At 44.2% G+C, this 130,100-nt stretch overlaps 1 protein-coding gene and 1 non-coding gene across 4 annotated transcripts; both read right to left on the minus strand.

The window, feature by feature from the left end:
- Positions 1 to 15,859: 15,859 nt before the first annotated feature.
- LOC131752345 (protein FAM163A) lies at positions 15,860 to 103,805 on the minus strand. Of its 3 annotated transcripts, none has more exons than XM_067030812.1 (5): positions 103,394 to 103,805; positions 25,302 to 25,393; positions 21,026 to 21,046; positions 19,680 to 19,794; positions 15,860 to 19,072 (listed from the first exon to the last, which is right to left on the minus strand). In XM_067030812.1, the coding sequence occupies exons 4-5, from the start codon at positions 19,770 to 19,772 to the stop codon at positions 18,662 to 18,664; spliced, it is 504 nt and encodes a 167-aa protein (XP_066886913.1). In that variant the 5' UTR covers positions 19,773 to 19,794; positions 21,026 to 21,046; positions 25,302 to 25,393; positions 103,394 to 103,805; the 3' UTR covers positions 15,860 to 18,661. The 3 variants fall into 3 exon arrangements, with proteins under 3 accessions (XP_066886913.1, XP_066886910.1, XP_058912621.1); XM_067030809.1 differs by lacking the exon at positions 103,394 to 103,805 and adding an exon at positions 102,803 to 102,989; XM_059056638.2 differs by lacking the exons at positions 21,026 to 21,046; positions 25,302 to 25,393; positions 103,394 to 103,805 and having other exon boundaries at positions 19,680 to 19,836.
- Positions 103,806 to 113,077: 9,272 nt separating this feature from the next.
- TRNAG-CCC (transfer RNA glycine (anticodon CCC)) lies at positions 113,078 to 113,150 on the minus strand. The gene has a single exon. It is a non-coding gene; the product is annotated as a tRNA-Gly (tRNA).
- Between the last annotated feature and the right edge of the window lie 16,950 nt (positions 113,151 to 130,100).

A 130,100-nucleotide genomic window follows, 5' to 3' on the forward strand; every position in this document is an offset into this window, starting at 1 on the left:
AAGGACAAGATGAGCCTGAAGGCAAAGAACATAGGGTTTTCAGCAACATGATTTTGTTTTTAATTCATAAACTCACCACTAGAGGATGTTAAGATACTTCTCCAAATACGTTGGAACAGACTTAAGCCTCAATACTGTGAAAACTGATTAATAAGGAAGAGATGTGCTATGAGTTATTTAGTTACTGTAGGAATTGTAATTTTAAATAGTATACAATAGGGCTTCCCTGGTGGCGCAGTGGTTGAGAATCCGCCTGCCGATGCAGGGGACACGGGTTCGTGCCCCGGTCCGGGAAGATCCCACATGCCGCGGAGCGGCTGGGCCCGTGAGCCATGGCCGCTGAGCCTGCGCGTCCGGAGCCTGTGCTCCGCAACGGGAGAGGCCACAGCAGTGAGAGGCCCGCATACCACACAATAAATAAATCAATAAATAAAAATAAATAGTATACAATAAAAATGATGTCAAGTCTGCAGTTGCAGTCTGGGCCATGGAACGTTTGATGCAGAAGCTGACAATGATTCTTTGCTTGACCAAACTTTAGTCAGGCTCCTGAATATTTTTCTAGGCCTATCTGTGTACTTCTTTGGAAAACACAGTTTTAGCAAGAATCCTGCTAAGTCAATTTAACTAGAACCCCACACCCTCAATATCCTACCTGGCTCCTCATCTGCCAGCATCCCCTAGGTGATGTCTGATCACTCTGGCCTGCCTTCAGCAAGAATTCTGATAGGTCAGTTTAGCCAGAACCCCCGTTTCCTTGGTGTTTCCTCTTAGTTGTTTTCCATCCCTGCTCCTTGGTTATAAATTCCTCCTTGCCCAAGCTGTATTTGGAGTTGAACCCAATCTCTCTCCCCACTGTGACATACCACTGCAGTGGTCCCTATACCTATAACGAGGGTTCTGAATCAAGTCTACCTTACCATTTTTAATACACGTCACTGGATATTTTTTTCTTTAACAAAGTAGCTTCATCAAGCTAAACTAGGGAATGATCTTAGCTACTGAGTGAAGTCCTTAGCTACTTAAGGAGATCCTGTTTCATATATGTGCAGGGCACACTTTACTGAGGAATCCACCCACATGATACATGAATTTAGGGCCTGTGGAGGCCCTCATACACACAAACAGTACAAATGAGACACAAATCGTCTTTTTTGACCTGTAGCCTGACACTTTTTAGGATCCCTAATTTTCTAATATACAAACCAATACTTAAGATGAACCGTCAACTCTGTAATGCCTTTTATTATTATATTACCTAAGATGCCATTTTAACATCTTTTTGTAACTCCAAACATGTAACAATAATAGAATAAATTCAAGGGAAATTGAAAAACACAGAGCCATCATCATCACTAATTATTAGAGAAATACAAATCAAAACTATAATGAGGTACCACCTCACACCAGTCAGAATGGCTGTCATTAAAAAGTTGACAACAAATGCTGAAGAGGGTGTGGAGAAAGGGAACCCTCTATACTGTTGGTGGGAATCTAAGTTGGTGCAGCCACTATGGAGAACAGTATGGAGGGTCCTCAGAAAACTAAAAATAGAATTACCATATGATCTTGCAATCCCACTCCTGGGCATATACCCAGACAAAATTCTAATTTGAAAAGATACAGGCACCCCTATAATCATAGCAGCACTATTCACAATAGCCAAGGCATGGAAACAACCTAAATGTCCATTGACAGATGAATGGGTAAAGAAGATGTGGTATGTATATACAATGGAGTATTACTCGGCCAGAAAAAAAGAATGAAATAATGCCATTTGCGGCAACATGGATGGACCTACAGATTATCATACTAAGTGAAGAAAGTCAGAAAGACAAATACCATATGATATCACTTACCTGTGGAATCTAAAATATGACACAAATGAACTTATCTACAAAACAGAAACAGACTCACAAACATAGAGAACAGACTTGTGGTGGCCAAGGAGGTGAAGGAGGGAAGGATTGGGAGTTTGGGGTTAGCAGATGCAAACTATTATATATAGGATGGATAAACAACAAGGTCCTATTGTATAGCACAGGGAACTATCTTTAATATCCTGTGATAGACCATAATGGAAAAGAACATGAAGAAGAATGTATATATGTATAACTGAATCAATTTTCTGTATAGCAGAAATTAACACAACATTGTAAATCAACTATACTTCAATAAAGTTAAAAAACAAAAATAACACAAAGCCAAGAGATGCACCTTTGAGGATCAGAAACAGTACAAAGTGCTGAGTGGGGCTAAAGCCATAGGCCTCCTGGGCCTGCATCCAGTCAGGCAGAGGCTCTGGTGTGCCCCATGTGAGGCACACCAGTTTGGTTATGTGAGCAAGATGGCTGCTAGGCAAGCCCTGCAAAATTAGTATTGTTATCCACAAAAATTCAGTAATTCTTTTGTTTCAAGCAGCTTTTTAAAAAACATCTTGCTTGAATGCCTCCTATAAGTATGCTACAAGTTAGTTTCATAATTTCTTATATGCCATGTAGTTTGGCTGGAGAAAGATAATTTGAATATGCCCCACTATCTTTCTGATTATAGCCAGTAATTTCATCACATGATGTGGGGCTATAATTACTCATCAGACACATTACTGAACAGTGCAAATATATGCTTCTGGTTACTAAATCACCATGTTGGTCTATTGTCAATGATATTGCACAACATTTTATCAATTTTTCGTCCATTTGTTTATGAGTTTCACTGAGAAAGTAAGCTGTATTAGAATATTCTCCAGGTAAAATCTAGATGAATGGCTTTTAGCAGAATTTCAGTATGCTTACTGGAAACTAACGAAAAAGTAACAAAACAAAAACTTTAGCTACTGCATTTGATTTGAAAATTTAAGTATACCGCAGCAGTCAGAATAAACAGGAGCCACAACAGAAGAGTTGGTGCCATTTTTTACAGTATACTCTTGGTAGGTATAGGAAGAAAAACGATTATTCCCCTTTTTTTAATTAAAAAATATCACCCCAAATAATCACGACATGTGAACTCAAGGTAATAGTCTTTCTTCTTATAGAGTTGTCTTTAAACTTAATGCCCGAATTAGCAAATTTAAACAAAGAAGGAAAGTACCTTTTACAAGAGCCATCAGTTCAATGGTTATTATTTAGTGGTGAAAGTCTGGGGCAGGATTACCAAGTGGATAGCTATTCCAATTACAAAAGAAACAGCATAGATAAGGTGTATATTTCTTCAATCAGATTTTCACCATATTGCTTTCTGAGTGATCAGGAATTCTCAGAAATTTCTCAGAAAGCAAGAAAACAAGAAGCACAGATGAATTCATCATCAGTCCAGCATGCTGTCAAAACCATTAATGTTCTTTTCATATGACTAAATGTCCCTTTGTATTATTAAATAATAATGAATATTATTTAATAAGATTTGTTAGCATTTATATTGTACTTGTTTTCTTCATACACTCTGTTCTTTATTATATCTGATTGATAGGTGTTCTTATACATAATTTTGGAATTATTTCCTCCCCATGATAGTTTGAGGTGGCAAAGTTGACATCTTATTTTTAATGCATCTGTACAAGATGTGAAAAAGTCCTAATAAGACTTAAAAAAAAAAAAAAAAAAAAGACTCATGGGGGCTTCTCTGGTGGCACAGTGGTTGAGAGTCCGCCTGCCGATGCAGGGGACACGGGTTCATGCCCTGGTCCGGGAAGATCCCACATGCCGCGGAGCGGCTGGGCCCGTGAGCCATGGCCGCTGAGCCTGCGCGTCCGGAGCCTGTGCTCCGCAACGGGAGAGGCCACAACGGTGAGAGGCCCGCGTACCGCAAAAAAAAAAAGACTCATGACGTAAATGGAAATAAATACCTGTTACCGAGTCCAAGCTCGTACTGCTCACCGCACGACAGGCCAGTAAGTCGAGAGAGACGAGTTGATGGAGCAACGAATAGCAGCTTTATGCCGAAAGCCAGCCGGCCAAGAAGTTGTTGAACCCGTGTCATAAAGGACCATCTTGCCTGAGTTAGAATTCAGGCTTCTTTTATACTAAAAGGGGAGGAAGCCAAGTCAAGCATTTCCTGGTTCCCATCAGCCTCTGGGAGGATGTGATAATTTCTTTCCTCCTGCAGTCATTCACAGGTGGGCCTGGTCAGGATGATTCCTGCGAAGCATTTTAGCTTAATGCTCATTACCTAGGAAGCAGGGTTCCCAGAGATGGGCCATTATGTATAATTTAAGCTTATAGGCAACATTCCTTTAGTGATTAACCTGTAATAGAATACGAAGGTTCTTCTCTATTACATACTTAAAAATTAAATACAGTTTTTAAAGACTATTTTGTTAACTAATAGCACCCCAAATAATCATAGGAAGATTAAAATTATGATATCTAATCTCTTATCTGCTTTGAATTATTTACATTTTTCCAGGTTTATTGAGGTATAATTGGCAAATAAACTAATATATATTTCAGGTGTACAACATGATGATTTGATATAGGTATACTGTGAAATGATCACCACAATCAAGTTAATTAACATATTCATCAACTTACATAGTTACCCTTTTTTGTGGTGAGAACACAAGATTTACTCTCTTAGCAAATTTCAAGTATACAATACAGTATTAGCTGCAGTCACTGTGCTGTACCTTACATTTCCAGAACTTACAGCTGAAGGTTTTGACCAACATCTCCTTATTTACATTTTAATAAGTGGTGTTTATCTCAAAAAGAATGTCATGTTATTCTCCTAAATGTATCTTTTTTGATATTCATGTCAACTCAATTTATTTCCTTATTAAGTGTTTTCAAGTTCATATTTTTTACATAAGAATAACAACTTTCACAAACAAATGATTCAGTATTTTACTCTTACAACGATAACTGTTTATTAAATTAAATGATAGATTTTTCAAATCTATCACATATGGTGATTTTAACTTTGAGTTACATTATAGACTTCGTTTACATATTTGAAAGTGAATATTCACATTTAACAAAAAGTCTGAGTGACCTACTTCACTGAATTACTGTAGCTGTTCAAACATCATTTACTGAGAATCTATCTTTCCCTCACTGATTTCAAGTGCCACTTTGTCACAATCTTAGCTCCTATATGTGTTTTTGCCTGTTTCTGAATTTTCTTTTCTGATCATTAGGCATAAACACCACAGTTTTAATTATTGGAGCTTTAATACTGGTGGTGGCTCATTTATTTATTTTTAGAAAGTTCCTACCATTATTACTTATTTTTTCAAATGAACTTTAAAATCACCTTACCTAAAAAAAGATTAATATTTTTTATAGGGATTGTATTATAATTTTTAATGATCTGGTGGGAAATTGGCATCTTCCTGACATTTACTCTGCATATCCAAGAAGCAAATAAACTGCTTAGTTTGGGTTGCCTTGTTTTTTTTATTACACCGTAGCTAGAAGAGGCTAGAAAATGTGCTTCTCAAATCTAAAAACCTACCGTATGCTGAAGTTCTTAGCTTTTGCGCTATAAAAACATCAATTTTATTCACACTCAAATATAAGATAAGAGTGACCGCTCCCTCCCTCCCTCCGTCCCTCCCCACCCAACCCCCCGATAGTGGGAGAGTTTCTTCATCTTTGGAATCACTCAGTTCACTGAGGATCTTCACAGAAAACAATACTGCCTGAGCTGCTCCCTAACTACCATGGCTCTCTGTGAAAGGAAGCCCCTCTCCCATGGAATTCTGATTGTTTTGCAAATAATGATGAATAATAGGAGTTCTCTGAGAATATTTATTCCTGGGCTAAGGTTGTAAATGCCCTCTCACCAAGGCTACTGGTGGTCTTTAAGTCTTCGCCTAGTACCCCCCATCCTGTAATGCTCTTGTCTCCTCCCCTGACTTTGCTTTCTGTAATCTAAGGCGTGAGGCTACCTTCAGGTCAGTGAATATTTCCCAAGTGCACACCGTGTGCCGAGAACTGAACAGAACATTGGCTATGTCAATGACTTAGGAAAAATCAAAACTTTCACCTGGTTTGGGAGAATATTTCCTTCCACCCCAGAAGTTGGTAATCTTGAATAGGATCTTGCCTCTTCTATCTGTGGGAAGTATGACGAAGAATTTATATTTGGCAGAATGTCCTTTTTGCTGACAGTCACATACCCATAAACAACACGCTGTCCAAAGTCTGAAAGAAGGAGATTGATATCTGGGGGCTTAATAGCATCGTGCTTTCAAGAGGCTACAGGAGGGGTCTCCAGCCCTGCGTTAGAGATGATCGACCCCACCAGAGCCTGCAAATCACTCATTGCAGCAGACTATCTTCCCAGTTCTGTTTTGGGGCTGGTTATTCCCTGACAGGGTTTCATCTGACAGCGCCCAAACACAAAACACAGAAAGAAAATTCAAGTGTTCCTCTGAGGGGGTGACCCTATCAGGCCCAGTGGGAAGGTGACAGCTGCCCTTCAGAAAGGTCTTGAAGAGATATGATCTAACAGGGAGAGCAAACTGGGTGCAGAGCATGCACGGGTATGGTCCAGACAGCACTCAGTCCCCATCATTTGCCCCTCCCTACATCCTGGTTCCCTACATCCTGGTGGGCAGCATCGAGCCTAAGTTTATGGCACACAGAACACTAAATAAAGACTAGTGGGATGGCTTGTTCAAGTCCATGGATGGCCTTTTGCAGAGGAAGGATGCAAACTTCTAGATTTATGTTGTTTAGTGTTTTAAATAACTCTCCATACCCCAACCCCACCTGGTAGCATCAGCTGTCAGGAATTTTCACAGTCATTTAGCAAAAACACACTATATTAAAAAGCAAAAAAAAGACAGTTTCTGAGTTCACAGATACACTTGGGAAAAATGAGTAAATGACCTTTGCTTACCATTTTCACTGTTTTCTAATTCCCAGTGGTCTTGGGATCCCATGTTTTGTCTAAAGTTTAGAGCAGATGTCTATGGGAGGAGTAGAAATGCCCCTGTGGGAAAAAACACAACTAGGCATTGTAATTTAAAACTTGCTCTAGTTTAACATTCTTAAAATATTGAAAAGTGGAGTGAGCACTGGTTCCATTCATCAGGTGACGCTGCGGATATCCTGTGGGGGAAGGGAGGCTTGCTGAGCAGTGCCTGCCTGGTTTGATCATCTCCATCACGACTGTCCTGCCGAGCTCTACCAAATTCCACATTCCCCTCCTCCTCAAAGCTGCCGAGAGCTGTTTGTGACCTGGCCACCACCATTGCTGAGGCGATGAAATGACAGGGTTTTGGTTCTGTCAGCCATGTGGGGAACAGACACAAATGCATGCATGACCAAGCCCTGTTACATTTAGCCCAGAAGCTGCAAACATACTTTCTTGTAGAACCACAAAGCTGTAGCAAGTCCTGGATCCTCCATTTCCTTCTTGCCCTTCCTGGAGCCACTCCTGGCTTTCCGAGTTTGGTACTTGTGGCTCCAGTGTCTAAGAAGCAGACACTCAAGGGGGAATTATGACTCCCTTTTTATTTTTAAGTGCCTCCCACCTAGATATTTTCTGTAGCTCAGTCCTTTTCTTCCCTTTGGTAGAGAAGCAGCAGGGGCTTAAGTTTTCTGAGAATGAGAAGACAAATTCAAGCTCTTGCCCTTGAACATTTACCTGTGATTGACTCAATCATAGTTGCCAAGCACCATCGGATCATGCTCTGCCAGGGCTGGCTTTGCTCTGTAACGATCACCTTAGACTCCGAAGTTGTCTGGTTATCCCTCAAAACAGGACACTTTTTTCCCCTGTCAGATGGTTTCTAATGGCTGAGGGAAGAAATTTTCTCATATTGAGGGATGCGGAAGTCATTCCAGCTTGTACGTGATTTGGCTTGAACTTATGCCAACTAGGACATTCTGTCTGTGGCCCATCACACATACATTGTACATCTGCCCTAACCATTAAAGAAAAGGGTGCACTGTGCAGAAGTAAAGAATGTCCGTTTTGAAGATAAAGATAAATGCCTCCCTTCCTGGGACATCAATGCTAGTACTCCTTTGATGATAAGGCTCCCTTCCCAGGCGCCAAGGCAATACTGACTCACTGTGTATTTGCTAATCTGTCTTTTTGGGAAAACTTGAAGGAATGTACCCCTGTCATGTTTGATGTTCTTCGTTCTGATAAGATATAAAACTGTGCTGAAAACCATGCTTTCTGGAGCAATGCCTCAGAGCTACTGAGAGGCCGTCTCCAGCGCTATAGTTCTCAGTTTGGCTTGAGTAAAACTCCCCTCTATTTTTAGATTGGTTATCGATTATTTGCGTTGACAGTGCATTGAGGTGGGGTTGACTATGTGACCTCTGACTGTCTTCTAGCCCTAGGACTCTGTGATCCTGACAGCTGGAATCGAGTCTTAGAGTCTCTCTTCTTTCTTCTTGTGTCTCCTTAATTCACCACATTATGTATCTTCACCTTCCCAAGGCCTTTAACCTAGCACATACTCTGCATGTCTGTACCTGTCTCTGCTTGAATTTCAGTCTGTCTTCTTTGTCTACAAATTGCCTTGATCAATGGTTTCTTGTCTCAGTGACCTGAGACCCATCTGTAATGGATTGAATGCTTGTGTCTCCCCAAGATTTATGTATTGAAATCCTACCCCACAACATGATGGTATTAGAAGGTGGGGTCTTTGAGGGGGCAGTGATTGGGTCATGAGGGTGGAGCCCTCATGAATAGGATGGCACCCTTATAAAAAGAGGCCCCAGAGAGCTCTCTCATCCCTTCCACCATACGAGGACACAGTGAGAAGATGGCCATCTATGAACTGGGAAGTGGGCCCTCACCAGACGCCAAATTTGAAAATACCTTGATCTTGACTTCCCAGCCTCCAGAACTGTGAGAAATAAATGTTCGTTGCTTAAGGCACCTATCTATGGTAATTTGTCAGCCTGAGCAGACTTAGCAATTTCGCTCTTTCTAACATGAGGACAAAGTCTGGCACGAAAGAGGTGCTGAGGCTGGTATCAACTTCCTAAAGTAATGGTGCCACATCTGACAGCTGATGAACCCTGCCCCTTCCTATCTTTGACCATGCCAGTCTGAGGACAATGAACTCCATCTTCTACCCTTTGAGTCTCCAGTCTCTGTTTTAGTCCAGGGCAAGTAAATACCTGGAGGGTTTAGTATTTTACCTGTGAAATATGTGTTAATTTTCCACCCTGGAGTATAAACCTCTTGAGAGAAGGGGTGGTACTTTACAGTTATATTTCTTCAGCTCCCAGCACAATGTTTGTTACCTAGTGTTGCATCCCCAGCAAATGTCAGTTGAATAAACAGTTTTGCGTATGTTAGCCCTTCTCTCTCATGGCTATTTTCCACAATTTGTGCCCTTTGGCCTTCCTGCCTAGCTCAGCTTGGGAGCACTTTGGTTCACCCTTAGAATTGGGTCACATGGCTCAAAGCTGTGGACACGGCTGCAGAGGGAACCACTTGGGTCACCAAGGGAATGATGGTTTCTGGCCCCTGAGCTTCATTTATAACTTTCTGCAACACATCGATTCCTGAAAGTTACAAACGAGTCAGGTTTCTGACAACCAGGTTGTTTTGTCTTTACTGAAATGTTCTGATGTCATTTGATTGGACTTAGATAACCAATGGGCTCCTTAGACTTTGGCTTTGAGTTTCGTTGCCTAGAAGCTTCTAAAAAAAGGGGGTGTAAAAATACCAAAATGAAATGATTGGAATAGCTGTATAGTCTAAATCCCTCATTTTACAGATGGCGAAACTGAGGGACTAAGTGACCATCTAAGGCCACGTGGTTATTAGTGCAAAACTGAGACCAGAGCCTAGATCCTGAGCCCTTGGCCACTGCCTTCTCTACTGGAGAAAGCTAGCAAGTGAACTGGAGAAGCACAGTATTAAAAGAACCTACTGTGATATCAAAAACATAGCATGGCGGGGCGGTGAGGGTAAAAAAGTAGCTTTAGAATGCGTTTGAACTTAAGTTGTTATCAAATTTTAAAAAGTAAAACTTGCAGTTATAAGATAAAAAGTCCTGGAGATGTAATGTACAGCATGGTGACTATAGTTAACAATACTGTATTAAAATATATATATATATATTGTATATGGGAAAGTTGCTAAGAGAATAGATCTTAAAAGTCTCATCACAAAACAACTGCAACTGTGTACCTATATGTGCTAATGGCCTTTAAACTTATTGTGGTGATCATCATGCAATATATACAGATATTAAATTATGTTGTACACCTAAAATTAATACAATGTCATATGTCAATTGTATCTCAAATAAATAAATAAATAAATAAATCAGTCTACTGCTGAACTAATGCCACTGAATCATACACCTCGAAATGGTTAAAATTGTAAATTTTTATGTTACATTTTACCACAACAAAAACCATTCAAAAAATATTTATCTGATAGGAACCTATGCTGGCTGACACTGTTTCCCTCTCTAGCCTTCTGCCTGCTGGCCTTGTGGGGAAAAGACTGCTCCCTACCTGCAGCACGGGAGCCTCTTTGCCTGCGGAGTGAGCACTCACGGGTCCCCAGGCAGAAGCCGTGACCCAGCCCCAGGGCTGGGAGGATCCAGATGCGGCAGCAGCATCTTAGGAGACTCAGCCTCTCTTCAGTTAGGCGTCTGAGCACAGGCCTCCGCAGGCTTCGCCCGGGGGCTCTGCTCACACGGGGGTTTGTACCCGCGCGCGACTGCTGCGAAGGTACTCGCTTATTCTCAAGCACAGTTTGGTATAATTTAACAGACAAAGAAACTTTACAAAATGTAGAGTTACAAAGTCAAAATAATATAACCAGGCATACACTGAACCTTCATCTTACTGATTCCCCACTCCCTCCCAACAGGAAGCCATTTTTATTTGTTTCTGATATATCCTTCCGATGTGCAACGTTTTATATTACCACTTTTTGACCTCATTGGAAATTCTCAATTCTTAATTTTTTCTCTTTTGGGTTCCTTCTCATTCGTTGTCACCAGCTCATGGCTCCTCCTCAGATGGGGGTACCGGGGCCACATACGGTGGGGAGGAGGCAAGAGGAGGGTGAGGGTCTGGTGAGACCCTCGGTGTCTATGCAGGGGCCTGGGCTTTGGGGTCTTCTGACCATTCTGGATTCCTTTGGTTGGGCCCTAAATGTTTGGAGAAAGAATTCAGAGGATGTTGTGAGGAGGGTCAGGCCTCTGCTATAATTTCAGGATGTTTGATTAGACCCAGAACACATATCTTCTCAGGGAATGATCTTTTGATAGAAATAAGGATGGAATTCCCAATGGGTAGAAAGAAAACCTCTGGCCCAAGGCAAAACGCAGCCCAGGAGGATATGCAGATATTGGGATGGGTTGGTGTGGATGTGGGACCTGGCTTGTACCTGCAGGCAGGCCAGCACAGGAGCCCTGTGCGCCTCCAGGACCTCAGGTGCCTCCGGCCCACGGCCGGGGCTGGATGAGCTGCGTCATCTTCTGTTGAGACTTGGAGGGGGAGGTGATCTCAGATGCTCAATGCGATCCAGCCACCCGGCTTCTGGATGTTCACCCCTGTGAAGCCTGGAACTGTCCTGCCCACCAGGTGGAGCAGGCCTGGGAAGCCAGGGAGCTCAGGGAGAAGGCTGCCTCATCTACCTGCCAACTCCTGGCTGTGGCTGTGGTTCTTTGCTGGGGGCAGTTGTGGTGATGGTAGTGTGTGTGTGTAGGAAGGAGGTGGGGGGGGGGATGACAGGATGGAGAAGAAGTTGGGAGCCAAGTACTTCCCTGGAGGGCTGGGCAGATTGTCCGCAAGAGACCAGCCACCCTTGGAAAAGGACATCCTGGGGAAGCAGGCTCACCTGGGACTGTGGGGGGCAGTTTGCTTGAGAAAGGGGGACTTCTGCCTTGATTAGAGCAGGGGCCCCGGGTGAATGTTCATCTCCTAAGCTTCAGGAAGAGTTCACGGCTGCCCAACAAATGGGTTAAAAGGCAGAAAATATTACCCTTAAGAATATTCATTGTTGGGCTTCCCTGGTGGCGCAGTGGTTGAGAATCCGCCTGCCGATGCAGGGGTCACGGGTTCGTGACCTGGTCCGGGAAGATCCCACATGCCGCGGAGCAACTAAGCCCGTGAGCCATGGCCGCTAGGCCTGCGCGTCCGGAGCCTGTGCTCCGCAACGGGAGAGGCCACAGCAGTGAGAGGCCCGCATACCACAAAAAAAAAAAAAAAAAAGAATATTCATTGTAAGTCTGTTATTCCTGAATGTATTTGAATTTGTTTGTTGGACAATGCTTTCACAGATTTGGAGAACGTTGAGATTTTTCAGAGCCTGTGTGTGGTTGCTTTTGATGATCTTGCCTTTTAGAGATTAGAAGGTGGAGGTGCCATTCTCCACCCTCTTCCCACCCTCACCCAGGACCCTGCCCTGCTCAGGAGTCCTGCCAGAGGAAGAGTTCGAGAGAACCCTCCCCGGGGGTTGAGTCATGGCCTCCTCAGCTACACTGTTATTGTGGGTAACAGTGGGTTGTCTGGAGATGGCCTCTCCCTTTGGTTGGGCCCTATGTTCGAGAAGAGTTCAGAGGACTTTGTGAAGAGGTTCAGGCCTCTGTTTAACCTTGAGTTGTGTAGTTAGATCCAGAACAAAACTCAGGATCAAAGTGTCAACATTATACTTACAGGTTCTCTTTCCTCCCGTCTAAAAAGTACCCTGTAAGCCCCTTAAGCAAAGGGGAAAGGGGGAAATGCAGAGGCAGGATGATCTGGCCGGATGAAGCCCTTTCCCACCCACAGCAGGACGCAGACAAGGGATGAAGGCAGACAGGGCAGGAGGTCGGTGGGTGATGCTTGGTGGCTGTCTGGTTCCGGCTGGCCGTCCCTCTCTAAGGGTGCCTGTGGAGGGGGCCGTGGGAATGGTTGGATCCTCTTTTACAGAACTAGCAGAATTAGGCCCCAGAGTCTTATTTCCCAGATCTCAGTTTCCTAGCACCAGCTGCCTTAGCCCATCATGAAGTGGAAACAAGTCTGTGGATACATTTCCCCAAATAACTTAGAATTATATAGAAAATTTGCCTAAAGTCACACTTTAAGTATGGTGACAAAAACAGACAAATAGCAACACAGCAGGGTGGCAGAGTCAGCTTGGCCTTTTGTAAACTGAATAGAGAAAGAGGACTTTGATTTTATTTCTTAGGAAGTTTACACCCGCAGATAGGAGGGATGGAAGTGATGATACAGTGGTTAGCCAGGGAAATGGAGTTCCCCGTGGCCTGTGGGTTAGGGTGTAGCGCTCAGCCATCATTTCTCTTTGTTCTCCGTGGATCCAGGAGGGGTGGGGGGGCGGATTCAGGGCCGAGTGAAGGTGGGTCGCATAGCGCCAGCACTGGGAGAGTCAATGGGGATGTGGCAGGTCCAGTTCTCCTCTGGTTTCCTAACTCTGTGAAGATGCAGATGGTGTCGTACAGAAGCACATTCCCATCCCTCCCAGCCAAACACTGGGACTCCCTCCCTCCTGTTCTTTCTCCCGCTCTCACCTCCCCACTAACACCTGGGAGCAGAGCAGCCAGAATGTCTAGCAAGTTCTGAGTGAGGCTCAGCAGGGCCAGGGATGGACAATCTGGGGAGTCCAGGCTCAAGAGGAGGAGCTGGATGTCCTCTGGACCCCTTCTGACCTGACTTTCAAACCCAAACCTTGAACTTGGAAACCAGTGAAATATGCACAGCGCCAAGCTGAGAGCTGAGCTGTTGTTTGTATGAATATTCTCTCCCTCATTTGTACAATTTACTGGGGCAAATGTGAGGCCAAAATTCAGTCCTAGGTTGATAGGACCCTTGGTCTCTCAAAGAGTCACAAGCAGTTATGAGGGAGTTTCCAAATGAAGGGAGAGGCAGTAATGGGCAGAGAGGTGGTCCTGGCAGCGTCTGGAACAGGCAGGGAGAAGTGGCGAGGGAGGAGAGGCTCTGGAAGGCTTGCGGGAGAGATGAAAAAGACCCAGAGGAGGCTTCCACCCTGATGCCTGAGCAATCCCAGCTGCCTCCACAGCTCAGACTTGAGTCCCCACCAAATCCTACTAACCACAATGGCTACCGTGTGCCAGGCTCACGTAAGTTTCACAGCAATGGAATAAGGTAGGCGTCATGAGCCCAATTTTACAGATGAGGAAACTGAGACACAGAGAGGTCCAAAAAGTTGCCTGAAGTCACATGGTAAGTGGTGGAACCAGAGTTCAAAGTGAAGTCTAACACAAAACTTCACCCTCTGACCACCAGGACTAGATCGCTGGGATGTTGGGTCACAGGGAGAGAGGAGGCTTTGTGACCCAGTAGCTCTTCCTTCCTTGATCCCTGTGGTGCTCAGCACAACACCAGCTGTGGCTGGGGGGTGAGGGGCTGGACGGTGCTGTGTGCCGGGCACCCCGAGACACCCAGAGGCCTGAGGGGCAGACAGCGTCTTTCAGAGGCCCGTGTGCTACTTGGGAGGGAGATGCTAGGCCGTGGAGGAGGGATGGCCATTGGGGCTGGGGGGCTAAGGTGGAGACAGAGGCCAACAGAGAGGGGAGAAGAGCAGTCTACACCAGGCTGAGGAGGGAGGGACAGGTTACTAGTGTCTGGGACTAGGTCGGGCCCAAGGTTGGGCCATTTCCATTCTGAGCAAGTAGAGCTGGCGGGAGAGCTCTTGGTCCTTCCTGTTCTCGCTGCTGCGTTGTTCAAGAACCCTGGCCTTAGATGTCTATGGTTTGGGGACTTCCCTGGTGGTCCAGTGGGTAAGACTCCGCGCTCCCAATGCAGGGGGCCCGGGTTCGATCCCTGGTCAGGGAACCAGATCCCACATGCATGCCACAGCTGAGTCCACGTGCCGCAGTGAAGATCCCGTGTGCCGCAACTAAGACCTGGCGAGGCCAGAATAAATAAACATATATATATATGTGTATATATATATTTTTAAAATAAAGATATTTATGGTTTGGTCTTCTCGCCCTGGAAATGATCAGTAGTCTCTGAGCAGCACTTCTAAGCGCGAGGGTAGAAAATAGCTGCGTATGCTCGGGGCTGTCAGAGAGAAGAGCTGGGGCAGGGCTGTAACCCCACCGCATGGCCTGAAGCGCTGGGTGAGAGGCTGGCATGGGCGTGGCCACTCTGTGGGGTGGGGCGGGGTATGCTTAGGGCTGGGGTAGGTGCAGCAGTGATGAGAGAGGTTTGCCTCAGGGCTTTTGTTTCCAGGGGACAACTGGTGACAGAGCTGCAGCCAGCTGCCCCCCAGCTGAGGGTGAAAGCCCTGCCGGGCCTCTGACTCCAGAGGCCTGGGTGCCGCACGGCTCAGGCCAGGCTGCCGGCTGCCCAGCCAGCTGTGGAGGTCCGGAGACGGGGAGAGTGTCTCTTTCCCACACACACTTGTGGGCACACACGCAGCCCCACCTTGGCCCTCATCCTCCCTTTCACTCGGAACCCATGTCCTGGTTCTCTGGCCCTCACTCCACACCGCTCTCATTTCTCCAATCTCTGCTGGGGCCTGAGCTGAGGAGCTGGTCCCCCAAATCTCTTCTCTTCCCTCCTCGGACTTTAGAGCGGGGACCTTGACCCGAATTACAGGTAGGACCCCAGGGGCCTGGACAGTGAGGGTGGAGTGGAGGCAGGTTTCTCCCCAGGGCTCTGCATCACTGGCTGAGCTCCTTCCACCTCAGGGACAGCAGTGGCTACACTTCAATCTCCTTTCCCAACAAATGACACATCCTCCCTGGATGAGAGCTCCGACTGAGGCAAGGAAAGGGATGGGGGGGGGTCGGGTGGAGGACACGGTGTCGGGGTGGACATGGCAGAGGGCAGCAGGAAGCTGGTCGAGCTCAGGGTTGAAAAAGGACATTCTGGGCGATGAGAAGCATTCACTTAAATCCATGCCCTGCTGCCCCTTCCCCAGGCAAAGAACAGAGGACCCTGTGGGATTTCTATGTCAAATTCCTCCTTTATTTTGACATTCACTTAGTTGTGACTCCAAGTTATCAAAGATGCAGGGCAAGAAATCTGTAGCAGGAGCAGTGAAGTGGAGGTGGAGCGAAAAGGCGGAGAGAGCAGGGTGTCCCCCGCCTCTCCTCTTCCGGTTTAGGGTGCGGTTTGAAAAGTGTCCAAATAGTGTCCCAGAGCACAGACTCGGCAGCTAAAAAGTACAGTGTGGTTGAGTGGGGTGAGCTTCCTCTTCCACAGGCAAGGTCCTCGTGGCTGCAGGGAGGTGGGCAGGCAACCTTGAGCCTGTGCCCTGAGCAACATGCGGCTGTGTGGGGAGGGCCGCGGCCACCATCTCTCCGATGCCCCAAACTCAGATTTTGACATGTGGGTTGATTTAGGCTGGGAAAGCTCTAGGAGGAGACAGGATTGCACAAGATGCTTTTCACTCAGGGACCCCAGCAGATCAGGGCCAAGAAGCAGGTGAGAGTTGATTGGATCTTGATTTCTCCCAAGGCGGGGGCGGGGTACTGGAATTTCTGGGTGAGGAGGGGCAGCCCCTGCTGTGGTTGTGTGACCCTGGAATCCCAGGGCGGCAAGCAAGGTACCGGGGCTGGTCATCAGGAAGCGGCAAGGACGCCCAGGCCCAGCAGCTCGTGTCAAGGGGGCGTGCTTAGCCCAGTAAGGGCTGGTAGTAGGATGGGCATGAAAAGCTGCTGTCCTCAGCTGGTCCCTCTAGGCTCTGAGACAGAGCTCACTACCCCACCTAGAGCTGTCTCCTGGTAGCAGAGAAATGTTATCATTTGAGGTCACTCAGTAGGACGGTCAAACATGTCTGCTTTCCACTGACAATTAAAATGGTTTTGCCTGCGAATCCTGTGTTTTACTGTGGTCTTTCATCCATTAACACACACCCCTGCACACAGGATCAGGCAGCTGGCAAGTGCATCCAGCCCCGGCCAGGACTGGGGCAAGAAAGATGGTCTGGCTGGCAGAACTTTTCAGGGAGTGCTGGCTTCATGGAGCTTTAAAGGGTCCTCAGAGTCTACCTGGGCAAGCCTCATTTCCCTGGAGAAAATGGAATCTCAGAGGAGATAAGAGACTGGTCCTAAAGCTCCTCTGATTCTCAACCCTGTGAGCCTCGATTACAGATCGGGATGCAAGGTGACAAGGGCCCAGAGTGATGCAAAAGGTGCTGCGAATTCTCTTCTCCTTCCCCAGCTTCACCCTCCCTGTCGCAAATGCAAAAATCAAGACTTCAGCAGAGGGGCCAGCTCCCTCCCTGCCCCACGCTCTGCAGCATTCGGTGATGCAAGAGAGTCTGGGGGTTACTAATGCCCTTAGGAGGTGGGGGGACAGCCACCCCTTACCGCAGAGGCAACTGGGAAACTCATCAGATGTATTCACTCAAGCAGCATCAGGCCACAGCTGAGTTCTAACTGGGAGTTGGACTGGGGCTAGAGTGACACAGCAATAAACAGGCCTCTGTCCTGTGACTGGGGGGTGGGTTAGTGGAGGGAAGGCAGCCAGCACGGAATCTGATTGCTAAGTCAAATCCCTCCCATCCTCAGAGCGAGGGCTGCCATCCGTGGTGAAACGAAGGGGTCCTGCTCTGTGGCCTCATGGCTGGATGCCCAGGAAGAACACCAAGTCTCTGGAGGGGCTTCTGTGGCTTCCACGCGGCAGCATTATCCCAGGGGAGACTCCGCAGGCTCTTCCTGTACCAGCCAGCTGGCTGCCGTGGGGATTGGCCGCCACCTTGATCACCTTTCGCTCCTGCTGTCTGGAGTCAGATTTTTCTTTCTAATTGGGACATCAGAGACCCTTCCGCCCTGCGGCTCCTGAAGGTGGCAAAGTCCTGGTGTGCGCTGTTGGTGACAGGCCTGTGTGCACACACCTGGGATTGCATACGTCCTCGCAGGGCTGCATCCACACACAGTGCTCAGCGTGGCGGACCAGGGCCCCAGAGACCATCAGCAGGCTTTCCTTTGCTAAGCTACTCAAACTCTAGTAACAAAACTTGCAAAAGTTTCTCCAGCCAGGGCATCTGGTTCCCGAGGCAGAGAAAGAGGAGAGGATTTGTGGGGAGACAAGGCTAGACATCCATTCTGGGTGCATTCCTCACAAATAACCTTATGCCACAGGCTTTCAAGTCCAGTTGACGTGTTCTGTGAAGACAGAGGCAGATGCAGATGTGATGTGTTCAGGAAGCAATATCCGTGTTGGAACAGCTACAGGGAGTGCAGTCTCTAGAACAGGCGAAGTACGAAACTAGAATGTGAACTAGCTCTTGGATTCATTTCAGCAAGCAAGTCCTGAAGAGTCCCTTTAACCCCTTCCTCTCCCTTCTCGAGTTCTGCCAATGCCTCAGTTCTGGCCTCTCCCTTTGCCCTACAGCCCCCTTTCTCCTTTCATCCCCCAAGGACTCCAGAGACCTCCAGAGCCTTTGCTTAGCTTTCCCCTGGTGCTCCTGTTCTCTTCTCAGAGTCCGGCAAAGCCAGGGGACTGAGGGAAGTGACAGGGTGGTGGCAGTGCTGGCACTGGTCAGAGGACAGTCCCAACAGAGAAACTGTCTAAGCTGCCAACATGACCTGTCAGGCCGCCACCTGTAGGCCGCGGGGCCAGGCCCTGCCCTGGTTCTTAATGCCCTCAATGGCCTGAATCCGGGTGAGCCCTCCACTGTGGGAAAAGGAAAGCCAGAAAAACTGAGACAGTCCTTGTGGGCCGTGCTGGGGGGTGTCGTCCGCTGTCCCCATTGCTCCTGCTGGGGCAGCAGCGTTGGTGCATGGCGGGGGTGGAGGGGGTTACACGTCTGTACTAATAGCCCTTGGATTGGTGAAGGTCTCACGGCCAGAGCCTGGCCACGTCACCGGGTAACTCTGGAGCGCTGCCACTTGGAGGGATGGGGGTCCCCCCTCCTTGTAGTATGTGGGAGCAAAGGAGAGCCTCTCGCCTCCGCCCCCGTTGGGCACCATGTCAGCCGTCCGTATGTAAAAGGGAGAGCTGTATGGGGAGCAGGCAGTGCAGTGGCTGGCCGCCACCGCGCACGGCTGGCTGCAGGGCTCGCTGGTGAGAGGCGCCAGGCCGCCTCGGCCGTCCAGGGCCTGGGAGCTGCAGGCGTTGCAGGTGGGGCCTCTGCGGTGTGCGGGCAGGTCGAGCTCCTCCTCCTCTTCCTCGCCTGCATCCTCGGCTCCGCTCCTCTTGCAGCAGTAATACTGAGGGGAGAGTGCGGAGGGCTGCCTGAGGGCTGAATGTCCCCCTCTGGGTGTGCACAGGTGCCCACGGCCCTGCTCCGCTGAGGACCCTGCGCCGGGCGCTTGGTTGGCCCTGGAGAGAAAACTCAACACCAGAGGCCCACGGTCCACAGCGATGTCCTCCCAGCCCTGCAAGACCAGTTCCTTCCCTCTTCCTCCCCCTACTTCCTAGTGCATTAACTGCAGGCGGAGGCTGAGAGAGGCGGGGAGGCAGACAGGGAGGGACATACAGATCCTACTAAGCACAGGCTGGGGTGCGGGGAGCTGCTTTCAGAGTCTCCCCACACGGTGCCCTTCCCACCACTCCTGAAATCTCAGACGCGCGGGAGACACAACACAGTGACCCGGTATTTTCCCAGCTCACTCTCTTGGGTGCCCGAAGTGTGCAGGGCGTGAGGGGAACATAGCTCCCTTCTGACAGCCCCCCAACTCCCAGCCCCCTTGACTTACGCCTCCCACATTCCACAGCTTCGGGCTTTGTCACGCCCGCAGTGGGCCTCCAGGTTCTGCCCCCGTGATGGGGAAGTGGTTTGCTGGTGGCCTCTGACCACAGGCGCAGGGGACTGACCTGGAGCCTACAGTAGCACAGGACGGCAATGATGCAGAGGAGAATGATCGTAGCTAGAATTCCGCCAGTGATCACAACCGTTCCCGCTGTCATCCGCCCGACGCCCCATCAAACTCTGCAAAGACGTGCGTGGAGAGGTGAGGGGCAGCTGCCCCACTGGCATGGGGCTGGGAGCCCTCCTGGAACTTTCTCAGCTGAAGGCATGCGGGACCCGAGAGCAGGGAGGGCCCTGGGCCCTGGAACACCAGGGGCTTCCTGAAGACAGAGGGTAGCTGTGGCCTGGGCCAGCCTAACCTTGGGGGATTATAGCTGCGGAAGGGAAGAGAGGCTGCACAGAGCTAACTGAAGGTGTGATTCTGCTCTCTGTTTCCACCCAGTTTCAAAGGTTCTTGCTGTCTTTCTGCTTTAATTCTCTTCTCCCTCTCCTCTCCCCTCTCCCCTCTGTTCACACCAGGCTTAACCCTCACCCCTTCCCCTACCCCACAGGGCCAAGACACAGAGAATAATACCTTCTGTTCACTGAGGCCTTAGTCTGTGTGAGGCACTGTGTTAAGCACTCCCCTGGTTATCTCAGTTAACCCTCAAAATAACCTTTTGAAAAAAAAATAACCCTTTGAGATAGTTATATATATTTTTTTGGCCTCTCACCGCTGTGGCCTCTCCCCTTGTGGAGCACAGGCTCCGGGCGCACAGGCTCAGCGGCCATGGCTCACGGGCCCAGCCGCCCCGCGGCACGTGGGATCTTCCCGGACTGGGGCACGAACCCGTGTCCCCTGCATCGGCAGGCGGACTCTCAACCACTGCACCACCAGGGAAGCCCTGAGATAGTTACTGATTATCCTTATTTCACTCACGATGAACTGCGGCTTTGACTGATGTGGCTGGGAGTCCACCCAGCCTGGTTCACCCCGGTGGCCATGCTCTTAACCACTGCCCTCTGGGGCACAAGTGCTGAGGGTGCCCGAGCCCTTGACCCAGGTGGAGGGGACAGGGTCTGAACCTCAGAAGTTCCACCCTGGCTCCAACTCATTTGAGGGGCATATCTCCTCTCTTTCCAATTCTTGGGGGAAAACAAGGGCCAGGAGAGCTCAGAGGGAGCTGGCAGGCACATTCTGGCCCCTGGAAGGTCGGGGCGAGGCTGGCCAGACGGGTCCCACTAATGGGGGCTGACAGGTGGAGGCGCGCTCCGGACGTGAGGCTGTCTGAGGGCCAACTCCCCTTTCAGGCCACTGAATGGGGATTCCCAACCCCCGAGGCACACAGGGACCAAGGTGGGCTGTGTCAAGGGAGCAGGAAGGTGTGAGGAAACTTGGCATCTTGAGGACAGAATGACCGTGGACACTTACGTTCATAAAGGGAACGGTGACCTGCAAGACAATGAAAGGGATGGAGATGTTGTTAGAAGAGTGTTCGCCTGAAAAAGGCCCCAAGGGTTAGATTCATCCCTGAGCTCCACCTCACCTCACCCTGCTCTCTCACCATGGGCTCTATCATCAACAGGCCTAGAGGTCCCAAATCTGCAGCTCCAGCTGTGTCTCCAACTGCTAATGGACAGACTTGTCCCTCAGATGCCCACTGGCATCTCGAACCCAATTATGACAGGCTGTCATCACCCTCTCTCCAAGTGGGCTCCCCGCCTGCAAACCCTCTGTTTAGTGGTTCCACTAAGGGCTGCCACAAAGGGTTTTGCAGGCTGTTGGTTACTCGAAGGGTAAGTGAGGGCTGGAATGCAAGCTGCTCGGGAAGCCGGGCGCCCTGCTGTGCTCACCTGGGGAAGGGGCACCTGTCTTCACCCAAAGACACCATCTGCTCCTCACCACTGTGCTCCTGGAGCCCTGTGTGCACCTGGCTCTGCTTCTAAATCACTCAAAGTGCTCACAGGGTGGTCTGTGGACCACAGCCTGGCAGCACCTGGAAGCTGGTTAGACATGTAGCATCTCAGGCCCCACCACAGGCCTAATGAGTCAGAACCTGCGTTTTAACAAGGCCCTGGGTGATTATTTGCATATTAGAGTTTGACAAAGCTGTGGCGTGTTCCCCTAGATGCCCAGATTTTCAAATCCTCAAATTCTTCTTTGCTTTCTTCCAGTCGTTTGTTCTTCACACCGATTATGACTCTGCACCGCATACCTGCACTGGTGCAAATGTTTCCTAACAGATCTCGCTGGTTTTGTCTCTGAGCACCCTTCACATCACCCACAGTTAGCCATTTGTCATGCCCCTGCAACGCCTCTTACTCTGGAGACTTTGTGGCACCACGCTGCCTGCAGGACGCATTTATCTGGGCGCAGACTTTTTTTTTTTTTTTTTTTTTGCGGTATGCGGGCCTCTCACTGCTGTGGCCTCTCCCGTTGCGGAGCACAGGCTCCGGATGCACAGGCTCAGCGGCCATGGCTCACGGGCCTAGTTGCCCCGCGGCATGTGGGATCTTCCCGGACCGGGGCATGAACCCGCGTCCCCTGCATCGGCAGGCGGACTCCCAACCACTGCGCCACCAGGGAAGCCCTGGGCGCAGACTTTTAGACTGAGCTTCAGAGGCTTTGCCCTCTCCCACTTCCCTGCATATGCTCACCACCAATTATTTTTTCTTCCTCACCACCCACTGTCCCCCCTGCATGAATCCTCTACCCATCAGGTAGTCTCACTTCTTAGGAAGCTTATAGCCAAGTGATGAAAAGACACTTGATATACCTTATGAACCAGAGATGCACAGACCAGAGGCTGTGGGAACACAGAGGAGGGGGCAGCTAACTCCTTGGGGAAACGTTCCATGGAACATGTTATATTGGAGCTAAACTCCTCAAGGCTGAATGGGGGCTTGTCCGGTAGACCAGGTGGAGAGGGCAGAATGCACGGCCCAGGAGTGTGAAAGAACACAGAGGCTCCGGGAACTGTAAGGAATCTGGGAAGGCTGGGGGTAGGAATGAAGCTGGAGAGGCTGTAAGGCAGGCAAGGAATTAGGATTTAACTCTCTTGAAGACAAAGGGGGTTCCTGAAGGGTTTCAGTAGGGGAGAGCATGCTCTCACTGTCTCCATCTATTTATTTTTATTTTTATTTATTTTTTTTAAAATTTTTATTTATTTATTCATTTATTTTTGGTTGTGTTGGGTCTTCGTTTCTGTGCAAGGGCTTTCTCTAGTTGCGGCGAGTGGGGGGCCACTCTTCATCGCAGTGCACGGGCGGGCCTCTCACTGTCGCGGCCTCTCTTGTTGCGGAGCACAGGCTCCAGACGCGCAGGCTCAGTAGTTGTGGCTCACGGGCCGAGTCGCCCCGCAGCATGTGGGATCCTCCCGGACCAGGGCTCGAATCCGTGTCCCCTGCATTGGCAGGCGGATTCCTCACCACTGCGCCACCAGGGAAGCCCTCTCCATCTATTTAAATTCTGCCCAACCTTCAAGGCTCTGAGAAGCCTTCCCTGGCTGCCTCATCGTGATGAGATACTCTCTCTTGCTAGAATTCTACAGTAATGCCTTTCCACGTGCCACTTTTCAAATCCTGTCTTGGCATGATGCTTGTCAACTTTCATGTGGGAACATCTTGACTCCTGTGCTAAATTATGAGTCCTCTGGGATCAGGAGCTGCATCTTATACTGTATCCTATCCTCCTGCAGCATTATACACAGTGCCTGGCACACAGCGGGTACTTAAAAGTTTGGTAATGATCTCACCATACTGCGTTTCTTTCACAGGCCTGGCAGTAATGACTCTGATCTGCCACCAGAGGGCAGCAAGTTGTAACTCTCCACTCACATCTGATCTGCAGACCACAGCATCCTTGTTCAAGACCGATTTGACTTTGCCCAAATGCACAGTGAGCCATGCTTCAGGGTTCACTGGGGTATTTGTTGGGGGCGGGCAGGTGAACCTCAGCCTTGGGAGGACTTACACACCATCACAGCCACACCACTCCATCCTCCCCTGCTTCCCCTGCATGCTCACCCCTGAGGGCTGCTCAGGAGACAGAGAGGCCTAGTGACCCGGAGTTGCAGGGGGCAGCAGTGGTCCACTCTACTGAAAGTCTTGGCCTAATCCCCTGGGATGTGTCCAGGCTGTTTTAGGGAACGGGGAATTATGAAGCCATACAAGAACAGTGCCCTCCCTTCTTTGCCTTCCATGCCTGGCCTCCCTCTTTCAGTACCATGAAGACTGCAAAGCAGAAGTGGCCTGGAAATGGGGAGCACTGCAGTGCAGGCAGAGCCACAGGGCTGAAGGCCCATTCAGGGCCCAACTGTGCCGCTTAGCGGACATCCCATCTTGGAAACTGACCTTCTTTCTCACGTTAAAAGAGAGATCACTAAAAAACTTAGGAAAAAGATTCATGTACGTGGGGGCCCCTTGTAACCTCTAAGATATCCTTCAAATATGGTTATTTGTGGGAAGAAGGAAGGCCCAGACATTCTGTGATCACTTAAGTCTGGCCTGACAGTCATAAACCAAGAAGGCAAATGTGAAGTGCATGTGGTCAACTAGCCAGGTCCCAGCCAGCTTCCCAGAGGGCCCAGTCCTGGTGGTGCAACTTAGCATTTAAATTCCCACACCCAGTGGCTCTCCACGATTTCAGGGGTGCTTATTTCCTCTTTGCAACTAGATGCAAATGATCACAATAACTCCCTGAATCTAAACAGCATTCATTGTACAGTTTACAACGTGTTTCCATTTCTGTCCCCATTTATGATGGGCAGGTTGTAAGATGGCCCCAAATGAGCCTCTCCCTTGGCAGTCATGCCTTGTGTACTCCCCTCCCCTCGAGGAGGGGTGCCACCTGTGACTTGCCTCTAACTAACAGAATACAGCAAAGGGGATGGGATGTCACTTTGTGAGTAGATTCTCAAAGATTCTGACTTCCCTCTTGTAAACCAGCTCTTGCCCTGGCTGGTTTTGATGCAGCAAGTTGGATTCTGGGGAGGCCCATGTAGCAAGGAACTGAGGAGGATGGCCTCTGGCTCTCAGTCCAATGGACAGCAGGGTGTTAAAGCCATCAATCCAATGGCCCAAAAGGAACCAAACGACCACATAAGTGAGAGTGGAAGTGAATCCCTCCCCAGTTGAGCTTTCAGATTAAACTGTAATCCCAGTGGACACCTTGAATGCAGCCTCATGACCAACCCTGAAACAGTGAACCAGCTGGTGATGCTTGGATTCCTAACTCACAGAAGCTGTGAGATAATCGATGTGTGTTCTTGCAAGCTGCTAAATTGTGGTAGTTTGTTATACAGCGAAAGATAACTAACACACCTCCTTTGAACCATACAAAAACCCCACTCACAGGAGGGAAAGCCAGACCTTTATACAATTTGCCTAAAGTCATACAATAGCAAGTGTCTGAGTCAGGACCCAAGGGCCAGTGGTGTGGAGTTTCTGTCACACCAGTTGCCTGATTAATTTCCTGAGGCCTTGATAACAAGGTCCCTACGTTCCCTCGCTGGGCCTAGGAGCTCTGGACAGAATGGATTCAGTAGCGACCAACTCAGGGGCTGAGGGCAGCCAACGAGGACAAAACTGTTGCCAACTGCAGACCCCCGGGGCCCTCCCTCTGTAACCAGGACTTTCTGGAGCTCCCTCTCCACCAACACCTCTCTCTACCCAGCATCCGGGCACCTTCTCCTGTGCCTCACACTTACGTGAAACAGCTGGAGCAGCGACGGCCCAGTCACGCAGGCTGTGCCTGAGCAGACGGCAGCTGGGGGCACGTCATGGCCAAGGGTGTCAGTCCCTGACAGAGAAGAGAGGGGAAGGTCAGTGAGAGCTGGAAAAGGAGGCAGAGAGGACAGATGGGCACACGCTGGCACCTGGTTGTGACCCCAAGACTCTGGAGTGGACATCCCCAAGGGGGCTTGTTTCCTGACCTCCACGACTGCCTTGGTCTGAGGTCCCTGAGCCTAAGAACCTGAGGTCAGACCTCTAAGGCCACATCCTATCCCGTCCTTGTTTCCTTCCCTCAGTGTCGCTGTCTGGAACCCTTGCCCAATGCACCATCAGGACAAGAGCCACTCCCTGCTCTGGGAAGTGAGGCTCAATGGGGGAAGGGAGTCCAGCTGCCTCTTTCATGCTCCACTGGAGAATGCTGACCTGTCCCCTGGTGGATGTGTCCTTGTTGGCTGCATGGCTGATCCCCCTCTCTCTGGCCCCACACACCTCTTTCCCATGTCCTTCCCCATTCTTTCCTGGGTCTGTCCGTATTCCCAGCGCCCAGAGCTGATCACCCTTCTCTTACTCCAATATCCCGACTTCCTAGGCCAACCCACCAACCAGACAGTTGGATGGGTAAGCTCACGCTGATGTGCTGATGGGGGAGGGGGAGGTGAGATGCTACTGAGGAATCCAGCGTAGTCTAATTACTGGGGGGTCCCTTCAAGCCAAAATTCTTCACCCACTCAACATGGAGCGTCTAGGCCCTACACTGGGAATGGGGTGGAGGGAGAAAGGACGCCCCCTGGTGGTGACTCTGGACCCCTGCTCACTGTCCTGAGGAGTACGTACCCCACTGGGTGTATTGGTATTGGGGAGGGAACTCAACCATTAACGGGATGCACTGAGCCACCTTCCACAAGGACAGGGCCAACCACTTCCAGGTTCTCTGCCTCAGCCAGAAGCTGGAGGTCAAAGGACAGACATTTTTATGCCTTAAGGACTGGCACCACAACTACTGAGCCTGTGCTCTAGAGCCTGTGAGCCACAACTACTGAAGCCTGTGTGCCTAGAGCCCGTGCTCTGCAATGAAGAGAAGCCACTGCAATGAGAAGCCCGCACACTGCAACGGAGAGTAGCCCCCGCTCACTGCAACTAGAGAAAGCCTGCGTGCAGCAACGAAGACCCAATGCAGCCAAAAATAAATTAATTAAATTTAAAAATTTTTTAAAAAGCAATGGGGCTGGCACAAGTTTTAATCTAGGGGCAGGGGCAGATTTCTCTCACTAAATACATTTTAAAGTAAAGGTATGGGCTTCCCTGGTGGTGCAGTGGTTGAGAGTCCACCTGCCGATGCAGGGGACACAGGTTCGTGCCCCAGTCTGGGAAGATCCCACATGCCGTGGAGTGGCTGAGCCTGTGAGCCATGGCTGCTGAGCCTGCACATCTGGAGCCTGTGCTCCACAACAGGAGAGGCCACAATGGTGAGAGGCCCGCATACCGCAAAAAAAAAAAAAAAGTAAAGGGATACTTGGATCATACATCATGATCAAGTGGGATTTATCCCAGGGATGCAAGGATTCTTCAATATATGTAAATCAATCAATGTGATACACCACATTAACAAATTGAAGAATAAAAACCATATGATCATCTCAATACAATAGATTCAGGAAAAGCTTTTGACAAAATTCAATACCCATTTATGATAAAAACTCGCCAGAAAGTGGGTACAGAGGGAACATATCTCATCATAATAAAGGCCATATATGACAAACCCACAGCAAACATCATTCTCAATGGTGAAAAACTGAAAGCATTTCCTCTAAGATCAGGAACAAGACACAGATGTGCACCCTCACCACTTTTATTCAACATAGTTTTAGAAGCCCTAGCCATGGCAATCAGAGAAGAAAAATAAATAAAAGGAATCCTTATTGGAAAAGAAGAAGTAAAAGTGTCACTGATTGTAAATGACATGATACTATACATAGAAAATCCTAAAAATGCTAGCAGAAAACTACTAGAGCTCATCAATGAATTTGGTAAAGTTGCAGGATACAAAATTAATACACAGAAATCTCTTGCATTCCTATACACTAATAACAAAAGATCAGAAAGAGAAATTAAGGAAACAATCCCATTTACCATTGCCTCAAAAAGAATAAAATACCTAGGAATAAACCTACCTAAGGAGACAAAAGACCTGTACTCAGAAAACTGTAGGATACTGATGAAAGAAATAAAAGATGACAAAAACATATGGAGAGATATACCATGTCCTTGGATTGGAAGAACCAATATTGTGAAAATGACTATACTACCCAAACTAATCTACAGATTGAATGCAATCCCTATCAAATTACCAATAGTTTTTCACAGAACTAGAACAAAAAATTTTACAATTTATATGGAAAATGAAAGACCCCGAATAGCCAAAGCAATCTTGAGGAAGAAAAATGGAGCTGGAAGAATCAGGCGCTCTGATTTTAGACTATACTACAAAGCTACGTAATCAAAACAGTATGATACTTTCCACAGAAACAGAAATATAGATCAATGGAACAGGATAGGAAGTCCAGAGATAAACCCATGCACCTATGGTCACTTAATCTATGACAAAGGAGTCAAGATTATACAGTGGAGAAAAAACAGTCTCTTCAATAAGTGGTGCTGGGAAAACAGGACAGCTACATGTAAAAGAATGAAATTAGAACACTCCCTAACACCATACACAAAAATAAACTCAGAATGGATTAAAGATCTAAATGTAAGGCTGGCTACTATAAAATTCTTAGAGGAAAACATAGGCAGAACACTCTTTGTCATAAAGCGCAGCAAGATCTTTTTTGGTCCACCTCCTACAGTAATGAAAATAAAAACAAAAATAAACAAATGGGACCTAATTAAAAGCTTTTGCACAGCAAAGGAAAACATAAACAAAATGAAAAGACAACCCACAGAATGGGAGAAAATATTTGCAAATGAATTGACCAACAAGGGATTAATCTCCAAAATATACAACCAGCTCATGCAGCTCAATATAAAAAAAAAATAACCCAATCAAAAAAATGGGTGGAAGATCTAAATAAACATTTCTCCAAAGAAGACATACAGATGGCCAAAAAGCACATGATAAGATGCTCAACATCACTAATTATTAGAGAAATGCAAATCAAAACTACAATGAGGTATCACCTCACACCAGTCAGAATAGCCATCATCAAAAAATTTACAAACAGTAAATGCTGGAGATGGTGCTGAGAAAAGGAAACCCCCCTACACTGTTGGTAGGAATGTAAATTGGTACAGCCACTATGGAGAACAGTATGGAGGTTCCTTAAAACACTAAAAACAGAACTACCATATGACCCAGCAATCCCACTCCTGGGCATATACCTGGAGAAAACCATAATTCAAAAAGATACATGCACCCCAATATTCACTGCAGCACTATTTATAATAGCCAGGTCATGGAAGCAACCTAAATGTCCATCAATAGAGGAATGGATAAAGAAGATGTGGTACATACATACAATGGAATATTACTCAGCCATAAAAAACAACAAAATAATGCCATTTGCAGCAACATGGATGGACCTTGAGATTGTCATATTGAGTGAAGTCAGTCAGACATAGAAAGACAAATATCATATGATATCACTTATATGTGGAATCAAAAAAATTGTACAAATTAACTTATTTACAAAACAGAAGTAGAGTCACAAATGCAGAAAACAAACTTATGGTCACCAGGGGATAAGGGGGGGGTGGATAAATTGGGAGATTTGGGATTGACATATACACATTACTATATATAAAATAGGTAACTAATAAGGACCTACTGTATAGCACAGGGAATTTTACTCCATACTTTGTAATGACCTATATGAGAAAAGAATCTAAAAAAGAGTGGATAGGACTTCCCTGGTGGCACAGTGGTTAAGAATCCACCTGCCAATGCAGGGGACATGGGTTTGAGCCCTGGTCAGGGAAGATCCCACATGCCGTGGAGCAACTGAGCCCGTGCGCCACAACTACTGAACCTGCGCTCTACAGCCCGTGTGCCACAACTACTGAAGCCCGCATGCCTAGAGCCCATGCTCTACAACACGAGAAGCCAATGCAATGAGAAGCCCGTGCACTGCAATGAAGAGTAGCCCCCGCTTGCCGCAACTAGAGAAAGCCCACACCCAGCAACAAAAACCCAATGCAGCCTAAATAAATAAATAAATAAATATTTTTTTTAAAAAAAAAGAGTGGGTATGTGTGTATATATAACTTTGCTGTACAGCAGAAGCTAACACAACATTGTAAATCAACAATAAAAAATTTTGATTTTTTTATTTTATTAATAAAAATTTTTTAAAAATAAAGTGATAGACCTTCAGTGAGATTCTGAACAATAAAAGTGAGGGAAAACACAACTACAGACTAGGAAAATGAAAATGGATATTACCACATATGCTGCAAACATAAGGAAACTAAAGGGTATTAAAAACAACCTTATGCCAATAATCTAAAAATACAGATTAATTAATGCATTTATGGAATAATGTAACCTACTAACATCTCCTCAAGAAGTAAATTACTTGAAACATATTATAATGTGAAGAATCAAATCATCAAAAACTGACTTTCAAAAAAAAAGAAGAAAAAGAAAAAAGAAAACACCTAGGCCCAGAGGGCTTCACCAGAAACACCTACCAAACATTTAATAAAGAAATCATTCTATCCTACACAAAGCATTCCAATAACAGAAAAAGAAGAAACATTCTAAGTCATCTTATAATCATTTTTCACTAGCAAAAAACAGTAAGAAAATGTAATTTTAAAGACATCATATAAAATGATGATAAAATTATTAGGTCCTAGGTATATACATAACACAAGCTATACAGAGACTTTATGTAGAAATCTATAAAATTTTACTTTTATAAAGACTTTTAAAGGTTCCTAAATAAGTGGAGGGGTATACTAAAAAGATTAAAATTAAAAAATAAAGGGATACAAGAAGAAAAAAAATCAAAGTTGCTTTTTGAGCATAAACCATGCAATATGCTTGTTTAACAAACCAGTTACTTATACAAATATGGTCCATGGAAATAGAAGGACTCTAAGAGATCTGGCCCAGTATCTTTATTTTTCTAGATGAAGAAACCAAGTTCAGAGAGGACAAGTGACTTGCTTAACCACACACAGCAAGATAGAGCTGGAGCTGGAGAGGTGCTGGGAGCAAAGCCTCCTGGCCCCAGTCCAAGGCCCTGCCATTAGGATGCTGTCTCTCTTCCTAGAACATCTGCACTTGTCTCCCCAGGAGCTAAGGTGTCCCCTGAAGTAGGGTTTCTCAAATTGGCTTGATGGTAACAATCACCTGAGCCACATGTTAAAGCAGAGACTCCAGACCTACTGAAGCAGCACCTCCAGAGGAGGGGCCCGGAATCTGTGTCTTTAACAGGTTTGAGTCTTACTATCTGGCCTTTTCGGGAAATGATTCAGGAATGAAGGTCTTTGGGAGGATTTCAGGCTGGAGGCAGCAGGGGAGCTGGGTGACCTTGGAGAGTTTGTGGCATCATCTGCTGCCCATAACAAGACTGGCTCTGGATTCTTTGTCCTCGGGCCAAGCAGGCCAGAAGGAGGAGGAAGGGAGTGCAAGGAGAACCAAAAGTACATGGTGTCTCTGGGTGGGTTTGAGCCAATAAAGAGGTCAGGATGCGGAACTTTAAGGCCATTCTTCTAAGGGAAGAATGGGGCTGGGGGAGCATTAAAAGCCACCCTGATAGAATGTGTTGGAAATGGGTTTCCCATTCCCCATTAGACCAGGGGTCTATGTTCTCTCTGAAGGGCCCCTGCCCTCAGTGACTTCAGCGCCCAGAGGCAGGGTCACCTCCCTCACTGCCTGGACCAATAGTGGCAGAACGCCTGCTGTAGCTGGCCCTAGCACATGTAATTAACGATTGGCTGCCCCCTGCACCCTGCTTGGCCCCCTTAGGAGCACAAGTTAATTGAGTGGGGCCTAAGCACCGGCTGACCTCAATTTCTTCCGATGCAATTAAGCCTTTCTCCAGTCATTTATTAACTCATGAAATTGACACAGCAGGTTAGCAGCCCCAGAGAAGAGGAACAGTTTTTTTCCTTGTTCCCTGTCTCGTGGGACATCAATGCTCAGGCATGGTTAGCAGAGGGAATCAGAGGAAGGGGCTCTTTTCACTCTGTACTTATGGCCATCACCGAAGCCCTAATCCCCGGGGTGAGGGTGGGAAGAGTTGGTGGTCAGGTCGGTTCCTTTGCTCCAGATGAGGTACTACAGCAGCAAAGAGAGGCCTGTGCTGTTTGAGAAGGGGCCTCTCTAAGAGATACAAGGAACCTCTGCAAATCATCAAGGGAAAAAAAGAGACCCTCAAAAAAGGTAAAGGCTAACAAGAAAATGAAGAGATGTCCAAACTCATTAGTAATCTGGTAAATGCAAATGGAAACCACAGTGAGCTATCACTCTACACTGGTAGACTGGCAAAAATTAGGATGCTGGATAATGTCACATGTTGGAGCAGATGTGGGAACTTAAGGGCACTGCTGGTGGAGTGTAGTTATGACAACTGTTGAAGGAGAGACCTGGCACTACTTGGTCACATTAACTTCAGACCCCATGAAACAGCAACTCTGTTCCTGGGTCTGTATCCCCAAATTTCTCAACATATTCATAAGGGGCCATGTGTGGAGATGTTCATCACTGTGTTTTATGCTGGCAGGGAATTGGAAGCAAGCTCAGTGATCATCACTAGAGAGTGGAGAGGTAAAGTCAGGTAGAGGCACACACCAGAGGATAATGCAACTGCTGAAAGCAATGGACCAAGTAAGTGGACCATAGTAACACAGAGCAACAAGGATAAATCTTAGCAGAAGGCTAATTGAAAAAAAAAAACCCCAGAATTAGATGTATAAAGATGTATAATACTGCTTATATACATTTAAAATACAGGCACGCAGACCAACAATTTACATTTTCAAGAACACATACCAAAACAAAAACAACAAAGACAAAAAACCCCCCAAGTTCATAGATACAGAGAACAGGATGGTGGTTGCCAGAGGTAGGGGTGGGGGTGGGAGTGGGAGAAATGGGTGAAGGGGGTCAAAAGATGCAAACTTCCAGTTATAAAATAAATAAGTCATGGAGAAGTAATGTACAGCGTGGCAACTATAGTTAATAATACTCTATTGTATATTTGAAAGTTGCTGTGAGAGTAGATCTTAAAAGTTATCATCACTGGGCTTCCCTGGTGGCGCAGTGGTTGAGAGTCCGCCTGCCGATGCAGGGAACACGGGTTCGTGCCCCGGTCCGGGAAGATCCCACATGCCGCGGAGTGGCTGGGCCCGTGAGCCATGGCCGCTGAGCCTGCGCGTCCGGAGCCTGTGCTCCGCAATGGGAGAGGCCACAACAGTGAGAGGCCCGCGTACCGCAAAACAAAAAAACAAAAACAAAACAAACAAAAAAAAGTTATCATCACAAGAAGAACATTTTTTGGCAACTATGTGTGGCGACGGATGATAACTAGACTTATTGTGGTGATCATTTTGCAATGTATACAAATACGGAATCACTATGTGGTATACCTGAAATTAATACACTGTTCTATGTCAATTATACCTCAATAAACAAAACAAAACCGAAAACACATACCCCAAAATGTATACACATTAAATATGCTAGAATGGCTGACTGTGGAAGGAGGAAAATGAGAACAGGAATAAGAATAAAAGAGAAAAAATAAATAATAGAGGAAAGGGGCCTTCCTAAGACCAATGATGAATAATAATGTGGACTATCTGAGAAGTAACACTGAGGAGTATAATTAACTTAACCTTCTATGTCTGAGGTCCAACTCAAACAAAAAAGAAAGAAGGGGGTCTCTCACCACCCCCAGGAGGCCTTCCATGATTGACTTAATGCTGCACATTTCTATTTGACCTTCCTATTTGTTTTCAGGTAACTGTATTGTTGACACACTGGTGTCAAGTGGCTGTATTTTGCTTTCTTCTTAAATTCCAGACCATTTGAGGGCACAGACTTGGAATCTTGTGTCTTCATAAAGCTCCATTCCCACTGCCTGGTGCTCTGCACATTCTAGACAGTGGGATGGCAGGTCAGATGGGGAAGCCGCTTTGCATGCAGAGTGCTGCCCCAACACACAGCCTTCCATTCTGGTCTCACCTGCTGCATGTAGTGGAAAGAGCACAAGGCTAAGAGTCTCAAGATTTTGGTTTAAATTCTGTTTTCTACGCTCATTGCTTGGGCGATTTTGGACAATTAATGATCTCCTTGAGGGTCATCTACAAAATGAAGGTAAATGATGTATCTTCCCTTATGGGGTGAAGATTATGGGAAAGGGTGTGGTTACTTAAAATGCTGCAGCCTTGGGCTTCCCTGGTGGCGCAGTGGTTGAGAGTCCGCCTGCCAATTCGTGCCCCAGTCCGAGGAGCCAGAAAGCATGGCCCAGACTGGGGGACCCTGCTGAGTCTCTTGGCCAGATAAAACCCCAGCAGTTAGTTTGTGAGAAATCCTTTTAAGATTTGGGAGGTCTTTTAAGTTTTTTTCGCAAACTGTTGGTAACTCACAAATGTGAGGGATCTTTTTCTTGTTTGTAGCAATCCAGTGAAGGCACTGAGCTCAGACCTGGGTGCATATCCGTGGAACGCAGATGACACAAGAACTAATTCGGTGTGCACAGTTTAGAGCCAGAGGTCACCATGAGAACGATGGCCCTTGGGACAGATTTTGGCTTCCTATGAGCCCTGGAACAGGGGTTAGAGCAAGTCCTATCTAGATCCTTAGAACACATGATCCCAGCTGATATATGAGTTATGCCTGAGGTATTGCATGTGAAAATAGATGGTCATTCCTCTTTTGTTCTAGCCTAGACCTAACTCTCAGATTAAATGTGTCCCTAAGGCTCCTGATCATGACCTTGACTAGTGTTCTGGCTGGGACCTTGTTGTCTCAGCATGATACTCGTGGAAACTGTGCTATTCCCCTCACTTATTCTTTATCTGCTATTTACTGAGCACTAGGTAAGTGCCTGGAGTTGAGCTCTGCTCCAGGGACACAAAGATGAACGGGCAGAGTGCTCCCAAGGAGCTCACAGGATGGGAGACTCGTAAACAGTAGTGGGCACAGTCTGTCCTCAGGTCCCAGGACCCCCAGATGGAAGGCCTGGGGGTGACTCTGCAGTCCCTATCAGCCTATCACAGTGCGTGAGGCTGCAAACTCCCTGGAGCAGGAAGAGCTGCTCATCCAGTACTTGGGGTTATCAGCGAATATTTGCTGCAGAGACATAGCAAAGAGGAGACAGCCCTGCTCCTCAAAGCCCAGGGTCACCCCAGAGGTGCTGCCTGTGTCCTTGATGCCTCTGTCAGAGGTGAGGCTGAGCTCACCTCCTCCCTGACGAAGGTGTCCCAAAGATGGGCTGCCCTGTGTGGTCCCCCAATAAAAACCATGCCGATCATGGAAGAACAGTGGGTGCATGTGTGTAGGAGCCCTCAAACCTTCAGAGCCTAAGAACCTGACTATGGGCCCCCTCAGGCTGGGGAGGGGGTGTGACTTTGATCTAAAACCCAGTAAGCACGCTGCTTTGTGTCTGCCAGCGAATCCCCAGCCCTAGAACGTAATAGATGCTCAATACACGCTTGTCAAACAAAGAGACTAGTGAATAGACACATGCCAGGTTTGTGGGAAGTCTTCCTTGCCACTCCCCCTGCTTACCCCCACCGCCCCGCCACAGAGCATCTCACGGCACCTCCAGCCCCACCTGCCCCACCTCGCAGCCTTCCCTGAGCTCTCTGCCTGCAAACTCCCACTGTGCTAATAGTCTAGAGGGCATGGAGGGACTTAATTATGTGTCATTTTAGATGGGTGTGGGCTATTTTGTGCAGATGACACTTGTCCCTGCAGCTCTTGAGGTCAGGGTTCCTGATCATGGATCTGTTCTCTCTGCTTCAGAGAGGTGGGTGCAGAAGCCAGTAAAAGTATCAAGGGCTTTGTTCACCTTGGACTTGGCTCTCTTTCCCTTTCTGCCTTTCAAAACAACGTTCATTACTGCTGATAGTTTTCTTATGTTCATCTTGTTTGATGTTCAGGCATGGCAACTTGTTGATTTCTCCTATTTCACACAAAGCATAAAGTTCAGAAAGGCCAAGTGGCTTGGCCAAGGTCACACAGCTATTTTGGGAAGAGCTGGGACACCCTGCCCACACCATTCTTCCATGACTAGCATAGTTCTAGCTCTGCAGGGAACATGTGCCCTGTGCCATGGGTCCCATCTCTGTCCCACCCCAGTTCTGACTCCACGTTCTACTTCCTGACCTGACCATTTGCAGGAGGCTCAGGGGCACCATGGCCTGTGTGTTGGGAAGGGGTTCACTTTTCCTTTCCACAAGGTGCGTTGCTCTGTACCACACGCTTGGATTTCTCTCCATCTGTATTTGATCTCTACTATTGTTTGGAAGGTGTTCTGAGATCCCCAGGCAGCAGGCCTCCAGCCTGATGACTACTGAACAGGCTCGTTAGGAAAGGCAGAAGCAGCTATGGGGTTTGTTTCTCCTTGCTGGCAAGATGTCAGGGGACTGGAAGAGATCCAAATAAGAACCCAGGCCACTGAAGGGACAGAGAGTTTGATTTCTGAGGCCAGATGGAGATAAGGAGGGGCAAGGCATTAGGCTAATGAGAGGGCCAGAGGGAGCTAGCCTGTGAGGGACTGGTCACAGGACCCTAGAGTCATCTAACTCAGAGTGGCGGGAAGGGGGAGGCTTGCTCAACATGCTCCAAGGGGACAGGATTTGAAGTAATGGGATAAAAGTAGACCAAGGAAAATTTAGACCAAATCTAAGGCAAATCTCACAGGACACAAACAAATGTAGCAGGGAGATTGGAAAGCTGTCAACCCACGTGGTACAGGGAGGTGTAGGAAGCATTAATGAGATGCCCCCTCTCCTGTCCTCCAGCCCAGAGACCTAGCCCATTCATCCTGCCAGTTGGGTCTGATGGAACCAGGCTGAGGGCGTGAGGAGGCAGCTACAGTGTTTGGGGGCCTTAACAATTGTACCAGGATTTATTCAGGATCCTTAATCACTTCAATGAAAACATTCTAAAATGGCAAGAGGGCCCTCAGGAGGACTGTCAAAAGTCCATTTGCAGGTGATGAAGTGATACAGGCAGCAGACCTTTTGCTACTTGTGCAGGTGGGCGTGGGACTCCACGAAAACCACAGGCAGAACCCTGTGGGCTTAGTGCAGAATGGGAAATTCATATCCAAATACTCCTCCTAATCTTAATAGTTGACACACACACACTCAAGTCAACTGCATCCCACAATGTATATGGTTCCTATTCCACATTCTGGGTTTGCTAATTCTCAACTAATTCCTTGGATGTCTTCGTGAAGTTCCAAGTTAAACTTTTCTAAAAATTGACCTACTTGACTTATCAATATATTGTCGTCCAGAGGAAGCAAAACTAAGCAAACAGTAGTTATATCACGATGAATCGTAATTCTCTCTGCATTATATGCTCTAATTTCTCTGGCCATGGGAGGGAACTGTGATGGCTCTTCCAGCTGAATCTCTCACTTTGCACCCTGTAGATGCGGTGGGGAGGCTTGTGCTGATTCTAAATTGAGCTTCCAACTGCCCCCCAGATGTGAAGATGGAGACAGGAGTCCCGTTTCATCCACCGGCCCCTGAGGGCTGAAGCGGGTGAAAACTGCATGTGGCCAGATTACCCATCAGGGAAGCCTCCAGAATAGGCTGATCCAGATAAGCCATGCTTTCTCAAAAAACAGGTTAAAAGAGAGCAACTTTACACTTCTTGGTGCAATAGGGAAACATATTGTGTTTATATCCTCTGCTTTCTGCTAAACTCTGCCTACCAGCTCATCTCCTGGACTGGGGAGAATAAAAGATAAGTCAGGAGATACCATGCTGTTTGAACTGATGTGACCTGACCTGAATACACTTAGACAATGAAAGGAGAAAAGGAGAAGTTCAAGAGCTGGCATGAAAGGTACTTGAAAAACATTCTGGAGAGACTGCAGGGAGGAGGAGACTCGAGGTGGCTGCCGTGTGCATTAGCTATTGGGAGAGATGGAAATGGGAAAGAGACTTTTAAAGTTTTTTTGTATATTATGAATGAAATTTATCCCATTGGGACTTCCCCAAAATCTTCAATAAAGGTTTAAATTGCTTTCCACATATGTTTTGCATATTGGATTTGAGTTTCTTTAAATAAGACACCTTGAAGAGACTGAGCCCACAGGCAACTTTTCCTGTTCTTTCAAGGGTTATCATCATAAAGGAGGATGATTTGTCCAAAGAAAAATGATCGGTAGGGATTACCAGTAATTCTCAGAGATGGGAGGATGCCAATTTAGGTAAAGTTGAAAAGAGACAGAGACATTAGCATTTATGAACTTCCTAAACAGAAAGACACAAAGAAGATAGGGATTTGGTAGGAAACATGAATGATAAACAGTTTCTCAAAATGTTCCTAGTAAGTAGCCCCTCTGGGACCAGCCAACATAAGCCCCAGCCTACAGCCAAGGCACAGCCTGCACCTGGGTCTCTGACCCAGGGGGATCAGGAGGATGTACAATGGAATATTACTCAGCCATAAAAAGAAATGAAACTGAGTTATTTGTAATGAGGTGGATAGACCTGGAGTCTGTCATACAGAGTGAAGTAAGTCAGAAGGAGAAAAACAAATACCATATGCTAACACATATATATGGAATCTAAGAAAAAAAAATGTCATGAAGAGACTAGGGGTAGGACGGGAATAAAACACAGACCTACTAGAGCATGGACTTGAGGATATGGGGAGGGGGAAGGGTAAGCTGTGACAAAGTGAGAGAGTGGCATGGACATATATACACTACCAAATGTAAAATAGATAGCTAGTGGGAAGCAGCCGCATAGCACAGGGAGATCAGCTCGGTGCTTTGTGACTAACTAGAGGGGTGGGTTAGGGAGGGTGGGAGGGAGGAAGATGCAAGAGGGAAGAGATATGGGAACGTATGTATATGTATAACTGATTCACTTTGTTGTAAAGCAGAAACTAACACACCATTGTAAAACAGTTATACTCCAATAAAGATGTGAAAAAAAAAAACCTCCTCTTATTTGAATGACCACTTCTTAATTTCATACACTTTTCCTACTTGTTACTTTGTGCTTTTCTTATCGATCTCTTTGACTACTATCAGTTAGGTATATTAATACTTGCAGTGTCATAAATACTGTAAATGTTTTTTCCAATATGAATTCCTGTTCCCTGTAAAAGTTCTAAACTTTTAGGGAGCTAAATCTTTCATCACTTTTTCTTTCCTACTTAGGAAGTTTTCTTGCACACAGGGTTATGTAAGGAATTTTTCACTTTTAAAATTTAATTATTCATCTTGCAGGGATCTGTTTTTATAGTCCTAGGGTTTCTGTTTTAGTTGGTTTCTTTTCTTAGAGAGCCAATTCAGCCAGGTGAGCCCATTTTCTTAGAGCTGAATTATCAACTTTAGTACATATGAATTTCAGATCTATTTATGTACAGATCTATTTCTGAAATCCCCACTTCAGTTCTATTTACCTATTAGCCTACAACTATTCCTATACCCTACTGTTTTTATTAACTTGATTCATCATAAATTTTAATGGCTGGTAAGATATATTTCTTACTGAGTTATAGTTGATGTACAATATTATGTAAGGTTCAGGTGTACAACATAGTGATTCACAATTTTTAAAGCTTACATTCCAATCGTAGTCATTATAAAATACTGGCTATATTCCCTGTGTTGTACTATATATTCTTGCAGCTTATCTAGTTTATACATAATAATTTGTACCCCTTAGTCCCCCCCTATTTTGCCCCTCCCCTCTCCCCACTGGTTACCATTAGTTTGTTCTCTATATTTATGAGTCTGTTTCTTTTTAGTGATATCATGCAGTATTTGTCTTTCTCTGTCTGACTTATTTCGCTTAGCATAACACCCTCCAAGTCCATCCGTGTTGTTGCAAATGGCAAAATTTCATTTTTTTTAGCTGAATAGTATTCCATTGTATATATATACCACATCTTTATCCATTCATCTGAGGGTGGACACTTAGATTGCTTCCATAATGTAAGACTGTATTTTAACTTTTCATTTCTGCGTAACATATAGAAAGTACACAAATCATAAATAAGCTTTTTTTAAAAAAAATATTTATTTATTATTTTGGCTATGCCGGGTCTTAGTTGCGGCATGCAGGATCTTCGCTGCAAACAAATGCTAAAGGAACTTCTCTAGGCAAGAAACACAAGAGAAGGAAAAGACCTACAAAAAAAAAACCCCAAAACAATTAAGTAAATGGTAATAGGAACATACATATCAATAATTACCTTCAATGTAAATGGATTAAATGCTCCCACCAAAAGACACAGACTGGCTGAATGGATACAAAAACAAGACCTGTATATATGCTGTCTACAAGAGACCCACTTCAGACCCAGGGACACATACAGACTGAAAGTGAGGGGATGGAAAAAGATATTCCATGCAAATGGAAATTAGAAGAAAGCTGGAGTAGCAATTCTCATATAAGACAAAATAGACTTTAAAATAAAGACTATTACAAGAGACAAAGAAGGACACTACATAATGATCAAGGGATCGATCCATGAAGAAGATATAACAATTGTAAATATTTATGCACCCAACATAGGAGTACTTCAATACATAAGGCAAATACTAACAGCCATAAAAGGGGAAATCGACAGTAACACAATCATAGTAGGGAACTTTAACACCCCACTTTCACCAATGGACAGATCATCCAAAATGAAAATAAATAAGGAAATACAAGCTTTAAATGATACATTAAACAAGATGGACTTAATTGATATTTATAGGACATTCCATCCAAAAACAACAGAATACACATTTTTCTCAAGTGCTCATGGAACATTCTCCAGGATAGATATTATCTTGGGTCACAAATCTAGCCTTTGTAAATTTAAGAAAATTGAAATCGTATCAAGTATCTTTTCTGACCACAATGCTATGAGACTAGATAGCAATTACAGGAAAAGATCTGTAAAAAATACAAACACATGGAGGCTAAACAATACACTACTTAATAACAAAGTGATCACTAAGAAATCAAAAAGGAAATCAAAAAATACCTAGAAACAAATGACAATGGAGACACAACAATCCAAAACCTATGGGATGCAGCAAAAGCAGTTCTAAGAGGGAAGTTTATAGCAATACCTTAAGAATACCTTAAGAAACAGGAAACATTTCAAATAAACAACCTAACCTTGCACCTAAAGCAATTAGAGAAAGAAGAACAAAAAAACCCCAAATTTAGCAGAAGGAAAGAAATCATAAAGATCAGATCAGAAATAAATGAAAAAGAAATGAAGGAAACGATAGCAAAGATCAATAAAACTAAAAGCTAGTTCTTTGAGAAGATAAACAAAATTGATAAACCATTAGCCAGACTCATCAAGAAAAAAAGGGAGAAGACTCAACTCAATAGAATTAGAAATGAAAAAGGAGAAGTAACAACTGACACTGCAGAAATACAAAAGACTATGAGAGATTACTACAAGCAACTCTATGCCAATAAAATGGACAACCTGGAAGAAATGGACAAATTCTTAGAAATGCACAACCTGCCGAGACTGAACCAGGAAGAAACAGAAAATATGAACAGACCAATCACAAGCACTGAAATTGAAACTGTGATTAAAAATCTTCCAAGAAGGGCTTCCCTGGTGGTGCAGTGGAGTCCACCTGCCGATGTACTGGACTTCCAATACTATGTTGAATAAAAGTGGCAAGAGTGGGCATTCTTATCTTGTTCCTGATCTTAGAAGAAAGGATTTCAACTTTACACCATTGAGTATGATGTTAGCTGTGGGCTTGCCATATATGGCTTTTTATTATGTTCAGGTATGTGCCCTCTGTACTTGCTTTGTTGAGAGTTTAAAATCATAAATAGATGGTGAAGACTGTCAAATGTTCTGCACCTATTGAGATCGTGATCATATGATTTTTATCCTTAATTTTATTAATGTGGTGTATCACATTGACTGATTTGCAGATGTTGGAACTATCCTTGCATCTCTGAAATCCCACTAGATCATGGTGTATAATCCTTTTAATGTACTTTAATTAAATCCTTTAAATGTTGAATTCAGTCTGTCAATATTTTGTTGAGGACATCTATATTCATTAGGGATAGGGCCTGTAATATTTTTTCTCATGGCATTCTTGTCTGGTTTGGGTATATGGGTAATGATGGCCTCATAAAATGAGTATGGGAGAGTTCCTTCCTCTTTTTTTTTTTTGGAAGAGTTTGAAGAGGATTGGTATCAATTCTTCTTTGACTGGAGGAATTCACCAATGAAGCTGTCTGGTCTGGACTTCTGTTTGTTAGGAGGTTTTTGATTACTGATTCAATCTTCTTACTAGCAATTAGTCTGTTCAGATTTTCTATTTCATCATGATTCAGTCTTGGTAGGTTGTATGTTTCTAGGAATTTATCCATTTCTTCTAGGTCATCCAATTTGTTGGCATATAATTTCACAGTGGTCTCTTATGATCCTTTGTATTTCTGCAGTATCAGTTGTAACATCTCTTTCATTTCTGATTTTATTTATGAGTCCTCTCTCTTTTTTTCTTTGTGAATCTAGCTAAAGGTTTGTCAATTTTCTTGATTTTTTTCAGAGAACCAGCTCTTAGTTTCATTGACCTTTTCTATTATCTCTTTAGTCACTGTTTCATTTATTTCTGCTCTAATCTTTGTTATTTCCATCCTTCTACTAACTTTGGGCTTTATTTGTTCTTTTTTTTTTAGGTCCTTGAGGTGTAAACCTTCACTGTTTGAGACTTTTCTTGTTTCTTGAGGTAGGCATTTATTGCTATAAATTTCCCCCTTAGAACTGCTTTTGCTGCATCCCACAAATTTGGGTATGTTACATTTACATTTTCATTTGTGTCAAGGTAATTTTTTTTTTTTTTTTTTTTTTTTTTTTGCAGTACGCGGGCCTCTCACAGTTGTGGCCTCTCCCATTGCAGAGCACAGGCTCCGGACACACAGGCTCAGAGGCCATGGCTCACGGGACCAGCCGCTCTGCGGCATGTGGGATCTTCCCGGACCAGGGCATGAACCCATGTCCCCTGCATCGGCAGGCGGACCCTCAACCACTGCGCCACCAGGGAAGCCTGTCAAGGTAATTTTTTAATTTATCTTTTGGTTTCTTCTTTGACCCATCGGTTGTTCAGTAACATGCTGTCTAAATGCCATATATTTATGAGTTTTCCAGTTTTATTTCTGTAATTAATTTCTCATTTCATACCATTGTGGTAGGAAAATATGCTTGATATTATTTCAATCATCTTAAATTTATTAAGACTTGTTTTGTAGCCTAACATGACCTATCTTGGAAAATGTTCCATGTGCACTTGAGAAGAATGTGTATTCTATTGCTTTTGGGTGGAATGTTCTGTAAATATCTGTTAAGTCCCAACTGTTCTAACATGTTGTTTAAAGCTGATGTTTTTGTATTGATTTTCTGTCTGGATGATCTATCCATTGATGTAAGTGGGGGTATTAAAGTCCCTGACTCCTATTGTATTGCTGTCTATTTCTCCCTTTAGGTCAGTTAATACCTGTTTTATATATCAGTTGTTCCTATGTTGGGTGTATAAATATTTACAAATGTTATACCAACCTGTTGGATTGACCCTACATCATTATGTCTGTCATAAATGCCCTTCTTTGTCTCTTATTATAGTTTTGTTTTAAAGTCTATTTTGTCTGATATAAGTATAACTACTGCAGCTTTCCTTTGGTTTCCCAGTTGCATGGAATATCTTTTTCCATTCCTTCACTTTAAGTCTGTGTGTGGCCTCACATCTAAAGTGAGGTAGCATATAGATGAGTCTTGTTTTTTAAAAAATAAGCCATTCCATGTCTTCTAAGTGGAGAATTTAGTCCATTTACATTTAAAGTAATTATTGATAAATATGTACTTGTTGCCATTTTGTTAATTGTCTTCTGGCTGTTTTTATAGTTTCTTTCTGTTTCTACCTGCTTTTACCTCACTATGAGAATTTCTTAAAGCATGTGACAGAAACACTAGGTATGCTAGTTTAAAATCTGGATTCCTGGTAACCCCTAGACCTAGTAAACCAGGCTCTCTGTGGGTGAGGTCTGGTTATCTGAATTTAAGTAGGGTGATTGTTCAATTTATGGCCCAAACTGGAACACTTTTGAGTAAAAGGGGGCACTATTAATAACTATGCTGGGACAACTGGCATAAACCAGGATCGTCACCCTCATTTCAAGTATTTCCTTTTACAGTGAAGTGTGAGAACCACTGCCCAAGGTTCTAATTCTTTCATGATGGAAACCAGGTGTCTTCCCTCCTTTAATTCCCTAGTAGGCCACAGCAAGGACAAGGCCCTGAACTGACAGGCTGAGCAGGCAGCTACAGTACTACCATTGGGGTAGGCAGAAGCAGAAGACAGCTGAGAGTGTGAGCAAGGGCAGCTAGTGTCCTAGGTAGATCTTCTCCTGCAATGGCCTCCTGCTACCTTGAGAGATGCTGGCTGTGGCCACTGTGAATGAAATGGACAGGACTGGTGCCAGTGTACCCCTCCAGCTATCCTTCAAGAACCAGGCTCTTTTCACCCAGAGATGGGGCTTTAAAGGGGACTTCATTTACACAAATAATGCCCCATATTCAACAGTGAGAATGAACACCCATGTTAAGTCAGACAGCCTGGGGCCAACAACAGCCACCTAGCTTGTGGTGGGGCTCTGCCATCTGCCCGATGCCCAGTGTGATATTTAAGCAGCAGCAGGGACTCCAGCTCCTGTGGCTGGGCTACTGTTTCCTTCCAGGGGAACTTTCCTTCTGTTCATTTTGCTTTTCCTTTTAATTTACAATCATGGAAGAACACCAGTTCCATCAAAGCCAATTCTGAGACCTTTGAGCCGAAGAGAGTTAAAAAATGACACCTGACCTAGTCTCTGACCTATACCACCAAGATCCCTTGAGATTTAAAAAGACACCATCTAGAACTGAGGTTTTCATTGTCTCCTAATAGCATTAAGCCAGCAGTCCACAGAATCTCTGCATGAGCATGTACACATTCTTTTCCTCTTTCCTATATGCCCTATACTCTCTTCACACACATACTTTTTCTATGTCCATGAGGCAAGCCCATATACCACTATGTGAATAGATGATGAGCCTCCTGATTTGTAGTGTAGCTTACAGACTCCTGGAACTTTGGAAAGTATAAATGGCTTTAAAATAAGGTTTTAATTATGCTATAGGTAATAAACTGGTTATGGTGATTATGTGATATATGTAGACCTTTAAGTATTCTCTGCCATTGGGGCATATAGGGAATGGACCATGTTCACAGACAATCAAGTGAACAATGGTTGAAGAAATTGGGCTTGTTGAGCTTGTGTAAGAGAAGATGTTGGAGAAAGGATGGGAGGAGAGGCTATGATAACTTTTGTCAAATATCTTAAGACCTGTCTCTTAAAAGAAAGACTTATTTTTATGCTGTATTTCTGCTCCATTAAATGATGTGACTCCATGCTTTCTTTTTCATAATATTCCCCTCCCCACTGCCTCCACTTCTTTCAAGCACAACTTCCTCCATGAAACCTTGCCGAGACAGAGCCAATTGTCCCCTCCATCAGGCTGCCGGCATTTATCACACTGTATTCTTTTTTAAAAAATTATTATTATCTCTTTGTCTCATTCACTAGAGTGTAGGGCCCTTGAGGGCAGGAGCTGGGGCACACTTTCCTATTTCAGCACCTAATACAGAGTAGACCTTTTATGCATGTTTACAGAATGAAAAACTGAAAAATGACTGTTTGGGTAGGAGCTTTTTAATATAAGAGCTCTGTGAGGTGATGGAGTCATCATCAACTCCATTTTGTTGATGAGGTAAATGAGGCTCAGAGAGAACAGGTGACTCATCTAAGGTCACACAACTAGTAAGTGGTGTTGCGGACTGCTTCTCTGGTCTTCTAGGTCGAATGCCAATTTCTTACCCATGAGAAAAAGTGTAAGAGCACCTAGGCAACAATAACAAGCAAGCCGCTATTTATTGGCACTAACTATGTCCCTCCTCACTGGGACTGTACCTTCTCTTACGATATCAAGGCTGGACACTGTCCTCATAGAAACAAAGAACAGATTGGTGGTTGCCAGTGACAGGGGTTGAGGGGTGGGAGAAATGCGGGAAGGTGGTTAAAAGGTACATACTTCCAGTTACAAAATAAATAAGTTGTGGGGATGTAACATATAGCATAGTGACTACCAGTTAATAATACTGTATTGCATATTCAAAACTTGCTAAGAGAGAGTGGATTTTTTTAAAATTGGGGTATAGTTGCTTTACAATGTTGTGTTAATTTCTGCTGTACAAGGAAGTGAATCAGCTATATGTATACATATATCTCCTCCCTCTTGGACTTCCCTCCCACCCTCCCCCATCCCACCCATCTAGGCCACCACAGAGCACCGAGCTGAACTCCCTGAGCTGTACAGCAGGTTCCCACTAGCTATGTGTGGTAATGGATGTTAACCAGACTTATTGTGGTGATCATTTCACAATGTATACAAACATGGAATCATTATGTTGTACACCTGAAACTAGTAAAATGTTATATGTCAATTTTAAAAAAGGAATGAGTATTGTCAATCATACATATTATTAACCATGACAATCCTTTGAAGTGGGAATTATTATTTCCATTTCACAAATGAAGGAACTGAATGTGAGAGAGATTAAGAAACTTGCCCAAAGCACACATCTAGTAAGCGGCCGAGTCAGGACTTGGAATCTGGTCTATGTGACACCAAAGCTCATTAACCTCAGCACCCTATCACTTGGCAGAGTAAGCCTTCAGTTAGTACTACTAAATGTTATTACCGGGACAGGAAGATGGACTTGCACTCAAAAGAAAGGAGCACTTTTTAGAAGTGAGAAGCTGCTGAGACAGAGTAGTCTAGTGACTCAGGGGTCAGTGAGACCAACGCCAATCATAACTGGAGGTGTTTAAGCATTTAATGAGATCCCAAGCTTGGCTGGGTGATTGAAGCAGATGACTCTTATGGTTTCTTTTATCCAAGTTCTTCCTCCCAACATCTGTGGGGCCCAGGGCAAGATGACAAATGGAGGCCACAGACCATATGTCTAAATATCTCAAAGTTAAAAATCAAGCTAGCCCCTGTGAGATAAAAAGTGTTCTATCCTCCTGCCTTGATAAATATACTTGGACACCTGGACATCCAGTTTCAATTTTAAAATGCCAAGACTACTTGGAGCTCCGTGCTGAAATGAGGCAGCATGGGGATAGCTGGCCCAGTTGTTAGCCTGTAGCTCACCCCCCTCCTCTTTCCACTCCAGACTTGCTCCTGTACTCATGAGGGACCTCATGTGCACAGAGTGTGGATACTCCAGCCTAAAAGTCCAGGCTCCATTCACTGTCCCCAAAGAATTGCTTCTTGGCCACCCTGCACAGACGTATGCATACCCGTGGAAGGACAGACAAGGGAAAAGAGGTCTGAACAGGTCCTGGAAGCAGCTCAGGGCTGCTTGGACAGGGCAAAGGAATGGTTTAAAAGAGAAGGCACAGACATGTCCTTTTGACTGCACAGACTTGTACTCACAGAGCAGGGGCGTGGCCAAGGAGACCTAAGGCAGAGGTCTCTCTTGCCTGGGTCTAAGGGCTACTTCCAATATGAGAGTTCCATGATGTTAAGTTCCTTGGGTCTTTCCTTTCTTTTGGATGTTCATATTATCTGAGTTTAAGACCAAAATCCTCTGTCTGGGATAAAGACATCTATGGTGGATAATTCTGAGCTGGGCATTAGGGAAGCTTTGCTAGGCTGTTAGACTTTGGCTGCAGTGGCCTAAAAAGGAATATTGCTGGAGAAACCCAGATAAAATAACTGGTGGAAATGAATTCATTTCCTTTTGTTTTTGTTCTTTTCCACTGATCTCTTCTCTCTCCTTATTCTTTTTTTCTTGTTTTTATTATTGAAGTATAGTTGATTTACAATGCTGTGCCAATCTCTGCTGTACAGCAAAGTGACTCAGTTATACACATATATAGATTCTTCTTTATATTCTTTTCCATTATGGTTTATCACAGGATACTGAATATAGTTCCCTGTGATATACACTAGGACCTTGTTGTTTACCCATTCTAAATGTAATAGTTTGCATCTACCAACCCCAAACTCCCAGTACATCCCTCTCCCTCCCCCTCTCCCCTTTGGCAACCACAAGTCTGTTCTCTATGTCCACAAGTCTGTTTCTGTTTTGTAGCAAGGTTCATTTGTGAAATATTTTAGATTCCACATATAAGTGATATCATACGGTATTTGTCTTTCTCTTTCTGACTTACTTCACTTAGTATGATAATCTCTAGCTCCATCCTCTCCTTATTCTCTGATGTTCCAAAGGCCACTATCTTCCCAAGTCTATCCAGAATCTGAACTGACGTTGCCTTCTCCCCTCACCCGCCCCCCACGCCCAGTCTACAGTATACCTTTTCTATAGCAAATATCTTAAACAGAAATCCCAGTTTCCATGAGAACTGACTGCCATCTACCCAGATCAGTGGAAGGGTGAACTTGGTCTCTTAGGGGTGACAGCAGCTACGGAGGCAAGGTTTGCCTAGCTCACCAAACCAACTCTCCCTTTATCCCAGCTTATATCTGCAGGTGGGTTGAAAGTGCTGTTCAGTGCTGGGTTAAGAATGTGGATTCTAGAGACTGTGAGCCAGACTTGGGTTGAAATACTGGTCCATAGCTTACTAGCTTTGTAATCTTAAGCAAATCATGTAATCACTTTGGGTCTCAATCTTCTATCTCTAAAATCTCTAAAATGGGGATGATAATTTTAGCTATGTTACAGGGCCAATAGGAGGACTTAATGAAAAGATTCACAAAAAGCTCTTAATTTTGCAGTGGCTAGGACATTACAGCTTCTCAAAAAAAAATGTCAGCTGTTATCAACAATACTTCCTACTTCTGTTGATGGTATTCCTTCCACCCCAAGGCTTGGAGCCTTGGTACTATCTCTGACATCCTTTACTTGTCTCCTGCATTTAATCTGTCTCTTCCTTTCTATGACTACTGCCACCATCTGCATTGAGGGTCACATTTCAAATAGTTTGTCCCCATTTGCAGCAACATGGATGGACCTACCGATTATCATACTAAGCAAAGTAAGTCAGAAAGAGAAAGACAAATACCATAAGATATCACTTATAGGTGGAATCTAAAATACGTCACAAAGGAACATATCTATGAAACATAAACAGACTCACAGACATAGAGAGCAGACTTGTGGTTGCCAAGGGGGAGGGAACGGGGGAGGGAAGCATTGGGAGTTTGGGAGTAGCAGATGCAAACTATTATATATAGGATGGATAAACAACAAGGTCTTACTGTATAACACAGGGAACTATATTCAATATCCTGTGATAAACCATAATGGAAAAGAATATGAAAAAGAATATATATATGTGTAACTGAGTCACTTTGCTGAACAGCAGAAATTAACACATTGTAAATCAACTATACTTCAATAATTTTTTTTTTTTTTTTTTCAGTACACGGGCCTCTCACTGTTGTGGCCTCTCCCGTTGCGGAGCACAGGCTCCGGACGCGCAGGCTCAGCGGCCATGGCTCACGGGCCCAGCCGCTCCGCGGCATGTGGGATCCTCCCCGACCGGGGCACGAACCCGTGTCCCCTGCATAGGCAGGCGGACTCTCAACAACTGCGCCACCAGGGAAGCCCAATAAATTTTTTTAAAAAATAAAGAAATCAAATAGTTTGTCCCTTTCCTATTAATCTCTTCTTTCCATCTTTTTTGTGTGCTGCTACATTCCCCTTCCTAAATCATTTTTTGGTCATGTTCCTTCCCTCCTCTAAAACATTCTGGGACTCACCATTGCCCACTGCATAAACACAGACTTGGCTGTTCAGCCCTGCAAAATGTAATCCTCGTCCTCCTTTTCACCACCATCTGAAATGAGTCTTCAGTTCAAACCAGATTGGTCTATTTGTGAATCCTGCCAGTCAGATATCTTGGGATGAAATCCAGTATGTGCCATTTATTAGTTGTGTGACCCTGGACAGGGCTCTTAATTGTTTTCAAGTCTGTGTTCTCATCCTGCAGAATGGGGTGGTAATACTACTTTATTATAGAATGACTTTACCTTCCTCCTAGGGCAGTTGTGTGGACCAACTAAGATAATGTGACAGCACTTTGTAAGTTTAAGTCACTCTGCAAATATGAAATTTTTAGTCCTTGCAGGTCTGGTCCAGGATACTCTGTCCTTCTCTTTTAAGGCACACCTCAAAGCAAACTTCCTCCTGGCTAGATGATCAAAGCCAGGACTTAACAACATTTTAAAATGAGAAAAAGGAGGAGAAAGAAAAAAGAGGATGGTAGAAGAAGAGGAGAGAGAAGAATTTGATCTCTTCTAGGAATACAGTGGAAGATTCTGAGATGAAGTAACCAGAAATTTTCACTTACTTTAAATTGATATGATGACTGAGCAAAACCATCTTTGGGCTCACAAAAGGGAGTCTGGTGACAGACGTGTCCACACGGAGACCATGCTGTCTGCATGAGCATGGGGCTGGAGGTAGGAGGCTGATATGTACTAACTAAGGAGACTGTTTTAGGGAACATGGGAGGGCAACAAGGTCTGAGGCCTGAACATAGTGCCCAGAGAGAGGCAGTTCTCTGTGCCAGGTGAGCACACAGCCTGCTAAGTGAGGCAGGCTGGAGGGTTAGGCCTTGCATGGGAAAGCACTCACAGAGCCAGAGTGCCTTGTTTACAGACTTCTTGAGCCCTTTCACTTTTTGTAACATCTCTCCTCCCAAAAGCTGCAGCTCTGCAACTCAGTGTTCTTGCACAATGCCATACCCTGCACATGACATGCATCATTTCATTGCAATCTTATAAGATCCCTGGGATATAGGTCTTATTTCCCCCATTCTAGAGGTTGTGTAACTGAGGCTCAGAAATTTAAATTACCTGTCCAAACCCATGCAACTGGTAAGAGGCAGGACCAAGATCGGCACCTAAATTTGCATGCCCCAAAGCGTCACACACCACGAGTTTATCTGGACTCAGCCCATTAGAGATCTTGCAAGCTGCGGCCAGTACAAGACGGTAATAGAGTCAGTGTAAGAGCAGGTCTTGGCCGGAGCAGGCTTTGCCTGTGAGGCTGAGGTCAAGGAAGCCCCCTGGGAGGAAGTAAATGTACTCTGGATGGTTAACAAGAGCAGTCTGCAAATAAAATGGTCTTGTTTAAAACCAGAGGAATATCATTTGGATTTCCCAAATATATGAACAGGTGAGTGAGTGGTGGGAAAGAGAAAGGATTATTTACTGTCAAAATTATCCCCTTTTTGTTTCCCTTGGCTAAAGAAGAATTCTGTTTTGCCTGGACTGTTAGAAGCTGGAGGACCAGAGAAACAGATGCAGAGTGTCAGAGACTGAAGGTCAAGCCTGCCACTGATTACACACTGAGAGAAGTGATCAGGTGGTGTTTGGTAAAATTACTTTCACCCAGAAAATCCTGAGAAACATATCACTCATGTTTGCATAACATTTTACAGCTTACAAAGCCTATATATATTAACTCGTCTCCTAGAATATCCAAGCTGGAGGACACATGGGCCAGTAGTTCCCAAGCTGGCACTAGCGTCATCTGGGGAGTTTTGTTACCATCCAGGTCCCCAGATGCCATCCAGACCAAGGGAATCAGAATTCTGCAGGTGGAAGCTGTATGGTTAAATGCTCCCACGGGGCTTCCCACGGGGAGCTGGGTTTGAGCCCTGCTGCTCTCAGCCAGGCCAGTGTCCCCTGCCACCCATCACTCTCACCTGGGCCCTGCAGTGGGCTCCTCGCTGGGCTCCTGTCCCCAGTAATTCCCCTCCCAGTCCCTTCTCCACTCTGCCACCAGACCGAGTTCCCTAAAGCACATATGATCCCTCCCCTGCCTCCCTCAGGCTACAGCCTGGCGCTTTGGGGGAGCTATAGAGTGGTGTACCTAGACCCCACTCTCACCTCCACCCGACTCCTCCTACAAAGCTCCTCTGGGAAGTGTTTCCTGATTTCGCCCCAGGCCTGTAGCAGGTGCTGTGTGTCTTCTATTAGCACCACTCTCAGGGATTACAGATCCATTTAACTGCACAAGAATTTGGGGGAGGGAGCCCTCGATGCACGGGGCTGTGCCTTTTCATCTCTAAATCCCGCATGCCTGGGGCACATGGTAGGGGCTCTAGTAACACCAGCTGAATGAATGAATGCATACATGCATGCAGGTACCTCGAGCTGCCATTTATGTTCACTTCAGATCAAGCATGTTTCAAGAATAGATATGTTTATGAGCTCTCCTTGCTCAAAGACCTAATCACACAGCTAAATAGTTTGGTGTACTTACTACAAATTAAGAGGAGCCTTGGACTAAAGAGATTGCTTAGGAACTGGAAGACTCTGCTTTGGGTTTGATACCACTTGTTCCATGACCACTTAATGTTTCTGAAATAATCTCATTTCAAACATTATTAATAATATTGCTTTGTAAGTCAAAGGATGTCAGGGTTTGCCTAATGGACTTTAATCCACCCACAGCCCTGATGGTTAAGGAGATCTCGCTCTCTTTTCCTGGCAGCAGGCCTGATGTGGCCAGGGTGCAGGCAGAATTGGCAGGGAAGGGGGTGCCAGCGACGGCTCAGGCACCCTGCTTTCCCAGCCAGCACGTTCCACAGCCGGACCTTCGAGAAGGAGTTCCTGGGTCCTGAAACTCACACAAGTACGTAAGGATGAGGACAGTACTGCTGGGCTGAGAAATGCCAGGGGCCAGATATGTTATCGGTCACACTGGAAATGCTTAGTATTTGGGGTCTGAAGTCTAGATTTAAATCCTGGTTTTCCTTCCAACCCTGAGAAAATTACTCAATCTTTCTGAACCTTGATATTTTCATTTGTAAATGGGGATAATATTTGTATCTTCCTTCCTGGGTTGTCTTGAGGATTTAATGACACAATTATGTCAAAGGGCTTAGCAGGTGGTTATGTGCTGCACACACATGTGGCTGAAGAGACTGAGCCCCAAGACCCCTCTTTGTTGCTGAACTGAAGGCTCTGGTGGGAAAGCAGAAAAGCCAGGCCCTGGGCCTGAGCCCACAGTCTAGGTAAGGTTCTCATCCAAATTTGTGCTTCACTTTGTACGTGACTCTCAGGCCTGCAGCCCAGGTTGGTGGCTGGCCCTGAAGTGTCCTTCTTCTTTGGAATGATCAGGACTGGGACCGTTGTGCTGGCTCTGGATCTGCCCTGGGGGAACCTGGGGCCCCAGTGCCGTCACTGCCACCCTCCTGAGGGTGAGGACCTCAGAAGGCCTAGCCAAGGGTGGGAGGAAGGGGCATCCACTCCAGGTCAAGTTCCTGGTGGTTCTGGGAGCCTCTGTGATGTGTTGGTAGATGCTAAGTGGCTTTTAGATTAAAACCACATGACATCTTTTTTTCAACCCAACAAAGTGGTCAAGATTTTAAAAATATATAACAATAGTCAGTTTTTGGCAAGGGTGTGGGGAAATGGTCACAAGCATACACTGGTGAACCGGAAATATGTTCAACCTTTCTAGAAGGCAACTTGGCAACATGTACCAGTCTTAAAAATCAAGGGCCCAGCAATTCTACTTCGCATATTTACCAAAAGAAGTAACTATGGCTATATGCAAACTCTAAGTCAGTAATGTTCACTGCAGCATTATATACGAGGGACAATCTGGAAGCAATCTAAATGCTTAACAGCAGGAGAAAGTTAAATACATTCTGGTACATAGAGAATACTATGGAAAAATAACATTAACATAAATATTGCTGAGTAAGCAGGCTCCAAAACTAAATGATACTCTTTAAACATGTTTTTGTAAAGAAAAACAAATATGGATATCTATCTATCTATCTATCTATAGCCTAGGGAGAAAAAAGCCTAGAATAATATATCCTAAAATGTTAGATTTGTTTTAAGGGGTGGAATTATGGGTTCTTATTTCCCCATTATGCTTTTCAGCGTTTTCTAAGTTTTTACCTTGAACTCATATATCTTTTATGCATTGTGAAGAAATGATTGTTATGAAGAAAAGCAAAATAAAACATGGAGTCCGGCTGGGGTGCCTAAGGCCTACAGTCCCACCAGAGTTCAGAATTCGCAGGTACACTATAAATGGCAGGCTGCAGAATGAAAACCCATGGAATGCCTTTCTGATCCAGGGCTGGATGTGCTCTCTGTTTATCAAAGGAAAGCCTCAGCTGGAAGACGTGGGTGTGGAGAAGAGAATGGGCTTCAGATAGACTTCCATTCACAGTTTAGAAACGCCTGTATTTATAGCCTGTGCAGTGACCTTTCGAGTCCACAGCAATGTATGGTTTCTTAATTGGTTTTCTTGAAACAAGCTGTAGTAACTTACATCCCAGGCAAGGGAGGAGCAAATCTGGTCAGAGGCAGGGTGAGGGCTGGGGGTGAGTGGAGGGGGATGTGGACGGGGCGGGGGACAGCAGGAGAGGCTGAATCTGTTCTCTTCCCAGCCTCCCTGACACACTGAATTACGGCATCTTGAATTGATCTGGTGAATCACAGCAGGGAGATGTTCCAGGAGCTGGGCTCTAAATGAATAATCCCTTCATGTTCTATATTTATTTGTGCTCCCGCAGTGACGTCCATGGCCAATTTCTAAGGTTGGGCAGCTTTTTTCCCCACATTTGAGACCACCTGCCTGGTAGCCAAGCAAAAGAAGAGTCCAGCTTGCTTGGCAGAATTGAAGGGACAGGAATGGGGAGGATTCAAGTCACTTAAGTCAGTGAAATACAATAATCACAAGGAAAGGTGACTGGAAGGTCCTAAACCCCTAGCATCTAGCTCTCGTACACTGTGAGTATCTCAATTCTGGGCTATCTTCTATATCAAAGCAATGCAGTATCTTTTTGCTTTCTCTGCATGTAACAGGAATTCAGCAAATGTTAGCCTACTTTTCTTTCCAAGTTTGTGTTTCGTATGTGCAGGGTTTTTGCCTTCACAAGATAAGCCCCTCAAGGGACGATGCAATGTCATATTTTCTCTGGTTTGGGTATGTAGGTATTTGGGGCAATGCTGGACACAGAACGGGAAGGGAACTGTGGAAGGTTACAGCAGAGGGACGGCCTCAATGTGCCAGGCACTGCGGTAACTGCAAACTTAGCTCATCCTCACAACAAATTCTATAATGCGAAATTGTCTTTATTTCCAGACAAGCATTTCAGAGAGATTAAAGTAACTTTTAGCCCAGGTCACTCCACCGGGAAGCGAACTGGGCTGTGAACTTAGCAGCGTGGCTTGGATCCCACACTCACCTCTTCCACCACTACTCTCAAAGAGGAGGCACTGGCCCAAGGGGAGGACAGGGACAAGTAAGTGTAGCTGTGGCCAGGTCATTCTTGGAGAGGACAGGAGGTTCTGGAAGGCCCTAGGTTCTGGTGGGTATAGAGCGGGATTGTCTTCAAATATGACCAACTCTGCCCAACCCTGATCTGCCCCAGCCTTTCAGGAATCCTCCAGCCTGGTCACTGCAGACCAGAGCCAACCTCCGGCTCCTACATAGATGGACGGGCCTTAGTAAGGCCAGAGGAGGAAGGAAGCTCACTTGCACATCTCTCCTTAGGGACTTTTATTCCAAATGTGTACTTGAGGGTGAAAATGGCCAGTGTTTGAGCAAATTCTGGAGTCGGGAGGTATAATCATAGGGATGTTCCTTACAGACACCTAGCCTAGCCCATCAGGAAGTACAATTAGGTTTTTTATATGCTCGATTGTAAAAAAAATTGGAAAGTATAAAAAAAGTACAAAGCATGTGGCAGTCCCTCACAGTGGTTGAGGGTTCATATAGACTTACGATCAGATTCTAGATTTGCTACTTAATATTAATACTTAATACCTATGTGACCTTAGGCAAGTTTAAAAACCTTTCTGTGCCCTGCTTTTCTCATATATAAAATAGGATTATCTCTTCCTATTTCTTCTATGATTTCAATGGAATGTTGGGGGATAGGAAAGATAGACTTAGGGAGGCCTGGACTGCAACCCTCCACTGCCTCTGATAAACTAGGTGGCCTCAGGCAAGTTCCTAACCTTCTCTAGGAAACAGTTTCCTCCTCTGCAAAAGGAAAGTGTGGACTCAGGACCTTTAAGGATCTGAATGGTGCTCATGTTCCTTGTTCTCTAAACAGGAGGCTGCCTGATGGGGCAGCCTAGAACTGGAGGTTCTGGGAGGGGGAGGAGACGGCAGCAGCTGCAGGTCCCTGGGAAGGCAGGTGGGCACAAGACAGTCCTGAACCCTGGCAGTGGCCTTTGAGAATCCAGTTCCCCACAAGCAGAGCGCTCCCAGGCAGCCCTATCGGTACCAGAAGAGGCTCCACCCCACACCTGGTTGCAGAGCTTCCTCTCCAAATGAGGAGGCATGGAAAGGCAGCCCCCTGACCACATGGCCAGGCCTTACTTGTGTGTCCCTGCTGGCCCACCCTTCGGGTCCCCATCGTCCCTTCCCCGTCTCTGCTCCAGCATCCCTCACACCAGCGCCCGTCTCATCCCCTCTCCACTGGCTAATTCAATGAGTGCGGGTCTGTTAAATTACGCCCACTGCTGCCCCTGCCAGAATCCTCTAACAGCCCTAATTGGAAAAATGCCTCAGCCTCAACCCATCAAAGCTGATTATATCTGCGAGCAGAGGGGCCTGGTCCTTGTCTGTGATGCTCGCTCGACCCAGAACCGTGAGATCATCCCGCCAGGTTCCCTGGGGCGGTCTGCGGCTGGCAGGAGTCAGCCCAAGAGAGGCGCCTTCTCCACATCAAGGATCAGCAGCTGGCCTCCCAAGCTCTGCCTCTGATCCATAAACAGATTTGTGCTCATCACAGGGAACTGGAAACAACTTGCTCTCAAAGCAAGAAGTCATTTTTCTCTAACCTGCATTCACTTTTCCCCTCCATGATCCCAGTGGAATCTCTCGAACGAGAGGTGAGGATTTATTCCAAGAAAAGGTACGCTTGCCTCAGGGACCGCAGTCCAACCATGTTAATCCCCAGGTGCCTGCTCATTTGAACCACCTTCTCAGGGGTCAGAGCAGTCAGCCAACTAACAGAGAGCTCTAGAGCCCGTGAGCCACAACTCCTGAAGCCCGTGCGCCTAAAGCCTGTGCTCCGCAACAAGAGAAGCCACCGCAATGAGAAGCCCGCGCACCCCAACAAAGAGTAGCCCCAGCTTGCCGCAACTAGAGAAAAGCCCGTGCAGCAACAAAGACCCAACGCAGCCAAAAATAAATTTAAAAAAACAAAACAAAACATTTTTTGAGATAAAATTCACATAACAAAACTCAAATTTTAACCATTTTAAACTATACAATTCAGCGGTGTTTTGGCATAGTCACAACGTGTGCAACCATCACTACTTTCTAATTCTAGAACGTTTTCGTCACCCTAAAAAGAAACCCCATACCATTCTCCTCTCTTCCCCCAAAAGGACTGGTGCTTCAGAAATGCATACGACCATCCGTAGAATAAAAATTAAATAAAGACAGCAAGAAGGGTAGCATAACAATGCCCAGCCAATCATCAAGTTGATACACAGAATTGCTGGGTATGTGTGGGCTGCAAATTTAACTCTAAGCTTCTTAGCAACCAAAGCAGAAAGGGAAATAGGGTCAGTTAAAACAAATCAGAGTTTAGGAGGAGCTCAGCTTTTGTTTCCACTAAGCCTTAAGAGGAGTTTCGGAGACGGCTTAAAGATGGCGGAAGAGTAAGACGCGGAGATCTCCTTCCTCCTCACAGAGACATCAGAAATACATCTGCACGTGGAGCTTCTCCTGTAGAGCACCCACCGAGCGCTGGCAGAGGACCTCGGACCTCCAAAAAGGCAAGAAACTCCCCACATATCTGGGTAGGGCAAAAGAAAAAAGAATAAACAGGGACAAAAGAATAGGGACGGGACCTACGCCAGTGGGAGGGAGCCGAGAAGGAGGAAAGACTCCTACACACTGGAGGCCCCTTCGCGGGCGGAGACTGCGGGCGCCGGAGGGGGAGGCTCCGGAGCCGCGGAGGACAGCTCGGCCACGGGGGTGCGGAGGGCAAGGCGGAGGGAATCCCGCAGAGGATCGGTGCCGATCGGCGCTCACCAGCCCGAGAGGCTTGTCTGCTCGACCGCCGGGGCGGGCGGGGCCGGGAGCTGAGGCTCGGGCTTCAGTCGGATCCCGGGGAAAGGGCTGGAGTTGGCAGAGTGAAGACAGCTTGAAGGGGGCTAGTGCGCCACGGCTGGCCGGGAGGGAGTTCGGGAGAAGTCTGGAGTTGCCGAAGAGGCAAGAGACCTTTTCCTCCCTCTTTGCTGCCTGGGCGCGAGGAGAGGGGATTAAGTGCGCCGCTTAAAGGAGCCCTAGAACCAGGCGCGGAGCTGCCGAAGAGACAAGAGACTTTTTCTTGCCTCTTTGCTTACTCGGGTGTGAGGTGAGGGGATTAAGAGCACCGCGTAGAGGAGCTCCAGAAACGGGCGCGAGCCGCGGCTGTCGGCACGGACAGTAGAGACGGGTGTCGGACGCTAAGGTTGCTGCTGCCACCACCAAGAGGCCTGTGTGTGAGCACAGGTCACTCTCCACACCGGCCCTCCCGGGAGCCCGGGCAGTCCGCCACTGCCGGGGTCCCGGGATCCAGGGACAGCTTCCCCGGGAGAACGCACGGCGCACCTTGGGCCTGTGCAGCGTCACGTCGGCCGCTGACGTCGTGGACTCGCCCCGCCCCCGTGCCACTCCCTCCCCCCAGCCTGAGTGAGCTGGAGCCCCCGAATCAACTGCTCCTTTAACATCGTCCTGTCTGAGCGAAGGGCAGTCGCCCTCGGACAACCTACACGCAGAGGCGGGGCCAAGTCCAAAGCTGAACCCCAGGAGCTGTGCGAACAGAGAGGAGAGGGGGAGATCTCTCCCAACAGCCTCAGAAGCGGCGGATTAAAGCTCCACAATCAACTTGAAGTGCCCTGCATCTGTTGAAAACCTGAATAGACAACGAATCATCCCAAGTTGAGGAGGTGGACTTTGGGAGCAAGATATACTATTATTTTCCCCTTTTTTTTCTTTTTGTGGGTGTGTATGTGTGTGCTGCTGTGTGAGATTTTGTCTGTATAGCTTTGCTTGCACCATTTGTCCTAGGGTTAGACCGACCCATTTTTCTGTTTTTTTTTTTTGTTTGTTTGTTTGTTTTGGTTTTTTTTTCTTGTTTTTTGTTTTTTGTTTTTTGTTTTTTTTTAAAAGGAAATTTTTCTTCTTAATAATTATTTTTTATTTTAATAACTATACTTTATACTACTCTGTCTTCTCCCTTTCTTTCTTCCTTTCTTCCCTCCTTCCCTCCTTTCTTCCTTCCTTCCCCCTTCTTTCCTCCCTTCCTCTCTTCCTTCCTCCCTTTCTTCCTCTGCACCTTCCGTCCTTGCTTTCTTGCTTCCTTCCTTCATTTCTTCCTTCCTTTCTTCCTTCCTTCCCTCCCTCCCTCCTTCCTTCCTTTTCTTTCCTCTCTATTTATTCTACCTTTTATTTTGAGCCGTGTGGATTAAAGGTTCTTGGCGCCCCAGCCAGGCACCAGGGCGGTGTCCCTGAGGTGGGAGAACCAACCTCAAGACACTAGTCCACAAGAGACCTCCGAGCTCCACGTAATATCAGACGGCGAAAATCTCCCAGAGACCTCCATCTCAACACCAAGACCCAGCTTCACTCAAGGACCAGCAAAGAACAGTGCTGGACACCCTATCCCCAACAAAGAGCAAGACAGGTCTACAGCCCCATCCATTAGCAGAGAGACTGCCTAAAATCATAATAAGGTTACCAACATCCCCAAGCACACCACCAGACGAGGACCTGCCCACCAGAAGGACAAGATCCAGCCTCATCCACCAGAACAGAGGCACTAGTCCCCCCAACCAGGGAATCTACTCAACCCACTGAACCAACCTTAGCCACTGGGGACAGCCACCAAAAACAACAGGAACTACGAACCTGCAGCGTGCAAAAAGGAGACCTCAAACACAGTAAGATAAGCGAAATGAGAAGACAGAAAAACACACAACAGATGAAGGAGCAAGATAAAAACACACCAGACCTAACAGATGAAGAGGTAATAGCCAATCTACCTGAAAGAGAATTTAGAATAATGATGGTGAAGATGATGCAAAATCTTGGAAATAGAATAGACAATTTGCAAGAAACAGTTAACAGGGACCTAGAAGAAATAAAGAGGAAGCAAGCAACGATGAGCAACACAATAAATGAAATTAAAAATACTCTAGATGGGATCAATAGCAGAATAACTGAGGCAGAAGGACGGATAAGTGACCTGGAAGATAAAATAGTGGAAATAACTGCTGCAGAGCAGAAGAAAGAAAAAAGAATGAAAAGAACTGAGGACAGTCTCAGAGATCTCTGGGACAACATTAAACGCACCAACATTCGAATCATAGGGGTCCCAGAAGAAGAAGAGAAAAAGAAAGGGACTGAGAAAATATTTGAAGAGATTATAGTTGAAAACTTCCCTAATATAGGAAAGGAAATAGTCAATCAAGTCCAGGAAGCACAGAGAGTCCCATACAGGATAAACCCAAGAATAAACACGCCGAGACACATAATAATCAAACTGTCAAAAATTAAATACAAAGAAAACATATTAAAAGCAGCAAGGGAAAAACAACAAATAACACACAAGGGAATCCCCATAAGGCTAACATCTGATCTTTCAGCAGAAACTCTACAAGCCAGAAGGGAGTGGCAGGACATATTTAAAGTGATGAAGGAAAAAAACCTACAACCAAGATTACTCTACCCAGCAAGGATCTCATTCAGATTTGATGGAGAAATTAAAACCTTTACAGACAAGCAAAAACTGAGAGAGTTCAGCACCACCAAACCAGCTCTACAACAAATCCTAAAGGAACTTCTCTAGGCAAGAGACACAAGAGAAGGAAAAGACCTACAAGAACAACCCGAAACAAGTAAATGGTAATAGGAACATACATATCGATAATTACCTTAAATGTAAATGGATTAAATGCTCCCACCAAAAGACACAGACTGGCTGAATGGATACAAAAACAAGACCCATATATATGCTGTCTACAAGAGACCCACTTCAGACCTAGGGACACATACAGACTGAAAGTAAGGGGATGGAAAAAGATATTCCATGCAAATGGAAATCAGAAGAAAGCTGGAGTAGCAATTCTCATATCAGACAAAATAGACTTTAAAATAAAGACTATTACAAGAGACAAAGAAGGACACTACATAATGATCAAGGGATCGATCCATGAAGAAGATATAACAATTGTAAATATTTATGCACCCAACATAGGAGCACCTCAATACATAAGGCAAATACTAACAGCCTTAAAAGGGGAAATCGACAGCAACACAATTATAATGGGGGACTTTAACACCCCACTTTCACCAATGGACAGATCATCCAAAATGAAAATAAATAAGGAAACACAAGCTTTAAATGATACATTACACAAGATGGACTTAATTGATATTTATAGGACATTCCATCCAAAAACAACAGAATACACATTTTTCTCAAGTGCTCATGGAACATTCTCCAGGATTGATCATATATTGGGTCACAAATCTAGCCTTGGCAAATTTAAGAAAATTGAAATCGTATCAAGTATCTTTTCCGACCACAACGCTATGAGACTAAATATCAATTATAGGAAAAGATCTGTAAAAAATACAAACACATGGAGGCTAAACAATACACTACTTAATAACGAAGTGATCACTGAAGAAATCAAAGAGGAAATCAAAAAATACTTAGAAACAAACGACAATGGAGACACAACGACCCAAAACCTATGGGATACAGCAAAAGCAGTTCTAAGAGGCAAGTTTATAGCAATACAATCATACCTTAAGAAACAGGAAACATCTCGAATAAACAACCTAACTTTGCACTTAAAGCAATTAGAGAAAGAAGAACAAAAAACCCCCAAATTTAGCAGAAGGAAAGAAATCATAAAGATCAGATCAGAAATAAATGAAAAAGAAGTGAAGGAAACAATAGCAAAGATCAATAAAACTAAAAGCTGGTTCTTTGAGAAGATAAATAAAATTGATAAACCGTTAGCCAGACTCATCAAGAATAAAAGGGAGAAGACTCAAATCAATAGAATTAGAAATGAAAAAGGAGATATAACAACTGACACTGCAGAAATACAAAAGATTATTAGAGATTACTACAAGCAACTGTATGCCAATAAAATGGACAACCTGGAAGAAATGGACAAATTCTTAGAAATGCACAACCTGCCGAGACTGAACCAGGAAGAAATAGAAAATATGAACAGACCAATCACAAGCACTGAAATTGAAACTGTGATTAAAAATCTTCCAGCAGGGCTTCCCTGGTGGCGCAGTGGTTGAGAATCCGCCTGCTGATGCAGGGGACACGGGTTCGTGCCCCGGTCCGGGAAGATCCCACATGCCGCGGAGCGGCTGGGCCCGTGAGCCATGGCCGCTGAGCCTGCGCGTCCGGAGCCTGTGCTCCGCAACAGGAAAGGCCACAACAGTGAGAGGCCCACATACCACAAAAAAAAAAAAAAAAAAAAAAAAAAAATCTTCCAGCAAACAAAAGTCCAGGACCAGATGGCTTCACAGGCGAATTCTATCAAACATTTAGAGAAGAGCTAACACCTATCCTTCTCAAACTCTTCCAACAGATAGCAGAGGGAGGAACACTCCCAAACTCATTCTATGAGGCCAACATCACCCTGATACCAAAACCAGACAAAGACGTCACAAAGAAAGAAAACTACAGGCCAATATCACTGATGAACATAGATGCAAAAATCCTCAACAAAATATTAGCAAACAGAATCCAACAGCACATTAAAAGGATCATACACCATGATCAAGTGGGGTTTATCCCAGGAATGCAAGGATTCTTCAATATACGCAAATCAATCAATGTGATACACCATATCAACAAACTGAAGGAGAAAAACCATATGATCATCTCAATAGATGCAGAGAAAGCTTTTGACAAAATTCAACACTCATTTATGATAAAAACCTTGCAGAAAGTGGGCATAGAGGGAACTTTCCTCAACATAATAAAGGCCATATATGACAAACCCACAGCTAGCATCGTTCTCAATGGTGAAAAACTGAAACCATTTCCACTAAGATCAGGAACAAGACAAGGTTGCCCACTCTCACCACTCTTATTCAACATAGTTTTGGAAGTTCTAGCCACAGCAATCAGAGAAGAAAAAGAAATAAAAGGAATCCAAATAGGAAAAGAAGAAGTAAAGCTGTCACTGTTTGCAGATGACATGATACTATACATAGAGAATCCTAAGGATGCTACCAGAAAACTACTAGAGCTAATCAATGAATTTAGTAAAGTTGCAGGATACAAAATTAATGCACAGAAATCTCTGGCATTCTTATACACTAATGATGAAAAATCTGAGAGTGAAATTAAGAAAACGCTCCCATTTACCATTGCAACAAAAAGAATAAAATATCTAGGAATAAACCTACCTAAGGAGACAAAAGACTTGTATGCAGAAAACTATAAGACACTGATGAAAGAAATTAAAGATGATACAAATAGGTGGAGAAATATACCATGTTCTTGGATTGGAAGAATCAACATTGTGAAAATGACTATACTACCCAAAGCAATCTACCGATTCAATGCAATCCCTATCAAATTACCACTGGCATTTTTTACAGAACTAGAACAAAAAATTTCACAATTTGTATGGAAACACAAAAGACCCCGAATAGCCAAATCTTGAGAGCGAGAAATGGAGCTGGAGGAATTAGGCTCCCTGACTTCAGACTCTACTACAAGGCTACAGTAATCAAGACAATATGGTACTGGCACAAAAACAGAAATATAGATCAATGGAACAGGATAGAGAGCCCAGAGATAAACCCACACACATATGGTCACCTTATCTTTGATAAAGGAGGGAAGGATATACAGTGGAGAAAAGACAGCCTCTTCAATAAGTGGTGCTGGGAAAACTGGACAGGAACATGTAAAAGTATGAAATTAGAACACTCCCTAACACCACACACAAAAATAAACTCAAAATGGGTTAAAGACCTACATGTAAGGCCAGACACTATCAAACTCTTAGAGGAAAACATAGGCAGAACACTCTACGACATAAATCACAGCAAGATCCTTTTTGACCCATCTCCTAGAGAAATGGAAATAAAAACACAAATAAACAAATGGGACCTAATGAAACTTAAAAGCTTTTGCACAGCAAAGGATACCATAAACAAGACCAAAAGACAACCCTCAGAATGGGAGAAAATATTTGCAAATGAAGCAACTGACAAAGGATTAATTTCCAAAATTTATAAGCAACTCATGCAGCTCAATAACAAAAAAACAAACAACCCAATCCAAAAATGGGCAGAAGAACTAAATAGACATTTCTCCAAAGAAGATATACAGATTGCTAACAAACACATGAAAGAATGCTCAACCTCATTAATCATTAGAGAAATGCAAATCAAAACTACAATGAGATATCATCTCACACCGGTCAGATTGGCCATCATCAAAAACTCTAGAAACAATAAATGCTGGAGAGGGTGTGGAGAAAAGGGAACCCTCTTGCACTGCTGGTGGGAATGTAAATTGATACAGCCGCTATGGAGAACAGTATGGAGGTTCCTTAAAAAACTACAAATAGAACTACCATACGACCCTGCAATCCCACTACTGGGAATATACCCTGAGAAAACTATAATTCAGAAAGACTCATGTACCAAAATGTTCATTGCAGCTCTATTTACAATAGCCAGGACATGGAAGCAACCTAAGTGTCCATCAACAGATGAATGGATAAAGAAGATGTGGCACATATATACAATGGAATATTACTCAGCCATAAAAAGAAATGAAACTGAGTTATTTATAATGAGGTGGATGGACCTGGAGTCTGTCATACAGAGTGAAGTAAGTCAGAAGGAGAAAAACAAATACCGTATGCTAACACATATATATGGACTCTAAGGGAAAAAAATGTCATGAAGAGGTTAGTGGTAGGACGGGAATAAAACACAGACTTACTCGAGCATGGACTTGAGGATATGGGGAGGGGGAGGGGTGGGCTGTGTCGAAGTGGGGGAGTGGCAGGGACATATATATACTATCAATTGTAAATTAGATAGCTGGTGGGAAGCTGCTGCGTGGCACAGGGAGATCACCTCTGTGCTGTGTGACCGCCTGGGGGGGTGGGATGGGGAGGGTGGGAGAGAGGGTGATGCAAGAGGGAGGAGATGTGGGAGCATGTGTGTATGTATAACTGATTTGGTTTGTTGTAGAGGGAAAACTAACACACTATTGTAAAACAATTATACTACAATAAAGATGTTAAAAAAAAAAAAAAAAAAAAAAAAAAAAAGAGGAGTTTCTTCCAAGGACCCTCTTAAAGGGGAGGACAAGATCTATAGGGGAAACTTGTTACTACATCATTATATAAAAAAGCAGCTTCTTACTGTATCTCCCAGGGCAGTCTAAGGGCCTAACACCCAGGGACAACTCTCTGAAAGGGAGTGTACCTGAAGGTGGCAGCGTTTAAATCTGCAGCTCTCTGACAGGGGAGCTTGATCTGGGACTTAAGGTTTTTGGAGCAGTGGTTCTGACGGCTGCTGCCCAGAGCCTAGGAGGTTTGGGGAGCTTCCTCGGGTCTTGGGCAGTGGATGAGGGGGGTGGTGTTGTATGAAGGCTGATCTCACAGGGCTTCTGACCTCCTCACCTGCCTCACCTAGAGCATCTCTGCTTTTCTGTTTTATTAGAGTTGGGGTCAGCTGTTTGACAAAAGGATTTTCCATCAAAAAACTGAAGCTTAAAAACCTGTCACGAGTAATATTTCTCTTCACTGAGCTTTTGATAAGCAATTGCCAGCAGAGTTTAAATTCATTTTTTAATTTTGGGGTAAAAACATAGAGGGTTTCCTTTACTGGGTATATACCCAGAAGAAATAAAAACAGGTACTCAAACAAATACAAGTGCACATGTGTTCATAGCAGCACTATTCACAATGGCCAAAAAGTGGAAACAGCCCAAATGTTCATCAACAGATGAATGGATAAAAAATTGTGGTATATACATAACATGGAATACTATTCAGCCATAAAAAGGAATGACCTTCTGATACATGTTACAATATGGGTGAACCTCAAAAACACTGTAAAGTGAACGAAGCCAGACACAAAAGTTCACATATTGCATGATTCCATTTATATAAAATTTCCAAAATAGGAAAATCCATAGAGACGGGGTGCAGAGTGGGGAGAAACTGCTTAGTGGGTTATTGGGTATTACTTGCGTGATGGAAATGTGGAAGTAGATAGAAGTGGCGATTGCACAATACTGTGAATGTACTAAATGCCACTGAATCTTATACCGCAAAATGGTTATTTTATGTTATGTGAATTTCACTTCAATAAATTAAACCAAAAAACTTGAAGGGTAGATCATCAGCATTGCCAATTAAAGGCCATTTCACAACCTGACAATTGACGGAGCAGAGGGCAGGGCTAACATCCTTGTGGAAATGAGAACTTCACCAAGGCCAACGCTCACCTCCTTATAGGGCAGAGCTGAGGTGATAGTGAATGTGAGGGTGGTAAAGTTGCAGGTTCCTTCTCTTCCACATGAGTCCTGCCTCAGGTCTATACTGCTTTTATCTCTTCAGCACCCGGCCCACAATGAGTACTCCTAAAATGCAGACTGCTTAACTGGACCACAAATAAGTAGGCTTTTGTTTTGAATCCATGACTCACCTATTCCACTCACCCTCAAATGTAACTATTTCCCTAATGTCTCCCCACCCCATCAATTCATTCAGCCTCATCTGCTTTTGAATTTATAGCAAAGAATTAATGAAAATAAATCTTTCCTGCCAAGGACCCCATGGGGTATATCTTGTAGGTAGAATTAGGCTTTACCTCAATGAAGTTACTTCACAAAGTTAGACTCATCTTTCTCCTGTTCTTCCTTGCTGGATTAAAGGTCAGCCTCTGCTGTTTTTCTGAGGGGCCTCAAACTATTCCCTGGGTGTTATGTCCTCATCCGTAAGGCAACATACTCTTTTATATTTTTATCCATCCATCCATCCATCCAAGTAATATTTATTGAATATTGAATGTCTATCATATGCCAGGCACTGGGCCAGGCTATTGCGGAGGCTACAACTGTGAATAAGAGAGGAGGGCTCCCTACAGAGGGAACGACAGACACTGGCCACAGTAACAAGTGCTTGGGCTTTGACAGGGAAACGCAGTGGGGGTTAGGGAGTGTCTTTCAGTGGAACAGACAGGTCTGGGGGCTCAGGGAAGTTCTCCCTGAGCTTGAGGGCTTCACCAAGCTGAGATAAAGGATTAGATCAGGAGGAGCCAGCATAGAGAGGGGCTCCCCAGGGCCTGGGAGTGGAAGCAGGCTGTCCTGCTGCCCTGGCCATGACTTCTGCCTGGACTGAGCGCAGGTCAGGACATCTGTCCTCACAGGGAACTGGGAGGATGAGTGTTGCCTATACCAGCTTGGCCTACAAGCCACAGCTTAGTTCTTTCTCACAGGTTTTTCTACTTCCCTGTTCCACCTGGCCCTTACCTATAACTCCCTCACCACTCCTCCCTCCAAAGCTCCCTTCCTTTACATTATTGAGTAGCATTCTCAGCTTTGAGGGGCATATGGATCTTTTTGAGAGTCTGATGTAAGCCATGGACACTCTTTCTAAAAGGAAAAAGAATTCTGCCTACCAGTTCAGGGAATTCATGGGACGGCCAAAGCCCATCCCTAAACCTCCTTGGGAGTCCGTGTCTCAGGGTTGGGAAGCTCTGACCTATAACCCAGGAGGCCTCTCCATAACGGGCAGCCTCTGCCACATACTGTGCTTGCCCCTCAGGGCCGAGGACAGCTCTGCCAGGCAGGCCTCCAGGTTCTCATTCCGGGCCCCTTAATGCTGGCTCTTCCTGACTCCATCCTTCCTCCTCGTTCTCCAAGGTCTGTGCCTACATCCCTTTATTCTTTCTTCAGATGTCTGTCCCTTCTCTCTCGTCAGCATCTTTCTGCCACCGAGGCACCATTTTTCCATGGTGTGGCTCCATTCCAGGTCCTGTACCCTCCTCCTTCACTCCCTCCTCAGCACCTTCTTGCCCCTTTTGGAGCAGCTCAGAAAGCTGTTGGGAGAAGCCTCTGGGCAGGATTCTGGTTGAGCAGAAGCTCCTAACAAGCAGCTTAATTCCTTCCTGTGGGGGCACAGTCAAGTTCAGCAAAGCTGCCCAGAGGTGAGAAAGCAGCTGGTGCTGGGTAATGCCTTCAGGAAAGAGCATCAGAACAGGGAGAAAGATGACAGGATGGAATTCTTTAAAAGTCATTTTAAAATATGCTTCAGTTCTTCCTGCTCTCACTCTAGTCATTTGGATGACTATGGATCTAAAAAAAAAGTCCCTCGTTGCTCACTGCCCCTTTTGATTGGAAAACGGCCACTTTCATCCTCTTTTAGGTTGGCAACACACCTAAGAATCTTGGTACTTTCTCAGAATGGAAGCTCCTGAAGGGGAGAAAAATATCTGTTTCATTGGCTCTATTCAGGACCATGTAAGTGAAAAGATAAATGCTTCATAAATGCCCTTGGGGCCTGCCTTCTAGAGGTTTATGCTTTAACACAGACAACATAGACATGGTGACAGAGTTCAGGACATGTCACCCCAAACTATGCCACTTTGCAAAGCTGCAGTCATCAAAACAGTATGGTGCTGGCCCAAAAACATACACATAGATCAACGGAACAGAATAGAGAACCCAGAAATAAATCCAAGCACTTACGGTCAATTAATCTATGACAAAGGAGGCAAGAATATACAATGGAGAAAAGACAGTCTCTTCAATAAGTGGTGCTGGGAAAACTGGACAGCTACATGTAAAAGAATGAAATTAGAACATTTCCTCACATCATATACAAAAATAAACCCAAAATGGATTAAAAACCTAATGCAAGGTCAGAAACCATAAAACTCCTAAAAGAAAACATAGGCGGAACACTCTTTGACATAAATTGTAGCAATATTATTTTGGCTTGGTCTCCTCAGGCAAAGGAAATGAAAAGCAAAAATAAACAAATGGGACTTAATTAAACTTAAAAGCTTTTGCACAGCAAAAGAAACCATCAACAAAATGAGAAGATAAGCTACTGAATGGGAGAAAATGTTTGCAAATGATATGTCCAATGAAGGTTTAATATCCAAAATATATAAACAGCTCATACAATTTAATATAAAGAAAAAAAACCCAAACAACCTGGCTATATTATAGGCAGAAGACCCAAACAGACAATTTGCCGAAGAAGACATACAGATGGCCAACAGGCACATGAAAAGATCCACATCACATCACTAATCCTTAGAGAAATGGAAATCAAAACCACAATGAGATACCACCTCACACCTGTCCTGTCAGAATGGCTACTGTCAAAAAGACCACAAATAACAAATGCTGGCGAGGATGCAGAGAAAACAGAACCCAAGTACACTGTTGGTGGGAATGTAAACTATGGAAACATTATGAAGCTTCCGCAAAAAAACTAAAAATAGAACTAACATGTGATCCAGCAATTCTACCCCTGGGCATATATCTGAAGAAGAAAAAAAAACACTAATTTGAAAAGGTACATGCAACCCAATGTTCATAGCAGCATTATTTACAATAGCCAAGATATGGAAGCAACCTAAGTGTCCATCAAGAGATAAATTGATAGAGATGTGGTGTATATATACAATGGAATATTAGCCATAAAAAAGAATGAAATTTTGCCATTTGCAACAATATAGATGAACCTGGAGGGTATTATGCTTACTGAAATAAGACAAAGACAAATACTGTATGTTTCCACTTATATGTGGAATCTAAAAAATAAAACAAAGGAATAAATATAACAAAAAGAAAGAGACTCACAGATATCAAGAACAAACTAGTGGTTACCAGAGGGGAGAGGGAAGGAGGGAAGAGCAAGGTAGGGATAGGGAATTAACAGGTAGAAACTACCATGCATAAAATAAATAAGCTATAAGGATATGTCGTACATCACGGGGACTATAGCCAATATTTTATATTAACTTTAAATGGAATACAATTTATAAAAATATTGAATCACTATGTTGTAAACCTGAAACTAATATATTATAAATCAACTATAATTTTTTTAAATGCCATTTAAAAAAATGCCACTTTGGCATATTGATTATTTTGAGTTGAAGGCACTTGAAAAACAGCAAATGCTTGGAGAGGCTTTCTCTTAACTCCCCTTATCTGCCTAAGGACAGTTCCTCCAAAAGGAACTCAATGGTCATAAATCCCCAGAGAGTTTCTTCACAGAGACTGACTCCTATCACAAGGGAGGAAACTAGAAGTCAATACCACATGCAGACAAACTTTGTCACAAACTGTCATAGCTTCCATCTATTCTCCTAAGGGCCCATTCATCCTTCCTAAAAATCATTTACTCTCCCCTAAGTTCCTACATTCCCTCTCCCCTTTCCCTGTTAAGACCATATACAAGCTCTTAAATCTCACGACCTATTTTTTCTTATTTATTTATTTATTTATTTTTGGCTGTGTTGGGTCTTCGTTGCTGCGTGCAGGCCTTCTCTAGTTGCAGTGAGCAGAGGCTACTCTTCATTGCGGTGCATGGGCTTCTCATTGCGGTGGCTTCTCTTTGTTGCAGAGCACAGGCTCTAGGCACCTGGGCTCAGTAGTTGAGACTCGCGGGCTCTAGAGCACAGGCTCAGTAGTTGTGGCGCATGGGCTTAGTTGCTCCGCGGCATGTGGAATCTTCCCAGACCAGGGCTTGAACCTGTGTCCCCTGCATTGGCAGGCAGATTCTTAACCACTGTGCCACCAGGGAAGTACCTCACTGCTTTTTTAGATAGTCATCTTTTTTCCCCTGTGATGCCCCCATACACATATTAAAAATTAATAAATTCGTATGTGTTTTATCCTGTTAATCTGAATATTGTCAATTTATTTCATAGACCCAGCTATTGAATCTAGGACTGTACAGGGAGTTTTCCCTCCCCTACAGTGATAAGGTATGGGTTGCTTGGGAGGTTCCTTACTGCTACATTATAAAGGTCTTGATTATGCTAACAAGCTTGCACTGACTACAACGGGAGAATGGGTGAGATTTATGGCAGAAACTGCTAGTTGCTTATAACATCTCCCCTTTCTCATCAGAAATAGAACCTCAATATTTTTTTGTTTCTTCAATTTTTAATTTTGAGATAATTGTGGATTTATATACAGTTTATAAGAAATAATAGAGATATCCCATATGCCCTTCACCTAGTTTCCACCAATGATCACTGCAAAACTATAGTGCAGCATCACACCAGGAAATTGACACTGATACAATCCAGATTCAGATTTCACCAGCTTTATATGAACACATGCATGTTTGCATATGTATATTTAGCTCTATACAATTTTATCACACGTATAGATTCGTATGACCACCACCACAGTCAGGACACAGAACTGCTCCATCACAAGGACAGGCTCTTGTGGCCCTTTGACAGCCAGAGTCAACTCCCTTCCCCCCCATTCTCCAACCCCTGGCAACCATTAATCTGTTATCCACTTCTATAATTCTGCCATTTAGAGAATTTATATAAATTGAATCATACCGTATGTAACTTTTTGAGAGAACCTCAATTTTTAGCTGGGCATTTTGCTGCCCAGAACAAAACTGTATTTCCCAGCTTCTTTTGTATCCAACACGGCCATGTGACCAAATTCTGACCAACTGGATTAAGTGGAAGTATTATTTGGGTCTTTTGAGGTGGCTGCTTAAAGGGAGCAGACTCATCTGGAAGAGTCCATCTTTTGGCTCTTTTGCTTAACCTCTTGGTCTGTATTAGGATGTGAGATACTGTGATATTTATAATAAGAAATACATAATTGTCCCATTCCTGGCACAGAGCTCCTAAAACCCTTGGGATTTCCTAAGTGATGAGAGCATAAGTGTGTCTTTGGTTCTGTTAATTGGGTGACTTTTGGAAAACCCCTACGTAACCAAACCCCAAACCCCCAGGATGGGGGCTGGTTGCCAGGGGAACCAACCCTGAGATTAGAGGATTGGAACTTTCAGTCTCACCCTCCAACTTCCTGGAAAGGGAGGGAGGCCGAAGATTGAGTTCAGTCCTCAATGGCCAATGATTTAATCAATCGTGCCTATGAAATGAAGCCTCCATAAAAACCCAAAAAGGAGAGAGTTAGGGGTGCTTCTGGGTTGATGAACACGTGGCGATTGGGGGAGTGTGGCGCACTTGGAGAGGGCGTGGAAGCTCTGTGCCCTTTCCCCATACACTGCCTTAGGCATCTCTTACATCTGGCTTTCCTGAGTTATATTCTTTTATGATAAACTGGTGATCTAGTAAGCAAAACATTTCTCTGAGCTCTGTGAGCCACTGTAGCAAATTAATCGAACCCAAGGAAGGGGGTCATTGGAACGTCTAACCTACAGCCAATCAGTCAGAAGTATAGGTGACAACCTGGACTTGCTACTGGCATCTGAAGAATGAGGGGGGGGGCAGTCTTGTGAGACTAAGCCCTTACCCTGTGGGATCTGATGCTCTGGACAGACAGTGTCAGAATTGGGTCGAATTGTAGGACACCTAGCTGGTGTCTGAGAATTGCTTGGTGTGGCAAAACAAACAAACAAACAAACCCTAAATGTTGGAATTGGAGCAAAAGTGATAAATGTGATAGCTAGAGCTCTAGCAGCCATCTTGGACCACTACAGCCATGCTCCAGGAGTTGAAATAGAAAGCTAGGTTCTTGGTGATACCATGGAGCTGCTATATCCCTGCACTACCCATGGCCTGGCATTTTTTAAGTGAGAGAGATATAAATTTCTATCTTGTTTAAGCCACTTTTTAAAGTTATATCCAGCTGAACTGAGTCCTCACTAAACAAAATGTTTAGGTTCTTCAGCAGAGGAGAAATTTGCTTATTGCTATGTTTTAGGTCAGTGGTTCTCCAACTTTTGTATACATCAGAATCACCCCACACAGATTTCTGGGCCCCACTCAGAGAGTTTCTGAACCAGTAGAAACTGGACTGGAGCCTGAGAGTATGTGATGCTGAAGCTGCTGGTCCAGGGACTGCACCTTGAGAACGACTTCTTCAAATGCATGGACTTGGCAGCAGAGTGTACAATGGACTGGAGGCATAAAGGCCAGAATAAAAGGATCTAGGGGAGGAGGAAGGAGGGCAAACAGTCTCTGCCAGTGGCAGTGAGACCTGAACTAAGGGTGGGGCAGGAAAAACTCAAAGGAGATGGATGTGAGAACCTTGGGGAGAGCATGAGTGACAGACCTAGAGGCTGAGTGGGTGTGGCCAGAGGAAAGCGCCAAAGGTGGCTGTGGGTTTTGAGCCTGGAGGAGCAGAGAATGACAGTACTGCTGACAGAAAGAGAAAGCCCAGAAGAGTTGCCATTTAGAGGAGAGCAGTTTGAGTTTAGCCTTATTCAGCAAAGTTGAAATGCAAAACAAGAGCAGGAGAGATGCTTGGCCTGGATACTGTGTCCACTTAGAGGGGTCTTTCAGAGCAGCTGGGTAGCTGGTGTAGGCAGAGGTCAGAATCTCAACAAAACTTACATTCAGAGGTCGGTAAGATGGGGATGTGCCAGCAGATGAGTCAGAAAGTGTGGACAAGGACAGAAGCCAAGGCAGGCTTGTGCTGTGCCAGGGAACCTGAAGAGAGTGCCCGAGAGAAGAGGATGTCATTGGCATCCAAGGCAGCAGAGAGGTCAAGGAGACCACTTAGGATTTGTGACTAAATGGGCACGGGTGGCTTTGGTGACAGTGGTGGGGCAATATGGGGTGAGGAGCTGTGAGGACAGACGTGGTGAGATGCCGCTGGTGAGAAGAGAGAGCAGAGAGCCAGGATGTTAACTTATGGGGGTCAGAAGGGTGGGGGGCTTTTATAAGAGATGGATGTCCAAGCACAGGTGTAGACAGAAGGAAAGAACACAGGGAAGAGGGAGACAGATTAGATACTAGAAAAAAGGGGGCAATGATGGCACAAGGTCCTGAATGAGGAAGGGGAGGATGGGGATGGAAGTACAGGTCAGAGGGACACTTCAGAGACAAGATGAGAGAAGGAGGGAAGGACAGAAACTTTGCCAAGGGGAGATTAACAGTGATAGCAGCTCTCGTAGAAGCAGCACAGAAAGGCCCAGAGATTAGAGAGTGAAGGCTGATGGATTCTGAGCATCTAAGGGGAAGGAGAGGACCCCACTGCTGGGTGAAGCTCTGTGGGTGCAGAGGTGGCAGGGCTGCAAGCACAGAAGATGCATCTGGGCAGGAACGTCCAATAGCTGGGAACGCCCAGCTCCCCTGATGAAAGGGGGAGTGGCCAGAGGGTGTTGTGCTGGTCCTGCATGGTGGTGGGGTGGAAGTGAGGGGAGTGACAAGTTCATTAGAATGAATGTCATAAGAGGGTGAGATCACACCATGAACAAGAAGGTTCCTACAGCAGAGAGCAGCACAATGGACTCAGCAGCAATTGGAAAACTCCTTTCAGTGACCAGGGAATATTTGTGGGTTGATTGACAGATCAGGGGGCATCTGGGGACTGAGATACTGTAATCCTGCTTGTTGGAATATACATTTTTATATTTTCCCTTTCTTTCAAACCAAATTTACTCTGTCAGTTCAAAAAATATTCACAGAACACCTCCAAATGGGTCTAAGTGCTGCAATGGGAGAATTACGTGATGAGCTCAGAGCAGGAACACGAACTGACTGGGTCAAGGAACACTTCTAGGAGGCAGTGAGGTTTAGCTGACACCTGTGGGATGAGAAAGAGTTACCCAGAGAAGGGGGTAGGGAGAAGAGTATCCCAGGCAGAAAGAACAGCTTGTGCAAAGGCCTGGAAATGAGAACGTGAATGGTGTTTTGGGGAACTGAAAGAATTTCAGGGAGGCTGGGGCACTGAGAACGACGGGGTGGGAATGAGAAATGAGCCTGGAGAGGCAATTAGAGTCAGGTCCCCAAGGACTCTGTAAGGCACCGCCAGAGTTTGGACTTCATCACAAGGGCAGTAGGAAGATCTTCTGGGTTTTTTTGTTTTGGTTTTTTTTTTTTTGGCGGTACGCGGGCCTCTCACCTCTGTGGCCTCTCCCGTTGCGGAGCACAGGCTCCGGACGCGCAGGCTCAGCAGCCATGGCTCAAGGGCCCAGCCGCTCCGCGGCATGTGGGATCTTCCCGGACCGGGGCACGAACCCGTGTCCCCTGCATCGGCAGGCGGACTCTCAACCACCGCGCCACCAGGGAAGCCCGATCTTCTGGGTTTTAATTAAGCAGGGATGAGTGAAAAGATCAGAAGAATGGATGGAAAGGAGTAGAAGAGGGTAAGAGTGGTGATAAGGAGAGCAATTAGGAGGTGTTAGAATAACAGAGCTAAGGAAGACAGCGGGGTGGAGTAGGGTAGCGGTCATGGCTATGGGTTAAAGTGAGCACATACAAGATATTTAGAAGCCAAATTCAATCACAGATAGTGTTGCTTGGAAATGGGTGGTTAGAAAATGGGATGAACTGGGGATGGGCAGATGTAAACAAATGTGAACAAATGAACAACAAACTGACATATTTGCTTAGTACTGTGGCCAAATATTTGAAAGCTAGGAAGCTGGTGACTGCTGACAGGAGGGTCTGGTGGTGAAGCTCCCCAGGCTCAGGATGAAAGAACTGAGCCCAGAGCCTGTGATGCTCCAGTAGAGAAATCTGAGCCCTTCATGCCACTGACCCTCTGCCAAAGGGCTACACACCTATTTGCTGGTGTCATCCCCACAACCTGCAGGGGTTTTTTTTGTTTGTTTGCTTGTTTTCACATTATTTGCCCATTGGTGGCAGTATTTTATTCTCTATAATATACCACTGATAACTGTCAAAAGTGCTCCAATTTCAGCAAGAATTTAAGTTCCTGGAAAGTGGGCATGTGTCACCCTAACCAAATGTAAGATTTTAAAAATTGTTTTAAAGAATAAAATCTTTTTACTAGATAAAACTTTAAACATATACAATAGTAGAGAGAATGGTATAACGAGCCCCCAGCCTGTTCCATCCATACCTTCTACTGATTATTTTGCAGCACACCCGAAGGCACCACACATTTAATTTATAAACATTTTGGTATGCACTTCTAATAATGGTTCTTTTTAAAACATATAACAGAATACCATTAGCACACCTAAACAAATGAATAATAATTGCCTAATATCATAAAAATCCAGTGTTCATACACATAGGGCATTTGACCACACCAAAGCCGAAGCTGGATGTCCTCATAGGCTCATAGTCATCAGGACTTGCCTGGATGCCATCATTTGCCTCTGAAGCCTGCAAAACTCCTGGAGGGCCTATCCCAATCACTTCAGGTTGAACCAGAGCTCCCCAAGTGCTGATGCCGGAACCCAGGAGACAACAAAAAAATCCTAAAAAAACTGACATTTGATTGGCCGTGTGGTCTTAGACAAGTCATTTAGTTTAAGTGCATGACCAGTTGCAAAATAAGGGGTTAAAAACCTGAGGAAGAAGCTCAAATGTCTATCAATAGATGAATGGATAAAGAAAGTATGCTGGATACAGTCAATGGAATATTTTGCAGCCTTAAAAAGGAAATCATTCACATACTACAACATGGATGAACCTCAAGGAAATTATGCTAAGAGAAATGAGCCAGTCACAAAAGGGCAAATACTGCATGATTCCACTTTTATGAAGTATCCAAAGTAGTCAAAATCATCGAAAGTAGAAAGGTGGTCGTCAAGGGCTGGGGGTAGGGAGAAGGGGAATTAGTGTTTAGTGGGTATAGAATTTGAGTCTTGCAAGATGAAAAAGTTCTACAGAGATATGTTGCACAACAATGTGAATATACTCAACACTACTGAACTGTACACTTAAAACCGGCTAAGACGGTAAATTTTATGTTATGTTTTTTACCACAATAAAAAACAAACAAAAAAACAACTTCTGAAGTCCATTCTGGTTGCAGGAAATGGAGGCGCGTAATACAGTTCTAGGATGCTATTAGTTTGATCTGTGTTGGGAGGCGCCTCAGAACACCACTACCTCAGGGCGCCACTCAGGAAAATGGGGTGGGAGGGAAGCTGTATTCGGAACCTTCTCAATTTCAGCCAAATTCTTCGGGAGGCAGGCTGCGGTAGGGGGCGCCAGGGGGCTGGGCAAGGTCCTGTATGGCTGGAGATGGGGGCTGGGGTTCAGCAAAGTAAGAGAAACAAAAGAAAGTGAAAGCCTTTATCACGGGCTGGGTTGTCCTCGGGGAACATTCTGGGAATAAAGGAGAAAGCCCAGCTGGCCGGGAGCAGCCATGCGGGGGGGGATCTGAAGTGACAGATACAAATGTGTAGTACGCTCGGCAGACATGTGGGAGATTAAAAGTGCGCGGATGCTGAGAGCGGGCCGTGCAGGGAAGGGAGCTGGGAAGACTGAGTCCCCCAGTCTCTTCCCAGGGCACCAGGGTCTGCAGAGTGCTTTTAGCGCTCATTATCATAAGGCCATTTTTCAAATTAGCACAAGTCTGGCCTCAGGGAATCCAGGAAGCAGCAGGCAGAATTGATCTTCCGGCTCCTTTTCTTTGACCTCTCTTGCAAAGTTTCCTCCCGCATCTGTACAGGCCAGAGAGCAGAGAACAGATTCACTGCACTAGACGGTGATATTGTCTTGGTGCCTGTTAGGGTCTTGGAGGGAAGACGGACGGCAAGAGAACTCCTGTTCAAGGTTTTGGAAAAGAAGTAGACTTCTCAAATGTGAGGGGTCTGCTCTTTATGCTTATTTTGGTACTCAGATTGTTTGGGAGAATTGGGTCCATCGATCCAGAGCAGAGGTATAAGATCTGGACTCATGTTCTGAGGTGGCTGAGGAAGTGTTAGACACCTCCCTCTGGCAAGGTCACTGAGGGAGTATGGGGTGGGACACCAGAGTCCTAGGTTTGGGGGCTCCAGTCTCTTCAGGCCAGTAGCTCTGAACCTTTCTGCAGCCCTACTCACCATGTGTGATTTCTGGGCACTGGTGGGGCAGTGCACCCCTGTCTACCATTCAAGAGAGCAAAGCTATGGACACAAGTGATCTAGGAGGTCGGATTAAAGCAATAGTCTTGAACCAGGTCTGATGCTGAAAATAAGCAAAATATCCTACCCCTGACCCCAGGACTAATTCTCTAATCTCAGGAACTTGTTAGGCATGAATTTCACAGGCTTTTGCTCAGACCCACACAGGCTGACATACGATGTGGCCTTGGTCTCACAGTGTGCGCCTTGGACCGGCAACATCACCTGGGACCTTGTTAGAAATACAGAATCTTAGGACTTCCCTGGCAGTCCAGTGGTTAAGACTTCACCTTCCAACGCAGGGGGTGCGGGTTCGATCCCTGGTCAGGGAGCTAAGATCCCACATGCCTCGTGGCCAAAAATCCAAAACATAAAACAGAAGCAATATTGTAACAAATTCAATAAAGACTTTAAAAATGGTCTACATAAAAATAATCTTCAAAAAAAAAATAAAAACAAAACAGAATCTTGTGCCTCACCCACACCTGCTGAATCAGAATTCACATTTAACGAGCTTTAACAAGACCCCTAGGTGATTTGTGTGCACGTTCATGTCTGAGAGGTACCACACTTAGCCATCACACCCCACTCCCCTGCCACCAGGTGAAGTGGAGTAGCATCCACTCAGGGGCCAATCAAACCAACCTCCACTGGCTGCAGTTGTCACCACTGTGGGGAGACACAGAAAAGGGGGAAGGTGGACACAGAATGGGTTCACTACAATGTGTGAAGTGCATTTAATAACTGAGATGGAATCTAAGAAGGCATCCCATCAATTCTGAGATCCTGCGATCTTTGTAATTTATTAACAAAATAATAACTATAGCTAACGGTCACTTTTAAAAGTGCTTTACAAGTATTGATTTACATAATCTCACATAGCAATGTCTTGAGGTACAGATTATCATTATCCCCATTTTACAGATGAGGCAACTGAGGCACAGAGAGGTCAAGTGACTTGCCCCAGGTCTGGCAGGGACGCCTGCCAGAGCCAGGATGTGCACCCTGGCCATGTGCCCAGAGCCCACACTTTAGCTACCATGTGAGACCACCTCCAGAAGAAACTTGGGGAAACAGTCTCGCTCCACAGGAGTTTCTTTTGAAGCAGTGACATACCTTTAGAGTGACCAACCATCTGGGTTTGCCCGGGACTGAGAGGGTTTCCCTGGATGTGAGACTTTCGTGCTAAAACTGGGAGTCTTGGGCAAGTTGGTTGCCCTACCGATACCTGATACCTCACCTCCCACAGAGGAGTAACAGAAGAGAAATAGAAGGAAAGGAAATTAAATGTAATAGGAAATACTTGAGATTATAGAATTCGAGCTGTTAGAGCACTGAATCAGAGTGTGCGTAACCTGCTTCTAGTTGTGGAACCCGAAATCCTGTCCACAGGAATTTAAACAAGGCTCGTTCTCCATCTATGGCTCAGTTTCGCTACTCCTCCCTACTCCACACATGAGTATACGCTGTCTACCCCATCTCTTCTGCCCAGATGTTATGAGAACAAACAGGAGCCTGTTACTGGTGCATTCAACAGTATCAATGTCCTGAGAAAAAGGCGGCAAATAAAAATACCAGCTAGTACTCTCCTTGTCAAGGTCACCCCACACCCACATGGGGGTCTCCATCAGCTCTATTTTCTGCAGTACTGCCAGCCAGTTCTGTGAATCTTGTTTCTTTTGAGCCCCTGGGAAACTCATTTGATTGGTTCAGGTTTCTATTTAGCCTGAGAGCCATTTATGATTTCCCGAATAAAATACAAAGAAAGAGCTCACTCAGTGTGTATGTGTGTGTGTGATCTTTTAGAAATAATTTTGAAAATCTGTTCCCCAATCCAAATTGGATGGGACTGGTGAGGAAGCACCAGGGAAAAAGTCTGTGGGAAGATCAAGGAGAGGAATTCAGACTCCTCCACACACCTGGCTGAGACCTCCGGGAAAGTACCTCTTCTTCTCATACAAGGGAAAGCATTTGTTCTGCAGCCATTGCACAGGTCCAAGAATTAGGATTTCTCTGCCACTTTCAGGGGGTATGGGGGATGTCTGGCCTTCAGTTTCCACATCTGTAAAGTGGGACTTGCCACAGCCTACCACCAGAGACCATGTGTCTCCTCCCAGGCTGAGATGGCAGTTCTCCAAGTGTCCTATGCCCTTTCTCAGAAGTTAACGTCTTCAGGTCTTCCCTGATTAACCTCATTAGACTTGTGATTAAAGAAGTACACATTCTTAAAGCAGAAAGAGAATAGGAAAAAGTAGAGTCCATCCAAACTGCCTTCATTTTTTCATAAAAAGAAACTAGTCAGTCTATTGTTCTGCAGCCCCTTCACTCACAGACTTTTCATCATTGCTTCAGTGGCACTGCTCTGTGATCTAAAGTTGGTGTACACTCTCTTTCCAAGGAAGCTGTGAACTCCTAGAAGACAAGGACCATCACGTTGCCCGAAGTATTTCTCTTCTAGGCTCCCACAGTGGTCTGGACACAATGGCCTTCATTCCTGTTGCTGGCTGACTAAGGCAGAGCTGGAAAAAGGAATATGTGAACCTCTCCTATGCAGAGCAAGGAAGATGACTCAGGAGATAAGAGATGTGAACCAACGCTTCCTTCATTTTCTACTTGCTGACCCAATAACCAATCTCCTGCATTCCTAAAGTTGACAGCACACACGGAGAAAAACAGCTCTTCATTTGTGCCAACAGAAAGCTGTCAGTTTGATACAACCTTCAAAAATAAAATGAAATAAAGCGTTTCTCTCACAAGTAGCCCAGGAAGCAGCACTGTTTAGGTCTCCTTGCTACTTTGTGTCCCAAGACCACGAGAATAGAGCAATGCAGGCAAACTGGTAGGACATGGTAGGACCTTGGTAACCAGTTTGCAAAGGAGAACAGGAGACATTAAAGCTTTGTGCATGGGAACTCGACCAAGCTAACACCTCTCCTCCCCAGACTGTGATAGGACTGATTGACCCACATACCCCGCATGATCCCAATTCTCTCCAGCACTCGAAAAATGACTCTCCCGATGTTTACTCCCATTACAGGCATACACTTGGAAGTCTTTGGTAGGGAACAGACAATCCTGGCCACATCCATTTGTAGAACTGTCTATGAGATACGTTTCTAATGTGATTATTTCTCTCTGCCTTTGTATGATTGTAAGACCTTTTTTTGGCGGGGGGGGGGACTGCGTTGGGTCTTCGTTGAGGTGCGCAGGCTTCTCACTGTGGTGGCTTCTCTTGTCACGGAGCATGGGCTCTAGGTGCGTGGGCTTCAGTAGCTGTGGTGCGCAGGCTCTAGATCACAGGCTCAGTAGCTGTGGCACACAGGCTTACTAAGCTCTGCGGCATGTGGGGTCTTCCCAGACCAGGGCTTGAACCCTTGTCCCCTGCATTGGCAGGCAGATTCTTAACCACTGCACCACCAGGGAAGCCCTATAAGACCTTTTAAAAATCATTCTTTCTTTGTTCATCCATCCATCCAACCAGTCATTCAACAAGAGCATTTGGCATCCACTCCATGCTGAGTAACTTCTAGGCCAAAATCAATAGGGCATTTTCCAAGCCTTCAAATTCCCTTCCTTTAGGGCACATCCATTAAGTAGGGAGGGGTATGTGTGGGGAGGTATGTTTCGTTGAAGAAATAGTTGTGTTAAAACCTAAGCTCTTATTAACTAATTCTTCATCCTCTCTGAGTCTCAGTTTCAACAGCTCTAAAATGGGAGTAATCCTCACAGAACTGTTGCAAAGTTTAAAGAGAGAAAAGTGTATACAGAACTACACTCGATGCCTGCCACGATCAAGGCATTCAATAATTGTTAGCTTAAAGAAAGTGACCCAAGAATCCAGTTTGCTCCTCAACATGCTATTCTCCTAACACCTCACCAGCCCTAGTCAATATCTTTCAAGTTCATTTTGCTTCCTAGGACCGTGTTCTTGTTGTTTTAATTCTCTGGTAAACCGGCCTTGTCTTTCTTCTGACGGATGGGCTGTACCATTTTGAGAATGTAATCTGTATCAAAGTCAGCTGTGAAGCTCCTGGAACTGGTGGGAGGATGGCTACATAAAGTCCCGTTAATAAATAAACACACAGACATCAAGGCTACCGGCTGTCGTAGTAACAAGACTTTATGCTTTCCTGGCTCCTGTCATCTTCAGGACTGAAAGAACTTAATGAATTAGTCTTGCTTGCAGTCCTCCTGGAGAAAAATATTGCTGTGTCTACAACGAGCAGTCAGGGTAGCCAGCCAGAGGTCAGTCACTCTCGGGAACTTTGCCAGCCAGATCTCTAGAGCAGCTTTGTTCGTTGTTTGTTTCTTATCATAAAAGTAATAATTGTGTATTAGAAAATTTTTAAAATACGTAAGTCAAAAGATAAAAAATTAAAATCACCTGTAACTGTTCACTTGGAGAGAAGCCCTGTTAACGTTTTATTATACTCTCGTACACATACCCACATATACACACATGCTTATTACTGGATTACACTATGTACATGCCACTTTATAATTTAGCTACAGATCATGTAAATCTTTTCATGAAAAGTATGTTTCTACATCATTTTAAGTGGCTGCTAGTTTACTAAAGAAATCCCTGATTAGTAAACATTTCTGTCGATACTAGTTATTTTAACTGTGAGGACAATCTTGTGCTTTCTCTTTCTGGTTTTTTGGGGGGCGGGGGGAGTTAGGGAGCCACATGAGAGAGGGCACATGGCATGGAAGAGAGTGGCGGGTTTGTAAAGGTAAATGTCACTTGGTGTGGCAGGAGCTGAGTGCAATGAGGACAACTGGGAACCATTGTGGGGAACTTTGTGGGACATACAGGATGAGGGGAACCCTGAGAGGTCTTAAGTAGTTCTAGACCTTAGAGAGGACCCTCTGGTAGCAAGAGGGGGATGCATCGGAGGAAACTAGACTGGGAGCTGGAGACCCCACACCTCTCATCTGCTCCTGTTTTCCCCTCACTGTCAGTTGCCCCTTGAGACCCAAAGGTTGCATTTGCCATCGTGGTCTGGCCCTTGCCGACCCCTGCACCCTCCTCTCTCATCTGCCGCTGCCCTGGTTTTTATAATTCTGCCCTGCCATGGTCTTTGCATCCTCTGGGTCTCCACTGGGTTATGCTAGGCCTGCACCACTTTTCCCTTTGGTCCCTAGGCCCCAGTAAACGAGTCTTTTTTTCTGTCTTCAAACAGCAAAAGCCCTTTGTTCAGCCCCTCATTCCTCATGTGACTGGCTCCTTCTCTTCCCCTGGGCCTCTGCTTAAGTGTTACTTCATCAGTGAGGCCTTGCTTCATAATCAAACCTAAAGTAAGTCTCCTTTCACTCTCTATCATGGTATCTGCCCATTTTTTTTCAGAGCATCTTTATACTTGGTCATTGTATTTTTATCTTTGTGATCAATTGTTTGATAATACTTTTTATCCTTTCAACGGGGAAGGGGCGGTATTTTGCCCTCAAGGGGACATTTGACAATGTCTGGACATATTTTTGGTTGTCACGATGGGGGGCGGGGGGGGGGGGGGGGGGAGGTTGCTACAAGCATCTAGTAGGTAGAGGCCAGGAATGCTGCTAAACAACCTACAATGCACAGGACAGCCCCAGAACAAAGGATTATCAGGCCTAAGTTTGTCAAGTGATGAGATTGAGAAACCTTGGTCTAGACTATGGGTTTCACAAAGGCAGGGACCTTGCCTGCCTTGTTTACCGTTGTATCTCCAGCACCTGGCCCGGTATCTGATACACAGTAAGCCTCAGTATGGAAAAATAACTGGTAGGGCCCATCATGACCAATCAGTACTGATGTCCACCACAGCACTGGGGCTATGAAGAGGAGGCCCCCACCGTGCCAGGCATTACCCTTTGGGTTGCTGGACAATAGGGAAATCTGGGAGTCTTAAGCGAGGGGCTAGAGCAGCCCCAGGGGTAGGAGACTCAAAGAACTCCAGAAAGTGACCATTTACCACCCAATAGGAAAGTATATAAAAATTGTAATAACCTGCATGGTCCTACCAATATATACCTGCTAAAAGTCAGATGGATGGGTGGACAAAAGGCCAGGAACACCAGTGAAGTAGCTAGTGAGCTGAAGAAAGGAAAGGGACTAGAGGAACTATTTATAGTATCTACATAGTCATACATTCCTGTACCCTTCACACTTACTCAAGCTCACCTAGTAAGAGGAGGCATGCAGACTGGTGGAAGCATGAGCAGACAGGAAGATGGGGTGGAGAGAAGGGGTGATAGGGTTAGGGGAAACATTACCTTTTTTTTTTTCCCTGTTGTCTTTCTCCTAAACCATTTAAAAGCCTGTTTCAGAGAAACAGCAGCCTTTTGTCCTCAAATATTGTATGTAGTAAAAATACCTTCTTTTAGATTCTAAAAGATCCAGAAGATACAGTTACCATTTGTCTGCCAGTAGGGAATCATTTGGGAAGATGATCTGGATTGAGGAAAGCTCTGGCATCCAGATAAGCATTTTCTCCCAAGGCAGAGCAGCATGTTCTCTGATTCAGATTTTGTTAATAGAGACAGACGAAGAAGAAAAAAAAAGCTACAAGAAGAGTTCTCGCCCAACCTATCTTTCCCCATATGACCTTTCAATTAACAAGGCATCAAGAATCCAATAACAATACCAACATCTATGAGTCCATATCTCTTGGTGCTCAGAGACGCTCTCATAGCATGTAACTGAACATCTCACTGGTTTCACCACTTCCTCTGTCTGAGGGGAGATGCTGTGCAGCAGCTGGGCTAAACAGCTCTGGTAGCAGAGCCTGGAGGCTGGAGAGGATGCTGGCTTTTAGTAGTCATGTACCCAGAGATAGTCTCATCACCCGTAGCTCTTGTTCTTGTGGATTTCCTGCCAACACCCTGAATTTAACATGCTCAAAAGACCCTTAGCATTCTCCTCCCAATTTTCCCTTGAACAACTCCAATTTCTGTCAACGTGATCATCACTGTTCAGTTGTCTGGGCTTAATAAGCGGAAGCCTTTACTCCATAGTACTTCCATTCCCCTTAGGGATGGTTCTAAACCTTCACCCTCCTTCTCATGTTCCTACCAGACCCCCATTCTCTTCACTCTCAGCACACAACCTTGTCTCCATCATGGAGGGTACTGACTCCATCAAGGGTGAGCTACTTGCTCTTCTTTTCCCCATCCCTAACCTAACACAAAATCTAATCCAGGCCGACCCCAACCCTCACCCTCTTTCCTGACTATACAGAGACTGAAAGACTCCTCCTGTTGGTCAGTCCAGCCTCCTACCTGTGATCTAGATCCCACCTCCTCCCTCTCCTCCCGGTCCAGGCTCCACTGAACACTCTCTCTGCCTGGACCTTCCCCTTTTCTCCTCTTGGCTTTATCCCCTCAGCCCATGGGCCTGATCAAGTTTCTTCCACTCTTAAAAACAACCCATTGCCTCTTCTCATATACCCCTGTAGTTATTGTCCCAACAATCTTGCTTCTTGCCAACAAAGCTACTAGGAATAAAAATCTACACTTGCTGTCTCCACATCCTCATCATATTCAATCCAGCAATTGCTGCCTGTCTCTGCGTGTCTGCAGCAAAACTTCTCAAATATTTGTTCCTCTACTTTCTCACAACTTCATTCTGAACTCACTGGTTCCCAACCCTCACCACTACTCTGAAATTGCTCTGACGTAGCTCATCAATGACCCCATTTGTGCCTCCCAAACAATCTACTGTTGACTACTCACTGCTGCTTGAAAGTACTACTACTACTCACTCTTTAGTCCTTAACTTTTCTCCTCTTCAACCATCATGATCCTACCTCTCTTGGTTCAACTCACACCATCCAGACTTTTCCTTTTTTCTTTTTTTTTTTTTTTTTTTTTTTTTGCGGTATGCAGGCCTCTCACTGTTGTGGCCTCTCCCATTGCGGAGCACAGGCTCCGGACGCGCAGGCTCAGCGGCCATGGCTCACGGGCCCAGCCGCTCCGCGGCATGTGGGATCTTCCCGGACCGGGGCACGAACCCGTGTCCCCTGCATCAACAGGCGGACTCTCAACCACTGCGCCACGAGGGAAGCCCGAGACTATTCCTTCTTTGATTGTCTCCTCTAGACCAGCAGTCCCCAACCTTTTTACCACCAGGGACCAGTTTCCATGGGGGTGGGGGGGGTGGGGGGGTGGGGGGGCGGGAGGGATGGTGCAGGCGGTAATGCGAGGGATGGGGAGCCATGGGGAGCCACAGATGAAGCTTCACCCGCTCGCCCGCTGCTCACCTCCTGCTGCGCGGCCCGGTTCCTAACAGGCCATGGACCACTACAGATCCGAGGCCCAGGGGTTGGGGACCCCTCTCTAGACCATTCCCCTCATAAACATGAGTCTTTCTCAAGGTTCCCTCCTTACTCCACCATGCCTGCCTCAGGCACTCACCTGTTTACGGATGATTCCCAAAGCTATATATCTGGGCTGAATACTCCTTGAGTTTCAGACTTGCACCACCAAGTGGCTCCTAGACACTGTATACTTAGTTATCCCACAGTAATCTCCGATCGGAATGTTCCAAAACAGGCCTTATTATTTTACCTGCTCTTCACTGCAAAGTGCTTTCCCTCCTCTTAATTAGTGGTACCACCATCCACCCAGTCCCCATGCCCAGTAATTTGGAGTCACCCCAGTCTCTCCCCTCACATCTGATCAATTACCAAATCTTACCCATTTCTCTCATGACTGTTTCTAGAATATGTGCTTTCTCCATCCTTTTATTACCATTGTCTTCATCTGGCTCCTCATTAACTCTTTTTTCCTTTTGTTAAGACATTTATTCTTAATGCACGCTCAGAACTTTCCATTGCATCAACATAGACAAATGAGTCCCACATCCACCTAAATAAGCCTACAAACTCTCCATTTCCAAATCAGAGGTCTTCACCTCCCCTCCAAGTATCTCTTCTATTGTACTTCCTGTCTCTCCAAATGGCACCACCACTTCCCACGCCTCCTCTCCCCATCCAAAAATCTGAAGGTCTTTTCAGATTCCTTACGCTCTCTCTTCCATCCCCCTGAACTCTTGACTAGATAGTAGGAATACACACACCTCCTTTCCTGACTGTCTGTACCCAACACCTACCCCTTACACTGGACAAGGCCCCTTACTATTGCCTCTTACTATTCCAGGTGTACCAGTCTAGCTTTTCTAATTAGACAATGCGATCCTTGAGGGCATGGACCATGTCTGGTAGTTTTCTGAATCCTCCAGTGTGCCCAGAACAGCACTGGGTACAGAGTGGATGACCAACAGAAAAGTAAGTCGGCAATGAGACCCATCTGCCAAGAGAAGACAGGTGTTGAACAGCCAGTGCCCTGAGATGATGGCTGCTATTTGCCCAACTCCTTTGCCATAGTGAGAGGGCAAGACCTCAGCAAAGAAGCTGGAAATGGTTCTTTGACGGACTGGGAAAAGGACTCCACCAAGGACAACAACATGGCTTGTGGAGTTATCATGATGACTCAGCTGATTTCTGAGATCTTGAATCTGTGGGTACCCATCTGTCATGTTGTATGGTGTCCTCAAGCAGTACTCAGTGGCCTGAGATCTTGGAAATATGTGCTGTTTTATGGTGGCTGCCTTACCTTGGACATAAGCAACAGTTAAAGTCTTTCATGAGTCTATTCTGCTTTCCAGAAGTAGAGTCTGGAGTGTTTTATTTCCATTATCTAGCAAAAACCCTTAGTCCTTCGAGGTCCATGCCATTTGAGTATTCTTCACTCTACCCCTTGCCCCATAACTGATGCTCCCTCGCTCACTGAGGATTTAGCAATTGTCTCCCTATCACCTAAGCTTCTGCCATCATCCCAGAAAGTTTCAACATGTACAAAGATGACCTCTCTAACACCCTAGCCTCAAACTTCCACAACTCCCTTAACACCAATGGCTTTTAATTTCATTTTACTCATCTACTACCATGGCCATGCTTCGACCCATATCACTGAAACTGTGCTCTGGTCAACCCTCACTTAGACTACCACCACTGTCTTCTGACCCAACACTCTGCCTCTATTCAGAAATCTACAGTGGCTCCATATCTCCTACAGGGTCAAGTCAAGGTCCTTAGCCAGGGAGGCAGCATGCCACGCTCTGCCCAGTCTCTCATTTCTTCTCCATAATCTAACATTTCCTATTCTGACATTACTGGTAATATGCAGTTTCCAGTTCCTCCTGCCATTTCTTGAGCCTCCTAGGCCTCCCTCTGACTGAAAGATCCAGGAGACTTCCCTCCTTGTCTGCAAAAATGTTCCCTTCTTGTCTGCAAAGACTTTCATCTTCACGTTCCAGCTCAAACACTACCTGCTCTGGAAAGCCTTCCCTGCCTGGTCTGGGCACAGCCAGGGGCTCTTTCTCCATGCTCCTAGCATGTGATACAGTCATTACAACATTTATCTGATCAGATTAATACCACAAGAGTAGGAACCATTCCTATTCATCTCTGTATCTTAGCCCTGGATGCAGGCCTGGTGCTAAGTTGGCTTCAACTAACATTATGAAAGGAATGAAGAAATGAGTTCCTCTGTATATGAATGAGGTCAGAGGAGATTGGGCTCTTGAATTAATTGAACCTTTTCTCTTTTCACCCTGGCCCAGTGCCCTGCCCGTATGATTAAATCCCCTAATAGAATCTGCCCTGGCTAAGCACCGTGTACAAATCCCTCAGCATTAAGTAGTAGAAAAGCTTCCAAGTGCTTGGAGAAAAAAGAGATTGGTGCCTCAGAGATGGGACATGAGACAAGTGGCAGATGGAGAGGTGTCCATCTACTTCTTAGCTACTAACTTCCTGGGAGTATTGATGACTATTTCATACTAAAACCAATTATGTGTTCAACAGCTAGCCACTGACGGTGAGGATAAAAGTTAAAAGAGGAGCCTGCATTTGTTGATCACTTTCTATGTGCCAGGCATAACTCTTTAGAGTAAGCATCATGGGTATTATTCTCATCTTACAGGTAAGAAAATGGACTCAATGTCACACACCTAATAAGTGCTTCAATATCATCTTTCTCTAGCTTCTTCACTCTTTCTCTCTTCACTGTCCTCACCATGCCCACTCTAAGATAATGCCCTTCCTCCTGTCTCCCCTCTATTCACCCTGCCTTTTCTTCATCGATGTCAACACCCTCATCTTGCCACCACCGCTTACAAGCATCACTTACAAGCATACTGACATTCACCCTAACCCTACCCTCCCCCTCTCCAGTTAGCCCCACAAGTGGTCCCTCTCCACCCTAAGGCCAGTCCCTCCACCTGCACGTTTGATGCTGTCCTCCCATCTTCTTAGGAACCTCACATTGTGAATTATATAACTATAACTTCTCCATTCAACTGGATCCTTTCCAATGGCATTTAAATGTGCTCAGCTGTCTCCCATTACAACAATTAAACTACCCTATCTCTCAATCACAGCCAAACCTCTGGAAAGAATTATACATGCAGTGTCCATTTCCTCACTTTCCACTTTCTCCTCCACTGACTACAATCTGACTTTTGCCTATCACATCACTGAAGCTTTTGCTTAAATCACTTGTGATCTACATGCTGCGAAAGCCAATGGACTTTTATTGGTCCTTGTTTTCATTGACCTCTCAGCAGCACCTATGCTCTCTCTTCTCTTCTTCAGGAAACCCTCTGCTCTTGGCTTTCATGAAGTTTTCGCCTCCTGGTTTTTCTCTTATCTCCCTGGATCATCCTTCTCTGGTTACTTTTCAGGCTCATCCTCCTCTAATTGAAGTTAGTGCCAGGCCTTCTCTTCTAAGCCCATCCTTGCTCCATAGGCAGCCTCACCCATGTCATGGCTTCAATTACCCCTAGATGTTGATGACTTACAGAGGCATATTTCCTGCCCAGACTTCTCAAAACTCCTGCCTATATATCCACCTGTCCTCCTGATCTCCCCATTCAGATGGCTCAAGGCTCCTCAACATGGCTGAGGTTGAACTCATGATGTTTGCCCTAAAGTCTTGTTCTCCCTCATTATTTCCTGCCTCAGGGAATGGTACCACCATCCACCACACAAAGCTGGAAGCCTAGGACTGATCCTCAATACCTCCTTCTCAACTCTCACATCCAAGCCATCACTTCCTGTCCATTTTATCTTCTAAACCTCTCAAATCTGCCTACTTCTTTCCATCTCCACTATACACGTCCAAGCCTAAACAACTGTCATCCTTCACCTGGACTCACTTGAAGTATCAAGTGAGTCTCCTAACAGGTCTCCCTGGATATACTCTTGACCACCTCAAATAGACTGTCCACACTATACAACCAGCGTGATCTCTTTGAAATGGAAAATCTGACTATGTCACTCTCCAGCTTAAGTACTTCAGTGACTACCCACTGTTTTAGAATCAACATCAGATCCTTACTGTGGCTGATAGACTCTGCATGTTCTAACTCCTTTCTACCTCTCCTGCTCATCTCATGTGTTTCTCCCTCTCACTCTCTGCACCCAGTCCACTGAGAGGCCTTTGGCATCTCAAAATGCCATGTTTCCTGTAGCCAGGGACTTTCCCCATTCCTGGAATATCCTCTCCCAGCTCTCAAAGTCCCTTCACCTCCTTAGCTCCTGCTCACTCCTCAGGTTTCAGCTCAATCATCACTCCCTCAGGATGACTTCCCAGGTCCTCCTTGGATGGCCCCAGACCTCCCATTAAACCCTCTTATAATGTACCATGTTCTCTACTTTAGAGCATTTTTCACAGTGTCACTTTACATTTCCCTTGCGACAAATTTGTTTCCCGCAAGCGACTTCAAGCTCCATGAAGGCTGTGGCTTTGACTGTTTTGGTTTTTGTCCCCCTCAACATTGTATCCCCTGTGATACTCAATAAGTACTTGTTGACATCTTGAAAATGCGATCCTCACTTTTCAACCCGACTCTAACTAGCTTCCGGCCTCCTTACTCCTCTGAAATTGCCCTTGTTAAAGTCAACAACCTTCAAACTGCCAAAACTGTACTCCTGTGGAGTCCTGATGTTCTACTAGCTGTAATGAGGGTTTCCTGCACTAAAATAGACACCTGGCAGTCTTTTCCCAATTCTTAGGGGCAAAAAATGAGCTGACAGATCATTCTCAATTTAAAGATTTTGTTTCAGGGGCTTCCCTGGTGGTGCAGTGGTTGAGAGTCTGCCTGTCGATGCAGGGGACCCGGGTTCGTGCCCCGGTCCGGGAGGATCCCACATGCTGCAGAGCGGCTGGGCCCATGAGCCATGGCTGCTGAGCCTGCGCGTCTGGAGCTTGTGCTCCGCAACGGGAGAGGCCACAACAGTGAGAGGCCCGCGTACCACCAAAAAAAAAAAAAAAGATTTTGTTTCAGAAAGTTTTCTTAATACATGACACCTACTCTTCTATGTCTGTGGTTGAATCTGGCATAGGATGCTCTCTGATTTAGTTCAAAATTATAATTCATCCATTTTAACATATAAATATACCATGGTGTTCTCCAAAGAACACCATGATTCCCATGTTGGCTTTCTCTAGTTGTGGCAAGCAGGGGCTCTAGGTGCGTGGGCTTCAGTAGTTGCAGCACACGGGCTCAGTAGTTGTGGCTCGTGGGCTCTAGAGCGCAGGCTCAGTAGTTGTGGCACACAGGCTTAGTTGCTCCAAGGCATGTGGGATCTTCCCAGACCAGGGCTTGAACCCGTGTCCCCTGAATTGGCAGGCGGATTCTTAACCCACTGCGCCACGAGGTAAGTCCCTAGCAACCAGCATTTACTAAGAAAATATTACACTTTCCTATTGCCCTTTGTCCCTATTTTTACTACAGCATTTATCACCTTCTCCTGTGATCTCTTTCATGTACTTCAAGTTCCTGGAGGGTACAGGGACTGTGGCTTTTCCTTCTCTCCCTCTCCCTCTCCCTAGTGAGCCCAGCACATGGCCCAGGCACATGGATCACGTTTGTTGAATGCAGGAATAAATGCATGAGTGAATAAAAGACCGAATAAAATAGGAAGACAGAACTTAAATCCTCAACCTCAGTACTCTTCCTCCTGTTCTCTGCTGCCTCCCAACTGGAAAACTCAGTGACACAGTGGTTTGATACAACAGAAACATAGATTTTACATATGAAAATACCATCCACTGTTATTTTTAAAAGTAAAATGAATCCCATATAAACCTATTATAACTTTACAGGTCTAGTTCTTGTGAGCTTCACTTCTAATATCTAATCCATCATTAAGCCCTGTTGATTTTACCACACACACACACACACAAAATCATAGTGACTGCCTATTTAATGGGGAGAGAAAGTTTTATTCTGTATCTTAAAATGCTATGTATTATGTCTGTAGCAGAAGTTGGGTAAATCATGACATTTTACTGATACAAGTATATCTTTAAACACTCCATATCCTATCATAACCCTGTGCCTTTGCCCAAGCTGTTCTCTTAGCCACCTCTGCCCTTTCTCCTGAGCTTGTCTATCAAACTCATACTTAACCTTCAAGGCTCAGTTCAAAATCACCTCCTCCAAAACTAGGGCCAGCCTGATTCACTTTAGCCCCTCTACATGTGACAGCATGTTGCCTGTACCTCTACTTGGCATTTACTCCTTTAGTCTGCAGAGTCCTGCTGATGTTATGACTGTTCCTCTCCCACACCACCTTGCAGGCAACTCAAACCCAGGGACCAGGTCTTGCTCATCTTTCTGTCTTTCCAGTGCCTTGAACAATAGGCATTTTCTGAATTGAAGTGTGTTGGGCTGATCATCCACTACTAGTATACATGTAAATATCATTTATGTGTGTGTCATAAGGTGACTTTTTACAAAATAGTTGTGGTATCTGGCTTTCCCCCTTCTGGCTAGGTTCTGACGGCCTTAGCTGAGAGCCCAGTCCAGCTTCTTCTTCTCACCCCTATTGGCAACAGAGCATACAGAAGGAGCAGTTGCCTGTGTGCTCCATAATTTATTTGGAGAAAAATTCAAGCTGTTTTTTTTGAAGTGGAATGGGAGTCAGAGGTGAGTCCTAGCCAGTGAGCTGCATGGGAGAAGAAAGGTTTGCAGTGAGCAAGGCTCTCAGTTCTCAGGATGTTTTGTTTCAAACAGCATACAGAACCCCAGCACAGACCTGGCGTTCAGGGGCCACCCTGCTCATCTTCCTCCTTGGGGGCAGACATTGGGCCTCCCAAGCACATCCTCACAGCCCTCCACACCACTGGCGTCTGGACCAAAGCAGAGACAACCCCTCCTCCCTCTGTCCCTGGGGAACATCACACTTGCAGTCCACTCAACCCAGCCCTAATGCACACACAGAGACAGAAGCAAGAAAGATGGAAATCCAAACCAAAAGCGCTGACTGCTTTGTCCCTGAACCATGCCTTACACAAACCTATCCAGCCTGCAAAGATTCCAGCTCAGCCACATGCTGTTTTAACCCAAACTGAGTATGCGAGCACCTCTGTGATGCCGCTGTGCCTGTGTTGCAGGTTACTGTGCAGAGATAGGAAAAGTCATTGAAAGGAGAGCATAAAGGTGTCATTGCTTGATGGCAAAGAGCCTGGGTTCTCACATGTACCTGATCAAGTGGTTAAATGAGATAATGTAGGCAGAGTGCTTAGCAGAGTAATGGGAACAAAGAAAGCTTCCAGTGAAGGCGTCCTACCTAACAGTGCTGGAGGACCCTTTCTCGTGTGATTAGAAGCAAGTCTTTCTTCCACTGCTTCTGCTATTCAATAGCTGCCCTACCTGAAGGAGGGAAGGCAGTGCCTAATACCTGTCCCCATACGCTTCGTGCATCTGGTGGCTTCCAAGCTGCATGGGGGGAAAAACTGAACTGGGCATCTGTGCAGATGGGAAGCAGCCAAAGGGGCATCTAGGGACATACTGATTGATGCAGGTGACAACTGCATCAATAACCTACCTTCCTTCCTCCTCTGGGGCAATACAGCCCAAGAGACCCCAGAGCAATTTTCAAACCTTTTCTTTCAAGCATATCTCCCTTCCTCTCCTTTCTGAGGCCCAAATGCAACATCAGAAATAGACCACCTTCTGCCCTCTCTGATGTCCAACCACAGTTCCTCCTGCTCCCTTACCTAGTGCTGTCCAGGCACTGATACTTTACTCTGTATAGGGAAACAGTAGGGCAGTAAAAAGAAGGATAGTTTCTATTTCTTCATGTTGTTTTCAAGATTGGAGGATCATATCTTGCCTACCCAGCTCAGAAAGGCTAAAGACACCTCTCTCCCCAGGTTTTTAAGAAAACTTGCACAGTTAAATTTAAAGGAATTTTAGCTGGCTCAGAGCCTAGGAGCCCTGTGTGGTCTCACAGCCCTTTGGCTTTTATCCCAAAGGGAACCTCTCAAGCAACCTGAGGCGGGAGAGAGTATTGCCCCACACTGTTCAGCTGGAGAAGAGCTTGAGGGAATATGTCAGACACAGGGCAAGGAAAGAGGGTTTTTAAAAAATAGTTAATGGGGGATAGCTTCAAGATGGCAGAGGAGATGACATGGGAGATTACCTTCCTCCCCACAAATACATCAAAAATACATGTACATGTGGAACAGCTCCTACAGAACACCTACTGAACGCTGGCAGAAGACCTCAGACTTCCCAAAAGGCAAGAAACTCCCCATGTACCTGGGTAGGGCAAAAGAAAAAAGGAAAAACAGAGACTAAAGAATAGGGACGGGACCTGAACCTCTGGGAGGGAGCTGTGAAGGAGGAAAAGCTTCCACATGCTAGAAAGCCCCTTCACTGGCAGAGATGGCGGGGCAGGGACGGGGGAGTTTGGTGCCACAGAGGAGAGCGCAGCAACAGGGGCGCAGAGGGCAAAGTGGAGAGATTCTCACACAGAGGATCGGTGCCGACCAGCACTCACCAGCCCGAGAGGCTTGTCTGCTCACCCACTGGGGCGGGAGGGGGCTGGGAGCTGAGGCTCGGGCTTCTGAGGTCAGATCCCAGGGAGAGGACTGGGGTTGGTGGCGTGAACACAGCCTGAAGGGGGCTAGTGCGCCACAGCTAGCCAGGAGGGAGTCTGGGAAAACGTCTGGACCTGCCTAAGAGGCAAGAGACCATTGTTTCGGGCTGCATGAGGAGAAGGGATTCAGAGCACCACCTAAATGAGCTCCAGAGATGGGCGCGAGCTGCAGCTATCAGCACGGACCCCAGAGACGGGCATGAGATGCTAAGGCTGCTGTTGCAGCCACCAAGAAGCCTGTGTGCAAGCACAGGTCACCATCCACACCTCCCCTCCAGGGAGCCTGTGCAGCCCGCCACTGCCAGGGTCCCCTGATCCAGGGACAAGTTCCCGGGGAGAATGCACGGCGCACCTCAGGCTGTTGCAACATCACGCCAGCCTCTGCCACTGCAGGCTCACCCCGCATTCTGTACCCCTCCCTACGCCCGGCCTGAGTGAGACAGAGCCCCCTGGATCAGCTGCTACTTTAAGCCCATCCTGTCTGGGCAGGGAACATATGCCCTCAGGCGACCTACATGCAGAGGAGGGGGCCAAATCCAAATCCAAAGCCGAACCCCAGAAGCTGTCCGAACAAAGAAGAAAAAGGGAAACCTCTCCATTCAGCCTCAGGAGCAGTGGATTAAATCTCCACAATCACACTGATGTACCTGCATCTGTGGAATACCTGAATAGACAACAAATCATCCCAAAATTGAGGAGGTGGACTTTGGGATCAACTGTAGACTTGGGGTTTGCTTTCTGCATCTAATTTGCTTCTGGTTTTATGTTTATCTTAGTTTAGTATTTAGAGCTTATTATCATTGGTATATTTGTTTATTGACTTGGTTGCTCTCATCCTTTTTCTTTAATATATATATATATATATATATAGTTTTCCCTTTTTCTCCTTTTGTGTGTGTGTATGTGTATGCTTCTTTGTGTGATTTTGTCTGTATAGCTTTGATTTTACAATTTGTACTAGGGTTCTGTCTGTCCTTTTTTTTTAAATATAGTTTTTAGCACTTGTTATCATTGGTGGATTTGTTCTTTGGTTTGGTTGCTCTTTATTTTTTTTAATTACTTGTTTATTTTTAATAATATTTTTTAAATTTTTTATTTCAATAACTTTATTTTATTTTTCTTTCTTTCTTTCTTTTTTCTCCCTTTTCCTCTGAGCTGGGTGACTGACAGAGTCTTGGTGCTCCAGCCGGGTGTCAGCCCTGAGCCTCTGAGGTGGGAAAGCCAAGTGCAGGACATTAGACTACCAGAGACCTCCCAGCCCCACGTAATAAACGGCAAAAGCTCTCCCAGAGATCTCCATCTCAACACTAGGACCCACCTCCACTCAACGGCCAGCAAGCTACAGTGCTGGACACCCTATGCCAAACAACTAGCAGAATAGGAATACAAACCCACCCATTAGCAGAGAGGCTGCCTAAAATCATAATAAGGTCACAGACACCCCAAAACACACCACTGGATGTGGTCCTGCCCACCAGAAATACATGATCTAGCCTCATCCACCAGAACACAGGCACCAGTCCCCTCCACCAGGAAGCCTACACAACCCACTGAACCAACCTTACCCACTGGGGCAGACACCAAAAACAATGGGAACTACAAACCTGCAGCCTGCAAAAAGGAGACCCCAAACACAGTAAGTTATGAAAAATGAGAAGACATAAAAATACACAGCAGATGAAGGAGCAAGGTAAAAACCCACCAGACCAAACAAATGAAGAGGAAATAGGCAGTCTACCTGAAAAAGAATTCAGAGTAATGATAGTAAACATGATCTAAAATCTTGGAAATAGAATGGAGAAAATATAAGAAACCTTTAACAAGGAACTAGAAGAACTAAAGAGCAAACAAACAATGATGAACAACACAATAAATGAAATTTAAAATTCTCTAGAAGGAATCAATAGCAGAATAACTGAGGCAGAAGAACAGATAAACGACCGGGAAGATAAAATAGTGGAAATAGCTACTGCAGAACAGAATAAAGAAAAAAGATTGAAAAGAATTGAGGACAGTCTCAGAGACCTCTGGGACAACATTAAACACACCAACATTCGAATTATAGGGGTCCCAGAAGAAGAAGAGAAAAAGAAAGGGACTGAGAAAATATTTGAAGAGATTATAGTTGAAAACTTCCTTAATATGGGAAAGGAAATAGTCAATCAAGTCCAGGAAGTGCAGAGAGTCCCATACAGCATAAATCCAAGGAAAAACACATCAAGACACATATTAATCAAACTATCAAAAATTAAATACAAAGAAAAAATATTAAAAGCAACAACAGAAAAGCAACAAATAACATACAAGGGAATCCCCATAAGCTTAACAGCTGATCTTTCAGCAGAAACTCTTCAAGTCACAAGGGAGTGGCAGGACATATTTAAAGTGATGAAAGGGAAAAACCTGCAACCAAGATTACTCTACCCAACAAGTATCTCATTCAGATTCGATGGAGAAATTAAAACCTTTACAGACAAGCAAAAGTTAAGAGAATTCAGCACCACCAAACTAGCTTTACAACAAATCCTAAAGGAACTTCTCTAGGCAGGAAACACAAGAGAAGGAAAAGACCTACAATAACAAACCCAAAATGATTAAGAAAATGGTAACAGGAAAACACATATCAATAACTACCTTAAATGTAAATTGATTAAATGCTCCAACCAAAACACATAGACTGGCTGAATGGATACAAAAACAAGACCCGTATATATGCTGTCTACAAGACACCCACTTCAGACTTAGGGACACGTACAGACTGAAAGTGAGGGGATGGAAAAAGATATTCCATGCAATTGGAAATCAAAAGAAAGCTGGAGTAGCAATTCTCATAACAGATAAAATAGACTTTAAAATAAAAACAATTACAAGAGACAAAGAAGGACACTACATAATGATCAAGGGATCAATCCAAGAAGAAGATATAACAATTGTAAATATTTATGCACCCAACATAGGAGCACCTCATAACATAAGGCAAATGCTAACAGCCATAAAAGGGGAAATCGACAGTAACATAATCAGAGTAGGGACTTTAACACCCCACTTTCACCAATGGACAGATCAACCAAAATGAAAATAAATAAGGAAACACAAGCTTTAAATGATACATTAGATAAGATAGACTTAATTGATATTTATAGGACATTCCATCCAAAAACAACAGAATACACTTTCTTCTCAAGTGCTCATGTAACATTCTTTAGGATAGATCATATCTTGGGTCACAAATCAAGCCTTGGTAAATTTAAGAAAACTGAAATCATATCAAGCATCTTTTCTGACTGCAACGCTATGAGACTAGATAACAATTATAGGAAAAAACATGTAAAAAATACAAACACATGCAGGCTAAACAATACACTACTAAATAACCAAGAGATCACTGAAGAAATCAAAGAGGAAATCAAAAAATGCCTAGAAACAGGGCTTCCCTGGTGGCGCAGTGGTTGAGAGTCCGCCTGCCGATGCAGGGGACACGGGTTCGTGCCCTGGTCCGGGAAGATCCTACATGCCATGGAGCAGCTGGGCCCGTGAGCCATGGCCGCTGAGCCTGCACATCCGGAGACTGTGCTCTGCAACAGGGGAGGCCACAACAGTGAGAGGCCCGCATACCACAAAAAAAACCCCAAAAAACAAAAAAAAAACCCTCGAAACAAATAACAATGAAAACACGATGACCCAAAGACTATGGGATGCAACAAAAGCAGTTCTAAGAAGGAAGTTTATAGCAATACGATCCTACCTCAAGAAACAAGAAACATCTCAAATAAACAACCTAACCTTACACCCAAAGCAAATAGAGCAAAAAGAACAAAAAAAACCCCAAAGTTAGCCGAAGGAAAGAAATCATAAAGGTCAGATCAGAAATAAATGAAAAAGAAATGAAGGAAACCATAGCTAAGATCAATAAAACTAAAAGCTAGTTCTTTGAGAAGATAAACAAAATTGATAAACCATTAGCCAGACTCATCAAGAAAAAAAGGGAGAAGACTCAAATCAACCGAATTAGAAATGAAAAAGAAGTAGCAACTGACACTGCAGAAATACAAAGGATCATGAGAGATTACTACAAGCAGCTATATGCCAATGAAATGGACAACCTGGAAGAAATGGACAAATTCTTAGAAAATCACAACCTCCCAAGACTGAACCAGGAAGAAATAGAAAATATAAACAGACCAATCACAAGCACTGAAATTGAAACTGTGATTAAAAATCTTCCAACAGACAAAAGCCTAGGACCAGATGGCTTCACAGGCAAATTCTATCAAACATTTAGAGCAGAGCTAACACCTATCCTTCTCAAACTCTTGCAAAAGATAGCAGAGGGAGGAACACTCCCAAAGTCATTCTACAAGGCCACCATCACCCTGATACCAAAACCAGACAAAAATGTCACACAAAAAGAAAACTACAGGCCAATATCACTGATGAACATAGATGAAAAAATCCTCAACAAAATACTAGCAAATAGAATCCAACAGCACATTAAAAGGATCATACACCATGATCAAGTGGGATTTATTCCAAGAATGCAAGGATTCTTCAATATACACAAATCAATGTGATACACCATATTAACAAATTGAAGGAGAAAAACCATATGATCATCTCAATAGATGCAGAAAAAGTTTTCAACAAAATTCAACACCAATTTATGATAAAAACTCTCCAGAAAGTAAGCATAGGGGAACTTACAGTCTCCTCTTAAACAGTCATGTACCACAATGTTCATTGCAGCTCTATTTACAAAAGCCAGGATATGAAAGCAACCTAAGTGTCCACCGACAGATGAATAGATAAAGAAGATGTGGTACGTAACAGAATATTACTCTGTCATACAGAGTGGTAAGTCAGAAAGAGAAAAACAAATACCGTATGCTAACACATATATATGGAATCCAAAAATAAAAAAGGTTCTGAAGAACCTAGGGGCAGGACAGGAATAAAGACGCAGACGTAAAGAATGGACTTGACAACACAGGGAGGGGGAAGGGTAAGCTGAGATGAAGTGAGAGAGTGGCATGGACATATATACACTACCAAACGTAGGGTGGATAGCTAATGGGAAGCAGCCGCATGGCACAGGGAGATCAGCTCCGTGCTTTGTGACCACCTAGAGGGGTGGGATAGGGAGGGAGGGAGGGAGATACAAGAGGGAGGGGATATGGGGATATATGTTTATGTATAGCTGATTCACTGTTATACAGCAGAAACTAATACACCATTGTAAAGCAATTATACTCCAATAAAGATGTTAAGAAATGTACAAAAGAGTTTACAGGTCCACTCTCCCTGGAGGCAACAGGTATTATTAGGTTTTGTGTATATGGTTATGCAAATGCAAGCAAATATCTTGGACCGCTCCTTCTTCCTCCTCTTTTATAGCATGAAGAGTAGCATATTATAAATACCTTATGTATGTTTTCCACTCAGCCCTATATCTTGAAAACTGCCATATATATAGTAAGCTTCCTAAATCTTTTTTTATGGATGAACAGAACAGTATTCAACTATCTGGAAGTACCACAAATCCCCCTTTGATGAGCATGTAGGTTGTTCTTTCATAGTTCAAACAATGCTATAATATACACATGTCTTTGTGGCTACATGCAAGAACAATGGCAAATCGGATTCCTAAAAATGAGATCATTGAGTCAGATGGCATGGGCATTTCTAATTTTGATATACTTTTCTAAAATGCTCTCCAAAGGAGTTGTACCAGTTTACTCTCCAACCAGCAATATATGAAACTGCCTATTTTTCCAGAACCTCATCAACAGTTTATCCATCTTTTTGATGTTTGCTAACTGAAAGGTAAATAAATACGTCACTGCAGCTTACAATTTACATATTAAAGAAATTAATCAATTGTGTATGAATTAAATGCCTGAGTCCTACTGGGAAAAAAGAGCATCTAGTTTTACTAGGCCAGCACTTTCTCTGAAATCTAATGGGGTCACAAACATCCCTCGGACCTACAAATAACAGTCTTTATTCACAATGTTCTAGATTTTCAGCTACCACATGTGTGTCTATTCTTAGTGGGAGAAGTATTGTGCTGTGGAAGAAGCAGAGACTTTGTAATAAGACAGACCTGGGTTCCAGGCACAGCTTTGCTACTGAATAGCTTTATGATCTTAGCAAATTACTTAACCTTTCCCAAACTCAGTCTCCTCACATGAAATATGGAGATCATAATACTGATTTTGCAAAGCTTTATATCTGTTACATATAAGATACTTAACAAATAGTAGCAGCTTTCATCAGTGTTAATAATCATCAGGCCAGATTCTAAACCTCAGGGCACTTTTCACAGTTGACAGGACCTGGAACAGCCCAGCCAGGGCCCAACGGCTCTTTTGTTAAGTGGCCACCCAGAGGATTCCCAACTCCTCCTTGAAGTCACCACACCCTCCTTCCAAAGTTAGCAGAAGAGCTCACTAAAATCCCACCCAAGGCCTCTGGGTGAGGGGTGGGCTGTTTCTGTGCCAGCCTCCGCTGCTGCCAGATAATGTTTGTATTCATACTAAGAGGGCACTCTGGTCTAAGCAGAGCTCATTTCCAATTTCAGATGGGCAAGTCAGAGGCAAAACAGAGATCCTTGGGCAAAACATGAAGGACTTGCTCTCATCGGCACCAGAGCCCATCTTTCCTTTCCCAAGCACTATTTTTGATGAGGTCACTAAATGCAGATTTCTAGTTTTGGCAGGAATGCCAGTGGTGCTAGAGCTTCTATCTAGGTATGTAACACTCCCTCCTCCCAAAGAACTTGAGGCTTTTCCCATTTACACATGGTCCTGTCTCATTTCATCCCCCAGGATGGCAGAAATTATGATAATGAGGGAGGGCGCTGCTGCTGATCGAATGCCCTGGCTGAACCTCAGGAAGCCATATTTCAGTTCCTCCCTGCATGCCAACATGACCCCCATCTCTATATTTTATATGCGGGTTTGGATTCTCTCAGGCACAGAAGCCGGAACCTCCTGGGAGAGGTCTGAGAAATTATCATTGCTTTCAGAGAATGTTCCTTTGCTCTTTCTTCCCCTTAGTCCACCTCTGTCAGTTTGAAGGAAACGGACAAGATCTGAACATAATTTCAAGTACTTCATTAGTACAGAAAGAAAGTGGCCTCCCCCCCGCCAAGATTCCAGATCCCAGCCAATCGCAGGCAAAGTGAACATGCAGGACCTGAAGTCCCCCATTGTCAGTCTTTCACAAGGTATAAAACGTGGGGTCTGCCTCAGACACCGGTGGGCCGGGCAGGGCACTGATACCAGACTGCGTAGACGTCGACCCCTGCCAGTTACACGGCTGCCTCCTCAGAATCGGACCTCTAGCCCTGCCGGTGAGAACCACCCTCCCCGCAACCGGGGTCCTCCAGCCAGGCCGCAAGCGTGACCTGGGGCTAGGGGAGGGTCCGCAGCTGGGCAGACTGGAAAGGACGAGACAAAGTGCCTCAACTGACTGCGGGGCCGCAGCCTGCGGGTTGGCTACATTCCCGCCACATCAAACTAGTTAGAGCGAACTTCCAGAGCCCCACAGTTCCACCAGAGGAAAGCAATGCCCACGTGAGACACAGGAACACGGGTGGTGTAAATAGCCCAGGGGCACTGACAGAGAAGACAGCTCTCCACTCCTGCCCTCCTTCGCTGCCTTCGGAGGCGCAGAGCAGCGAGGAAGCCCCCCTGCAGGCGGTCTCCCGGGCGCCGCGCTGGGAACGCCACTCGCCCATCCCAGCCAGGCTCCGAATGAAGGGGACTCGAGCAGCAGAATGCAGGTTTCACCCCGACACTGCTTTCCGCTCACCTCCCGATCTCTCTACCCCGGCCAAACCCTCCTCCGGGCCGCTGAGCGGAGCTTCGATGTGGCCGGTGCCTCTAGACAAGCCCGCCGCGCCCGCCTGTCAGCGCAAGGCCCTGGGGGATGGGGTGCGGGACGCCCGCCCCGGGGCCTCAGGAGGAAGCGGACCGCGGCCCAGGTGAGAGTCCGGTTTCTGTGTCCCTGAGGCAGACGGTCAGCCCCCGGCAGTCCTGGACCTGAGAGGCCGACCCCGCGCCGCGAACGCACCTCCGCCCGCCTTATTTTGTAAAACTTCAGGAAAACCAGCAGCACACCCAGCCCAGATTGCAAGGCTGGCCCGGCGGCGCCCGTGCGCTCGGATCCACCCCGCCGCACAGTCCGACCGCTCCCACCCACCCCGGGTCAGCAGCCCCGGCCCGGCGCCCCGCTCACTCACTAGCGCCCGGCCAGCCCTCGCAGCCCGCCGTGTCGCGGGCCCGGGCAGCCGCATGGTCCTCAGGAGCTCGCGGGCGCCGAGGCGCAGCAGCCGCGTCCGTGTGGGGTCCCGCCGGGCGGAAGGCGCCGGGAGCAGGTCGGCAACGCGGGGCTGAGGCGGCGGCAGCAGCAGCTGCTGCGGTGCGGCCGGGGGCAGGGACCCGGCAAGGCCCGCCCCGGGGCGGGGACGGCGCGACCCGCGGCCTGGCCTTGAGGCCCAAGACGTCCACCCCCACCCCCTCGGCTCGGGGGCCGAGCAGGAGAGGCGAGCGCCGACCCAGAGCCAGCCGGGCACGGCCACGACCAAGATAGGGGTGGGCAGAGGGCGGCGGCCCCGGGGAGCGCTTACCTGGCTGCAGAGGCGCCCTCGAAAGTACACACTGGCCCGACACATCCCCGTCCCCGCTCGGAGTCAGGCGCCCCGCGAGGTCCCCTCCCCTCCCCTCCCTTCCCCTCCCCTCCCCTCCCTTCCCCTCCCCTCCCCTCCCTTCCCCTCCCCTCCCCTCCCTCTCCTTCTGGGAACCTCGGCGCGGAGCAGCGCCTTACACATTACCTCAGCTAAGCGGCTCAGCTCGGGCGGCGACTCCCGCGTTCGGTTCCCACGGGGTCTGCGCGCGTCCTTCCGGGCGCCCCCAGTTGGGGAGGCCCACGTGAGGCTCCTCCGCCCTCCCCGACGCTCAGAGGACTGGCTTTGCACCGAGCCGAGAACCTCATCGCTCCTCCAGGTGCCGGGGCTGGGGGCAGGTGCCGAGCGTCCTGATTGGCGCTGGCCCCAGTCCTGGGAGAATCCCCTGCTAGAGAGGCTGCCTGCTCCAGGGAGAAGGGAAGGGATAAAACAGCGCAGGCTGTTGCCTTCCAAAGAGGCTTCCGTTAGCTCCACTGCCTTTTTGCCTAAGAAATGTAAACTTGGAGTCGACCGCCCTAGGAACGCTCCCGCGGGGGACTTGGCTTGCTACATACAGATTGGGTCCAGCACGGAAGCTCCCGGGAGAATGAGAGTCTTAAGGACCAGGGTGTGTCGCTATCCACTGGACTTCGCCTTGAGAGCCGCCTAAAAGGCTCATCTGTTTTCCTGTTTCCGGCCCGCAGTGGTCCCTGGAAGTCCAGTGACACCTGATGTTCCCGCCGTCGAGGGGTACCCGGTCCTTGTGGCGGGGTAGGGAGTCAGTGTAAGATCAGAGTTGTGATGGCAAGATCTGGCAGGAAAAAGCAGGAAAAAAGAAGCAATGCTCTTCCCCACCCCACAACACAAGAAGAAAACGTTAACGGTGCTCTAGGTTTCTTGTTAAATCATCCTCTTGTAAAGTTTTTTAAAAGTTTTAAAAGTTGCTTATGTGCTGTACCCCAAACAATAGTTCTGACATCAGTAGTTCAGAAGATCTGCTCGAAAAACTTGACAGGATGAGGTGGAAACTCATCTTTCTGTCACTTTCTAGCACTTCCAAACTTTTGGAACTTTTACCTGTTTTGGCCTGTTTATCTTTCTCCTGACCCTGCTCTCCAGTCTTGGCTGGACTGATGACTGGGGAGGAGGGAGGGTTCTCCTCCACATCAAATGTTTTCCTCTTCATACCCCGGATAGTCTGGAGGATTCAAAGCAAAGGTGAATGAAGTATCAATTTGAAAACCAAACAAATAAATGACAACAACAAAATAAAAAACCCTGAAAAACCATAGTCCCTCAGCTCAGGCCCTGTTGTAAAGGAAGGGAGTAAGAAATAGTACTTGGAGCAAACTTTATTATTCCTAAAGCACTTAAAAGAAAAAAAAAAAACCCATCCATAGGCACACCTAATCATGCCAGCAGGTTTGCCATCCCCTCAAGACTCCACTTTTTTTTCCCTCTTTCTTCACAAGTTTTAAATTTTGACCTCAGATTTTCCTGTGCTGCCTTTTCTCACACAAAACCTCACACCTACATTCTTCCCTCCTCTTTTCTTCTTGAAGACAAGGCAGTGAAATATGAAGAGATGCGTTATTTTGTTATAAACAATTATACACAGAGAAAATGAAGACAACATACAGCCTAAGACATCATGATTTACTAAACCTTGTAATAACCGCCCAGATCATTGCCATCAACCCAGATCCCATTCCCTTTCATAAGTCCTTCCCCCTAAAGCAACAACTATCCTAACTTTATGGTAATTATTTCCTTATACATCTTTATAGTTTTATCATCTTGTTATACATCCCTAAACGCTATAGTTTTTGAACTTTCTGTAAATGGAGTAGTGTAGCATGAATATTTTGTTGTGTGTCTGGCCTCTTCTTTCACTTGGTTATGTTTATGAGGTCATCTATTTTTGTTGCATGTAGTTGTAGTTGGGGTTATTACAAATAATACTGCTAATAACATTCTTGTATATACATATATTTCCTGGTGTGCAAGGGCAAGTTCTTCTTTAGTGTTATATACCTTGGAGGGGAATTGCTAAGCTATAGGGTATACTTATATTTAACTTTATCAGATACTGCCAGATTGTTCTCCAAAGTGGTCATAAAGTTTACACTCCCACCAGAGATGTATGATAGTTCCACTTGTTCCACATCCTTTCCAAAACATAATATTGTTAGACTTCTTAATTTTTGTCAATCTGATGGCTGTGGAATGGTATCAAAATTGTGATCATCTTTTTATATCCCTAATGACTAATGAGGTTGTGCACTTTTACATGTGTTTATAGGCTAATTGAATTTTCTGTTTTGTGAAATGCCTCTTCAGATCTTTACTCACCACAAGAATCCCTCAGGTTTCCCTTTGATAGCCACACCTGCTTCCCTTGGCACCCCTTCCCATCCCTAACCCCTGGAAACCACTTGTCTGTTTATCATTTCTACAATTGTGTAATTTCAAAAATGTTATACAAATGAAATCATACAGTGTATAACCTTTTGGATTTGTTTCCTACTCAGCATAATTCTTTGGAGATTCATCCAGTTTTATTTATTGGGTGGTATGGATGTACCATGGCTTGCTTAACCATCCATTTACCCATTGAGAGACCACTGGGGTTTTTTTCCCCAGTTTTGAGAGATTACAAATAAGCTGCTGTAAACATTCATGTACAGGTTTTTGTGTAAATGTTAAGTTTTCATATTGCTGACATAAATACCCAGGAGAGCAATCACTAGATTGTGTGGTAGTTGCATGCTTAGTTTTTTAAGAGACTGCCAACTTGTTTTGCAGAGTAGCTGTACCATTTTTCCATTCCACTAGCAATGTATAAGTGATCCCATTTCTCCACGTCCTTGTCAACATTTGGTGTTGTCGCTGTTTTTAAGACTTTAGCCATTTTGATAGATCTGTAATGATAGCTCATGGTGGTTTTAATTTACATTCCCCTAGTGGCTAATGATGTTGAACATATTTTCACATACTTATATGCCATCTATATTTGCATCTATATGTTCTCTTTGGTGAAATATCTATTTATATCTTTTGGCCATTTTCTAAATGGATTGTTTATTTTTTTACTGTTGAGTTTTGAGAATTCTTTATATATTCTAGTTCCTAGTCCTTTTGTGCATGTGTGGTTAGAAAATATTTTCCCCAGTCTGTAGCTTGTCTTTTCATCCTCTTTACATGAATACTTCTTCTTTTCTTCCTTTGCAGAGGAAGTTTTAAATTTTGATAAGGTCTGATTTTTCAGTTTCGCCTGTTATGGGTCTTGATTACTGTAGTGATATAATAAATCTTGAAATTGGGCAGACCGATTCTGCCCACATTATTCTTCCTATTCAAAATCGTTTTGGATCTTCTAGTTCCTTTGACTTTCCATTTAAACTTTAGAATAATCTTCTCCATATCTACAAAGAACCTTGCTGATATTTTGATAAGAATTAGGGAGAGAGCATTCAGTCTTTTCATCATTAAGTATAAATTAGCTGTAGTTATCAACTTCACAAATTTGCCTTCTGTTCCTATTTTTATGAAAGTTTTTGTCATAAATTGGCATTGAATTTGGTCAGATTGGTTTATATAACCATGTGATTTTTCTTTTTAGCCTATTAATGTGGTGACTTAACATTGATTGATTTTTAAAGTTTGAACCAGTCTTGTGTCCCTGGAATAAAACCCACTTGGTCATGGTATATAATTCTCCTTATGTGTTGCTAAATTCTATTTGCTAATATTTTCTTAAGCACATTTGTGTCTATATTCATGAGAGGTATTGGTCTGTAGTTTTCTTTCTTTATACTGTCTTTGTCTGATTTTGGTATCAGGGTAATACTGGCTTCATAAAACGAATTGGGAAGTGTTTCCTCCTATTCTGTTTTCTGGAAGCGGTGATGTAGATTTGATGTTGAGTCTTCTTCAAATGCTTGTAGAATTCTACGGTGAAACTATCTGAGGCTGGAAATTTCTTTTTTGGAAGTTTTTAAATTACAGATTTAATTTCCTTATAGTTATAGGGCTGTTAAAATTGTCTACTTCAGATTGGGTGAGATGTGGTACTTTGCATTTTTCGAAAAACTGACATTTCATCTAAGTTGTCAAATTTATGTGTGTAGAGTTGTTCATTGTGTTCCCTTGGTATCTTTTTGATGTCTGCAGGGTCTGTAGTATATTCCCTGTTTCATTCTTGAAACATTGGTAATTTGTGTTATCTCGTTTTTTCTTTGTCAGTCTTGCTAAAGGTTTGTTGATTTTATTGATTCTTTCAAAGAAACAGCTCTTTGTTTACTGATTTTCTCTATTGTTTTTCTGTTTTCAGTTTTATTTAGCTCTAATCTTGTCTCCCTTCTTCTTCCTTTAGGTTTATTTTGCTCTTTTTTCTTAGGTTCTTGAGGTGGAAACTTAGATTATTGATTGGAGACTTTCTTCTTTTCTAATACATGCATTTAGTGAAGTGAATTTCTTCTCAGCACTGCTTTCACAGGGTCCCACAAATTTTGATATGTTGTATTTTCACTTTCATTTGATTCAATATGTTTTTTTTTTTAACTTCCCTTAAGACTTCGTTTTTTGTTTGTTTGTTTGTTTGTTTTTCCGGTATGCGGGCCTCTCACTGTTGTGGCCGCTCCCGTTGCGGAACACAGGCTCCGGACGCGCAGGCTCAGCGGCCATGGTTCAAGGGTCCAGCCGCTCCACGGCATGTGGGATCCTCCCGGACGGTGCACGAACCCGTGTCCTCTGCATCCGCAGGTGGACTCTCAACCACTGCGCCACCAGGGAAGCCCAAAACTTCGTTTTTGATCAAATGGTTATTTAGCAGTGTGTTGTTTGGTTTACACGTGTTTGGAGATTTCATGTTATCTTTCTGTTATTGATTTCTACTTTGATTCCATTGTGGTCAGCCTTCTTCTCTCTACTTTTTCTGTCCTGGCTAGAACCTCTTGTGAAATTTTTAATAGCAGTGAAAATAGCAGACCTCCTTGTTTTGTTCTTGATCTTAAGGCGGAAAGCATTCAGTCTTTCACCATTAAGTATGTTAGCTGTGGGTTTTTCCATAGATGTCCTTTATCAGGTTGAAGAAGGTACATTTTAATCCTCGTTTGTTGAGTGTTTTTTATTTTTAAAAAGGGTGTTGGATTTTATCAAATGCTTTCTACATCTATTGACGTGATCAAGTGGTTTCAGCTTTCATTCTGTTCAAATGGTGTATTATATTCATTGATTTTTGGATTTTAAAACAACCTTACATTCCTAGGCTAAATCTCACTTGGTCCTGGTGTATGATCCATTTTGTATGTTACTGGATTTGATTTGCTAATATTTTGTTGCAGAGTTTTGCATCTATATTCATAAGGGATATTTGTCTGTGGTTTTCTTGTAATGTCTTTGTCGGATTTTGGCATCAGGGTAATGCTGGTCTCATAGAATGAATTGAGAAGTGTTCCCTCGTCTCCCACTATTTTGGAAGAGTTTGTGAAGGAGTAGTGTTAATTCATCTTTAGGGCTTCCCTTCTCTGGTGGTGCAGTAGTTGAGAGTCCGCCTGCCAATACAGGGGACACGGGTTTGTGCCCCGGTCTGGGAAGATCCCACATGCTGCAGAGCAGCTAGGCCCGTGAGCCATGGCCACTGAGCCTGCATGTCCGGAGCCTGTGCTCTGCAACGGGAGAGGCCACAACAGTGAGAGGCCCGTGTACAAAAAAAAAAAAAAATTCATCTTTAAACAATATGATTCATCAGTGAGGCTATCTGAGTCTAGGCTTTTCTTTGTGAGTAGTTTTCTAATTACTAATTAAAGTACTTTATTTGTTATAGGTGTATTCAGATTTTTCTGTTTCTTCTGGAGTCAGTTGCAGTAGTTAGCATCTTTCAAGGAATTTGTCCACTTTTTCAAGGTTATCTAATTTGTTGTCATACAATTGTTCATAGTACTCCTTTATAATCCTTTTTATTTCTGTAATGTCAGTAGTGGTTAGCTTTTATTCTTGAGTTTAGTAACTTGAGTTTTCTTTTTTCTTGATCAGTCTAGCTAAAGGTTTGTCAATTTTGTTGATCTTTTTCAAGATACAGTTTTTGGTTTTGTTGATCCTCTATTGTTTTTCTATTTTACATCACACTTACTTCCACCCTAATCTCTATTATTTCCTTCTTGTTTTGAATTTAGTTTGCTCTTTCTAGTTTCCTAAGGTAGAAGTTTAAGTAATTGATTTGAGATCTTTCTTTTTTTTTTTCTTTCTTCTTTTTTAATATAGCTGTTTATAGGTATACATTTCTCCCTAAGCACTGCTTTCACTACATTCCATAAGTTTTGGTGTGTTGTGTTTTCATTCATCTCAACTTTTTAATTTTCCATTTGATTTCTTCCTTGACCCATTGGTAATCTGGGAGTATGTTGTTTAATTTGTGCATATTTGTGAATTTCCCAAATTTATTTCTGTTATTATTATCTAATTTTATTCCATTCTGGTAAGAGAACATGGTTTCTATGATGTCAAATCTTTAGAATGTATTAGACTTATTTTATGGCCCAATGTATGGTCTATCCTAGAGAAGGTTTCATGTGCACCAGAGAAGAATGCTGTTGTTGGGTGAAGCATCCTATAGGTGTATGTTATATCCAGCTCTTTTATAGTTTGTTCAAGTCTTCCATATCCTTGTTGATCTTCAGTTTAGAGAATATAATGCTAATGAAATAAGTCAGACAGAGGAAGACAAATACTATATAATATCACTTATATGTGGAATCTAAAAAATAATACTAATGAATGTAGATACAAAACAGAAATAGACTCACAGATACAGAACAAACTTGGGGTTACCAAAAGGGAGAGAAAAGAGGGGAGGGATAAATTAGGGGTATGGGATTAACAGATACAAACTACTATATGTTTAGTAAATAAGCAACAAGAACATACTGTATAGCATAGGGAATTATACGCATTATCTTACAATAACCTATAATGGAATATAATCTGAAAAAATACTGAATCAGTACGCTGTACACCTAAAACTAACATAATATATAAATCAACTATTCTACCAATATAAATAAAAATTGAAAAAAAGAAACCCAGGAGGAAGGATCATGTGGAGAAAAAGCATCACCTCCGCCATATACTATTCATGAGAAATTAGTCACTAAATCCAGCCCACACCCAAGTACAAGTGCACTTCCATTCACCCTACCCTAGAGTGTAACTCCTTTAGGATCCCAACCCAAAGCAGAGGGTGGTTTAGCAGCATCCCTACCTTTGGTGAACCATGGGCTCCAACTTTTGACCTTTAACCAGGATTATCAAATGCCCCCAGTGTCCCAAATGTAAGGTTCATCTCTTTGGATTTCTATCCTCTCTTGGGGCTTTAATGCTAGAAATCCCTTATTAACTTGTTAGCTCTTTGATGCTTTTAAGATTTTAAACATGTTTTATCCAACCTTTTAGTTATCCTCAGCTTACCCTTCAGGAGTATGGGTCTGTCACTATCAGAAGCAGAAGATCTCCAGTTGCATGTGTGAAGGTATTGTTTTTGTTTTAATCTGGGAGGACTTATTTTGGGGTAAAAATTCTGCCATTTGGCTAGAGATCTATAAGACTACATCAAGGAAAAAAGCAATTACCTATATCCCTTGCTCTCTTAGATGCATTCTAGTAAAGTAAGTTGTAAAGTCAATAATAATTTTCTATTGACTTTCATTATAAAATAAAAGGACCCAGGACCTCCCTGGTGCTCCAGTGGTTAAGACTATGCCCTTCCATTGCAGGGGACACAGGTTAGATCCCTGGTCGAGGAACTAAGATCCCACCTACTGTGTGGCGCGGCCAAATTAAAAAAACAATAATAGGGCTTCCCTGGTGGCACAGTGGTTAAGAATCTACCTGCCAATGCAGGGGACACGGGTTTGTGCCCTGGTCCTGGAAGATCCCACAGGCCACGAAGCAACTAAGCCCGTGCGCCACAACTACAGAGCCTGCGCTCTAGAGCCCGCGGGTCACAACTACTGAGGCCGCCTGCCACAACTACTGAAGGCCACGTGCCTAGATCCTGTGCTCCGCAACAAGAGAAGCCGCCGCAGTGAGAAGCCTGCGCACCACAACTAAGAGTAGCTCCCACTCGCTGCAACTAGAGAGAGCCCGCGCACAGCAGTGAAGACCCAAGGCAGCCAAAATAAATAAATTTATTTTTTAAAATAATAATAACAAAATAAAAGGACCCTTTAGAAGGCACTACATCACCTCAACCTAGTCTCTTTGGCCAGTGGAAACATCTCCTCCTCCCTTATCTGAGAAGGCTGTTCCTGTCTTTCTGAAGCTGTCTTGGTGTTGTCAGTATAATTGGGTAAATAAAAATTCTTTTTACCTAAAGACAGGTTTTGCTGGTGGAAGCTTCAAAAAGGAGTGTTAGGGCTTCCCAGGTGGCGCAGTGGTTGAGAGTCGGCCTGCTGATTCAGGGGACACGGGTTGGTGCCCCCGTCCGGGAAGATCCCACATGCCGTGGAGTGGCTGGGCCCGTGAGCCATGGCCGCTGAGCCTGCACATCCGGAGCCTGTGCTCTGCAACGGGGGAGGCCACAACAGTGAGAGGCCCGCATACCACAAAAAAACAAAAAGGAGTGTTAGTTTAATTTCTTCCATATGACCAACTCTGCCATCTGACATTCAAGTCACATATTAAATCAGAGCTAGGACTTAAGTTTTTCTTTTTAAAGATGTCAAATACTGTTTAATCAGTGGTTAAGACCACAGATGTCTCTAGAGAGAGGTTAGATTATAAAACCCACTTCAGTGGTTTTCTCTTATACGGTTCTACAATCCCTTATCCACAATTGGAAATTCAAAAACCTCTGAACATCAGTATAGAAAAGATCTCATTTGAGAAAGAACCTGAGCTGATCTGATCTGATTTGGTGGCAAATCTCAAGCAACAGTGAGGCTATTTAAAATCTTTATTTATCTCAGTATTTATTAATTCTGCAAAAACATTGATGTATTTGAATGCCACTCCAGTCTCTGTAAGGGGTGTGTTGTATTAATAGACAGTATATGCACCAAATTTCCTTTCTAAATTTAGGGGGGAAATTGATTTTCAAAAAACTGTTTTCCATGAGGCAAGGGAAAGACTTTGTTGCTCCTGGGATGTAAAGAACAAGGAGGGAAAAAAAAAAAAAAAAGAACAAGGAGGAAGAGAGGAGGACAGTGGACACAGGCACATGTCACCCCTTCCTGTGAACTTCTTCCTCCAAATCTTCAGCAAAGTTTCTAAACTGACAATATGCATTTCTGTGAGTGAATTTGTGGGTGTGTAGGGACAAGTGAAGGGGGTTGGCTTTGTGCCTGATGCAGTGCAGGTCAGGAAGGAAGAGCATGTGTGAATATACATGAGACAGAGAGAAATGTGAGAAAATGAGTTCTGAAAACTCCCAGAAATAATGCGGGTGTGGTCTTCTCTCACAAGTCCTTGGAAATGAGACTCTGGTAAGGTGTAATGAATTATCCAACAAAAAGGGGTGTGCTACCTCTGTGAAGGTCTGAATTTTATCTTGCATTTAAGTTTATTCAACTTTGCATTTCATTCTGTCTCCCTTTCTTGGTCTCCCCAATACAAGTGAAGCATCTATCCTCTCTTAAGATAAAGTCTTTTATTTTATAGTTGCTTCTTGGGAATCAGGAATTTTAAAAAATATTTATTTATTTATTTGGCTGTGCCAGGTCTTAGTTGCAGCACACAGGATCTTCATTGTGGCATGCGGGATCTTTAGTTGCAGCAGGCAGGATCTTTAGTTGTGGCATGCAGGATCTTTTCGTTGTGGCATGTGGGCTCTTAGTCGCAGCATGCAGGATTTAGTTCCCTGACCAGGGATCGAACCCAGGCCCCCTGCATTGGGAGTACAGAGTCTTAACCACTGGACCACCAGGGAAGTCCAGGAATCACGAGTTACTGGCTTGAATTTTAAATAATCATACTGCAAAAACAAATAGTATAGTCAACAGTCAAACAATTAACAGCATGAACCTTTTAATCAAACAAACTGAGTCTGGATCTTTTCACAGCCAGAGTAACCTTGGGAAAGTTACTTAATCTTTCTTAACCTTAGTTCCTCAGCTGCAAAATGGGAGATAAATACTCTCTACCTCTTAAGGCTGCACATATGGAGATTGCCTAGCCCAGTGCTTATGCAGAGTTAGTATACAATAAAGACAGCTTTAAAAAATAGAGAGTTGCTAGGGTCCCTGACTCATCTCTGTGTGCTTCATGTTCATATCACTATCGAGCAACCCTTTTTACTTTCACACTCTAGGAAGCCTCTCTGAGCAGGTTTGTGTTCACATCCTCTCCTCTGGCTCCTCACACCTGCCCTGGTGGCCAGGACAGCCCCATGTACAAGACTAAGCAACCACTTTACAGCCAGTGTAGCTGCTTTTAGAGTTGAATGTGGTCAGTCTCTTTTCTTGGGTGGGCGGGGTGGGTGGGTGGTGGTGGTACAAATATAACTCACTAAAACAATGTGCTGAAATGTATTATAATCATAGTAAAGTACTTTCTCACCACTGAGTTAAGGTAACTGGTACAGCAAACTGAGGGTAAAAAAGTGTGTGGCTGTATGGGAATACAGTACCAAAATCCATACCCTGAAAGCTCCAGCCAGCACCAAAGAGCTTTAGGGCATCTATATTTCCATATGAAGCAAAGTTGACATCCAATTTCCATTTGGCATGGGCCACCAGAATATATTGAAGGATGAATCCGTTTTTGAATCAAAATTCACAAAAAGCTATGGGATAATTCAGTAAATAAGTAAAGAGCAATTTCTGATTCAGACTTGTAACCTCCTTAAGTGGTTCCTGCAATTGCTTAAATCAAAGGAGAGTGATTTAAAGAAATAGAGGGACTTCCCTGGTGGTACAGTGGTTAAGAATCCGCCTTCCAATGCAGGGGACACAGGTTTGAGACCTGGTACGGGAAGATCCCACATGCCGCGGAGCAACTAAGCCCATGTGCCACAACTACTGAGCCTGCGCTCTAGAGCCCGTGAGCCACAACTACTGAAGCCTGCACGCCTAGGGCCCATGCTCCACAACAACAGAAGCCACTGCGATGAGAAGCCTGTGCACCTCAACGAAGAGCAGCCCCCGCTTGCCGCAACTAGAGAAAGCCTGCACACAGCAATGAAGACCCAACGCAGCCAAAAATAAAAAAATAAGAAGAAGAAAGAAAGAAAAAAAAAAAGAATTCGTTTGCCTTGGTCTGTTTTTAGCCACCTAAAACATAGGCAGGATATTAACTTATCTTTCTCAACACAATTATATATTTGGCAATTAATTCACATGGTTGGGAACCTCTCCAGGCCTATGTGAACTGGGATTATTAGCCTATCTTCACATGGGGATAGAATACATAAGTGATTTACTCAAATTATGCAAAAGATCTGAATAGACCTAGTAACATCGTTGGCACTATAGTCTTTCTTTGCCATCAAGGATGTAGCATTTGTCTTGTTCCTAAAGGAAAAGCTTTCAGCTTCTCACCATTAAGTATGATGTTAGCTGTGGGCTTGTCATATATGGCCTTTATTATGTTGAGGTACATTCCTTCTATACCAATTTGCTGAAAGTTTTTATCATGAAAGGTTGTTGACTCTGTCAAATGATCTCTATTGAGATGATAATACAATTTTTAATCTTTCATTTTATTAATGTGGTGTATCACATTTATTGATTTGCATAGGTTGAACCACCCTTGCATCCTGGGGATAAATCCAACTTAATCATGACATATGATGCTTTTAATGTGCTATTGAATTCTGCTTACTAGTATTTTGTGAAGTATTTTGCATGTATGTTCATCAGGGATGCTGGTCTGTAATTTTCTTCTTTTGTAGTATCCTTGTCTGGCTTTGGTATCAGGGTAATGCTGCCCTCAGTAACAAGATAAGGATGCCCACTCTTGCCACTTTCATTCAGCATAGTACTAGAAGTCCTAACCAGAGCAATTAGAAAATAAAAAGAGACAAAGGCATCCAAATTGGAAAGGAAGGAGTAAAATTGTCTCCATTTGTAGATGATATAACTATATATATATATATAAAACCCTAGAGTCCACCAAAAAACTGTAGAATTGATAAACAAATTCATTAAAATTGCAGGCTATAAAATCAGTATACAAAAATCAGTTGTACTTCTATTCATTAACAACAAACTATCAGAAAGAGAAGTTAAGAAAACAATCCCATCTATAATAGCATGAAAAACAATAAAATAATTAGAAATAAATTTAACTAAGCAGGTGAAACATCTGTATGCAGAAAACTATAAGATATTGATAAAATAAATTGAAGAAGACACAAATAAATGGAAAGATATCCCATGTTTATGGATTGGAAGAATTAAAATTGTTAAAATGTCCATACTACCCAAGGTGATCTACAGATTCAATACAATACCTATAAAAATCCCAGTGGCATTTTTCACAGAAATAGAACAAGCAATCCTAAAATGTGTATAGAACCACAAAAGACCCTGAACAGTCAAAGCAATCTTGAGAAAGAATAACATAACCAGAGGCATCACTCTCCCAGATTTCAAACTATATTACAAATTAGTAGTAATCAAAAGAGTATGGTAGGGCTTCCCTGGTGGTGCAGTGGTTGAGAGTCCTCCTACCAATGCAGGGGACACAGGTTCATACCCCAGTCTGGGAAGATCCCACATGCCGCAGAGCGGCTGGGCCCGTGGGCCATGGCCACTGGGCCTGCACGTCCAGAGCCTGTGCTCCACAGCGGGAGAGGCCACAACAGTGAGAGGCCTGTGTACCACAAAAACAAAAAAACAAACAAAAAAAACCAGTATGGTATTGGCATAAAAACAGACACATAGATCAATGGAACAGAATAGAGCACCCAGAAATAACACATGCAGGTATGGTTAACTAATCATTGACAAGGGCTCAAAGAACATACAATAGGGGGAGAGGAAAGGATAGTTCCTTTAATAAATGTTGTTGAGAAAACTGGATAACCATGTGTAAAAGAATGAAACTGGATCCCTATCTTACACTGCTCACACACACACCAAAATAACTTGAAATGGATTAAAGACTTAAATGTAAGATCTGAAACTGTAAAACTCCTAGAAGAAAACACATAGGGAAAAAGCTCCTTGACATTGGCCATAGCAATGATTTTTTGGGATATGTCATCAAAAGCATAAGCAACAAGTGCAGATATAAGTAGAACTACATAAAACTAAAAAGTTTCTGCCTAACAAAGGAAACAATAAACATAATGAAAAGGCAACCTATGGGATGGCAGAATATATTTACAAGCCATATATCTGTTAAGGGGTTAATATATAAAATATATAAGGAACTTATACAACTCAATAGCAAAAACAAAACCAAAATAATCTGATTAAAAATGGGCAAAGAACTTGAATAGACACTTTTCCAAAGAAGACATACAAATGGACAACAGGTAACATTAAAAGGTGTTCAACTTCACTAATCATCAGAAAAATGCAAATCAAAACCACAGATAGCAGCTTACGCCTGTTAGGACAGCTTTTATCCAAAAGACAAGAGGTAACAAGTGTTGGTGAGGATGTGAAGAAAAGGGAATCCTTGTATACTATTGATGGAGATGTAAATTGGTACAGCCATTATCAGTAACAGTGTAACGTTTCCTCAAAAAATTAAAAATAGAACACAGTATGATCCAGCAATCCCACTTCTGGATACATAACAAAAGGAAACAAAATCAGTATCTCTAAGGTATCTACACTCCCATGTTCACTGCAGCATTAGTCACAATAGCCAAGATATGGAAACAAGCAAAGTGTCCATCAACAGATGAATGGATAAAGAAGATGTGAGATATATATATGAATAATATGAATACAAACATGACTCAGCCATGAGAAAGAAGGAAATCCTGCCATTGTGACAACATGGATGGGCCTTGAGGGCATTGTGCTACGTGAAGTAAGTCAGAGAGACAAATGCTGTATAATATCACTTATATGTGGAATCTAAAAAAGCTGAACTCATAGAAACAGAGAGTAGAATGGTGGTTAACAGGGGCTGGGGTGTGGGGGAAATGGGGAGACGCTGGTCAAAGAGTACAAGCCTTCAGTTGTAAGATGAATAAGTTCTGAGGAACTAATGTACAGCACAGTGAAGATAGTTAATAATACCGTATTGTATACTTAGAATTTGCTGTGAGGGTGGACCTTAAATTTTTGTATTACACACACACACAAAGGTAACTATGGGAGGTGATGGATATGTTAATTAACTTGATTTGTGGTCATCATTTTACAAAGTATACGTATATTAAACTATCACTTTAAAATACATACAATTTTGTCAATTATAGCTCAATAAAGCTGGAAAAAAAGAAAAAATGAAGGACAACAACATCACAACAACAAAAAGAGGAGGCAATATTTGCCCTCTAAAAAGACTTTATATAGCATATCCGGGCACAAGGGAAAAGAATGGTGTTCTCCTAATTAGCAAGCTGCTTGAAGACACAGGGGAATCATGATGAGGTCATTCTAAACACCACAGTTTGGGCAATGCTGAGTCTAGCCAGAATGGCCCAAGTCCAGAGCATTATTTATTCAGGCCAAGGTGAGCACCACAAGTCAATATTTTCTTCTTCTATCAGAAGTTATCATTAAAAATCTACCATATAAATTGTTTTCTCACATGTCACGTCTTATAGAGCAAACTGTCCTATTTCCTGTGGAAATTTCTTTGAGAACACTCTCCTACTATTATCATTGCTGTCCAAAGGAGAGCCCTAAATCTTTGTATTTAGCTCAGTATTGCTCTCCCAGGCTCTCATATCAGAAGTGATTTGCTCATTGTCATCTGGACATTTGCTGCTACTTCAGTCTCTCCTTTGCTACTTTACATCCAAACTCACATTTGTAGTTTTTCATGGCATATCACCTCATAAATCTATATTCCTCTTTCTTCTGAGGCCATTCTGTCTGAACTTACCTTAACCCTCCAATACTAAATATATTTGTCTCACTGATTACACTAGAAAATTTTTTGCTTCAACCTAATGAAGGATAAATAACCATTTCAAAAAACGAGTGTGCTGGACTTGTATCACTAAAACTAATTGTAGGCTTTAATATACAACTTTTTCTTTTGCAAATTCAAATTTTGCAAATTTTAATTCCAAGTTAAATTTTAACAAATAAATTAAAAATCCAAATTAAATGCCTGGCTCAGCAAATAAATTTCTATGTAAACTTTTGAGCTTTTCTCAAAAAAAAGAAGCATTTATTTCAATAATTAGCTGTGGAAACAGGATAGGGATAAACACTCATAATCCTTCTATTTATTTTCCCTACTGACAATGATTTTGAGCTTTATATTCCATCTATTTTTTTCATGTATTTCCTGAGTGCAAATCAGTGCTTTTTAACACTAAGGGCTCACAAAAAATATACAGATTCTGGTTTGAGGTCCAGCATAATAACCTGCATAGACGGGCTCTTAATATTTTCTGCTGATGACAACAAAGGTGTTAATTTCATCTTGAAAAACAAACATCCGCATGGATTCTTTCTATGGCACTGGTTCCTATTTTATATCAAATGCAAAGAAAGTGAAACCAGGGGATGTTTTCCTTCCCAGAAACTTGCTGCCAGTGGTCTGAGGCAAGAGTCCAAGTATTGCTTTGACCCACTAAAATCACATCAAAGGCCAGATGTGAAGGCTGTCTGGCTGTAACATCTGTCACCCCGTGATTACCAGGATTGATTTGCCTACTTTGGAGGAAAAGGAGGCCCTGCTCCTCCAGCACTGTTTCACGTTCCTAGAAAGAGGAAATCCATTCCTTTTCAAAAGTATACGAGGGTTACAGAAGCTTAGGCTTGATCCTCTACTACTGTTTTAAAATCACTTTATGGATGCCAGCACATGGCATCTTGATGGCTTCCCTAATGGCAATCAGTGCTTATAACTGGGAGGATAAATGCCCCTGTGTGATATGAAAGGTGATTGGGCTGTAAGGATGGTAAGGGCTTCTTGCAAATACCCAACCTGTCTTTCTTCTTGATTACCATTCTCAAACACTGTCCTCATTTCAGCCAGGGCTGATGGGAGGCCAGGCCCCAAAGGTAGGAGGCTGATGCTCAAATCTCCTAATGGAGCTTGACAGCAGCAGGATTAAAAGCACAAGTGCAGCACCCAGAAAACAGCACAGGAAAGCGAATGCATCCTTTCTATGCCCATTCTCCTGCTATCGGCTCTTTCTTTTAGAGAGCTGAACCATAAGATAAATCTTTTCATAGAAACAGAGGTTTAAAAAAATAGTGATGAAAGGGCTTTAGAAAGTGGGAAAAGAGGACAGAGGTAAACTTTGCTGGGAGATTTCTAGGGGCCAGGATCTAGGCTTGTCTATAGAACAAATTCCTTTTGGGAAGCAGAGAGATCTGTGTACAAAAGACAAAATGACAGTTGCAGTAATACTATTATGCTAGGTAGATTCACTTGTAAAACCAACTATTGACTTATTCTCTCAGGGCAAGTAAGAGCCTTCTCAGACTGGCCCAGCCTTGTGACTTTTTCTCTCCTGGAATCCTTGGCACTGTACCTCCTGGGTCTACATTTCCACTTTGGCATTGAATTGTTGCTTTGCCTTGTTATTGAACTATTTCACCTGAGTATCCCTCGCCTCCCCAGTGAAACGCTAAGATCCTCGAGGGTAAAGTAGTGCATTAGAACTAATTCAAAAGTATTTACAGAGTGTCTACACTATATACTCAGCTGAAGGGAATTCAAAGAAATTTAAGGGGCTCACAGTTATAGTTGGAAAAATAAGACACACAGAACAACTATATGTCAATGCAAGGCAATGACTGAAGTCACAAATACATGGGGTTATATAATGAATATCCATCAAATTGCTTTCAAAAAGGAGACAATGCTGAAGAGACATCAAGGGAGCGATTTAAGAAACCACAACGCCAAGAGGAGAAGCTTCAGGATGGTGCCTTTCAGCTGGCAGAAGGTGAAACAGAAGGGTCCATTCTGACTTTATCCCCTTGAAGATAAGAAGGAATGTTCTTCTCTTTCCAGAACAATAGCTATCCAGCTGGCTACAAATACATTCATTTACTGAGAATCTGGGATTAACTGATGCTTTAACAGGATTGACATGCTTCACATATGCCCAGGTTTTGAAACGAATATGGAGCTACTGCTTGGGACATGAGCTGGTGCCTTGAGGAACAGGACTAGAATGACTTAGGATAGACACCATTAGCGCTCTTCCCCTTCTGCTAGGGTAGTTTACCTTGGTTGTAAGTTGTCCAAGTTGCTTTGTCTTTCTATCCTTATGGCCATTTACGTGATCATAGACAGGAACAACTGGGAAATATGTCTGTGTGGCAGACATTTCTCAAATAAAAGACCAAAAGCAAACAAATCACAAACCCGCCACCGCCCAACAATTGTCATAGGAAAATATGCAAATGCCAGAAAACCTGTCTAGAGACAATGAATGTGGGTGCTCTCACATCTGTACTATGATTGAGCTGAAGGTGGGACCCAGCAGCAGAGAGAAAAAGGAGAAAAATCACTTCCTGCCTGGAATCTGGTACTTGGCAGCCCCTTCAAAGCACTCGTTCAGGCTGAAATGACTTGTCATCTGACCTCACCCTGCCAGCACCAAATGCACTCTGACAAGCCACTTAAGCACAAAGCCTTTCCTTTTACAATTCCTGGAACAGTAACTTTTGTCTATAGTCGCCAGAGATACAATCATTCATAACTGTGGACGATTCTCTGAGTCACTGTACATTCCCAGGATTCAAATAAGACAATCAGAGATTGAAAATATTTTTAGAAGAAAATGTGCCTTGAATAGATATAGAAAGGACTAGGGATAGGAAAGATAATACTAAAAATAGCTATGTGCTCACTCTGTGCCAGGTGTTTATCTCAGCACTTTATATGCACTGTTTCATTTCACTTGTGCAACAACATGCCAGCTACTGTCCCATTTCTCTGCCCACTCACAGCAAGTCTCTGGAGTGAGTTAATATTGTCCCCACTGTCTCACTTCTCATTCATTCTTCCACCCATCATAACCAAGCTCCTATCCCTACCCTCCACTGTCAAGGTCACCAACCATCTTCATGCTGGGAAATCCGGTAGACACATCACTACATGTAGCTCCACACTCAACCTTTTGGCAACATTTGGCAAAGCCAACCAAGCTCTCCTTGAAAGCCTCAAAGGCTGGTCTTTCTCAGGCTATTTTATGTTTCTCATAGGGTTTATCAGGACCCAAAGCTATTTTGTGTCTCTCCATACTAGAATGTAAGCTCACTGAGGACAGGGACTCTGTTTCGTTCACTGCTCTATCCCCAGGACCTAAAACGATGCCTGGCACCATTGCCCCGGGATGAGACACTGGAAGATTAAGGGAAGTGGATGGGAGAGTTTTTTTTGTAGACCCTTCTGAATCTTTTCAAAGACTCAAGTTAGTGGCGCAGTGGTTAAGAATCCGACTGCCAATGCAGGGGACACAGGTTCAATCCTTGGTCTGGGAAGATCCCACGTGCCACGGAGCAACTAAGCCCATGCGCCACAACTGCTGAGCCTGCGCTCTAGAGCCCGTGAGCCACAACTACTGAGCCCATGTGCCACAACTACTGAAGTCTGCACGCCTAGAACCTGTGCTCCACAACAAGAGAAGCCACCGCAATAAGGTGAGCACCCCAACGAAGAGTAGCCCCTGCTCGCCACAACTAGAGAAAGCCCGTGCGCAGCAACAAAGACCCAACATAGTCAAAGATAAACAAATAAAATAAATAAATTTATATTAAAAAAACAACAACAAAGACCCAAGTTAAAGAATCTTAAAAAGTCATTCATTTCTCTCCCCTACCTTTTCGGGGCCATACCAAAGTGCCCTGAATGTTGTTTTAGAGGAAGAGGAATGGAGACCTATGGGAAGTGATTTTTGTAGGTCACCTTGATAGTTTTGGTTTTCTTGCCATCTTACTCAAACCCAGATGTATTAGCAGTTGTTTTATTAGACATTGTCAGTAGCCATTCATGAATCTGAGAAAACATTACACTTGGGAAGACGGGCATTTTTCATCACCCCTATCGTCCTGGGCAAGTGTGCAGTGGGATTCCTTGATGTTGATTGTCCTTGGAAACTGGGAGCCAGTTCAGGCTTTATTAAACCTGGCCCTGGTTTCTGGCCACATATGCAAACTTCTCATCTATAATTAAGCAGCTGATAACTTTGCAGGAAAGAAAGATGATTTGTGAGCCCAAGATAGATTCAAGATAGTACATGCCCCTCTCTCTGCCAAAATGTCAGACATGGCCTCTGTAGGTCTGAACCGAATAGTGGAAGTCACCACTGAGGTAAGGGGATTATAAATCATGGAAACAGATTGAAGCGCTCCATGGGGTTCTTGTCATGAGTCATTCTTCTTTTTCTGGGACCCACTGTGTTTGGGACAACCCTAGAGAGTTCGTGCTTTAATACTTGCCAAGACTGAGGTTGTGAGCAACAGATTTACATACATAATGCCATTCAGTGATGAAGGAGATTTCTAATCTTGACTAGAATTCATATTTACTTTTAGACTAACCAATATTAATCCTTATCTAAATTCTTTTTGTTCCCCAAATACTCCAAGTATTATTACAAAAGCTACTATTCCAAATTTCAAAGTTACTATTAGAGAAAGCTATTCATTCCTAAGGCTTTAGGGGCTCAGACATAAGTAGATATAAAGAAGGGAAGGGACTTCCCTGGTGGCGCAGTGGTTGAGAACCTGCCTGCCAGTGTGGCGGACAGGGGTTCGAGCCCTGGTCTGGGGAGATTCCACATGCTGCAGAGCAACTAGGCCCGTGACCCACAACTACTGAGCCTGTGCTCTGGAGCCTGCGAGCCACAACTACTGAGCCCGTGTGCTACAACTACTGAAGGCCATGTGCCTAGAGCCCATGCTCTGCAACAAGAGAAGCCACTGCAATGAGAAGCTCACTCACTGCAATGAAGAGTAGCCCCCACTCTCCACAACTACAGAAAGCCCGCATGCAGCAATGAAGACCCAACACAGCCAAAAATAAATAGTAAATAAATTCATTTTTTTAAAAAAGGGAAAATAAATTACATTTATTGAGTACCTCTTACATACCTAACACAGTTGAAATATTGGCATTCATTTGGGAAAATAAGTGTAAGTGACCAATATGCTTTGTAAATACTCTTCATGAAACATGAGTTATGGACAGCAATTGCTCTTAGAGTAGAGGAGAGAAACCTTGGTATAGAACCAAAATGACTTAGAATGAGAGGAATCTGGATTTCTTGATTCTAAATTCTCATGCTGTCCTCTAATAACTGGGCAGTCCTCAACACCTAAATCAGGAATATATAAAATCGTAGGTTTGGTCTTATCCACACTTTAAGAGACAGGATGGGAATTGGGGCATGGAAACACTCATAATTCCACTGCAGACCCACTAAATCAGAAAACTTAAAAGTGGGCCTATTGTCCGTATGTTCTAAAAGCTCCACAAGTGATTCTGATCCATGTCTCTGATTAAGAACCCATAGGGCACTGTGTCCTGAGCCTCCTTTGTAGTCTGTGAAGTCAACAGCCCCGCTTGATCAGATATAGGCTTTTGCTCCAATCAAAAGGCTTTTTTTAATTAACTTTTTAAAAAACTGAAACATAATTCACATGCCATAAAATTCACCCCTTTAAAGTGCACAATTCAGTGGCTTATTCATAAAGCTAAGAAACCATTTCCATTATCTAATTTCAGAATATTTTCATCACTCCAAAAAGAAACTCCACACCCATTAACAGTTACTCTCTATTCTCCCCTCCCCCACCAGCCATTGACAATCACTAATCTACTTTCTTTCTCTATGGATTTGCCTATTCTAGAAATTTCATATAAATAGAATCATACAATATTTGGCCTTTTGTGTCTGGCTTCTTTCACTTACCATAGTGTTTTCAAGGTTGATCTATGTTGTAGCATGAAACATTGCTCCATTCCTTTTATGGCTGAGTAATATTTCATTGTATGGATATACCACATTTTGTTTATGCATTCATCCATTTGCTGTCATGAGACACTGGGTTGTTTCCACTTCTTTCACTATCATGAATAATGCTTCTATGAACATTTATGTCCAAGTTTTTGTAAGGACATCACTTTTCATTACTCTTGGGTAAACAGCTAGGAGAAGAACTGTCAGGTCATATGGTAATTCTGTATTTAGCCAGACTGTTTTTCAAAGCAGCTGCATCATTTTATATTCTTGGCAGAAATGTATGAGGGTTCCAATTTCTCCACATCCCCATAACACTTGTTATTTTCTGTCTTTTTTATTATAGCCATGGTAGTGATTGTGAAGTATTACTTTGTGGTTTTGCTTTGCATTTCCCTAATTGCTAATGATGTTTAGCACCTTTTAGTGTGTTTATTGGCCATTTGTTTATCTTCTTTGGAGAAGTATCTATTAAGATCCTTTGCCCATTTTAATTGGGCTGGTTGCCTTTTTGTTACTGAGTTGTAAGATTTCTTTATGTATTCTAGACACAAGTCGCTTATATATTTGCAAAAATTCTCTCCCATTCTTTGGGCTATATTTTCATTTTCCTGATGTATCCTTTGAAGTACAAAATTACTTTGATGAAATCCAATTTGTCTGTTTTTTCTTTCGTTGCCTGTGTTTTTGGTGTCATATCCAAGAAATCATTGCTAATCCAAGGTCACTGAGATTTATGCCTGAATTTTCATAGGTCTTTGATACATTTTGAGTTAATTTTGTATATAATGTGCTGTAGGGGTCCAAGTTCATTCTTTCCAGAGCATATGCACAGCCTCAAACAGCTTTCTAGAATCTCAGGAATATGTACATCAGAGCTTTTCAAAGTTCTAGGTATATCTCATGCCCTACTTTTCTTTTAAGACTTTTGGTTCAGCTACTGTCCCAACTATTATCTACTGCCTCAGGCATTCATGATGTAAAATAATTGTCTCTGATTGTTTTCAATAAATATCCCCAGGAAATAGGTTGTTTGCACTGGTTGAACTCTGCCTCAAGTCAAAGAAAGATATATTTGCTAGTGGAGTCTTCCAGGGAACTGCTAGACAGGTCAAAAAATAAAAGTTCTCTGGTAATGGGACTATGAAGAAGCTCTAGTCCTACTGCGCCCCTACAGTAGCTGCCAGGATGCTGATTTTCACTGCGATTGTTGGTTTCAAGACCACCATGATACTGGGGAAAGGGGGAATAGAAATAGGGCAAGTTAAAATGCCACAATGCGTGCTCTTCTTACCAAGTTTTTCTTGAACATTCCTCAGATTGCTGCAAGCCTTTGGTTAATTTCCAGAGTTCTGAACAAGTTGATTCTCACAATGTTGCCAATGTTTTCTTTGCTTTTATGAGAGAGAATTTTTGGAGATCTTTACTCCACCAATTTCCCAGATGGCTTTAGGTCCTGGACTCCTTAGTTGTCTCCTTCTCATTCTTAAATGACCAGTTGGGATCCTAGTCCCCTCTAAGAGATCAACTTATCTATCTTTCCATTACATGCCAAAGAAAATACCAACTTTAGCAAAAGAAAATGATGCATTTTTTAAGAAAAAGAGCTTTGATTAGTTATAAGTGATTCATTGGAATTGTAAAAATGAAAACTTTCTGTTTCCAAAAGACTTGGAGATAACTGTAGTTCAAGGTTTCTGCCACATGACCAGTTCCTCTCAGGGTGCTCTTCTTAGGAACATGGGGAAAGTTTCATAGACTCTGAGTTCTTAAATGTATGTACAGCAAAGGATACAGCTGGAGAGGCCAAATGTGAAACAATATTAGTCCCTGTGAACAGATTCAAGACACATAGATAAAATTCCTGCTTGGAATGTTATTGTTATCTCTTTGCTTTCATACAAATAGATGTGGAGACAAGACAAAGAAAGAGTTATACTTTCTGATAAGATCTTGGACAGTTTCCTTTTCAAGGGGAGGTAATCTGATCCTCCCTAACCCCTATGTCCTCCTTTAGGCCTTCATTACTTCTACATGGATTATGGATTATGGCAATAACCTCTTAACGAGTGACCCTGTTTCCAATTTTGCCTCCTTCAGTCTATGCTTCATATTTGCTATCAGTGATCTTTACAAAGTACATTTGAAATCCTTCAATGACTCCTTATTGCCCTCAGAAGTCTCCACTCCTTAGTATGGCTTGCAAGGCCCATTCATTTGGCTTCTATTTGGGGCAGCTTTATTTCTTCATGACCTTATCTGCTCAGTGATCCAGTCATACTGATCTACTTTGAGTTCCTCAAATACACTCTTCCCTTGCTCCCGACATCTCTATACCTCTGTGAGGTATAGACCCCACATGCGGTCTCTTTGATTGGTGCATACTCACTCTCTACCTTATTTATCTATACACTTGTCTCTCAATTTATATGCAATTAATTAAGTGAAGAAGAAATGAACTTCTTTAAAAATAACCATGAACTAATTAAAAAATTACTCAGCTTAAACTCATGTCAAAAGTTTTGGATCTTGTGATGGCCAAGCTCAGAAGAAAGTGTCCTAATCACAATACTGCACTACTTCCAGCAGGATGTAAGCTTGTTTCCTGGCAGGTATACACTTTCTTAATTTCTACATGGTACTATATGGTTCTGGTGTTCTCAAATTAATCTCTGTAAATGTATATTCTTTTTAAAGCACAAGGAAAAACCCCCACAAATTAACATTTCCATAGGCCCCTAGATGAAGCAGTGAAAAAAGGTCCCTATTAGTTCACGTAGGTGACGGTCAATAGTTGAGATTGCTGCCTAGATGAAAGTGCTGAGTCTAGATCATTACTGAATATCCCTATTTTTCTTATGATGGAAAAACAGAGGAGAACGTAGCTAATAAGGGTTGGGTAATATCACTAAATTCAAAACCTTTATTTAATAAGCACTTTGCATACCATATATGCTTTTATAATGAGCTATTATTTTCTGGTCATGCTTATCTATCAAAGGGTAATTCCCAAAATGTTACAAGCCTGATTTTTAAACAAAAAATAGTGAGCTCATTTCAAAGTTTTATTAACTCTAATGATGAAACCAGCAGGATGGCAAAGTTGTTTTTAAAGGCAATGTGAAAACTTGAGGTTTTTATAATTAATGAAGAAAAGAAAAAAGAATGGTGAAATAAATTTGCTAAGTTAGTTTCAAATTGGTTAATGTCCTACAGGACAATAAACTACAAACCTCGGAGTTATCTTCTTTAAATTAGCAAAAAAGAAAATCACCTTATAAATTTTACAGACTTGTAAAATGTTTGGGCCATGATCAGTTGTGCAAATAAAGTTAGGTAGGCTCTTTAGGAAATGCTCTTAGCTTGACATAAACGGTCATAACATCATCTTTTACCTTCTTTAGAGGTTCTGGGTATTTTCCTTAAACTTATTTTTTAAACTCCCCATCTCCCCCACAACTGGAATACGTCTCCCATACTTCCTTTCTTCCTTTTGTGCTTTTGAAATACCTTTCCAGTGGTTTTTAAATACCTTCTATGCACTAAAACCAGAGACAGGTAATATGAAATTCAAAACCTAGCATAGGCGAAAACTTCAGAGAAGTCTTCCCTGCAACGTATCCTGCTCTCCAGCCCTAGGCTGGGTCAGGCCTTCTCTGCTGACGAGGATCCCTAAACATGATCCACAGAGCATTTATCAAGCCTACAGTGGTTGCTCATCGGCAAGTTCCCGCCATCCTGTCCATCCTCTCACCAAACTCTGGAATCCTTAAAGATAGGAACGACATCTGTCTTTAGCATCTAGCACAATGCCTGACACATGGTAGGTCCCTGGCAATTATTTGTTGATTGAATGAAGAAGCTGGGCTTTAGCCATCCAGGACCAGTGGGCTAGACATTTATTCACACTTGGCTTTAGTGTTTCCTCTTAGAGCCTATTCCTCAGTTTAAAATGGGTCCTTTGAGTTGGGGGAGGTGGAGACTCGGTTATCTTGGAAGAAATCTTTAACGGCCATCTTTCATTTTGTATGTGACTGGATCACACATTTTTGGACAAAGTGATGAAGAAATTTAACATCTTTTCATAGTTAAAATAATACCACTTCATGTTGCCGCCGGTGAGGAATTAGAAACAAGGGGAACTGGCGTCTGTCTGGAGAAGGGGAGGGTTGATTAGGAACTAAAAGTTATCTCAGTTATGATGGAATGGTTTCTTCTTGGCATAGTCGCAGAATTCAAGTTAATTCTTGTATTACTTTGAGGCACAGCAGCTAAGAAGGGACTATTTGGTCCTGGACATTTAAAGCCTCATTTTCTTGATTTAATTCACTGCTTCTCCAAAAGACAAGCACTCCAAGAAAGGTCATCTAAATGCTTATAGTCATTATCTATTCCTTTTGACTTGGTTTTATCACATTCCCCTCCTAGATGGCTAAGTTCCCTGGGAAGAAGATTGGGGTTCGGGATAAAGTTGTAAGTGGATCCTATCAGATCCTAGTTTTTGCAGCAGTGGAAATTTTATTAACCTTTAACATGAAAGTAATGGCGCTGAACATTCAGCCTGAATGTTCCCAATGGTTGTGGACAGTCTTCCGGGCCTGCCCTGAGCATTTTGTTCTTGGGACATGATCTACTAAAATGATTGAAAATAGCACTCTTACTCTGGTGCTCAAGGTGTAATTTTTTTCCAGTAAAATTATTTAATTAATTTTAAAAATTATTTTTGCAATTTGAATCTTATTTATTCCAAGATTCCCACCTCATCAAGGTGATAGGAAGGATAAATGCCCAGTGCCAAAATAAGTTTAAGATACTTCCTCCTAAAAAAAAAAAAAAGATACTTCCTCCTAGGACATTACCAAGAAAAAGAAAAACATTATGTTAAGCCAAAGATAAAGGACTGATGGGAAAATCTTCAAGTTGTTGAAGCAAATATGCAGAGAGCATAGATTCTCTCCCCTTTATATATGCAATCGTTAAAAAAAAAAAAAGAGGGAAGATTTAGTCAGGGGACTAGATTTCACTATAAGACACTAATAGTTACTAAGTGATGGGTAAAGTTTTAAACTGGATAGCCAAATTCTGTCTCTAAAAAGTGAAACAAGGGTCACCCTGCCTAGCAGGGCCTGCATGTGCTGTGAAGGGGGAGGGCAGGGCAGGGCCCCTCGTGGGGCACAGCAAACAAAGGTCAGAGAAAGAAGAGTTGAAAATGAAAATCTAAGAATGTTGAGGATCATATGGCTCCTCCCCAGTTTGGCTGGGCCAGTTCTGCCTTACAAGATCTGGCAGGTCTAGGATTTCCCTCTAGAACCCTGGGCTGTCGTCTAAGGTGTGCTGAGTTCCAGCTAGCATCTGGTCAGTTTTCACAAGAAGAAAGAACAAGTTCTTGCTACTGGCATTTAGTTGATCCCAAGGCCTACTTTTTTTTTTTTTTTAACCCTCTCTCTGCCTGGTCAGTTGCACTAGGGAACTGTCTTCTTTTAGTAAAGGATGAATTCTTTTGGTAAATTTAATACCATGGAAACAGGAAGTTTTACAGCCTGTGTCAAATAGGCCATAGTAACTTTTCATTGAATTAGAAAATGACAGCCCTCTCATTGAGTGACCAGTACAAGTTGAAGGTCCACCCAGAATGAAGGGGGAGAGAGAGAAGAGAAAACCATCCTCCCCCAAAGCTACTTCTTGCTCCATCTTATAGTTTATGCATTTTAGCTGTATTACTACTACGTTTCTGCAAACTGCTGTACAATTTTCTAGTTAGCAACTGCATACTGAGATGGTGATTTCTCTAATCAGTAATTCAGGAACATAACA

Source organism: Kogia breviceps, chromosome 1 (assembly GCF_026419965.1).
Source record: "Kogia breviceps isolate mKogBre1 chromosome 1, mKogBre1 haplotype 1, whole genome shotgun sequence".
Taxonomy (NCBI): domain Eukaryota; kingdom Metazoa; phylum Chordata; class Mammalia; order Artiodactyla; family Physeteridae; genus Kogia; species Kogia breviceps.

What these genes read in the sequence shown, in the direction of transcription:
- LOC131752345 (XM_067030812.1), bottom strand. Translation starts at nt 19,772, where the DNA reads ATGACAGCGGGAACGGTTGTGATCACTGGCGGAATTCTAGCTACGATC. An exon ending in TGTGCTACTGTAGGCTCCAG is followed by an intron (nt 19,073 to 19,679) that starts GTCAGTCCCCTG and finishes CTCTCCCCTCAG; the next exon opens with TATTACTGCTGCAAGAGGAG.